Source organism: Bufo gargarizans, chromosome 2 (assembly GCF_014858855.1).
Source record: "Bufo gargarizans isolate SCDJY-AF-19 chromosome 2, ASM1485885v1, whole genome shotgun sequence".
Taxonomy (NCBI): Eukaryota; Metazoa; Chordata; class Amphibia; order Anura; family Bufonidae; genus Bufo; species Bufo gargarizans.
Window position 1 is genome coordinate 703,470,161 of NC_058081.1, and position 144,179 is coordinate 703,614,339.

At 45.8% G+C, this 144,179-nt stretch overlaps 2 protein-coding genes across 2 annotated transcripts in view; one reads left to right on the plus strand and one right to left on the minus strand.

Moving 5' to 3' along the window:
* Positions 1-28,304: 28,304 nt before the first annotated feature.
* On the plus strand, positions 28,305-91,674 carry VWA5B1 (von Willebrand factor A domain containing 5B1). The gene is made up of 21 exons (XM_044278608.1): positions 28,305-28,443; positions 30,533-30,694; positions 38,275-38,494; positions 39,642-39,772; positions 41,842-41,973; positions 42,453-42,577; positions 43,375-43,551; positions 50,341-50,451; positions 54,723-54,925; positions 55,746-55,860; positions 56,087-56,272; positions 61,139-61,319; positions 61,461-61,639; positions 73,987-74,221; positions 77,443-77,754; positions 83,637-83,774; positions 84,061-84,189; positions 85,001-85,075; positions 85,303-85,372; positions 85,444-85,561; positions 90,949-91,674. The coding sequence occupies exons 1-21, from the start codon at positions 28,305-28,307 to the stop codon at positions 91,672-91,674; spliced, it is 3,864 nt and encodes a 1,287-aa protein (XP_044134543.1).
* A 47,118-nt stretch (positions 91,675-138,792) lies between these two features.
* The window catches only part of CAMK2N1 (calcium/calmodulin dependent protein kinase II inhibitor 1), a 6,961-nt gene continuing 1,574 nt past the window's right edge, over positions 138,793-144,179 (minus strand). Inside the window, exon 2 of the mRNA XM_044278609.1 lies at positions 138,793-139,448. Within this exon, the coding sequence (XP_044134544.1) occupies positions 139,384-139,448 (65 nt within the window). The 3' untranslated portion in view covers positions 138,793-139,383. The remainder of the gene's footprint in view (positions 139,449-144,179) is intronic.

The following is a 144,179-nucleotide window of genomic DNA, read 5'->3' on the forward strand; positions in this document are numbered from 1 at the left end:
TGTGGATTAGTCACATTGGATGGGGCTGAATCCGCGCGGGGATCCTCGGCACGGGGGGCGCAACCGAAAATCCACTGCAAATATACAGTAGGTTGGACGGGTATTTCTGTGGTGCGAACGTAGCGGTTAGCGCTCCAGAGCAGAACTCTGACCGTATGGGGCGCCGGCCGCACGGTCAGGTTTCCTGATGCAGTTTTGGAAGCCGAAACCACCCCCGTATGACAAAAGCCGCATTAAAAAGGGAATCAGTGCTTGCAGAAGTCAATGCTGGAGCTACACAGCTCTGTCCATTTATGTAATGGATGCAAGTGGTTACCCCACTGAAGTGAATGGGAGCAGCGCTACATTCACCCGCTGCGTCCACTACTCGGTGGCATTGGCGCGTGCAGGGTGTCGGACCCCCTGAGGACAGACCGTCAATAGTAAAATCTTGGAATACCCCTTTAAGGTAGCAGCACCCTCATGACAGCCCACATGCATCCTCGGAGTAAACAGCTCTATAATAGGATAGATATGAATTGTTAATAAAAAACACGTTGACAGCGCTGCCTGCTCTGAGCAGATATAAGGCGGCACGTCTTCCTCGCCGGCGTTAGAGGACTCCTTCTGGTTAATTCTCCGATTTTTTCCTATTCATTATCAGGATATTTCAGAGCAAATACATCTGAGGGAATGGCGGCGGCAGACACCAGACGCTTCTAAAGGCAATTAAGTCCAAGTCATTTTCAAGTCTGAAGAGCTCTTTGCGGGCGGATATTCGAGAAAAGGATTTATTACGGTGAAGTCCTGGGCGCGGGAGCTGGTAATTATGGCGGCGCAAGCGGAGCGCTTTGTGAGCAAATTCTCTAACTCAGAACAATGAAGAGGACTTTGATCTGACGGAGACCGCAGAGACGATACCGGGTTAACTCTTTAGGCTGCGGCAGGGGATGGAGAGATCAGTAAGCTGTGACCCCCGCTACCTCCACTAGGACATATGGGTGTCACTGAGGGGTGCTTCCTCAGGAAGTTCCTCTATTTGCCACCCAGGATCGGGGTACTTACCCTACCGAATGGCCGCCATATTGCAGAAATGTCTAAAAATCCCACCAGTTGCACCTGGTTGCCATCGTTTTTGAAGCCGGACAGGTGACCGTCGGAACAAGGGACCCATAGACATGGCACCCTGGAGATTAAAGGAGACGATGGGGGAGTTGTCCATGATGGCACTAACTACACCTCCTCCCATTTGGAGGTCCGCTTTTTTAGCAGTTCTGTATCGGGGGGGAGGGGGGGGACGACTGATTAGCATTGAAGAGACCCATTTGGTAAGGAGTGTTATAGGCGCTCTCCACGAGAAATAAAACTTGGTGGGTTCACATCAGCGTTATGAATTCCATAACCAAGCATGGTTATAACGGAAAATAACGGAATTCGTAAGACGGAGTTTTAAAACGGAAAACCTTTAGAGGCATTCCGTTTTGATCCGTCATAATACAGATCTAAGGGCGAGCCTAACGGATCCATCTGGTTTCCTGACGACAGGAATTTATTTTCCTTCATGTATACTGGAAACCAGACGGATCCGTTAGGTTCGCCCATAGACCTGTATTATTTCTAAGGGCACTTCTAAGGGTTGATATTAACTCCCAGAGTAGCTACCCTCCACTAGGTGGCACTAGAGAGACACGTTTCTGCCTTCTGGAGGAGAGTTAATTGGTGGCATATCGTAGCGGCAACTCTCGCCCCTGCAACGGATGTGGACATCCAACCCCAAAAAGCAAAAGCTTCCCCTTCCGTCTTCTACATGGCCGAGATTAACATCTACAATTCATTCTGTTTATGTGAAAAAAAATAAAAATGACTAAAAGAATACTCCAATCACATCCAAAGCAGCATTCGAAATCCTGATGATTGCTTTTGAAAACCGATTGCAGCTTACATGCGCTTCACTGTTGCTGAGCTACAACATTATCTCACAGTGGACTGCTCTCTGAGGAATGAAGCAAATGCAATTCTGCATGCAGCTTTGGAAGTGACCGGAGTATAAGATCAGGGGTGCACCACCAATGAGGCCAGTCAGGCAGCACCAGGTAGGGGCAAGAGAAGGGCCATGGGCTCAAGGGAAGGGGTTAGGTTAAGAAATTGGCGTTGGGGGAAGGAGGAGCGCCGTTTCGGTTTTCGCCTCAGGCAGCAGAAAGGCTAGGTGCGCCCCGGTATAGGATTTGCAGAATTGCCCAATGGTCTATGTGAATGTCTACCATGATACGTAAAAATGTTTTGCAGCCATACATCAGACCTCATAGACCTGTCACCGCTCCCCGGAGCAGGTCGACCCTCTGACAGGTCTTCAGGGAAAGATACTGTTCCGGGATTGACGGACGAACACCCCCTGGGGGGGAGATTACTCAGCAGGCAGAAAGCGCCTTTTTATTATGAGATATAGGGACTTTATGTACTCCGAGGGGTTTCTAATTCAGTTTCTTCTCTGCAAAGTGTTTTTCTTAAAATAGTTTATTGGGCCCCGGAGCAGGAAGGTCGGTAACTGAATTATCTAGATAAGTATGCATTAATGCAGTTAGCAGAGAGCTGAGCCGGCTGCACGAGGCGGGGGGTCTATACACATGGAGGAGACAGCACCCCACAGCACTGCTGGGCAAAGAGCTCTCCCCCGAAAATATCCTGCTGCTAAGGCCTCATGCACATGACCGTATGTATTTTGTGGTCCGCAAAAAAACTGATCTGCAAAAAATATGGATGACGTCCGTGTGCATTGCGTATTTTGCGGAACGGAGCAGCTGGCCCTTCATAGAACAGTCCTATCCTTGTCCGTAATGCGGTCAATAGTAGGACATGGTTTTTTTGCAGAACAAAAATACGGACATACGGAAACGAAATGCACACGGAGTAACTTTAGTTTTTTATTTCGGACCCATTGAAATGAATGGTTCCGTATACGGTCCATAAAAAAAAAAAAAAGGAACGGACACGGAAAGAATATACGTTCATGTGCATGAGGCCTAATGTTGTAGTGTCTGTGGTGAGGCGTGGGTAAGACCGTACCTGAAAGCAGAAACAGCGCCACCCTCGTCCATGGTCTGTGGGTGGTATTGCAGCTCAGCCTCGTTCAAGTGAATGGGACTGAGCTGCAGTACCAGTGACAAACCATGGTGTGCCGCCATTTCTGTAAGAAGCAGTCGTGTTCTCCTAACTCCAGAAACCCCACTGAATCCTGCTTTTGGCTAAAGGGTAACAAAAAGGGAATGAAAAAAAATTCCATCTTTTTCCATTGCCCAAAACATGGCTGCCTTTTCCCAGAAACAGCACCACACCTGTCCATGGGTGGTGTCTGGTATTACCACACAGCTCCACTGAAGTGAATAGGGATGAGCTGCAGTACCACACACATCCTGTGGACAGGGGTGGTGCTGGTTTTGGAAGAAAAAAGCCATATTTTAAACCCCTTTAAAAAGGGGGAAAGGAAAGGAGGATGAGAGAGGAGAAAGAAGGAGAGAAAAGGAAGTGAGAGAGGAGGAATAAGAAGAGAAAGGGGTAAGAGAAGAGTAAAACAGAGAGACAGGAGGAATAAGAGAGGAAGAGAGAAGCAACAGAGGGAGAAAAAAAAAATGGGAAATAGATAAGGGAGAGAGAGGGAGTGAGAGAAGGGGCCGAGAGGGAGCAAGTAAATAGATTGCTGAAAGACTAGGGAGAGAATAGGGAGAGACAGACAGAAGGGAAGGAGAGAGTGAGAGACAGACAGAAAGAGAGCAAAAACAGAGAGGCAAGAGAAAGACAGGAGAGAGGGGAGAGCGAGAATAAGGACTGGAGGGATAGAAGGGAGACAGGGTAGAAAAGAAGAGAGCAAGAAGGGAAGATGGAGTGACAGAGAGAAGAGGGAAAGAGAACAAGGAGGGAGAGAGGGAAGATGGAGTGACAGAGAGAAGAGGGAAAGAGAGCAAGAAGGGAGAGAGGGAAGATGGAGTGACAGAGAGAAGAGAGAAAGAGAACAAGGAGGGAGAGAGGGGAGATGGAGTGACAGAGAGAAGAGTGAAAGAGAGCAAGAAGGGAGAGAGGGAAGATGGAGTGACAGAGAGAAGAGAGAACAAGGAGGGAGAGAGGGAAGATGGAGTGACAGAGAGAAGAGGGAAAGAGAGCAAGAAGGGAGAGAGGGAAGATGGAGTGACAGAGAGAAGAGAGAAAGAGAACAAGGAGGGAGAGAGGGGAGATGGAGTGACAGAGAGAAGAGTGAAAGAGAGCAAGAAGGGAGAGAGGGAAGATGGAGTGACAGAGAGAACAAGGAGGGAGAGAGGGAAGATGGAGTGACAGAGAGTAGAGAGAAAGAGAACAAGAAGGGAGAGAGGGAAGATGGAGTGACAGAGAGAATGGAGAAAGAGAACAAGGAGGGAGAGAGGGAAGATGGAGTGACAGAGAGAAGGGAGAAAGAGAACAAGGAGGGAGAGAGGGAAGATGGAGTGACAGAGAGAAGAGGGAAAGAGAGCAAGAAGGGAGAGAGGGAAGATGGAGTGACAGAGAGAAGAGAACAAGGAGGGAGAGAGGGAAGATGGAGTGACAGAGAGAAAGAACAAGGAGGGAGAGAGGGAAGATGGAGTGACAGAGAGTAGAGAGAAAGAGAACAAGGAGGGAGAGAGGGAAGATGGAGTGACAGAGAGAAGAGAGAAAGAGAACAAGGAGGGAGCGAGGGGAGATGGAGTGACAGAGAGAAGAGAGAAAGAGAACAAGGAGGGAGAGAGGGGAGATGGAGTGACAGAGAGAAGAGTGAAAGAGAGCAAGAAGGGAGAGAGGGAAGATGGAGTGACAGAGAGAAGAGAGAAAGAGAACAAGGAGGGAGAGAGGGAAGATGGAGTGACAGAGAGAAGAGGGAAAGAGAGCAAGAAGGGAGAGAGGGAAGATGGAGTTGCATAGAGAAGAGGGAAAGAAGCAGAGGGAGAGAGGAAGATGGAGTGACAGAGAGAAGAGGGAAAGAGAGCAAGAAGGGAGAGAGGGAAGATGGAGTGACAGAGAGAAGAGGGAAAGAGAGCAAGAAGGGAGAGAGGGAAGATGGAGTGACAGAGAGAAGAGAGAAAGAGAGCAAGAAGGGAGAGAGGGAAGATGGAGTGACAGAGAGAAGAGAGAAAGAGAACAAGGAGGGAGAGAGGGAAGATAGAGTGACAGAGAGAAGAGAGAAGAGAGAAAGAGAGCAAGGAGGGAGAGAGGTTGAAGCATGGAGGTGACAGAGAGAAGAGAGAAAGAGAACAAAGGAGGGAGAGAGGGAAGATGGAGGGGACAGAGAGAAGGGAGAAAGAGAACAAGGAGGGAGAGAGGGAAGATGGAGTGACAGAGAGAAAGAGAACAAGGAGAGAGAGAGGGAAGATAGAGTGACAGAGAGAAAGAGAGCAAGAAGGGAGAGAGGGAAGATGGAGTGACAGAGAGAAGAGGGAAAGAGAGCAAGAAGGGAGAGAGGGAAGATGGAGTGACAGAGAGAAGAGAGAAAGAGAACAAGGAGGGAGAGAGGGAAGATGGAGTGACAGAGAGAATGGAGAAAGAGAACAAGGAGGGAGAGAGGAAAGATGGAGTGACAGAGAGAATGGAGAGAGGGAAAGAGAAGAGTAAAACACAGGATAACAGAAGCAAGGTTGGGGATAGAGGAAGAAGAAGAAAGAAAAGAGAGAGAAGGATCAGAGGGAACTATAGAAAAGAGAGAAACAAAGAGAAACAAGGAAGAAGGGAAGAGAGAAATAGAGAGGGAACAGTGGACAGAGATGTATATAGCGAGAAGGTAAAGGGTATAGAGGTAAAGCAGGAGAGGGTTAAACATACTGAACAGTCAGGGAGGGGGGAGAAAAAAGAGACAGTAAAAATTTAGAATAAAAGAGTGAAGCTGAAGAGACAGTGGAACTGGGGAGGGGGGGAGAGACATGTGGGGACAGATTACAGAAAGGAGAGTACAGAGACAAGCTAGGGGAGAGGAGATACAGGAGGGGATAAGACTGACGCTGAGCGATACACTGCAGTAACTCTAGGGGGCGCTGTATCGGGTCACAGGCTGGAGCTGTTTTATTTTTGCTCTCTCGTCAATCAGGCTCCTTGTATTTGACAAGTGTTCTCAGGGAGCGCGGTTTATATGGGGGAATAAAAGTGCGCTGTGGGAGCGCTGCGCAGAAGGAAGCACGCTCTGGAAAGCATCTGCTGCAGTTTTCCATCACAAACACCCCCAAATTCTGAGCCCAAAATAGGTTTCCTCTGTCCCAGCTGCCATTTACCGACACTCCTCGGCTGGAGCCAAAACGCTGCATGGAACAGATGAGGAGGGGGCAGAATACGCTCCGCGCTGTAATTACTGGCGGGCAGGCACATCGGGGCCAGGTTCACAGGAAGACAATTATCCGACTTGTATATTTTTGGGAGGTGGGAGGAACGTGGAGAAATGGGGAGAACATTAGACTCCGTGGAGATTTGGGTACCTGCACACAAGGGCAGATTTCAAAAATAGAAATTCTGTTTTTCATGTGGATTTCTGTGCATTTCTGCATGTGTTACTGTTTTTCGGTGCAGATCTGCGGTGGATTTTCAGCAGGTATGACCCTTGTATTGCAAAGAGTAAAATCCACAAAAAATAAATTGCACAAACCATTTCTGTGCAGGAAAAAAAAAAAAGCTAAATGTACATGAGATTTCTGAAAACGCTGCTACTTTTTTTGCACACGAGAATCCAGACTGAAAAACCGTGCACAATCTGCAATGTCTGCAGGTGGCCTTGCGCCCATTATGTGAATACCGTATGGCAGTATTGTGTGGACTTTGTATGGCAATATTACATGGGTAGCCTATGGCACTGGTATGCAGATACTATATAACTGTATTATGTAGGCACTATGTGGCAGCATATGGTACATATTCTAGGGTAATATTATAAGGGCCTTCTATGGGAGTATGGGGTGTAGGCACTATGGGGGGAATTTATCACGAGGAGAATATTTGAAGTCCGTTTTGCTTCAGTCTGTGTTGGAGAACTTTGTGCCACATTTATCAAATGTCACAGGTTGTTTGATTAGTTTGGCTTGTCCTTGAACCTAACACTTCTGTCTAGAGAAGCTCCTCCAGTTTTCCTGCTCCACCCTCCTCCTGGAGTGAGATTGCAAGTTTTTTAAAAAAAAGTTGCAATGATAAATCTGGAGTGAAACTCATTTAGGCTACTTTCACACTTGCGTTCGGAGCGGATCCGTCTGGTATCTGCACAGACGGATCCGCACCTATAATGCAAACGCTTAGATCCGTTCAGAACGGATCCGTTTGCATTACCATGAACAAAAGAAAAAAAAAAGAAAAAAAAAATTTTTTTTTTTTTTCATGATAGTGCAAACGGATCCGTTTTGACTTTACATTGAAAGTCAATGGGGGACGGATCCGTTTGAAAATTGAGCCATACTGTGTCAACTTCAAACGGATCCGTCCCCATTGACTTACATTGTAGGCTACTTTCACACTTGCGCTTGATCGGATCCGTTCTGAACGGATCCGATCATATTAATGCAGACGGAGGCTCCGTTCAGTACGGATCCGTCTGCATTAATAACTTAGAAAAATTTCTAAGTGCGAAAGTAGCCTGAGCGGATCCGTTCAGACCTTCAATGTAAAGTCAATGGGGGACGGATCCGCTTGAAGATTGAGCCATATTGTGGCATCTTCAAACGGATCCGTCCCCATTGACTTACATTGTAAGTCTGGACGGATCCGCACGCCTCCGCACGGCCAGGCGGACAGCTGAACGCTGCAAGCAGCGTTCAGCTGTCCGCCTGGTCGTGCGGAGGCGAGCGGAGCGGAGGCTGAACGCCGCCAGACTGATGCAGTCTGAGCGGATCCGCATCCATTCAGACTGCATCAGGGCTGGACGGAAGCGTTCTGCTCCGCTCGTGAGCCCCTTCAAACGGAGCTCACGAGCGGACAGCAGAACGCTAGTGTGAAAGTAGCCTAAGTCTGGACGGATCCGTTTGCCTCCGCACGGCCAGGTGGACACCCGAACGCTGCTCCGTCTGCTGAGCGGAGGACAAACGGTGCCAGACTGATGCATTCTGAGCGGATCCGCATCCACTCAGAATGCATTAGGGCTGGACGGATCCATTCGGGGCCGCTTGTGAGAGCCTTCAAACGGAACTCACAAGCAGAGCCCCGAACGCAAGTGTGAAAGTAGCCTAACATAGCTACCCACACCCACTTCCCCACCAAAGTCGCAAAAGCCCTATTTTGCAACCATTTGACGCCAGAATTTTGGAGTGAAGTTATGATGAATCAGGGCCTATGTGGCAGTTTTATCTGTAGACACTGTACGGCAATATTATGCAGGCACTGCATGGCAGTATTAAGTAGACGCAGTATAAGGTAGTCATTCTAGGGTGATTATTATATAGGCAGCCTGACAGTGTCTGTAGACATTGTGTGGCAGTATTATACTAGATGTATGGCAGTATTAAATGTAAACAATGTAGCAGTATTATATGTAGATGTAAGGCAGTATTAGATGTAGACACTGTATGGCAGTATAATATATAAATGCTGTATGGCAGTATTATATGTAAACAATGTAGCAGTATTATCTGTAGAAGTATGGCAGTATTAGATGTAGACACTGTATGGCAGTATTAAATATAGACACTGTAGCAGTAATATATGTAGATGTTGTATGGCAGTATTATACAGTACAGACCAAAAGTTTGGACACACCTTCTCATTCAAAGAGTTTTCTTTATTTTCATGACTATGAGAATTGTAGATTCACACTGAAGGCATCAAAACTATGAATTAACACATGTGGAATTATATACATAACAAAAAAGTGTGAAACAACTGAAAATATGTCATATTCTAGGTTCTTCAAAGTAGCCACCTTTTGCTTTGATTACTGCTTTGCACACTCTTGGCATTCTCTTGATGAGCTTCAAGAGGTAGTCACCTGAAATGGTTTTCACTTCACAGGTGTGCCCTGTCAGGTTTAATAAGTGGGATTTCTTGCCTTATAAATGAGGTTGGGACCATCAGTTGCGTTGTGGAGAAGTCAGGTGGATACACAGCTGATAGTCCTACTGAATAGACTGTTAGAATTTGTATTATGGCAAGAAAAAAGCAGCTAAGTAAAGAAAAACGAGTGGCCATCATTACTTTAAAAAATTAAGGTCAGTCAGTCCGAAAAATTGGGAAAACTTTGAAAGTGTCCCCAAGTGCAGTCACAAAAACCATCAAGCGCTACAAAGAAACTGGCTCACATGCGGACCGCCCCAGGAAAGGAAGACCAAGAGTCACCTCTGCTGCGGAGGATAAGTTCATCCGAGTCACCAGCCTCAGAAATCGCAGGTTAACAGCAGCTCAGATTAGAGACCAGGTCAATGCCACACAGAGTTCTAGCAGCAGACACATCTCTAGAACAACTGTTAAGAGGAGACTGTGTGAATCAGGTCTTCATGGTAGAATATCTGCTAGGAAACCACTGCTAAGGACAGGCAACAAGCAGAAGAGACTTGTTTGGGCTAAAGAACACAAGGAATGGACATTAGACCAGTGGAAATCTGTGCTTTGGTCTGATGAGTCCAAGTTTGAGATCTTTGGTTCCAACCACCGTGTCTTTGTGCGACGCAGAAAAGGTGAACGGATGGACTCTACATGGCTGGTTCCCACCGTGAAGCATGGAGGAGGAGGTGTGATGGTGTGGGGGTGCTTTGCTGGTGACACTGTTGGGGATTTATTCAAAATTGGAGGCATACTGAACCAGCGTGGCTACTACAGCATCTTGCAGCGGCATGCTATTCCATCCGGTTTGCGTTTAGTTGGACCATCATTTATTTTTCAACAGGACAATGACCCCAAACACACCTCCAGGCTGTGTAAGGGCTATTTGACCATGAAGGAGAGTGATGGGGTGCTGCGCCAGATGACCTGGCCTCCACAGTCACCGGACCTGAACCCAATCGAGATGGTTTGGGGTGAACTGGACCGCAGAGTGAAGGCAAAAGGGCCAACAAGTGCTAAGCATCTCTGGGAACTCCTTCAAGGCTGTTGGAAGACCATTTCAGGTGACTACCTCTTGAAACTCATCAAGAGAATGCCAAGAGTGTGCAAAGCAGTAATCAAAGCAAAAGGTGGCTACTTTGAAGAACCTAGAATATGACATATTTTCAGTTGTTTCACACTTTTTTGTTATGTATATAATTTCCACATGTGTTAATTCATAGTTTTGATGCCTTCAGTGTGAATCTACAATTTTAATAGTCATGAAAATAAAGAAAAATCTTTGAATGATAAGGTGTGTCCAAACTTTTGGTCTGTACTGTATATAGATGCTGTATGGCAGTATTTTATGTAGACACTGTATGGCAGTATAATATATAGATGCTGTATGGCAGTATCAAATGTAGACGCTGTATGGCAGTATTAAATATAGACACTGTAACAGTATTATATGTAGAGTCTTTATGGCAGTATTATATGTACACACTGTATGGCAGTATTCAATGTAGACACCAAGTGGCAGTATTATATGTAGATACTACATGGCAGTATAAAATGTAGACACTGTATGGCAGTATTATATATAGACATTACATGCTTGCATTATGCAGACACTGTACAGTAGAGTTGAGCAGGTAAACTATGGCAGTATATTGTAGACATTTTATGACGCCATAATGTAGAACTCGCAGGGCACATTTTTAAAAATCAATCTAACTATTTTATGTTATCACATCCCGGAGCGAGAGCTGAAAGGGTGATTGTAGAAAACTGGGAGAAAACTTTGGTTCAGTAATTAATGCTTCATGTGGCGGTAATGAGCGGCTGCACACCTGGGTATGCGCACTGAGCGCTGCTGCCCCCACAGACCCACGTACTTTACTTAAGTGGTGCGGTTTACTGCCTGAGCTCTCCAGACTATTACACCGCGCTGATCACAGTAATTCAGGGCTCTTTATACCACAAGATGTAACCATCGGCCCTCATGAGCTGTTAGGAGGAATAATGGGCGGGTTGTGTTCCTCAAGAAACATTCCGCAATCTGCGCCCTGAATTCTACCTTCATGCAGCCACATTCGGATTTCTGTGATACCGCAACAATCTTGAAGGGGCATTTGCATCTGGGACATTGTGCCATCAGTGTCAGATAGGTGCAGGACATACCTGTGACCCGCTCCTATCTCCAGAACAGAGAGCACACAAGCACATGTGCGGCCACTCTCCATTCACGCTATGGAATTTCCAAAAATAACCGAGTGCGCTCGCTCAACTATTTTCGGAACATCCATAGCAATTAATATGCAGCGTGCTCTCCTTCATTTCCGGGGCCCCGTTCTTTAGATACAAGAGGGTCCCAGAGATGGGAGCGACACGTATCTGACATTGATGGCCATAGAAACTAATTGAGTTTTTTTTTTATACTGCATGCAGTGTTTTTGTGTGAACGCCATTTTTTTTCTACTGTATTAATCCCTATACAAAAAGGAGACGTCAAAACACCAGAACAGAAACTCGCAAGAACATTTTTTGGAAAAAATAAATAAGACTAAACTAAAAAATATCTAATTAACAAAAAACACTAAAAGTACCAAAAAAACACCTGTGTGTCCTGCGTTTCCTATATCCCATAGACTTTCACCTACAGTTTACATAAAAACACACATTAGAAAACAAAGGTAACATAGTAACATAGTACATAAGGCTGAAAAAAGCCCTCTGTCCATCCAGTTCGGCCTGTCATCCTGCAAGTTGAACCAGAAGAAGGCAAAAAAAAGGATGCTTTCGATTTTCACGCAGTTCCATTTACTTCTATGGGGCCTGCGTTGCGTGAAAATCGCAAAATATAGAGCATGCTGCGATTTTCACACAACGCACAAGTGATGCGTGAAAACCAACGCACATGTACACAGCCCCATTGAAATAAATCGGTTCGTATCACGCATTGCACCCACGCAGAAATCACACTCGTGTGAAAGGGGCCTAAGTAATGCCTCATGCACGCGGCCGTTGCTGTCCCCAATGCACGAGTACCATCTGTGCGGCTGCTGCAGATGGATGCAGACTGATTTAACTTGAATGGGTCCGTGATCCGTCCGCACCGCAAAAATATAAAACATGTTCTATTTTTTTGCGGTGCGAAGGCACGGAGAGAAACCCCACAGAAGCGCTCCGTAGTGCTTACGTGGGGTTCCGCGACTCCATTCAAGTAAAAGGGTCCGCATCCGTTATTCGGCGCATAAACGGCCGGGGCCTGTATATTTCAGACCCGCTGTTTTGAGGCCACAATACAGGCCCGGCCGGGTGCATGAGGCCTGATTTAAATTCCTGGGAAAGCTGAGTGACAACCACTTTTGCAACCCTTCCAGCGCTGCAGAGGTTGTCACCCAGGTAAATGAGGAATATGGGAATTGGGCCATATGACTTCATTGACAGTTTTACCATTTTAAGAGTCTGGAGTTGGAGCCCATGTGCCTTCCTCTTCTCTTACAATTTCCATTCATCCCTTTCTCTGTCTTTGGGAAAGCTGAGTGTCCAGCTTTCACAGACGTATAAATCTGCATTTTTATGTAATATTTTACTGCTCCCCTCTCCTTTCTCTGCTACATTTCATACGTAGTAATCATAAACCAGGAAGCTCAGGATGAGCAAAGCTATACATCCCTTCCACCCAGTGGGTTGATGCAGTGCATTGAAGACAGATATAATATTATTGTATATGAACGATACAATGTATCCATAATATGGATAACCCTGTGATTCTCATCAGTAATAATGATGCATCTGTGGCCCCGATCCATAGGGGCCCAAGGGAGAAAAATCTAAACGCAGCCTGCAGGAGGGACGGCGTGCCTGTGCTGGGGTAGAAGGAGTCATTGTGACAATAGATGTGACTGCAGACGCCCTCCGGTCGCACAGACAATTATTCTTAAAGAACGGGGTGAACAATCTGTTCCTGGAGACATTATTTTTGACATCGACTCATAAATGACCAAGACCTGAGCGATAGCGCCAGACACAAAGGAGCTCCTCATTGTCTGTCCTCAGCACAATCACTCAGCGAACAATGCTGTCTGTAATAGTCTGCGACACTGAAGACGTGTGTACTGTAATAGTCTGCAGGACATATGACAAACTGGCCATAGGCACAAACCTATTCAATATCCTAATGATTCATGGAAGATATATATCCTGTAATCAAAACTTTTACTGGATCCACTTATATAACAGGCAGTATTATACAAGTTATATTCTTATACATAGGGAGCACTACTATAATACTGCCTCCTATGTACAAGAATACAACTAGTATAATACTGCTCATATGTACAAGAATAACTACTAAAATACTGCTCCTATGTACAAGAATATAACTACTATAATACTGCTCCTATGTACAAGAATATAACTACTGTAATACTGCTCCTATGTACAAGAATATAACTACTATAATACTGCCTCCTATGTACAAGAATATAACTATTATAATACTGCCCCCGATGTACAAGAATAGAACTACTATAATACTGCCTCCTATGTACAAGAATATAACTACTATAATACTGCTCCTATGTACAAGAATATAACTACTATAATACTGCACCTATGTACAAGAATATAACTACTATAATACTGCCCCTATGTACAAGAATATAACTACTATAATACTGCTCCTATGTACAAGAATATAACTACTATAATACTGCTCCTATGTACAAGAATATAACTACTATAATACTGCCTCCTATGTACAAGAATATAACTACTATAATACTGCTCCTATGTACAAGAATATAACTACTATAATACTGCCTCCTATGTACAAGAATATAACTACTATAATACTGCCTCCTATGTACAAGAATATAACTACTATAATACAGCTCCTATGTACAAGAATATAACTACTATAATACTGCTTCTATGTACAAGAATATAACTACTATAATACTGCTCCTATATACAATAATATAACTACTATAATACTGCCTCCTATGTACAAGAATATACTGTAACTACTATAATACTGCTCCTATGTACAAGAATATAACTACTATATCCGAGGGGATATGATAGAAACTTTTAAATACATAAAGGGAATCAACTCGGTAAAGGAGGAGAGCATATTTAAAAGAAGAAAAACTACCACAAGAGGACACAGTTTTAAATTAGAGGGGCAAAGGTTTAAAAGTAATATAAGGAAGTATTACTTTACTGAGAGAGTAGTGGATGCATGGAATAGCCTTCCTGCAGAAGTGGTAGCGGCAAATACAGTGAAGGAGTTTAAGCATGCATGGGATAGGCATAAGGCTATCCTTCATATAAGATAGGGCCAGGGACTATTCATAGGATTCAGATATATTGGGCAGACTAGATGGGCCAAATGGTTCTTATCTGCCGACACATTCTATGTTTCTATGTTTCTATACTGCTCCTATGCACAAGAATATAACTACTATAATACTGCTCCTATGTACAAGAATATAACTACTATAATACTGCTCCTATGCACAAGAATATAACTACTATAATACTGCTCCTATGTACAAGAATATAACTACTATAATACTGCTCCTATGTACAAGAATTTTACTACTATAACACTGCTCCTATGTACAAGAATATAACTACTATAATACTGCTCCTATGTACAAGAATATAACTACTATAATACTGCTCCCTATGTACAAGAATATAACTACTATAATACTGCTCCTATGTACAAGAATATAACTACTATAATACTACATCCTATGTACAAGAATATAACTACTATAATACTGCCTCCTATGTACAAGAATATAACTACTATAATACTGCCTCCTATGTACAAGAATATAACTACTATAATACTGCCTCCTATGTACAAGAATATAACTACTATAATACTGCTCCTGTGTACAAGAATATAACTACTATAATACTGCTCCTGTGTACAAGAATATAACTACTATAATACTGCTCCTATGTACAAGAATATAACTACTATAATACTGCTCCTATGTACAAGAATATAACTACTATAATACTGCTCCTGTGTACAAGAATATAACTACTATAATACTGCTCCTATGTACAAGAATATAACTACTATAACACTGCTCGTATGTACAAGAATATAACTACTATAATACTGCTCCTATGTACTAGAATATAACTACTATAATACTGCTCCTGTGTACAAGAATATAACTACTATAATACTGCTCCTATGTACAAGAATATAACTACTATAATACTGCTCCTGTGTACAAGAATATAACTGTCACGTACCGGCAGGACAGGTAGTGGATCCTCTGGACCAGAGAGGCGATGGCGCGGGTTGTACTAAAGGACCGGTTCTAAGCAGTTACTGGTCTTCACCAGAGCCCGCCGCAAGGTGGGATGGATTTGCTGCGGCGGTAACTACCAAGTCGTGTCCCCTAGTAACAACTCGACCTCTCTGGCAGCTGATAAGGCGTGGTACACAGGGAGAAGGCAAGAGCGTAGTCGGACGTAGCAGAGGTCAGGGCAGGCGGCAAAGGTTCTAAGGCGAGTAGACGGTAGCAACGGGTTCGGCAACAGGCAAGGCAAACAAACACTGTGGAACGCTTTCTCTGAGGCACAAGGCACAAAGATCCGGCAGGAAGCTGTGGGAGGAGAAGGTATAAATGGGCAGTGCACAGGTGCAGCCTAATTAAGTCAGCACTGCCTCTCACAAACCTTAACCCTTAATATCCCTTTTGGACCAGGCACCAATCACTGGTGCACTGGCCCTTTGAATCTAAGAGTCCCGGCGCACGCGCGCCCTAGAGAGCGAGGAGGCACACGCCGAGACACTGGAGTGCTGCCTGGGGGCATACGCTGTGAGCGCTCCGCGGCCAGCAGGGGACCCGGAGCGCTCAGCGTAACAATAACTACTATAATACTGCTCCTATGTACAAGAATATAACTACTATAATACTGCTACCCATTAAGGAAATCTGTACTGTCTTCAGTCTTGAGGAAAATAAAATGATGGGGTAAGAAAAATGTTCCCTTTCTTCTTTATCTGAAGGCAGCACTATAGGGAATTAGCAAGCAGAAATCAAAACAAGGGAATGGGTTGTCTTACAAAATAGCCCTAAAATATAAAAAAAAAAAACGTATAAATGGACAGCAGGGGCCCTAAATGACAGAAGCGAAGATCCCTTCTGTATACGTAATGGAGACAGCGGAATTTCCCATCTTGTCACAGTTCCATCTCTATAAGGTCAGATGACAAACAGGTTCAATCTGAACCATAATTCCCAGTTGCCCTCTGGACGCCCGAGCAGATGAAGATTACTTGTGAACATCTCCTGGATATAGATAGATGGCAGGTAGAAATGGATTCCTGTTAATGTTGTGCGTGGAAGGGTTCCTTTAGGACTAACTGTAATCAAGTTTACAGTAAAGCCTATCTAACGACATGCTCAGGCAGGGATGGAGGAATAGATTTGTGCTTCACCGACCCTCATGAAAACACTGTGAAGAAAAATCAGGTCTCATTTTTTGATTTGTAAAGAATCTGGTGACACATAGTTTTATAAAATTGGCATCGATCTGTCACGAACGTACCGAGACATACGGACGTTCTCGCGACAGGTGGCAGGAGATCGGTGAGACTGGTAACACGTGGTTTGATCTGACCTGTTTTCCTTTTGGATCTAATGACGTCTGTGTTGTTTCTGGTGTTTTCCACAACTTCTTTCCCCAGGTGTGGCCATTGTGGTCATTTAACCTTCTCTATTTATAGTTGTTTCTCCCACTATGCTATGCGGTTTATAGCTTCAGTTGGACTTGCGGTTAGCTTGTGTTTGGTTCTCGGCTGAGTTCCTGGTGCTACCAAAGCTTCATTGAAGATAAGTGTTTCCGTTCCCTTTTGTATTTTGTGTATATTTTTATATATATATATATATATATATATATATATATATATATATGTGTGTGTGTTGCCTTTTCCTGTTGTTTGTCATTAGGCCTGAGGGAGACTCCTGTTCATCCTTCCCTTTAGAGGAACAGGTTGTCTCAGTCCTGAGATTAGTTCCAGGGTCCTATAGGGTGAGATAGGATTCTAGGTATCCGGTGTATGAACTCACCTACCTTTGGGGCCTGTTCATACTGGTAGTCAGTCAGTACTGGAGTTAGGGTTTTCTCTAGGAGGTGTCCATCTTTCTTCCCTAGTTTCCAGGCCTTATTCCAGTATCCCCTTTCCCTCCTATGCTCCATGTGGTGTTTTCCTCCCACACTCGGGTGTGATACTATTACACGAATCACCGCAGATATTCTGTAGAGCGAGCAGATTATAATTCTACTTTCACACTAGCGTTAATATTTCCCGGTATTAAGATCCGTCATTAATACCGGAGACAAACTCTACCGTTTTGTCCCCATTCATTGTCAATGGGGACAAAATGTAACTGAACAGAATGGAGCGCTCCAAAATGCATTCCGTTCCATTCTCATACCGGAATGCTTTTCGTCCGGGGATGCCGAGCAAGACTGACCCGCAATGCAAGTCAATGTGAACGCATCCGTTTTCTCTGACACAATAGAAAACGGATCTGTCCCCCATTGACTTTCACTGGAGTTCATGAAGGATCTGTCTTGGCAATGTTAAAGATAATACCACCCGGATCCGTTCATAACGGATGCAGATGGACGGAAGCGTAACGGACCCTGCCGGGTCCAACAAAAACGCTAGTGTGAAAGTAGGCTAAGATAGACAAAAACTTTGTCTGCAACATTAGATCTACTATGTTGAAGAACCGTCCAATATTTCCCCTTCAAAACGCAGCAGGTAGATGCAAGGGCAGTTCAAGGAAGACCAAATGGAATCACGAGAACACTGAGAACTTCTGAACTCTGAGAAAGACTTTGCCCTCAGAGTTCTATATTGTTTTTAGGGATTGGCTTCTGTTATGATGACATTAGATAGATGCTTTGACAAGCAGTGCATGGGAACCTCAAGAAACCAAGTGCCAAACCATAACTGAAGTTCTCATTGATGAAGAGTTAAAGAAGACGAACCAGCCCAAGATTGGCTGACTCGTCTTCAATAAGCACTTTTAATTTTGACCAGTAGTCTCCTCAGAATCTACTGCTTTGCATTCATATCACACTTCCTCTATCGGTGAAGTTTATTTTATTGTTTTTAACACTAACTTATCCTGCTTGGGTGTGACTGCTCAGTACTACTAGAACCTGAAACTAAGAAGGATACTGATAACAATATCCAGGATATCCAACTGGAGGCCCCAACTGGCTCAATGAATAGAACGAGAGATCACGTTCACACTTCGTTTGGTGGTAAAAGCAGAATTGCGTTATGGATTCCGTTACCACGGCCCATAACGCAATTCTATGACGGGATGCCTTTAGAGGTATTCCGTTATTCATTCCATCATAATAGAAGTCTACGGGCTGCATAACGGATCCGCCCCGTTTTTGTTATGCAGGGGAGTCCACAAAGCGTGAACAATTTTCATAACATGAAATTCGCTCATCTCTAAATAGACCCTTTCAGGGGCGGACATACCGCATGTGCAGCCGTTTCGGTTGCACAGGGGCCCAGAGCAGGAGGGGGCCCCTTCTTACCGGCTGCAGGGGGAGATAAGAAACTCCCAGGGCCGTCATTAAAGCGGGGCAAAGGCAGCTTCCCCGGGCCCAGTTGTTCCTGGGGGGCCCAAGCAGGGGCGTACAGGCTTGGCGGGGGAGGGGGCCCGCTGCACTCTCATGTAATGGGAGCGCTCTGACCGGGCCCAGCATGAAGTACAGTGAGAATGCCGGGCCCAGTCAGAGCGCTCTTCAAACAGGTGGCACAGAGGCAAGGAGGAGGGGGAGCACTCACCCGGCCCGGCAGTTCTCGTCACTGTCGAGCTGTTAGTTTCTATAGTGAAGCAGGGAGACCTCTCTGCTCCCTGCTTCACTGATATTCAGAGCTCAGGCTCTCCCCCTGCTGGCCGCACATTGCGCTGCTGGCTGTGGGAGGAGCGCTGAAGGCCCGGGAATTGGCCTCCAGCACAGCCAGCAGCACGATGTGAGTGTGGGAGCCTGTCATCAGGGAAGAAGGTAAGTATTAAGTTTTTTTTTTTCCCCCCATAAAGCTGCAAACAGGAGGCAACCACTAAAGTGAGGGGGCACAAAAGAGCCACTGTGAGGGGCACATATCTGGGTAAAACAACTACTGTGAGGGAGCACAGCTATATAGGCATAACTACTATGAGGGGCACATATCTGGCATAACTGTTATAAGGCAGCTCATATCTGGCATAACTATGGGCACTGGGCACATATCTGGCATAACTACTGTGAGGGGCACATCTGGCATAACTGCTGTAAGGGGGCTCATATCTGGCATAACTAGTGGCACATATCTGGCATACTTGCTGTGAGGGAGGCACTTATCTGGCCATAATGACTGAGGGGGCACATATCTGGCTATAAATACTGTGAGGGGCACATATCTTGTATAATGACTGTGATGGGGCACATATCTGGCATAACTGCTGTGAGAGAGGCACATATCTGTGCATAACAACTGTGAGAGGGGCCCATATCTGGGCATAACGACTGTGAGGGAGGCACATATCTGGGTATAACGACTGTGAGGGAGGCACATATCTGGGCATAACTACTGTGAGGGGCACATATCTGGCATAACAAATGTGAGGGGGCACATATATGGGCATAAAGACCGTGAGGGAGGCACATATCTGGGCTTAACGACTGTGAGGGAGGCACATATCTGGGCATAACTACTGAGGAGGCACATATCTGGGCATAACGACTGAGGAGGCACATATCTGGCTATAACCACTGTGAGGGAGGCACATATCTGGCTATAACCACTGTGAGGGAGGCACATATCTGGCTATAACCACTGTGAGGGAGGCACATATCTGGCTATAACCACTGTGAGGGAGGCACATATCTGGCATAATGACTGTGAGGGGCACATATCTGGCATAACGACTGAGGGGCACATATCTGGCTATAACCACTGTGAGGGAGGCAAATATCTGGGCATAACTACTGAGGAGGCACATATCTGGCTATAACCACTGTGAGGGAGGCACATATCTGGCTATAACCACTGTGAGGGAGGCACATATCTGGCTATAACCACTGTGAGGGAGGCACATATCTGGCATAACGACTGAGGGGCACATATCTGGGCATAACTACTGTGAGGGGGCACATATGTAGGTATAACTGCTGTGAGGGGCCACAAGGAGGACATAACTATTTTGACGGCTTAATTACTGTGAGGGGCCACAATGTGGGCATTAGTACTGTATGGTAGCACTAGATTACCTTGCTATACATTGGCAATTTGGCATGGCTCAGTCTTACAGGACCAACACAGTGCCCTCTGCTGGCGATTTCACAGGGGCAGTCACCATCCCTTCCTTATGTGATTTTTCTTTTTCTCTATCACCACAGGGACCTTGTTCTCGATCCAGCGGACATCACGCCGACGCCAGTGACATCCTGGATGAGGTAGGGTGAGTGTAGCCATGCATTGGGCTTAGGGCTCTTTCACACGAGCGGATCCTGTGCGGGTAATCTGCTGCGTGAAAGAGAACCAAGCCCCGCTCCGGACAGCAGAGACATGGAGCATTACATGATTGATAATGCTCTTTGCCTCTCTGTGACCTTGTTACTACAAAATCACAGTGACACTGTATGTTTTGTATTGCTATAAGTAATGTTAGGACGGAATTGGTTATGTTGAGAACTTGGCTTGGAGAGGAGGGGCCCAGGCACATTCTTTGCACAGGGGCCCTCTGCTGTCTGTGTCCGCCCCTGGACCCTTTGGACTGAAGTGAGATGGTCAGGGTATATTTGGCCAAAAGAAGACACTCAATTGCATGTTTAAGAGATAATGAGTGAAGGTATGTGAGAAGATGATGAATGTAGAACAACACCTTCCTCTTAACGTAGGTACTGATGATGTAGTTGTCCACAGTTTTAGTCATAGTTCTGGAGAATAGGAGTAGTGTTCCTGGCCATTGGAACCAGGCAAATGAGGAAAGCAGGAGATGGATATTATTCATCACCAATATTACGGATAAAGAGAAGTATAAAACATCCGAGTCGGGCAACAAGAACACAGGAGAAAAGGTCTGTGTCCTTTCTCAACTGATGCGCCCATCTTAAAAAAATTCTTCCAGAAACTGTTTAAGAAAAAGATCTTTTGGGTGGTTCAAAAGGAGTATGTTAGATTGGGTGTAGTAAAACATGAAGTTGAAGCCTTCTCTGATTCTTCTGTAATGAATTGCAAGACCCATCCCCTGATATAATAGTGACTACCATGGTCAGCACTACTGCAATCTTCCAATCACAGTAATGGAAGAACTACTGGTGTCCACATGCCATCTTAGAGGAATTTACTGGACTACCGATGGTGTCTGAATCTTTAATCATTCCATAGAAGAAGAAAAAGGGCAATAGATGTGTACCGTGCCATTTCTTTTCCTAGATGATGAGGTATGGTGGCTGGCAAAGGGGCAGATAATGGCACCACTATGGCATGCTATCTTGCTGAACTTTCTCTCTTGAAATTCTGGCTGACACCTGAAAGCTGGTACTTGTGGTTGTAGGTGTCCACTGTGTAATACAGGCTTTCAGTTGGCCTGGCCTGAATGAACTCAAAGATGATAGGTGTCTGAGCTGTAGTCCCTCACATGTAGTATTTCTGATATTTGGCATTTTGGTATTCCTACAGTATCTGTGGAGTAGTGGTCTCAAAGAAGAAGTGGAACAAGAACCTTGGAGTAGGAGCTCTAGCATGTGCTTTCTTTCTCGTCACTAGTCTAGCTAAGACTCCCTCTTCTGGCAGGAGGTGAGGTCACGTCCCATCTGACCACCTCCTCCTTTCGACGTCGGCAGCGCTTGGCTCATGAAGGAATTATATATATGAACCAAGTTGCTCATGAAGGAAGACAGGTGTGCTGAGCTGGCTCAGTGGGTACAGTATATAAGGTGTGCTGAGCTGGCTCAGTGGGTACAGTATATAAGGTGTGCTGAGCCGGCTCGGTGGGTATAAAAGGTGTGCTGAGCTGGCTCGGTGGGTATATAAGGTTGTGATAGGCAGTCTCCACACATATCCCTTGTCATGGCTATAAGAGGCGTAATGATTATTGGCTTTCAGGCCATGGGTGGCGATATTTCTGAAACTGTGCCGTGTGAACTGTTTTCTGCTGCTGTGTGAAAGTGTATCGTGAGTAGACAAATGGCACCATTGTGAATAAGAGACGGGGAAACTGCGGAGCACCACGAGCCATTTATGTGAGAGGGGAACCGCCAAGAAAGTGCGTGAGGACAGATCAACGCACTACAGTGGAGCAGCTCACCTGCTAGGATGCACGGAAGTGTGGAGGAAACACACAGAAATACTGAAGAACGAGAAATCCAGCATCCAATAAAATGGAGGTCTTTATTCAAGCGTCTCAAATCCAGTAAACCAGGACAGCAGAGCATCTACTTGTTTGGATCTATAAATGCGGGTCCTTACTCATGACTAAGCTCTGTACCATAATACAGGGAGAGATGTAGCTGTACAAAAGACCATGCCAGTGGTCACAGGTGAGAACACTTACTAAAAACAACTGGTATCACACGATATGCAGATACACAAACAGCAAAGGGTTAAAAACATATACAAAATCATGATGTTACTGCAAAAACATATATCATTTCTGCATTAAAACTAATTAGTATTACAGTATTCAATCGTGTTCTTAATTCAAACCATGCTGTATACAAATATTTAGCTGAAATATCCTATAGGTCCTATTTAGGAGCTTTCTTCTGTGAACATCTCCTCTGTAGGGGGCAAAAACTCATTCTTCTACATAGGAGGCAGTATTATAGTAGGTATATCCTTGTACAGAGGAGCAGTAATATAGTAGTTATATTCTTGTACATAGGAGCAGTATTATAGTAGTTATATTCTTGTACATAGGAGCAGTATTATAGTAGTTATATTCTTGTACATAGGAGCAGTATTATAGTAGGTATATCCTTGTACAGAGGAGCAGTAATATAGTAGTTATATTCTTGTACATAGGAGGCAGTATTATAGTAGTTATATCCTTGTACAGAGGAGCAGTAATATAGTAGTTATATTCTTGTACATAGGAGCAGTATTATAGTAGTTATATTCTTGTATATAGGAGCAGTATTATAGTAGTTATATTCTTGTACATAGGAGCAGTATTATAGTAGTTATATTCTTGTACATAGGAGCAGTATTATAGTAGTAATATTCTTGTACATAGGAGGCAGTATTATAGTAGTTATATTCTTGTACATAGGAGGCAGTATTATAGTAGTTATATTCTTGTACATAGGAGAAGTATTATAGTAGTTATATTCTTGTACATAGGAGAAGTATTACAGTAGTTATATTCTTATATATAGGAGCAGTATTATAGTAGGTATATTCTTCTACATAGGAGGCAGTATTATAGTAGTTATATTCTTGTACACAGGAGCAGTATTATAGTAGTTATATTCCTGTACATAGGAGCAGTATTATAGTAGTAATATTCTTGTACATATGAGGCAGTATTATAGTAGTTATATTCTTGTACATAGGAGCAGTATTATAGTAGTTATATTCTTGTACATAGGAGGCAGTATTATAGTAGTTATATTCTTGTACACAGGAGCAGTATTATAGTAGTTATATTCCTGTACATAGGAGCAGTATTATAGTAGTAATATTCTTGTACATATGAGGCATTATTATAGTAGTTATATTCTAGTACATAAGGACAGTATTATAGTAGTTAAATTCTTGTACATAGGAGCAGTATTATAGTAGTTATATTCTTGTACATAGGAGCAGTATTATAGTAGTAATATTCTTGTACATATGAGGCAGTATTATAGTAGTTATATTCTAGTACAGAGGGACAGTATTATAGTAGATATATTCTTGTACATAGGAGCAGTATTATAGTAGTTATATTCTTGTACATAGGAGGCAGTATTATAGTAATTATGGGGGTAATTTATCAAACTGGTGTAAAGTTGAACTGGCTTAGTTGCCCATAGCAACCAATCAGATTCCACCTTTCATTTTCCAATGGAACTGTCAAAAATGAAAGTAGCGATATGTACCAAGACAGTACACAACTGTGATACCTCTTGGCGCAAACAGTGGATATTATTAAAATCTTTTCATATTTAAGTGTGGAGTGACAACGCGTTTCGGAGTGGATATACTCCTTTTTCAAGTCTTTTGGGTCCGTGCTAATGCAGATAGCGTAGCTTCTCACATATGGATAGTCCAAGCTGTAAGATCCAAGCGCTGCCTGCAGCTGCTTGGATCTTACAGTGTGGTGCCTCTGATGTATAAAGTATGAAGAAAGATCCGTGCTATCAGCTTTGCGCCTTTGCTTTTTGTCATCACGAAGCTTTGTGTAGTAGAAATAATACCCAGTGACAGGTTGGCTTTTGTATATAATCACAACTTCCTCCATTTCTTCCGAGAAAATCGCTCTCAGCTGTAAATGATATGAAATGAGTTTCCTTCTGACACAATTTCCAGACAGATGTGTTTTTTATCCAATAAACTAAACCTAGAATATATTAGTAATATCTGCTTTCACCTGCAGTGAAAAAATGAAAGCAGGGCCCTGATTGGTGACTATGGGTGGCCGTCCCCTCCCTGCCGTCCCCTCTCTGCCGTCCCCTCCCTGCCGTCCCCTCTCTGCCGTCCCCTCCCTGCCGTCCCCTCTCTGCCGTCCCCTCTCTGCCGTCCCCTCTCTGCCGTCCCCTCCCTGCCGTCCCCACTCTGCCGTCCCCTCCCTGCCGTCCCCTCCCTGCCGTCCCCTCTCTGCCGTCCCCTCTCTGCCGTCCCCTCCCTGTCGTCCCCTCTCTGCCGTCCCCTCTCTGCCGTCCCCTCTCTGCCGTCCCCACTCTGCCGTCCCCTCCCTGCCGTCCCCTCTCTGCCGTCCCCTCCCTGCCGTTCCCACTCTTCCTGTTCCCACTCTTCCGTCCCCTCCCTGCCGTACCCTCTCTGCCGTCCCCTCCCTGTCGTCCCCTCCCTGCCGTCCCCTCCCTGCCGTCCCCTCTCTGCCGTCCCCACTCTGCCGTCCCCACTCTGCCGTCCCCTCCCTGCCGTTCCCACTCTTCCGTCCCCTCCCTGCCGTGCCCTCTCTGCCGTACCCTCTCTGCCGTCCCCTCTCTGCCGTCCCCTCCCTGCCGTCCCCTCCCTGCCGTCCGCTCCCTGCCGTCCCCTCTCTGCCGTCCCCTCCCTGCCGTCCCCACTCTGCCGGCACTGATCTTTTATACCAGACAAACTGCTGCATTTTAGCTGTTTTTTAATTAAATGTACCGTAATTCATTTTTGTCTTACAACTTTATAATTAATATTCATGACAAGGAGCAGGAGCGACGCCTCATGTTAATGCTTGTTTTACATGCTGGGAGAGAGTTATTCTGCAGCCCCTATGGGACTCACCACCATCCTTTAACTAATCTACAAACCGCGCTTCTTTTTTTAATATATGCAAATTTTCCCATAAAATCTTTGATTTCACGGAACCAACATGAAGAAGGTGGGAAAATTTCTCACAACTGGTGCAAAGGAAAAGTGGAGCATTATTTGCCCGTAGCAACCAATTACGTTGCTGCTTTCAGTTTTCGGAACTGGGATTTGATTGGTTGCTATGGGCGACTGCTCCACATTTCTTTTGCACCAGTATTTGTCCCTCATCACGTCCCTCGCTGGTTACCATCCTGACCTGCTGTAGTAAAATAAATGGTTAAAAAAAATGAATGATGAAACGCCGAGACCCGGCCACCATCATCCTGTCTCTGGTAGTGAGTATGGAACTTTTATCCGTATACAGAAACATTGGTGATGCCTGATAACCACAGAGAATGGGAAGCCTTACAGTATATAGTAATAGGATTAATCTACTGCACGTAAAAGGTGAATTATATTACTTATCCTGTACTGATCCTGTGTTACATCCTGCATTATACTCCAGAGCTGCACTCACTATTCTGCTTGTGGAGTCACTGTGTACATACATTACATTACTTATCCTGTACTGATCCTGAGTTACATCCTGCATTATACTCCAGAGCTGCACTCACTATTCTGCTGGTACAGTCACTGTGTACATACATTACTTATCCTGTACTGATCCTGAGTTACATCCTGTATTATACTCCAGAGCTGCACTCACTATTCTGCTGGTGGAGTCACTGTGTACATACATTACTTATCCTGTACTGATCCTGAGTTACATCCTGTATTATACTCCAGAGCTGCACTCACTATTCTGCAGGTGGAGTCACTGTGTACATACATTACTTATCTTGTACTGATCCTGAGTTACATCCTGTATTATACTCCAGAGCTGCACTCACTATTCTGCTGGTGGAGTCACTGTGTACACACATTACTTATCCTGTACTGATCCTGAGTTACATCCTGTATTATACTCCAGAGCTGCACTCACTATTCTGCTGGTGCAGTCACTGTGTACATACATTACATTACTTATCCTGTACTGATCCTGAGTTACATCCTGTATTATACTCCAGAGCTGCACTCACTATTCTGCTAGTGCAGTCACTGTGTACATACATTACTTATCTTGTACTGATCCTGAGTTACATCCTGTATTATACTCCAGAGCTGCACTCACTATTCTGCTGGTGGAGTCACTGTGTACACATATTACTTATCCTGTACTGATCCTGAGTTACATCCTGTATTATACTCCAGAGCTGCACTCACTATTCTGCTGGTGCAGTCACTGTGTACATACATTACATTACTTATCCTGTACTGATCCTGAGTTACATCCTGTATTATACTCCAGAGCTGCACTCACTATTCTGCTAGTGCAGTCACTGTGTACATACATTACTTATCCTGTACTGATCCTGAGTTACATCCTGTATTATACTCCAGAGCTGCACTCACTATTCTGCTAGTGCAGTCACTGTGTACATACATTACTTATCCTGTACTGATCCTGAGTTAAATCCTGTATTATACTCCAGAGCTGCACTCACTATTCTGCTGGTGGAGTCACTGTGTACATACATTACTTATCCTGTACTGATCCTGAGTTACATCCTGTATTATACTCCAGAGCTGCACTCACTATTCTGCTAGTGCAGTCACTGTGTACATACATGACATTACTTATCCTGTACTGATCCTGACTTACATCCTGTATTATACTCCAGAGCTGCACTCGCTATTCTGCTGGTGGAGTCACTGTGTACATATATTACATTATTTATCCTGTACTGATCCTGAGTTACATCCTGCATTATACTCCAGAGCTGCACTCACTATTCTGCTGGTGCAGACACTGTGTACATACATTACTTATCCTGTACTGATCCTGAGTTACATCCTGTATTATACTCCAAAGCTGCACTCACTATTCTGCTGGTGGAGTCACTGTGTACATACATTACATTACTTATCCTGTACTGATCCTGAGTTACATTTAGTCCTCCAGAGCTGCACTCACTATTCATATTTGTAGCCCCTTTATGCTGTTACATTTTGGAAAAGCCCATTCGGGGATGGTATCGTTATCACCTGTCAGTGTTTTTCAGCTGCTTGTTGATATTATTCTGACACTTCCCAGAAAGAAGCAGCAGCCGGCGCTGAGTCTCAGTGGATGCTGCTCGGTGGCAGCTGGCAGGGAGGCTGAGAGGAGATGAGAAGACCCTAATGTCTCCGGTCTGCCTCGCCCTCCCTGTGCTGCCGCCTCCATCTTCCCTTCCACCCCCCGTCTCGCTCGCTCATGGAGGGCACTGCAGCCGTTGTGTCCTCCGCTGCAATGTACATATATGTGGAAGTCGGCAAAATCCAACATGTGGTGACGGTGAACATCCACGAATGCCCATCACATTTCGTGCCTGAGGACGCAGCACACTCCTTCATATCCTGGGAGGATTTTTCTCCTGTGCTCAGTGTCGCCCCCTATTGACTAGTGCATTTTTTACAAACTGCTGAGAGGAGTGGGTTAAGGGAAGTGACAACTGCTTGCAGCATATTTCTGCTTCACAAAATTGGTTGTCGGTCCTCCAGTTCCCCAGATACACTAAGCCCCTGAGATTTGCCCCTGATTAGAGAAATTCAAGCTTTAGTCATGGACGCCGCCGGGGTTAGACTTCCCCTTTAAGGACATAACAAGATGTAGAGAATATCCAGCCCGCATTATTACAACTACAACTCCAATCATGTCCTAAACCATAGAGCTGTAGGCTCCACTAATCCGTTTGTTAAGGTCGGCGGTGTTCCTCATACTATTATATCTTTTTCACCAGGAGCCAAGATGCCCGGGCTGATGAATCGATTCACGGGTGCCCCCCTGCCCCTCACGTCAGCTGAGATAAGCGCCTGCGTCAGCGGCTACGCCCTGGGGATGACCGCCTCACTCACCTACAGCAACCCGGAGGCTCAGCCTGTGGAAGGTAAGTCTCCTTGTAGTAATAATGACCTGATGTCCTGTACTGCTGAGGACGAAAATTATATTGCCATATAGTGCTGAGATAATATGCACTATCCAAATAATACTCCATTAAATGGCACGGCCATATGAAACCATATACTCCATTATCACATAATACTGCCTTATGGTGCACAGATAATATGCACTATCCAAATAATATTCCATTAAATCAAAGAGCATAAGTAATACTGACAGATAGTACCAAGATAATGCTGCCATATAAAGGCCACTATCCATATAATATCACCGTATAGTGCCCAAATAATATGCACAATCCAAATAATACTCCATGATATTGCCATGTATTACCATGATAATGCTGCCCTGTATAGGCCACTATTCACATAACGTTGCTATATAGTGCACAAATAATACGTCATTATACTGTATATAAGCCACTAGCCACATAATACTGCTATGTAGTACCCAAATAAAATGCACTATCGTAATAATAACTAAAGAGCCGGAATAATACTGCAATATATAGGCCGCTAGCCACATAATATTACTATATAGTGCACAAATAATATGCACTATCCAAGTAAAACTTTATTGAAGAACCTAAATAATACTGTCATATATGTCGCTAGCCACATAATATTGTCATGTAGTACCCAAATAAAATGCACAATCCTAATAATACGCCATGGAAAAGCCTGAATAATACTGCTATATAGTGCCCAGATAATGCTGCCCTATGGTGGCCACTATCCACATATTATTGCCATATAGTGCCCAAATAATATGCACCATCCAAATGGGACCCACGCCCACCCAACATCTGGGACCCACGCCCATCTCTAGAAAGGGAGGGTTACCCAACCGCGTCCCTCTGGCCACCACATCCAAACTGCGAGAGGCGCCTGGAATTACGGAAACGGCGTAGCTCAGTGAGGCGGAACGGGGAGGATGTGGGTTCCAGAGGTGAGTTCCTGTGGATACGCCATAAATGTCTGAGATGAGAATACCCCTTTAAGACCTGCGCGCTCCAGTGTTAGTATTGAACTAACGCGTTTCTGGGGCATTGCATTGCCACGTGCGACATCAGCGGACAGCATGAGACGCAACGCCCCGCCATCTGGGGAACAAATGGTCAGTCTGAGCACTTACCCTCTGGACAGATTGATATACTAATATACATAAATCACACTGCACGTGAGCAGCCACCGCAACGTCGTCACCAGCAAGTGTCGGAAACCCAGAAGAAGGAAAGCTGGGTGACAACCAGTATGGGCCCCATGACAGCTATACGGCATGTCTGAGATGAGAATGTCCCTTTAAGGGGGGCTCCCGAATAGCACATCTGGCTGATCAGTGATTTATTCCCATTTTTCTTAGAAAGTGCGATCATTTATGTGATGCCCCCGCCCCCCCATCCGTATACAGATCGCTATATTCTGTACATACAGATCGTCCCTGGCGCGTCTATTATAAATTCCACCGCCATCAGTGTCGGCTCTCCGCTCAGCTATAAAATGCTTGATACTGGAGCAGGAGCCACAAGGTCAGACTGTGATGGATCCGGCGGCGAGTCCTCGGGGAGGAGGATAAATTCTCATATCCATAGGAACTAGGACGTGATTTCCATCTAGCGCAGCGCAATCGCTCCAGACGGTAAATTGTCCATTATATCACCCCTTGCCTTATATCAAGGAGCACGCCCCCTAAAATAAAAATCCAAAGATTAAATAACATAGAAAGCGGCAGAGTTATATTCTACTTTGTTCTGCTCTGACCCTGTGTCAGTCTTCACTACAGTTCTGGCACTCTATTCCTGTACCACGAAGCATTGATAGGACTGTAGGCCCCTCACATTGAGGTAAGTGCTACTATAGATACATGCTATAAACTAAACCTCCTGCCTCTATAGCAATACTATACCTCTTAGGCCTATTTAAAATAAAGCAGAACTCTAGCTGTAGCAGAAAAATATACATGGGTAAAACAGGCTACAGCGCTCCTACAGGTGGGAGGTGGTATTACACCGGGTAAGTGTACATGCCTGTGGGTGTGTCCTTGTGTCTCAGTGACTGTGGCTCGTTCTCCCGTAGCCCTCTTCGTATTCCCGCTCAATGAGCACACGGTGGTGGTCGGCTTCGAGGCCGTTATCTGCAGACGTATCGTCACCGTCCAGATTAAAGACAAGGCCAAAATGGACGAATCCTACTACGACTACTGCAGCATGTCCAGCGGAAGACTGCCCGATGGGAACGGTGAGAGAGGCAGCATCACCTGATGGACAGAGGCCATGTATCTAAGCCTAGCTTGTGATACTGTCTGATGAGCTGTGTATCTAATCCTATCATTTGTGACACTGTCTGCTGAGCTGTCGTATCTAATCCTATCATTTGTGACACTGTCTGCTGAGCTGCTGTATCTAAGTCTATCATGTGTAGTACCGTCTGCTGAGCTGCCGTATCCAAGTCTGTCAAGTGTGATACTGTCTGCTGAGCTGCCGTATCTAATCCTATCATGTGTGATACTGTCTGCTGAGCTGCCGTATCTAATCCTGTCATTTGTGATACTGTCTGCTGAGCTGCCGTATCTAATCCTGTCATTTGTGATACTGTCTGCTGAGCTGTGTATCTAAGTCTACTGTGTGATACTGTCTACTGAGCTGCTGTATCCAAGTCTGTCAAGTGTGATACACTCTGCTGAGCTATGTATCTAATCCTATCATTTGTGACACTGTCTGCTGAGCCTTTGTATCTAAGTCTACTATGTAGTACTGTCTACTGAGCTGATGTATCCAACCTTTTCAAGTGTGATACTGTCTGCTGAGCTGCCGTATCTAATCCTATCATGAGTGATACTGTCTGCTGAGCTCTTGTATCTCAGCCCATCATATGTGATACTCTATTCTAAGCTGTGTATCTAATTCTTTCATGTGTGATACTGTCCGCTGAGCTGATGTATCTAGTCACCTGATGTGCGATACTGTCTTCTGAGCTGTGTATCTAATCCTATCATGTGTGATACTGTCTACTGAGCTGTGTATCTAATCCTATCATGTGTGATACTGTCTGCTGAGCTGATGTATCTAGTCACATGATGTGTGATACTGTCTTCTGAGCTGTGTATCTAATCCTATCATGTGTGATACTGTCTACTGAGCTGTGTATCTAATCCTATCATGTGTGATACTGTCTGCTGAGCTGTGTATCTAATCCTGTCATGTGTGATACCGTCTGCTGAGCTGTGTATCTAATCCTATCATGTGTGATACAGTCTGCTGAGCTGTGTATCTAATCCTATCATGTGTGATACTGTCTGCTGAGCTGTGTATCTAATCCTATCATGTGTGATACTGTCTGCTGAGCTGTGTATCACATGATATCACACAACCAATCAAAATGCAGGAACGTGTACCTTTGAAGCCGCCCACACACCTTAGCGGACTCTCCCTTTTGGGTGCAGCATTCATACACATGCATGCTCGGTTCGGCTAAGAGTGCGAGTAATGAAGTGCGGGCAGACTCTTGGTGGCTTCTGTTTCCTTTCCCAAATTCTAAGTAATTTTCGGATTGTGGTTGATGTGTGAGATTCCCATCCCATCAGATGTCGGACTGAAGGAATGCTGCGGGTGCAGTGCCCTTCTGTGACCTGCAGGTGGCACTGATGAGTATATGAGAACATGCTGGCCTAGGAGAAGGCCGGGACACGGCTGGTGCGCAGTTATCTACGTGCCGCTTCTCCTCTCAGCCGTATTATCCTAGAGTTAGATGTACAGTCATTATATGCAGGTCTCGCTGCTGCCGCAGATCCCGGGTCATTAGATGGAGTGCTCGGATTTCTGGTCACCAAGCGACACAGCGGGGGGATGTAAGTCCCTCTCCCCGGCTGCAGGGTGATCGTGCTGATGAAACCATTAGCGCGGCCCTGCGCCCAAGCCGCCAGGAAATCGTCTGCATCAGGTCCATAGAAGATAATTAGGGTCAGAGACTAAATCGTTTGCGCCTGAACAGCGAGAACCGGAGAACATTGCGGAGCTGAGATACCGCGGAGAAGAAGAGCGGCCGATGTGTATAATGTATGTTTAGATTAAATGGAGGAAAAATCCTGGTCTCCCATCTCATTCCTGAGTGTATCACACATGATAGGATTAGATACAGCAGCTCAGCATACAGTATCACACATGATAGGATTAGATACAGCAGCTCAGCAGACAGTATCACACATGATAGGATTAGATACCTCAGCAGACAGTATCACACATGATAGGTTTAGATACACAGCTCAGCAGACAGTATCACACATGATAGGATTAGATACCTCAGCAGACAGTATCACACATGATAGGATTAGATACAGAAGCTCAGCGGACAGTATCACACATGATAGGATTAGATACAGAAGCTCAGCGGACAGTATCACACATGATAGGATTAGATACAGAAGCTCAGCGGACAGTATCACACATGATAGGATTAGATACAGCATCTCAGCAGTGGCGACTCTAGGAACAATATATGGGGGGGGGGGCACATAAGATACCACAGTCAAAAATGGGGGGGGGGGGGGCACTAATAATTTTCACCACTTAATCATACTACTGAAAAAAACTAAATAAGTATATATAAATGAGATTACAAGATACGAGAGTATTGCGGTATGCGGGGATAGCTTTTTATTGTACTAACCTAATACTTAGCTTTCAAGAGTTTTCCTTTCTTCCTCGGTTTTGCTTCAGACCTGAGAGAGAGAGAAACACTCTCCAAAACTTTTCTTTATAGTTTAAAGCAGTTTCAGCAAACACCAGGGCTGTGTGAATAATCCCATATGTTAAACATGTCACTAAAGAAGACCAACGAACAGACGCTCACAGGCTTATTCACAGAAGGTGAAGAGTTTGGAGAAGGGAACAATCTAGGACACAGAACTGAATAGGAAAGTGAGCTGGATTGGAGAATATTTTTCAAATCAGCCATGTTGTCCTATATTGTTAACTTCTCCAAACTCTTCACCCTTTTGTGAAATAACCCTGTGGGTGTTGTTGGTGTGTGCAACTAATACTACTTATTGCGCTTGTAACGCAGAGTGTGGCGGTCAGGGTGCACTGGTCAGGGGTGCGTGTAACTCAGGGGGGTGCTTGTAACTCAGGGAGCGCTGGTCAGGGGTGCGTGTAACTCAGGGGGGCGCTGGTCAGGGGTGCTTGTAACTCAGGGAGCGCTGGTCAGGGGTGCTTGTTACTCAGGGAGTGCTGGTCAGGGGTGCATGTAACTCAGGGGGCGCTGGTCAGGGGTACATTGCAGATAGAAAAGGTACTTACAGTTCTGATGTGCTCTGTCCTCGTGCCTTCTTCCTCTAGGCGTGGTGACAGGGGGAGCAGAGCGCAACGATGTTTCCTGAAGTTAAATCCCCAAGCCACATTCTTTTCTACCTCTGCAGGCCCTGCTAAGCTGAAATACACAGACAGCCAATGGCAGTGCTGCCCTCTCCCCCCCAGCCAATAGCAGCTGAGGTGGGCGGGGGAAGATTCACTTGGCTGCCGACTGCCGAGGAGCCCGTAGTGAAGCGGGTGGGCAGCATGGGCAGTACTTTCAGTTTGGCAAAACTGACAGATCGCTGCTGTGGTCAGGGCGTCTTTAATATTTATTGGACCCTGGGCAAGAATTTACTTGGGCCCCCTGGATCCCGCCTTCCCACACCCTAGCATGCAATCACGCCCTCCACCACAACACACACACAAAAAAAAATCCACACACCTCGTAGAGTAGTAAACTTTAATAATGATGAGTGGCCACTAGAGGTGTTCCTTGGCAGTAATGTAAATACTGCCTTTTTTTCTGAAAAGGCAGTGTTTACATTAAAAAGCTTGCAGAGACATGCTATAGACACCAGAACTACTACGTTTAGCTGTTGTGGTTCTGGTGACTATAGTGTCCCTTAATATAGAGGAAAAAAAAGAATCAGCACAAAAGTATCAAATAAAATGGCTGTATCATTATTCTAAAAATTAAAAAAAGCACAACTTCTGACACAAATATATAGTATTTTGCAGATTACTTTTTTTTTTTTTACAATGTGCAGATAGTACTGTACTACTAACCCCTCCATCCACCCTACATACAGGGTAATACAGCGCCACATACCTCTTACATCCAGTGACGTCTCTTTGATGTAGATGTTCTCTTTCCTCATCTTCTCCTTTCAGACCTTCAGACCAGACCACCATTTTTCAGCCATTTCTCGTCTCTGCAGTTTGACAAACAAAATCTTAGTTTACTACTTTTCCATCATCCTCCCATCTTCTGGACAAATCATCCTACCACCCCCAATACTGTGCCGCTGTGCTCCCCAATACTATACTGCAGAAACAGATAAACCCCCTGATAATAGTAGTACCATGCAGATAGTGCCCTTCAATAATTATTGGCACACAGTGCCCTAAAATAACTGCGCCCAGCAAATAGTGCCCCTGACACTAATAGTGTAAACATAACGTCCCCCAAAAATAATTGTGGTAAGCTGATACTGTGCCAAGGTGCCCCCACAGTAATAGTGCTCCCAAAAGTCCCACCAATAGGAATAATTCTCTGCTAGAGCACACATGGTAGTAATAGTGCTCCTACAGTGCCCCAACATGTCCCCACTGTGCCCCAGAAGTAATAATGCTCCCATAGTGCCCATACTAGTAATCATGTTCCCCATAGACCCCCAGTAGTAATAAAGCCCATCATAATGCCCCCCAGCAGTAATAATTCTCCTTATAATGTGCCAGTGCAAAAAATAGCCCCTTTTAATGCCCCCAGTTGAGCTAATGTCCCCATAGTGCCCCCATAATGTGCCAGTATAAAATACCCCTATATAGTGCCCCCAGTAAATGCCCCATAGTACTCCTCTCCCCCTTCTTCCTAGTGCCCCCCATAATGTACCAGTATAAAATACCTCATATATAATGCCCCAGTAGATGCCCTTAGTGTCCCCCATAATTTGCAAGTATAAAATACCCCTTCTTAATGCCCCTCATAGATGAGCCCATAGTACTCCTCTCCCACTCCCCATAGTACCCACCATAATGTTTCCCAGTATAAAATACCCCTATGCAGAGCCCCCCATATAAAATACCCCTTCTTTGTGGCCTCAGTAGAGGCCCCCATAGTGCCCCCAATAATGTTCCAGTAAGAAGTGCCCCCATAGTGCCACCTAATAATGTGCCAGTAAAAAGTGCCATCAATAATGTGCCAGTAAGAAGTACCCCATAGATGCCCCCACAGTGCCCCCCAATAAGGTGCCAGTAAGATGTGCCCCCATAGATGCCCCCAATAATGTGCCAGTAACAAGTGCCCCATAAATGCCCCCCAATCATGTGCCAGTAACAAGTGCCCCCATAGATGCCCCAAATCATGTGCCAGTAACAAGTGGCCCCATAGATGCCCTCCAATCATGTGCCAGTAACAAGTGCCCCATAGATGCCCCCCAATCATGTGCCAGTAACAAGTGCCCCATAGATGTCCCCCAATCATGTGCCAGTAACAAGTGCCCCTATAGATGCCTCCCAATCATGTGCCAGTAAAAAGTGTAACCATAGATGCCCCCCAATCATGTGCCAGTAACAAGTGCCCCCATAGATGTCCTCCAATCATGTGCCAGTAACAGGTGCCCCCATAGATGCCCCCCAATCATGTGCCAGTAACAGGTGCCCCCATAGATGCCCCCAATCATGTGCCAGTAGTAGTATCATAAAAAAATAAACACTTATACTTACCTCCATCAGGCTGGCAGTGATGCGATGCAGGCCTCTTTTGGCCTGTGTCCCGCGCTGTACGGCTCAGGCGGCGCGATGACGTCATCGCGCCGCCTGCACTGGCCTCTGATAGGCTGCAGGCCTAGTGCCTGCAGCCTATCAGAGGAACGGGGAAGGTAGACGCCTCTCCCTCCCCTCCCCCGCAGCACTTCCATCTGTATCACTGTCCTGAGGACGGCGATACAGATGACTATGGAGATGAGCGCTTCCACAATGGAAGCGCTCATCTCCCTGTGCCCTGCCACCGCCTCCCATGTCACCAGTGGCCAATGGGGCTCAAGAGGCAGCTGTTCTTTTGGCCCGCGTTAAAGATGGCCCTGGCTGTACTAGCGGCGGCGGCCAGCGCTTTAAAGGGGAATCAGCGGGGGGGCGAGTGGGGGGGGGGCAAGGAATAACCCGGGGGGGGGCAATTTCCCCCCCCCCCTTGCCACCCTGTAGCAACGCCTATGGCAGACAGTATCACACATTATAGGTTTAGATACACAACTCAGCAGCCAGTATCACACATGATAGGATTAGATACAGCAGCTCAGCAGACAGTATCCTACATGATAGGATTAGATACAGCAGCTCAGCGGACAGTATCACACATGATAGGATTAGATACGGCAGCTCAGCAGACAGGACTACACATGACTGGATTGGATACAACAGCTCAGCAGACAGTATCACACCTGGCAGGATTAGATACAGCAGTTAAGTGGGCAGTATCACACATTGTAGGCTTAGATACAACAACTCAGCAGACAGTATCGCACTTTATAGGTTTAGATACAACTAGACAGCAGCAAGTATCATACATTGTAGGCTTAGATACAACTCAGCAGACGGTATCACATGTGATAACCTTTGATACAGAAGCTCAACAAACATTATCACACATTATAGGTTTAGATACACAACTCAGCAGACAGTATCACACATGATAGAATCAGATACTGCTGCTCAGCAGACAGCATGGCACACAACAGGCTTAGAGTATCGCACATAAAATGCTTAGATACAGAGACTCAGTACACAGTATTACACATTATAGGCTTGGGAACATTGGCTCATCAGTTTCACACATAATAGGCTTAGATACTGAGGCTCAGCATAGTATCACACATGATAGGATCAGATACATAAAGATATTAGCAGTAAATTGGTACCTTTCTATGAGGTCACTTTCCTCAGCTACTAAAGGCCTCATGTACACGACCGTTGTTTTGGTCCGCATCTGAGGCTCAGATGCGGACCCATTCACTTCAATGGGGCCGCAAAAGATGCGGACAGCACTCCGTGCTCTGTCCGCATCCGTTGCTCCATTCCGTGGTCCGCCCAAAAAATATAACCTGTCCTATTCTTGTCCGTTTCGCAGACAAGAATAGGCAGTTATATCAACGGCTGTCCGTGCCGTTCCGCACTTTGCGGAACGCACGCGGACGCCATCCGTGTTTTGCGGATCCGCAATTTGCAGACTGCAAAACACACAACGGTCGTGTGCATGAGGCCAAATTCTGAAAGAACAAGACACAGTGTTGCTAAATATTAGAAAATTGCATTCCTGACATATAGGGAGGTCCAAATGCGCTTAGAAAGTTACTAGGGACGAGCGAATGGACTTCAGATGAAACATCTGAAGTCGATTTGTATAAAACTTTGTTTCAATACTGTACGGAGCGAGCGCTTAGTGCAGTATTAGAATGTATTGGCTCCGATGAGCTGAAGTTATTACTTCGCCAAGTCTCTCGAGACTTCGCATTACCTCAGAAATTGATTTATACTGTAAAAAAGCATTTCCCGAACTCGGGTTCGGTTCCAAGGTACGACTTGGTTTATGAAGTTATGAAGTTACGTTTAGAGGTCTGGGACTCATACAGCCAGCAGGTGGCACTGTTACCCAAATTGTTGGGTTTTAGTTTGGACCTGCCATCTAGTGGTAAGTGTGAGTACTACACTTAGAAAATTTAATCAGTAACAATCATTTTGACACATATCATTTCCTTATGATAGTTATGAATGTTTGTTTATTTTTTCATGACATCCATTGTTCTCATTACACAGGAAGGATTCTTCTCGATGAAGATTTAGAAAGAATTATTTTTGTGGCCAACCTTGGAACAGTGCCGGCCCAGGAAAGTGTGTCAGTGCTTATCAGTACATCCTCTGAGCTCCCAACACTTTCCAGTGGGGCCGTCCGAGTCCTCGTGCCACCAGTTTGTGTTCCTCGAGTGTCACACACCTCCACGGACAGCAACTTATACTCTGTCACTCCCCTGAGACTGTAAGAATTATCTGGCAATCTATTTTATTGAATTGAAGCACTGTCTGAATAAACTGAGCAAGAGAGGCTGAGGCACAGGTAGAGAGAGGCTGAGGCACAGGTAGAGAGAGACTGAGGCACAGGTAGAGAGAGGCTGACGCATAGGTAGAGAGAGGCTGAGGCACAGGTAGAGAGAGGCTGAGGCACAGGTAGAGAGAGGCTGAGGCACAGGTACAGAGAGACAGAGCTACAGTACAAGTAGAGAGAGAGATACAGGTAGAGAGAGACGGCAATAGGTAGAGAGAATGAGGCACAGGTAGAGAGAGGCTGAGGCACAGGTAGAGAGAGATTGAAGCACAAGTAGAGAGAGACTAGGCCACAAGTAGAAAGAGATTGAGCCACAGGTACAGAGAGACAGAGCTACAGTACAAGTAGAGAGAGAGATACAGGTAGAGAGAGACTGAGGCACAGGTAGAGAGAGACTGGGCCACAAGTAGAGAGAGACAGCAACAGGTAGAGAGAATGAGGCACAGGTAAAGAGAGACTGAACCACAAGTATAGAGAGACAGAGAAACAAGGAGAGGGAGACTGAGCCACAGTTAGAGAGAGACTGAAGCAGAGGTAGAGAGAGACTGAGCCACAAGTAAAGAGAGACCGCAACAGGTAGAGAGAGACAGAGCTACAAGTAGAGATAGACTGATGCACAGGTAGAGAAAGACTGAGGCACAGGTACAGAGAGACTGAGGCACAGTTAAAGAAAGACAGAGCAACAGGTAAAGAGAGACTGAGCCACGGATAGAGAGAGAGAGGCACAGGTAGAGAGAGAGGCACAGTTAGAGAGAGACTGCGCCATGTATAGAGAGAGGCTGAGGCACAGGTAGAGAGACTGAGGCACAGTTAGAGACAGACTGAAGCACAGGTAGAGAGAGACTGAGTCACAAGTAAAGAGAGACTGAGGCACAAGTAGAGAGAGAGAGAGACTGAGGCACAGGTAAAGAGAGACTGAGGCACAGGTAGAGAGAGACTGAGCCATAGTTAGAGAGAGACAGGACACAGGTAGAGAGAGACAGGGCACAGGTAGAGAGAGAGCCCCAAGTAGACCAATAATTACAATGAGAACCCCGCCATCTGAGTGTCCTTCTCACTTCCTGTCATTGTGTCCTCATAGAAGAGAGGCTGGATTGTGCGGTGGCACCAAAAAGCTCTGCCTGGCGACCTTACTGGAAACAGAGGCTGTAAATGCCACAGAGTACGAACTGACTTTCCACCTGGAGATCCGGGCACCCTACCTGTTAGCAGGTAAGTGCCAAATGAAGGCGGCACAGGGACATTCCTATAAGGGGGCAAAGGGTTTATTTTTCGGACTCAGATAAGTGAAGCTGATGAGTTAGGAGGTAACGCTGACCTTTCCTACTAAATCCGTCTACATCACAGGAAGGACTATATTTATGGGGATTATATAGATACGTGAAATTTCAGTTTTGGAAAGTGAAGCTTATGTTATAGATGGAGCAACTGGTAGAGATAGGCTAAGACCGAGGCATGGCTGGGCCTGGTGGAGCATATACTGATTGCCAGGGGTGCCAACAAGCCGTTCTGCATTGACCATGCAATGAGCTGAGTCTTTGACCCATGTGAAGGAAAATCAAGCTACAACTGTGGACTAAGCCTCAGACAGACCGAGCCGTAGGTAGACTTAGGCCTCTTGCACACTGTTGTGGAAATTTTATTATGCGGACATTTTATCTTAGGATGTGTGTGTGTTTTTATAGATTGTCATCTGTCTCCCTGTGTCGGATTTAGCCGAAGAACACTCTAGCAGAGGGTACTTGGGTTGAATCGGGACCAGTGGTAAAACCGTCAGTATGAAAACCTTCTCATGGGCTTGGAGAAGTGTGTAGGGGGGCGTTTGCCGGTTTGTGAGCACTAAGTGCAAGCACTGGGCTTCTTCCCTTCAAATGTCTATACACATTAGAGAAGTGAAGTCTGCATAACGAGAGATACATATTATACCTCTGCTGCGGCTTCGCTATCCCTTTCTGGATACATATCTGCTTTTAAGACATGCATATCTGCCTTGTCGGTATACTCGTACCGTATACTGACAATAGCCGTAGCAATGTCTCGCAGATAATCTCAAACCTATGAGAACCAGTAGTGGAGCAGTATTGAATGAGGTCCATGCTGACAGTGATGGGGGGTGGGCGGCCACCTGGCTGGTCAGACAATGGACATGACTCATCCTTCCTTATACAGGGATAGGGTGTGTGCATTGTCTGTCCAGCCACATTGATTGCCCTCCCCTGTCCTTTAACATGTCATCACTTCCTGTATGTCATCACTTCCTCTATGTCATCACTTCCTGTATCTTTGTCTTGGGTCAGCCCCTTTTACACCTTTTGCGAGTAAATAAAAGAAACAGACTGGGCAGGGAGAGGAGGAGGTGTTGCTCAGAATTTCAAGCAAGATGGTAACACCTGGGTCTGGCTCTGACTGCGGCTGAGGGAAGGGCTCTTACATTTCCTTACACAAAGATATTGGAGAGCAGATTACAACTATTCATATTTCTACAACACACACAAATGTTTTTATTTCCCGTTTCTGTTCCGTTTTTGCGGTTTCCGTTTGCGGTCCTTATGTGGAACCATTCATTTCAAAAACGGAATGTACTCCGTGTGCATTCTATTTCCATATTTCCGTTCCGCGAAAGGATAGAACTTTTCCTATTGTCCACATAACGGACAAGGATAGGACTGTTCTATTAGGGGCCAGCTGTTCCGTTCCGCAAAATACGGAATGCACACGGACGTCATCCGTATTTTTTGTGGATTTGTTTTTTGCGAACCGCAAAATACATACAGTCGTGTGCAAGAGGCCGCAAAGGGGAGGTCCACCTTGACAACCGATTTTCAGTGCCTCAATGTACCTATCATTGCAAATATTCCTAATCTGGGTGCACAGCTCCTATGCAGACCAGGACGTCTCCATGGTTGATTTATACAATGCAAAGCTTGAGTAGTGTGATCCTGAAGTTCTTCTCAATCCACTCCTAACTCCCAATCGTCTTGCTCAAGACATGGACATGAATGCAAAATCAGACTACACATGATATGTTTGTAGTCTGTAACCATGGAGATACATAGCTCTGCATATGACCTCAAACAGTAGGGGAGTTTTTAACCAAGACTGTTGGCACAGTTGCTTCATTTCCAATGTAGGGATGAAGAAATAGTTGCAAAAGTATATGCGCCCTTCAAGCCAGTACCCTAGTCAACAAGCCAAAGATGCAATAATCAGACTGAACAGTGAGAAGGGAGCGACCACAGGTGGTGACCTGGTGTAATGTGGACCACACCTCCTCGTTTCAGGTGTGGAGAGTCCCACCCATGAGATCCGAGCTGACGCCGATCCCTCAGCTCCTTCTGCCAAGAGCATCATGATCACACTGGCCAACAAGCACACGTATGACCGTCCGGTGGAGATCCTCATCCACCCCAGCGGTAAGGAGCTTCTGGATGCTACAGTCAGAGAAGGAATGAATGGGGATGTGTGAGGAGGAATGGGGACCTCATGAAGAACTATCAACATCTCAGTGCTTCGTGGATGGAGCAGATGGTTCATTAGATGACTCACTGATGACATAAAGTTGATTAATCATAGTCTCAGTGGCCACATTGTCACCAGATTTATGAAGGGCTGATGGCACTGTACTTTCACTTCATATTTTTGGCTTTTGTTTCATGTACGGTATATGCCGGGAACAACTTTTTTGTTGTTGCAAATAGCGTATTTTACTACATTACCTTGTTTTAGGTATTTTATAGCAAGCTAGGCATTTATAAGAATATTTGGCTGTGTGAATGAGCCCTTTAAAGTCAGGGTCCAAGGGGAAGGTGTACGTGTGTGAATAAGGCCTGGTAATGACGAACATCATCCTCTCTGTATTTCCATCCCGCTACATCCTCGGTTGTATGGACAGAGCCTCACCTGCCACACATTCTCATGGAGGAAGGCGATATGAGCCCCTACGAATATGAACAGTTCTTAAGAGGAAAGAGCGACTTCATCCGAGGGACCAAGAAAGACCCAAGCCCAGAGAAAAAGGTGAGAGCGGATCCTAGGAGGTCACAGACCCCCCTCCCATATGAGACCAGATTAGCACAGAGGTTATCAAAAGGACTGCTCCGGGGACTATACTGACGAGTTATGGCGGTTTTATAGGACTTATAATGTGGAATGATTTTGCATACACTTTGCTTTGCTTATCATGTACCGATTGTCAGATGCGTTCCGGCTCATGCTCCAGTCTCATCCAAAGCTGCGTTCAAACTTTTCCTTGCAAGCAGAGATGGGAGACCTGGCGCAGTGCGCCATCAGCATTGTCAGTGCAGCTTTGGATGTGACTGGAGTATAAGACATAAAGGTCTTTGCAAGAAAAATAAAGCATTCATATATAAAGGAAATGATGCAATTTTAATTTAATAATATTATTTTTTGCTATATGCTTGCTGTCAGTGAATGGAAACATTCTTTTTTTTTTTTTTACATTGAAAGGTCTGTTTGTTACAACATGTCAGTGCGAATAAGTGCCTTCGGCTGTCGGGGCATGCTGGGAGTCGTGGTTTTGTAACAGCTGCAGTGCCACATGTTGGGGAATGTTGATCTACACTGATACATTGTCACAAACCCTCAGCTGTGTAAGGAGAATTAGATCAGGATGGCCTCTCAGCCTCTGAATGTAAAGAGGAATGATTGCAGTCACTGACAGCAAGCAGCAGCTTTCATTATACCGTGAGCAGATGAGTCGTCAGTGACTTGTTTATGATGAGACTTCATCCGTTGGATCTCTGGGGGGTAATTACTTTTCACGCCTCTCAGCCCGTTTTCCTCCCTATTGATAGACGGAGATAATCCGCAAGCGCCTCATTAAGGACATCTGTCACAACCCGGTGGTGATGCTGAACTTCTGCCCGGACCTGAAGTCTGCGCAGACCGACCTCAGCAAGACCCAAGGAGAATTCATCTTCCTCATCGACCGCAGCGGAAGCATGAGCGGAGTCAACATCACCAGAGTGCGGGTAACGTGAGAGGAATGCGCCCCTGAATATTACAAATCACAACTGTCCTCTAAATCACAGAGGTTGTCACAGCCCCGCCCCCTGTCACTGACATCACTGATATCTATATATATATAAAGAAGGACATATATATGTATGTATGTTCTGCGATCACTCAAAAACGCAACCATCGATTTCAACGAAACTTGGTATACACATCCCCTGCTACCTGGAAATTAAATCTTGTGGGGGTCTCAGCACTCTAGGACGTTCCGTTCCTGAGATATTCCCAAAAAATGACCTGCATTAGCCAATACAAGCCTGCAAGTCTTTCTCTTCATATCCCAACTGCCATACACACGGTCACATGTCCCTTATCAGCCAATAGAAGCTCGCAGGCCCTTAGTAAACACATACAACCAGTTTTACTACAGGTTTCCATAACAACCCAGCCAGTTTTCTTCACTGCTGTAGGTCAGCTGTAGGCCTCATGCACACGACCGTGCCGTTTTTTGCAGTCCGCAAACCGTGGATCCGCAAAAAAATTGAAGCCGCCCGTGTGCCTTCTGCAATTTGCGGAACGGAACGAGAGGCCCATTGTAGACAGGCCTCGGAACGGAGCAACAGATGCGGACAGCGCACGGAGTGCTGTCCGCATCTTTTGCGGCCCCATTGAAGTGAATGGGTCCGCATCCGAGCCTCAAAAACTGCGGCTCAAATGCGGACCATAACTACGGTCGTGTGCATGAGGCCTTAGGCTGGGGCTACAGGACGACAATAAGTCACAAGACACAAAGGGCACAACTACACTGCTACATGTGTCGCTCGACATTGATGTCGCACCAATGTTGCGCAACAATTTTTATAATGATAGTCTATGGTGTTGCACAGCGACATGTGACATCTTGGATGGACTTTCGTGTCGCAGTCGCAGCATGTCACATGTATAGACTATCATTATAAAAATAGTTGAGACAAAATGTCACACGACACATGCCGTCGTGTAGCCCTAGCATTAAAGGGGCGGGCACTGTGGAAGTCACTGTTCAAGGGGCGGGCACTGTGGAGGTCACTGTTAAAGGGGCGGGCACTGTGGAGGTCACTGTTAAAGGGGCAAGCACTGTGGAGGTCACTGTTAGGCCTCATGCACACGACAGTATTTTTTAACGTCCCGCAAAACGTGGTTCCGTTGTACCGTGATCCGTGCCCGTTTTTTCTTCTGTGGGTCTGCCGTGATTTTTGGAGGATCCACGGACATGAAAAATGAAAAAAAAAAATCGAAGTCAAGTTTGCCATTGAAATGATAGGAAAAAACGGACACGGATCACGGATCACGGACACGGATGCCAATCTTGTGTGCATCCGTGATTTTCACGGACCCATTGACTTGAATGGGTCCGTGAACCGTTGGCCGTGAAAAAAATAGGACAGGTCATATTTTTTTCACGGCCAGGAAACACGGATCACGGACGCGGCTGCCAAACGGTGCAGTTTCCGATTTTTCCACGGACCCATTGAAAGTCAATGGGACCGCAGAAAAACACGTTAAACGGGACAATGGCCACGGGTGCACACAACGGTCGTGTGCAGGAGGCCTTAAAGACGCGTTCACTGTGGAGGTCACTGTTAAGGGGGCGATCAGACCTTATACTACAGGAGCAGCTATTCATCTATTACTGCTGACAACCTGCCTCTATATCATGTCTGAGAGGTTGTCACAGCCCCGCCCCCTGTCACTGACATCACTGATATAATATAATTACATTGTGATCAGACATGAGATCCTCACACCTTATACTACAGGAGCAGCTATTCATCTATCACTGTGGGTAACCGCAGCTCCAGTCGTTGTGACACCATTTCCCGTGACGGTTGGGGCGTCCCCTCTGCTGTAGCCCAGCTTTTCCATGGAGACACGGCTCCGTTTCTCTATTATTACTGGAAAGCTCTCCTGAGATGTGTGATCGCACCTTGTCTGGCTTGTTGCATACATCTGAGGCTATACAGTAGATACATGAATATTTCCTTAGTAAATACAAGCCCTGCTCGTGTATATCTGTGTCTGGGAAAGCTGGGTCATCCAGACTGGTCATCGTTACAGCTTCCACACAGCTTTCCTAAAGCCTGCATGACATTGAAGGTAGTACTTTTAGGGGAATTGTTGGATCCCGGAGCTGATAATAAGCCCTGACCATGTGCATGAACCCACCGACGGGACTGTTGGCTATCTACTGGGTATGGGGGCCCCCCGACTCAGATAAGGATCGGGCAGTTGGATTCCGAGATGCCCAATCCTTTTGTTTTCAGACAGATAAGCCGCTGACAGAGATCTCTGCTAGTGACTTTCTTCCCTCTCCTCATTCAGAAAAAATGCATGCTCGACCAAGCCAAGCATACATGTAGACGGCCAGGAGAGATAGCGTTTGGCCAAGAGGTATCTCATCGGAGCAGTGCAGCCTCTTCAAACAGCTGTTTAGCGGGGGAGCTAGCTGTCGGACCCCCACTAGGTCATCAATATCCAACTCCTGGCAAATCCTTTTGACCCTTTAAACATGGCACCCGCTCCTGCGTGCAGCGGGCGCCATAGCTGATAGCAGATCTCTGCGCTCGGCAATAATGCCTTTAGATGCCGGGGTCAAGCGCTTGATGCTGTGGTCAAGTGCTTGACCACAGCATCTAAATAGTGAAAAACCTCGGACACACGTACTTCCAGATTAAGACCGCCTCCCCGGTGCGGCCATCAGGGCAGTCGGTCAGTAATTCTAATACGCTATGTCTCTCTGAAGAGACCCAGCGTATAAGAGCTGCATTTTCTCTGTTGGCCAGCAGGTGGCATGCCAACATAGGACAACAGCAATTGGAGCTTATACTGTAGTTCTATGGAAATACAGTATAAACTGCATATTGTAGTCTCCTAGAGGGGCTACAAAAAAGTACAAAAAAGTAAAATATATAATATATATATATATATAAAAATTTTAATCACCCACCTTTCCCTAAAATAAAAATAAATACATTATAAAAAATAAAAACATCATGGGCATTGCCGCATCAGAAAACTCCTGTACTATTAAAACATAAAAACATCCCATATGGCGAATGGCATAATGGAAAAAAATATCAATATGTCTGATTCCACATTTTTTTCATCCCTTCTCTTACTCAAAAAATCAATTGAATAAAATGTAAACAAAAAGTCATACATACTCCAAGATGGTATCAATAAAAAATAAAATTAAAAAATAAGCCCCCACACAGCTCAGTAGACATAACTATATAAAAGTTATGGGGGTCAGAATATGGCAATTGAAAAAATGGAAAAATAAAAATTTTCCCCCAAAGGTTTTTTGTTTTTTTCAGTAATAAAACGCAAGAAAAAGTATACATAAGTGGTATCGCCAGATTCGTACTGACCTGGAGAATGAAGAGCACAAGTCAGTTTTACCGCATAGTGAATGCCGTAAAAGAAACACCCGTAAGACTGTGGCGAAATAGCTTTTTTTTCTTTTTTTTTTTTGATTCCACCCCATTTGGAATTTTGTTCCCGCTTCCCACTACATTCTATGCAATATTAAAAGGTTGGCATTAGAAAGTCCAGCATGTCCCAGCAGCACAAGCCCTGATACGGCTATGTGAACGGAAAAATAAAAAGGTTACGACTCCGGGAAGAAAAATTGAAAACGTAAAAACAAAAAACCTCCGGTATCCAAGGGGTTAAGAAAGGTTATTTTGTTTTTGTTTTTTTACATTTCCTGCTGCTCCATTAAATATTTTTTACTTTCAGGGACCCAACCGGGGTGGGGTGGTGGTGGGGGGTCATTTCCATTCTTCTATGTGACCGTCACTGCAATGTGTACAGAGACATTGTTAGGGCTCATGCACTCGAACGTATTTTCTTTCCGTTCCGTATTTTTCGCGGATCAGTTTTTTGCAGACCGCAAAATGCATATGGTCGTGTGCATGAGGCCTTAGGAAGTGGAGCAAACACTGAGCGCAGGATGAGAAAGAGACATCAAAAGACAGGAGAAGAATCCGAGGAGAGGGAGAGATAACGAGGCAGATACGTGGTGACAGCCTGACGCTCCTGATGGAGCCGAGGACTGAGGATTCGTGTAAGGAGACAGACACAAAGATCCCCCTCATCATCTGCGCCCCTCGTCTGCACCCAGCCTTTATTATACAGGCAATAACTAAATGTATAATTATATTCAAAGCCTAAAATATAATTAACACCCAGTGTCGCTTCCTGTAACCAACTATTGAAGCGGCGGCGGAATCAGGGGAATCAATTAACGAGCAAGTAGGAGGTTAGAGGCGTCTGCGGAAATAGAACGCAGACCCCCCCTATAGTGAGGCGAATTAACCCTTCACTGCTTGCACAGAATATTTATTCATAGTGTACATAGGGGCCTCCGAATGGAAAAATAGCGCCCCCTTGTGGGGATTGGTGATACCAACCATGTCTATCTGTGAACTGGAGGACAGACTGGTAATTCTGTCACCGCCCTGGTAAGTGATAATCATGGTCAGTAACCCCTCCATTGGGAATCTGACAGACGTGGCAGCTGCTATGGGGCCCATTAAGGGAGGGGGCCCAAGTCCAACTGGCCCATACTACTCCATAGGTAGCACTCTTTGCACACCACCATGAGATATATGGGAAAGGGAAAGCAGCCCAAATCCCACACGGGCCTTTTGTTCTGCAAAAGATGAGTAAGGAGATCAATAACCCCCTTCATGTGAAGATAATGGCATAGTGCCATCACCGAGAAACCAGACAGGTCCCACTGTTTTCTATGTGCCCATTTCCATATGGGTAGGGAAAGTAGATAGGGCCGAGAATTGCCGGGATCTCCAATCTCCATCGTCCCCGTCAGCCTCATTATCTTCTGTTCATATTAATGCTTCTTCTCTTTAATTGCTTTGTCGAGAGGGACTTATAATCCATCAGTTTTTATTCATTTGCATAGAATTAAAGAGTCTCCCATCGCTGCAGCCGCGGTTACCAGGAAAATCGAATGTGACAGAAGGGAAAATAATTCATAAAGAAATCGGCCTAGTTTTACCCAAGAATCCCCAATGCAGCCATTTAAACAAATGTTGTCACAGCTGTTATCCAGTCAGCAAGAAAAGGGGTTAAGTGGAAGTATGGCAACAACCCGCCAGAGGGCGGCAACAGCTGCATTGTTCTTCTTAAAGGCCATGTCCACTTCTCTTCACCGTTTTAATTTTGTACATACATTACATTATTTATCCTGTACTGATCCTGAGTTACGTCCTGTATTATACTCCAGAGCTGCACTCACTATTCTGCTGGTGGAGTCACTGTGTACATACATTACATTATTTATCCTGTACTGATCCTGAGTTACGTCCTGTATTATACTCCAGAGCTGCACTCACTATTCTGCTGGTGGAGTCACTGTGTACATACATTGCCGTACTGATCCTGAGTTACGTCCTGTATTATACTCCAGAGCTGCACTCACTATTCTGCTGGTGCAGTCACTGTGCACATACATTACATTACTTATCCTGTACTGATCCTGAGTTACATCCTGTATTTTACTCCAGAGCTGCACTCACTATTCTGCTGGTGCAGTCACTGTGTACATAGATTACTTATCCTGTACTGATCCTGAGTTACGTCCTGTATTATACTCCAGAGCTGCACCCACTATTCTGCTGGTGGAGTCACTGTGTACATTACATTACTTATCCTGTACTGATCCTGAGTTACATTCTGTATTATACTCCAGAGCTGCACTCACTATTCTGCTGGTGGAGTCACTGTGTACATACATTACATTATTTATCCTGTACTGATCCTGAGTTACGTCCTGTATTATACTCCAGAGCTGCACTCACTATTCTGCTGGTGGAGTCACTGTGTACATACATTGCCGTACTGATCCTGAGTTACGTCCTGTATTATACTCCAGAGCTGCACTCACTATTCTGCTGGTGCAGTCACTGTGCACATACATTACATTACTTATCCTGTACTGATCCTGAGTTACATCCTGTATTTTACTCCAGAGCTGCACTCACTATTCTGCTGGTGCAGTCACTGTGTACATAGATTACTTATCCTGTACTGATCCTGAGTTACGTCCTGTATTATACTCCAGAGCTGCACCCACTATTCTGCTGGTGGAGTCACTGTGTACATTACATTACTTATCCTGTACTGATCCTGAGTTACATTCTGTATTATACTCCAGAGCTGCACTCACTATTCTGCTGGTGCAGTCACTGTGTACATACATTACATTACTTATCCTGTACTGATCCTGAGTTACATCCTGTATTATACTCCAGAGCTGCACTCACTATTCTGCTGGTGGAGTCACTGTGTACATACATTACTTATCCTGTACTGATCCTGAGTTACATCTTATATTATACTCCAGAGCTACACTCACTATTCTGCTGGTGCAGTCACTGTGTACATACATTACTTATCCTGTACTGATCCTGAGTTACATCCTGTATTATACTCCAGAGCTGCACTCACTATTCTGCTGGTGGAGTCACTGTGTACATACATTACATTATTTATCCTGTACTGATCCTGAGTTACATCCTGTATTATACTCCAGAGCTGCACTCCCTGTTCTGGTGATGGAGTCACTGTTCTTCAAATGACAACTAGCAGAATAGTGAGTGAAGCTCTGGAGTATAATACAGGCTTTTTGGGGGGGCTTTTTTATCAGATATGTATTCCTATGTGAGTTTTATATGACATTTTCACTTTGCGAGTGATAAATGCTGGTAGTTATGTTCCCTCTTTTATTCTTGTGCCCACAGGATGCCATGCTCGTCATTTTGAAAAGTCTCATGCCGACGTCACTCTTCAATATCATCGGTTTTGGTTCAACCTTCAAGTCCTTGTTCCCCTGTAGCCAGAGCTACAATGAGGTGAGTGCACTGTAGCCAATCATATCGCTGCTTCTATTTGGATAACCTTCAGAGCCGCAATCTGATTGGTCACCACGGTCGGCTCCACTGTTTTCACACGCAGGAGGATCCTGGCTCCGGGCTGATGGCGGCAGGTTTTGGCTCTTGCTGATAATTTATGTTCTGGAAGGAATAAACAGGAATCAGAGTTTTACTTCTCACAGGAAAGTTTGCCTGTTCTCTGAGAGATTATATACAGTGTAACTATACACATATACATTGTATCAGTGACATGTTATATGTCAGCAGTGAGAGCCGAGGAAGATCGCCATCTGCTGGTCAGACATGGTCTGTCATCACTGACATATAGTAACCCCTCGCTGTACAATAATTTCACCATACAACGGTGGCAGTCATACAGTAACCCCTCGCTGTACAATCATTTCACCAGACAATGGCGGCAGTCATACAGTAATCCCTCGCTGTACAATCATTTCACCAGACAATGGCGGCAGTCATACAGTAATCCCTCGCTTTACAATCATTTCACCAGACAATGGCGGCAGTCATACAGTAATCCCTCGCTTTACAATCATTTCACCAGACAATGGCGGCAGTCATACAGTAACCCCTCACTGTACAGTCATTTCACTATACAACGGTGGCATCAGTCGTACAGTAATCCCTCACTGTACAATTATTTCCCCATACAACGGTGGCATCAGTCGTACAGTAATCCCTCACTGCACAATTATTTGACTATACAATGGCGGTAGTCATACAGTAACCCCTCACTGTACAGTCATTTCACCAGACAATGGCGGCAGTCATACAGTAATCCCTCGCTGTACAATCATTTCACCAGACAATGGCAGCAGTCGTACAGTAATCCCTCACTGTACAATTATTTGACTATACAATGGCGGTAGTCATACAGTAACCCCTCACTGTACAGTCATTTCACCAGACAATGGCGGCAGTCATACAGTAATCCCTCGCTGTACAATCATTTCACCAGACAATGGCGGCAGTCATACAGTAACCCCTCACTGTACAGTCATTTCACCATACAACGGTGGCATCAGTCGTACAGTAATCCCTCGCTGTACAATCATTTCACTATACAATGGCGGTAGTCATACTGTAATCCCTCGCTGTACAATCATTTCACCACACAATGGGGCACTCATACGGTAATCCCTCGCTGTACAATCATTTCACCAGACAATGGCGGCAGTCATACAGTAATCCCTCGCTGTACAATCATTTCACCAGACAATGGCGGCAGTCATACAGTAATCCCTCGCTGTACAATCATTTCACCAGACAATGGCGGCAGTCATACAGTAATCCCTCGCTGTACAATCATTTCACCAGACAATGGCGGCAGTCATACAGTAATTCCTCACTGTACAATCATTTCCCCATACAATGGCGGCAATCATACCGTAACCCCTCACTGCACAGTCATTTTTACCATACAATGGCTGCAGTCATACAGTAATCCCTCGCTGTACAATCATTTCACGATACAACGGTGGCATCAGTCATACAGTAATCCCTCGCTGTACAATAATTTCACCAGACAATGGCGGCAGTCATACAGTAACCCCTCGCTGTACAATCATTTCACGATACAATGGCTGCAGTCATACAGTAATCCCTCGCTGTACAATAATTTCACCGTACAATGGCGGCAGTCATACAGTAATCCCTCGCTGTACAATAATTTCACCATACAATGGCTGCAGGATTTATTTAATTCTTCGTTTGACTGTATTTCACAGTAGATTATTGGGGCAGCACAGCATTAGAAGGAAAAATCAGCTTTTTATTTTCTAGAAGTCATGTCAGGCTCTATCTAGTAAATAGGGTTGAGTGTTTATGTCCATAGAGTTATAGTCTGCCATACACACTGTGCCTACATGGTACTGCCGTACAGTGCAGAAATAATACCACCACGTCGTGCTTACATAATGATGCCATACGTTGCATAAATAATGCCGCCACAAAGTATCTGTGTTATACAGCCATACAGTACAAAAATAATACCACCTATGTATACATACATAATATCACTGCACAGTGCCTAGATAATACTGCCATACCTTGTATACAAACTACCACAAATTGGATACCTGGTACTGCTATACATTACAGAAATATTACAGCACAGTGCCTACATAATACTGCCATACAGTGCATGCATAATACCACCATATAGACATACAGTGCCCAAATTCATATTTAATATGCCGAGAGGAAGCAAGTTTGCAGTAGGCCTTACATACTGGGTTGTGGGGCTGGTGGAGACCTCCTTTTGTCCGTGCTGTTATATGACGTACGCATAGGTTGTGTTCAGGTACTTTATTCGCTGAGTTTTCCTGTGATAGCCATTAATCTGGTATCATAAGGACATATTTTGACGGGGCTTGTGCATCACTATAAGAGATTCTCCTCCTTTGTAATCCTGGGACATTTGAGTCACCCATTTCCAGATTATATCAGTGATGTCACCTGTCAGGCGCTGACATCATTGTTCCAGGATCAATGCAGATCTCCCTAAATTACCCATAAGCACAGAATGAATGATTCAGGCAAGTGATGCCGGAGCTGCAGTGAAGACTGACATTGACACTGAGCAGTTAATGAGATTGCCTCGTTCTTAATGGTAGTTAATGAGGGCAACTCGTTAACTTTCCTGACCCCCCCCCCCCCCAGGTCATCGCGTATCTCTGGTCTGGTGCAGAATATTAAGGAAAGCCGCGTTGTTCTATTTAAAGCCAGGTTTAATCTCCGGCGGTATTATCCGTACAGTGGGGATTATGGGAAGGGAATTCCTGCCATAATTAGGTTACAATCTGTTGTGCCAGTCTGTGCCTGGTGCCCTCGGCCTAGTAACGTATAAACTGGCGGCGGCGGTTTTCAGGAAATTTACAGGCTGTTCCATCCATCCGGCTGCTCTGGACCTGTCTGCCTGTCTGTCTGGCCGGTCTGTAATATATCGTATTAGAGCAGTGGTTCCCGACCTCTGGATTTCCAGCTGTTGGGAAACTACAACTCCCAACATGCCCTGACAGTCGCAGGCATGCCAGGGCATGCTGGGAGTTGTAGTTTGCCAAGACCAGGAGGCACAGGTGGGAAACGACTGCATTAGGGTCTGTCTGCGCATGCTGGGAGTTGTAATTTCCCAAGAGCCACAGACCCACTGGCTGTCAGCGTCTGCTGGGATCTGTAGTTGCCCAACAGCCAGAACCATGGGTTTAAAACCACTGTATAATGTAAGTGGCTAACACAACATGCTGGGAGTTGCCACCAGTAGATGGTTACTGCATTACTGGTTGTTAGGGAAAGCTGGGATTTGTAGTTGATCAACTTCTCAGGTTGGAGATAACCTTATTATGGGCTGTCAGCATCTGCTGGGAGTTTTAGTTGTCAGCCAGAGAGCAACCAGTTAGAAACCATTAGTAGCTGCAGTACATACTGAGAGTTGTAGTTTTCCAAGAACCGGAGAACCACAGGTTTGAGACCCCTGTATTAAGGGCTCTGTCAGCATATGCTGGTAGTTGTGGTTTTCCGAGAACCATAGCTTTGAGACACCTGCATTAAGGGCTGTCAGCGCATTGTGAGAGTTGTAATTTCCCAAAAGCTAGAAAACCACCAGTTAGAGACCACAATATTAGTGGCTGTCAGTGCATAATGGGAGTAGTAGTTTGCCAAGAGCTGTAGAGGCACTGGTTAGAGACCACTGCATTAGTGGATGTCAAGACACAATGAGAGTTGGAGTTTTCCAAGAGCTGGAGAGCCATAAGTTGTAAACAACTGCATTAGGGGCTGTCAGCTCATGATGGGAGTTGTGGTTTCCCCAGTTGGAAACTGCTGCATTAGTGGACGTCAGCATATGTGGGGAGTTGTAGTTTCTAAGCAGGTTGGCGACACCTGCATTAGGAGGTTTAAGAGCATGCTAGGAGTTGTTAACTCCCAGGAGCCAGAGAACCATTAGTTGGAGACCACTATATTAGTTGTTGTCTGCGCATAATGGGAGTAGTAGTTTCCCAAGACCTGGAGAGCCACAGGTTAGAGAGACCTGCATTAGACCTTCCTTCCCGATGCTGTAGAACTGTGCAGATTTGCATAGATCTTAGGAAAGCTGGGTGACAACCACAAGGGGAAGTTGTAATGGCTACTCTGAACGTTGTCACCCAGCTTTCTCAGCGACGGATATAAACTAAGAAAAGCAGAATGAGCCCACAGCTAGCTGCTCTTATCCACGTTGTGTCTGTGCCTTGCAGGAAAGCCTCGCCATTGCCTGTGAGAGCATCAAGAAACTTCGAGCCGACATGGGGGGGACCAACATCTTATCGCCCCTGAACTGGATCATCCGGCAGCCGGTGTGCCGCGGTTACCCACGTCTCCTCTTCCTGCTCACGGACGGAGCTGTCAGCAACACCGGCAAAGTCATCGAGCTCATCCGTCATCACGCGTCCTTCACTCGGTAAACATGAGTGGGGGGGGGGTCTCTAATAATAGAAGCCACTGGAAAGTCACAGGGGGCCGCACTCACTGTTTCCAGCACTGGACCCAAGCGACCGTCATGGGAGCGACCGAAGGGTGATGTTTGCTTGATAAACAGGGGAAGTCTCCAGGCGTCAACCATCCGTGGCCCCCATGACTGATGGAGCAAACATCTACCCTGCTCCTCATCCGTTCCCCTGATAAATCCTGCCCAAAGGCCTACCACAAGGTTCACATGGGTGACTTAAAGCTCCCCGACCTACCCCCACCGCCCATGAGGGGCCTTCTTATGCGGTATGGGATAGTCCTCCCTCAGGCACCTTCGCCTGGGTGCACTGCCACCTCTGCACCCATTGCTTTACTTATGTTGAGTTACATCAAAACGTATACTCCAGTCACATCCAGAGCTGCATTTACAGTTTTAGTTATTTTTTACGAGTTGTGCTTGAAACCATAGTGCAGGTAAACCACCCTTAGCTACCGAGGGCAGCAAGCCAAGGTTTGAATGAGGCTCTGGTTTGGATTGAAGTATAGGACATGATGTGACTCAAGATGAAATACGGAAATGAATGCTCTGTTACAATCCTAGGTCATTGCTGGGTGTGAAATGCATGGGGTTCTTTGGCTTTGTAGGTAAAAAAAAATTTGTAGGAATGTTTTTATGATATTCTGACCACTAGATGGCGCTGCTCCATTGCATTATATGGAGAGGTTACATTTCCAGGTCTCTTTCACTTTGAAGGGAACAGATTTTTCCAGTAACTCTTTAATGTTTTATGTACGTTGTTCATATTTTGTAGATGTTACAGCTTCGGGATCGGCCAAAATGCCTGCCGCCGACTGGTCCAGGGAGTGGCGAGCGTGTCCAAGGGCAGCGCAGAATTCTTAATTGAAGGAGAAAGACTACAACCCAAGGTCAGTCAATCGACAAGGCTGAGTAGAGGTCATTGTCTGAAGTCCGACATCCCGCTATCCGTGCCCAGCTTTCCCAGGATGCTATTATATGGCCATAGCTGACCGCTGAGAGCAGTAGCTCAAATCCGTTGTGAACCATAGTGGAAAAGGGTGTAGCGGATAGCAGACCATTGTCTGTAATCTCCAAAGAGTCGGCTCATCCTTCTAGACAACTGTTTTTTTGCAGATGTTGCAATCTCTGAAAAAGTCAATGGCCCCGGTTCTTAGTGATGTCACCGTGGAGTGGGTTTTCCCAGAAAGCACCGAGGTCCTGATCTCCCCGATCAGCTCCAGCTTCCTCTTCCCCGGAGATCGTCTGGTGGGTTACGGAGTTGTGTGCAGTACGGCCCGCTTCCTCTCCAACCCCCGTACAGTGAGTAGAAAAAAAAGTTATCATCTCTGAAAACTAGTAATGACTTCATACTTTCCACAGCTGGGGGTCTGTTACACTTGTATCCACTCTAGACAATCGCATCTATAGCAAGCTGATCCGGCTCCCTGATCCGACACAAATGCCGGCTGGCGGCCAGACCATAAACCATTGCATGCAACGGCTTTTCTCTGGCCGAAACCTGTAGCCACTTATAGTCAATGGGGATCCAGCGGGCAATGGCGGACCCATTGAAATCCGTCAGACTGCTCGCTGCCGGAGATGTGAATGAAGCCTAATCATCCCGGGCTCCAGCCTGAAACATTCTATCTTCACTAATACATTGTAACAAACTCACTGGACAGGAGAGAAATGCGTGCGGTTGTGTATAGCTCACAGGGGATTGGCTGGAATATACACAGTTGCGATAAACCCTCGCTGGTGAGGGTCTATCTGAGGTTTCAGATGTAAAAAAATACATAAATAAATGTTCTCATTCACTGACAGCAAGCAGATGTCTTAAAAGTGTTGCAGAATTGAAACACAAAGTCCATTAGAAAGTTTCAGAACATTTCATTATACAGTGATTGGGGTATATGTATAAAAGATAGCGGAAACATTGCAGTCTACTATATGCTGTCGATTGGAGGAAATCTACTGCTCTCTTTTATTAGCCATGTCAGGCTGGGGAATGGCTGGACTTAATATCTATGACTTTCCAGTAATCACATAATGTTATACTGTTAAAGGGGCAGGCTCCCAAACAGGATAGGTGATAAATATATGATCGCTAGGGGTCCAACTGCTGGTTGTAACAGTGACCACAGGAAGCATGGGACCTTGTAATAACGAGTGCAGGAAGCACAGGACCTTGTAATAATGACTGCAGGAAGCACAGGACCTTGTAAGAACAAGTGCAGGAAGCACAGGACCTTGTAATAATGACTGCAGGAAGCACAGGACCTTGTAATAATGGCTGTAAGAAGCACAGGACCTTATAATAATGACTGCAGGAAGCACAGGAACTTGTAATAATGACTGCAGGAAGCACGGGACCTTGTAATAACGACTGCAGGAAGCACAGGACCTTGTAAGAACAAGTGCAGGAAGCACAGGACCTTGTAATAATGGCTGTAAGAAGCATGGGACCTTATAATAATGACTGCAGGAAGCACAGGAACTTGTAATAATGACTGGAGGAAGCACAGGACCTTGTAATAATGACTGCAGGAAGCACAGGACCTTGTAATAATGACTGCAGGAAGCACGTAGCCTTGTAATAATGACTGCAGGAAGCACAGGACCTTGTAATAATGACTGCAGGAAGCACAGGACCTTGCAATAACGAGTGCAGGAAGCACAGAACCTTATAATAACGAGTGCAGGAAGCACAAAACCTTGTAATAATGACTGCAGGAAGCACAGGACCTTGTAATAATGACTGCAGGAAGCACAGGACCTTGTAATAATGACTGCAGGAAGCACAGGACCTTGTAATAATGACTGCAGGAAGCATGGGACCTTGTAATAATGACTACAGGTTGCACAGGACCTTGTAATAATGACTGCAGGAAGCACAGGACCTTGTTATAATGACTGCAGGAAGCACGGGACCTTGTAATAACAAGTGCAGGAAGCACAGGACCTTGTAATAATGACTGCAGGAAGCACAGGACCTTGTAATAATGACTGCAGGAAGCACAGAACCTTGTAATAATGACTGCAGAAAGCACAGGACCTTGTTATAATGACTGCAGGAAGCACAGGACCTTGTAATAACAAGTGCAGGAAGCACAGGACCTTGTAATAATGACTGCAGGAAGCACAGGACCTTGTAATAACAAGTGCAGGAAGCACAGGACCTTGTAATAATGACTGCAGGAAGCACAGGTCCTTGCAATAACGAGCGTAGGAAGCACAGAACCTTATAATAACGAGTGCAGGAAACACCGAACCTTGTAATAACAAGTGCAGGAAGCACAAAACCTTGTAATAATGACTGCAGGAAGCACGTGGCCTTGTAATAATGACTGCAGGAAGCACAGGACCTTGTTATAATGACTGCAGGAAGCACCGGACCTTGTAATAACAAGTGCAGGAAGCACAGGACCTTGTAATAATGACTGCAGGAAGCACAGGACCTTGTAATAACAAGTGCAGGAAGCACCGGACCATGTAATAACAAGTGCAGGAAGCACCGGACCATTGTAATAATGACTGCAGGAAGCACAGGACCTTGCAATAACGAGCGCAGGAAGCACAGAACCTTATAATAACGAGTGCAGGAAACACCGAACCTTGTAATAACAAGTGCAGGAAGCACAAAACCTTGTAATAATGACTGCAGGAAGCACGTAGCCTTGTAATAATGACTGCAGGAAGCACAGGACCTTGTAATAATGACTGCAGGAAGCACAGGACCTTGTAATAATGACTGCAGGAAGCACAGGACTTTGTAATAATGACTGCAGGAAGCACAGGACCTTGTAATAATGACTGCAGGAAGCACAGGACCTTGTAATAATGACTGTAGGAAGCACAGGACCTTGTAATAATGACTGCAGGAAGCACAGGACCTTGTAATAATGACTGCAGGAAGCACATTACCTTGTAATAATGACTGCAGGAAGCACAGGACCTTGTAATAATGACTGCAGGACGCACAGGACCTTGTAATAATGACTGCAGGAAGCACAGGATCTTGTGCTTTATACAGCAGACACCTGGTGGCAGAGTCTATGATCACAGACAACCATGATTACGGACTTTTAACCCCCTCAGTTGCTGTCAATTGAGACTATGGCATCTGAACGGTTATTTACTGGAAGCGCAGCACTCACGGTAACCGAATGATCCCCCTACAATGAGATTGATGGAGCCATTCAGTTACTATAGCAGCCTTGGGCCTTATGATGGTTCCCAGGCCAGCCATACTAAACAGCCTGTGAAGGCCTGCCTGTGGAAATGCCTCATAGGAACACTGATTTTCCCATAGAGTTCCTATAGACTGCAATGGTAAACCATTATAGTCTATGGTATAATCTATGTAATGAGTGCATGTTCAAGTCTCCTTGGGGTACTAAAAAAAAGGTAAAAAAAAAAAGATAAAAAGAACAAGAAAGTCAACTCTTTCCCCATTTTGCAGATAAAATAAACCATAAAAAATGCCTGAACTATTAGAATATAAAAGTATGTATCCCGTACGATGAATGTCATAACAGAAAAAAAAAATGTCTGAATTTGTGTTTTTGGTTTATTCACTTTTCAAGAAAAAAATTAAGAAAAAGTGATCAAAAATTTATAATACAAAAACCACTAATACAGACATTTTTTTTCTGTTATGACATTCATCGTACGGGATACATACTTTTATATTCTAATAGTTCAGGCATTTTTTATGGTTTATTTTATCTGCAAAATGGGGAAAGAGTTGACTTTATTTTAGGTTTTTTTTAAATCTTTTTTTTACCTTCATTTTTAGTACCCCAAGGAGCCTTGAACATGCACTCATTACATAGATTATACCATAGACTGTAATGGTTTACCATTGCAGTCTATGGGAACTCTGGGAAAATCAGAGTTCCTATGAGGCATTTCCACAGGCAGGGCTTCACAGGCTGTTTAGTATGGCTGGCCTGGGAACCTTCATAAGGCCCAAGGCTGCTATTTTCTGAAATGGTCAATCAATAAAAACTAAAAAATAACCATAACAAAAAATGAGTAATACAAAAAAGTAATTAAAAATATTAACACATATAAAAAACTATAAAACTGTGGTATCGATGTATTCGTACTGACCCACAGAATGAATTTCGCAGGTCAGTTTTACTGCCTAGGGAACCCTCAAAACAATGGCAGAATTGCGTTGTTTTCCAAATTCCACCCCATTTAGATTTTTTTTCCATCTTCTTACTACATTGCGTGAAATATTAGGTGGTGCCATTAGAAAGTACAACTTGTCCCACAAAAAACAAGCCCTGTGAACAGAATTTTTTTTTTAAAAGTTTTTAAAAAGTCCGGAAAGAGTTAAGGAAGGAAATGTATTTTAGTTGTCACCGTGTTTGCTATATTGTAGCGTCCAACAACAGTCAGATGTTTTTAACTTCTTTTTGACTTGTAATCCCTCCGATCATTTACAAGATTTCTACTTTTCCTTGCTTCCTCCTTCAACAAGTCTACACTGGGCATTGGGCAATGACTTAGTTAATTTTCCTTAAGCCGCGAGGCTTCAGATGTTCAGTTCTCTGTAGAAGCTTTTCAGCTTTTCGCCTTTTACCATGGAAACGGGATAAGTCGTAACGAGGCAGAACTCAAAACCTTTATTTCTAGGGATTCTTTTAAGTCGATTAATGATCTCTTCATCAAACATGACGGCAACTTCAAACCTTTGCCTTTCTTAAAGGTACCATTTCAATTGGATGGTCAACCTGACGAAAATAAGCAACTATTCTGGTGTTTTTCTTCGGTTGCATCGAAGGAATAAAATACATTCAGAGCTGTCAACAAGTAAAAAGAAATTTTCATTTGTAGACTGTGGACAACACATGCTTAAAGGGGATCTCTACCTATTTTTAGAGGCTGGGATGGGGATTGGACATGGTGCCACTGCTGATGTCTCCAGCATAGCACCAGTCCATCTTTGAGCAGTTCAGTCCTGTCTGGTTGTTATAGATACATTGCAAAAACCACATGCTTCTCAATGGGGTTGTCAGACAGCAATTCCTTAGCAATCAGTCTGGCACAACTTCCTCTGTCTCTTATCGCTGTACTAACCAATTTTTGGTAAAAAATAAAAATAATAAAAATTACTTATACATGGAAAATCTCTTTAAATGTCATTATGTGTTTATGTATTTTCCTTCCTTGCAGGATAAGAGGAGGAGATACAGTATGATGCGCTCTCAGGAGTCGGGGAGCTCCGTATTTTTCCAGTCCCAAGACTCTTCTGGAAGTGGAGGGTCGAGGGGTCAACAAGACACTGGTCTTTCCTTGGAACACAGCACAGAATTTCTGGACAGTAAAGAGGATCTGGCTGGAGAACGTGAGTCTGGTAAGTAAGACAGAAGGTCATCAACTTTATCTCAGTCAATGAATAAGACATGAGCTGGAGACTCCTGACAGAAGATCCCTGCCGAGAGGCAATAATAGCCACGTGATCAAGATCCATAATTCCTGTTTGCTTTTCCAGCAGATCCTGGCTTTCAACGAAGAGCCTACAGCACCAGTCAGATTGCCGACCACCAACCTTTGCTGAGGTTCCACACGGCCAGCGACCCCAGTACTGCCCAGGAGAAGAGTCCTGTATGCAGGATCCAAATCCAAGAACTTCAGGGTACAGACGACACAAGCTCTGACATTCATGAGTCTCAGGTACCAGGTGACATCTCAGTATAGAGCTATGCACAAGAAAACTTACCTAAACAAGAGAAAGGTCACATTATAGTCGATTTATTATCCAATCACAGACTAACCTGCACACTCTGTAACTTCACCGTGACATCATCATCCAGTCACAGACTAACCTGCTACATAGACTGTGACCTCACTGTGACATCATCATCCAGTCACAGACTAACCTGCTACATAGACTGTGACCTCAATGTGACATTATCATCCAGTCACAGACTAATCTGACACACAGACTCTGTGACCTCACTATGACATCATCATCCAGTCACACACTAATCTGCCACATAGACTGTGACTTCACCGTGACATCATCCAGTCACAGACTAATCTGCCACTTGCACTGCGTGACCTCACTGTGACATCATCTGCTAGTCGCAGACTAACCTGCTACAAAGTCTGTGGGACCTCACTGTGACATCCTCATCCAATCACAGACTAATCTGCCACATAGACTGCGTGACCTCACTGTGACATCATCATCCAGTCACAGACTAATCTGCCACATAGACGCTGTGACTTCAGAGTGACATCATCATCCAGTCACAGACTAACCCACTATATTGAGTGATTGATTTAACTGTGACATCATCATTCAGTCACAGACTAATCTGCCACTTACACTGCGTGACCTCACTGTGACATCATCCGCTAGTCGCAGACTAACCTGCTACATAGTCTTTGGGACCTCACTGTAACATCCTCATCCAATCACAGACTAATCTGCCACATAGACTGCGTGACCTCACTGTGACATCATCGTCCAGTTACAGACTAATCTGCCACATATTCTGTGGGACCTCACTGTAACATCCTCATCTGATCACAGAATAACCCGCTACATTGATTGATTGACTTCACTGTGACATCATCATTCAGCCTCAGACTAATCAACCACATAGACTGTGTGACCTCACTGTGACATCATCGTCCGGTCAGGACTAACCTGCTACATAGACAGCGTGACTTCACTTGCCTGCTACGAAGACTATTTGACCTCCCTGCTCTTACCTTTCGACATCAGGTCCAATCACAGGCTGACCTGCTACATAAACTCTGTAACCTTACCACCCTCACCCTTTGACATTTTCATCCAGTTTCAGACTAACCGTCTACTGTGTGACCTGACACCTCTCACCCTATGACATCATCAATCATCAACCAATCCAGGAATGACCTGCCAAGAAGACTCTGTGACCTCACCATCCAATCACTGATGACAGTATGGCAGCACTGCAGGTTTTTAAACTCAAATTTGGACGATAGTTAGGAGTAGTGTTGGTCGCGAATATTCAAATCACGAATATCACCACTTCGAGAATTCGCGAACATTTAGAATATAGTGCTATATATTCGTACTCGCGAATAGTCAAGATTTTATTTTTTTTCATCAGTAACCTCCCTTCTTTTGTGGGCCAATGAGAAAGCAGCAATGTCATTGTCTGAGCTTAGCAACATCCCCAGCAACCAATAGGAACGTTGCCGACCCCTTACTATATAAGAACCTCCCCAGCAGCCATTTTCTGCAGTTTTTTGCAGTTCTGAGAGACAGCAGTGACATTGCTGTGCTCTCCACTCATTACATTAGATAGATAGTTAGCTCTCATATATATATACTGTGTGTGTGTAAATATATATATATATAATACAGATAGTGGGAGATAGTCAGTGTAGGTTATATCCTGATATCGTGTAGCTGATAGGCTCCAGTGCAGGGTGTTAGGTAGTGTGATAGGGACTACTGTTTCTCTGCTGTCCATACATACATGCTACAGACATAGCGCTGTGATGTCACAACAATACATAGAGCACCAATTAGTAATATCTACTCAGACCTGATAAAATGTGAAGTTGCGCGTATTGCACAAAAATATGCGCATCATTAATTGCCGATTTGTGCAATCGCGAATATATTGGAGCGCTCTTTCTGCATATAAAGCTATTGTAATGTTCTGCCGTGCCAACCATTGTCTCCAGTCTCAGGAAACTTCTAGCAGCTTGAAAAATGTAGCAACAGTGACCCACGCCAGTATCGCGCGCCCAATACGCGCATATTACATTGCCGACTTTCACAATCAAGAAAATAATCGCGAACTCTCAAATTCACAAATAGATGACGAATATTCGCCCAAACATTCACGAAATATTGCAAATTCGAATATTGCCCCTGCCGCTCATCACTAGTTAGGAGGAAACATCACCAAAAAGGAGCCTTCATTTTGCTTTGCACATAATCAATCGGGATCCTTCCTATACAGGGAGTGCAGAATTATAGTAGTTATATTCTTGTACATAAGAGCAGTATTATAGTAGTTATATTCTTGTATACAGGGAGTGCAGAATTATTAGGCAAGTTGTATTTTTGAGGATTAATTTTATTATTGAACAACAACCATGTTCTCAATGAACCCAAAAAACTCATTAATATCAAAGCTGAATATTTTTGGAAGTAGTTTCTAGTTTGTTTTTAGTTTTAGCTATTTTAGGGGGATATCTGTGTGTGCAGGTGACTATTACTGTGCATAATTATTAGGCAACATAACAAAAAACAAATATATACCCATTTCAATTATTTATTTTTACCAGGGAAACCAATATAACATCTCAACATTCACAAATATACATTTCTGACATTCAAAAACAAAACAAAAACAAATCCGTGACCAATATAGCCACCTTTCTTTGCAAGGACACTCAAAAGCCTGCCATCCATGGATTCTGTCAGTGTTTTGATCTGTTCACCATCAACATTGCGTGCAGCAGCAACCACAGCCTCCCAGACACTGTTCAGAGAGGTGGACTGTTTTCCCTCCTTGTAAATCTCACATTTGATGATGGACCACAGGTTCTCAATGGGGTTCAGATCAGGTGAACAAGGAGGCCATGTCATTAGATTTTCTTCTTTTATACCCTTTCTTGCCAGCCACGCTGTGGAGTACTTGGACACGTGTGATGGAGCATTGTCCTGCATGAAAATCATGTTTTTCTTGAAGGATGCAGACTTCTTCCTGTACCACTGCTTGAAGAAGGTGTCTTCCAGAAACTGGCAGTAGGACTGGGAGTTGAGCTTGACTCCATCCTCCACCCGAAAAGGCCCCACAAGCTCATCTTTGATGATACCAGCCCAAACCAGTACTCCACCTCCACCTTGCTGGCGTCTGAGTCGGACTGGAGCTCTCTGCCCTTTACCAATCCAGCCACGGGCCCATCCATCTGGCCCATCAAGACTCACTCTCATTTCATCAGTCCATAAAACCTTAGAAAAATCAGTCTTGAGATATTTCTTGGCCCAGTCTTGACGTTTCAGCTTGTGTGTCTTGTTCAGTGGTGGTCGTCTTTCAGCCTTTCTTACCTTGGCCATGTCTCTGAGTATTGCACACCTTGTGCTTTTGGGCACTCCAGTGATGTTGCAGCTCTGAAATATGGCCAAACTGGTGGCAAGTGGCATCTTGGCAGCTGCACGCTTGACTTTTCTCAGTTCATTGTTCAGTTATTTTGCGCCTTGGTTTTTCCACACGCTTCTTGCGACCCTGTTGACTATTTTGAATGAAACGCTTGATTGTTCGATGATCACGCTTCAGAAGCTTTGCAATTTTAAGAGTGCTGCATCCCTCTGCAAGATATCTCACTATTTTTGACTTTTCTGAGCCTGTCAAGTCCTTCTTTTGACCCATTTTGCCAAAGGAAAGGAAGTTGCCTAATAATTATGCACACCTGATATAGGGTGTTGATGTCATTAGACCACACCCCTTCTCATTACAGAGATGCACATCACCTAATATGCTTAATTGGTAGTAGGCTTTCGAGCCTATACAGCTTGGAGTAAGACAACATGCATAAAGAGGATGATGTGGTCAAAATACTCATTTGCCTAATAATTCTGCACTCCCTGTATATTGGCGTACAGTATATCACCGCACTATATCTTGGTCCTCAAAGTACCAGAGGAAGCCCTTTTTCACTTCGCACCATCGTCTTTGATTGAGATTTTCGTTTTCTCCTAGGACGATGAGTCTGCATTTAGTATGTATTAGAAAAACACTTTAAAATACATCTCGCCCTCTAAATAATTCATTTTTAATAACGTGTTCCCCGACGAGGGTTTAGCCCCGGACAGTGTGACTTCTGGGACATTTAACCCCATTTTCCATTGACATAGGCAACATTGTATCATATCTATGATCACTGATAGCACACTGGCAGTGAAAGGGTAAAGAAACGAATCTGTGAGAATTGGCGAGCCAGGCGGGAGGCACAGAACACTGCATGATCCGCTTCATAAATCTCCACGCCCTGTCTTTAATTTCAACCACCTCCCAGTAGAGATGGGAAACCATGAAGGCTAGTGGAAATGCCGTTACATTAATTGGACGCCTCTCCAATTCTAACCGTCTTGTCTCTAGACACCTCTTTGCAGTTGTCTTAGTATATAACGTTCCCTCAAAGTCGCCCAGAAATTGGGCCGCTATATAAACCATCTTCTTCCGAGTCGTCATGGAAACACAGCTCAGGTTTAAGAATTCCTTGCATCTTATTTGCAGCGTTCAGACCCAACCGAGGAAGGAACCTGGCACCCAAACCATGCCAAGGGCACGAATCCCAGAACAGCTTGTGTAATCCTCCACAGTGTCAGCGTCTGACTGTTTCCTCCATATGAAGCTGTAAATATTGCTGCAAGGATAATGAGACTTACGGTGCAATGTTCTAAAAATGTCGCCAACTAAACTACCAAGTGGCTTCACGCCTTAAGAAGGCGCATCATGTCTCAGAGGTATCCACCATTACCACAATGCTTGATAACATTGCACTGTAGGACAGACTGGTGGCCACCACACATCTGCAATAGACTGTAAAAGTATGTGCACCCCTTCACTTACATTCTAAAACGCCATAGTATGCTATGTGTGCTGGGAGGCGGTACATTCAGGGTCATTTCAAGCCTAAAATGGCTGGAAATAGCAGAAAACAATAGGTTGTACATAGTACAACATATAATATAGCTGCAGGCCAGGACATGCATAAAGGTAAGGGGGTTCTGCAGCAAAGGTTAAAATGGGGCCACTACCTAGGGTTGCCACCTGGCTGGTAAACCACCTGCCTGGGTAGTATTACTAGTAGGAGGCCAGTGCTGGTATTTGATTTGTAACAGCTCCACTATTTGCTGGTAATTTCAGTAGCCGAGGATGTATAAGATATACAAGAGATAAGATTGTTACGAACAGCTCTATCTCAGGCTGTATAGGAGCTAGAGTTATGATACCTATACATCTCACTCCCAAACCATTTTCTAAAGGTTCTTTTTCGGGGTGTATGAAGGCTACCACCATGATCCTAGTCTTGTTTTAAAGCTTAGATTCTTAGCTTTAAAAGAAGACCTGGCTCATATCTAGCTGCTATACAGCCACTGGTTTACAGCCTGAGATATGCCAGGTTGAACTTCCCCCCCGCTCAGCTAACCAGCATGCAGGAGCAGGCGAGGGCCAGTGGGTAACGGCTGACAAGCTGCAGGGAGAGGAGGAGAGGCACAAATTCTCCTTTCCCTGTGTAATTGTAGATGACCACAGGGGAAGGCTGGGTACACTCACGCATTTTTTTTTTTCCGTTGATCCCCATTATAGGAGCAGAATAATGGAAATATTGGAAAAGGTGCTAACAAATGCCATGTGACAGACCTCATTGACTTGGTTTTCATTGGAGTACCTGCCAGGGGCTCCGATGCAGATGTGAGCGAAGCCTAACATGAACCTCTGTGCATGTTATCAATCCCCTCCATCAATCAGCCAGCATACTTGCTCTCTAATTGTCGCATGCATATGGGGGTCTTTATTTTTTCCTAAAAGGAGTGTGAAGATGAGTCCATCTAATCACCTCTCTGTGCCTAATTAGGCAGTTTATTGACACTATGACCCAGACATCTACCAGCACCTGGATCACCACCTAGGGCAATAGAACATGGTAAATATGTGCTGCTTATCTCCTTGGGTTGATTACCCAAACACATCAGGAAATGGTCCCTGTAAGGGTTCTCACAACATAAATAAGGGATGCAAACAACATGGTTGGGCCCCCTTTCTCCAGGGGACGTAGCATCTACATGTTGTACCTCTTTTGCACATTTGGCCATGTCCTTAGGGTTAACAAACCCTAAGGCCAACATCACCAACGATCATTGAGACTTCTTTTCATCCCCCAACCATCTATGCATGGCTGGAATAGTTTAGATATCTCCTCTACCACTAGTCTATTAAGAGGCTCCATGTCCAGCATGGCTATATGACTGAACCTTCATTTTGGCCTCTTGTGATTGACAGAAAGGGGCCTGTGTGAATCCTCCCTAATATTGAAGTATCTTTTGTAATTAGTTAAGTGCCAATTACAGCAACGAGAGGGACTTTCTCCAGAGGAATCGCAGCATCGCCTGGCACAAAATACCCAAATAATGATTCTGCATCATTAGTAGTTTTGGGCACGAATATTCAAATCACGAATATTAATCGCGAATATTGGCACTTTTTTCATCTGAACCCATGATCCCTCCCTGCTTCGTGCTTGTGGGCCAATGAGAAGGCTGCAATGTCTTTGTCTGAGCTTAGCAACATCCCTAGCAACCAATAGGAAAGCTGCCGACCCCTTACTATATAAGAACCTCCCCAGCAGCCATTTTCTGCAGTTATTTAAAGTTCTGAGAGGGACGGCAGCTCTATGCTTTCCACTCATTACATTAGATAGTTCTCAATCCTTTTTCCAGTTGGACCGCGCTGCTCCAGAAGGCAGGAAAACCACCACTTTACACTCCTTCCAATAATCCGTGGATATAGGGAAGCAAAAGGCCACAGAAAACAGCAGAGTCTCCACTCATTCACCTCTGTCAGACACCAAAGGATAGCCACAATAGTGAAATACCATCACAAAAAACGGAATAACAGTATTTATTATACTCACAAAAGTGAATATAATACAAGCAGTATAAAATTGCATCCACTCGCATAAAACGTCATAACAAATCATAGACCGCTACCTCCTCCTCTCAAAGGTCCTAGAACAAACTAATAGAACAACGATTGCATCACAAACCACATGACCCCTCCCAGCCAATTAAAATTGATTGGCTGGGAGGGGTCATGTGGTTTGTGATGCAATCGTTGTTCTATGAGTTTGCACTAGGACCTTTTGAGAGGAGGAGGGAAAGGAGAGTTGATTGGCTGGGAGGTGTCATGTGGTTTGTGATGCAATCATTGTTCTGAATAAAAGTAGGTGGGACCTGTGAGGTAGCGGTCTATGATTGGTTGTGATGTTTTATGGGAGTGGATCTATATGAATGAAAAATACTACGGAGTTTTAGTACAATTTTATGATCTTATACTATTTTTATGGCTTATGATATAATGTAGATCAACTTGTCTTATGTATGTATTGGACTTATTTGTTTTTTAAATATATTTTGTGGCTTGAGAGGTGGAGCATACGCCCTCCTGTGATTTAAAAAGACCGCCCTGGAATGGGCGGATCAGATGCCCCTGACAAAGCTTTTCGAAGCGAAACCCGGGTCGGGTGTATGCATTTTTATACTGCTTGTATTCTATTCACTTTTGTGAGTATAATAAATACTGTTATTCCGTTTTTGTGGCTATCCTTTGGTGTCTGACAGAGGCGAATGAGTGGAGACTCTGCTGTTTTCTGTGGCCTTTTGCTTCCCTATATCCACGGATTATTGGAAGGAGTCTAAAGTGGTGGTTTTCCTGCCTTCTGGAGCAGCGCGGTCCAACTGGAAAAAGGATTGAGATTTATGTGAACTTTCCCCACTTTACGATTCGGACCTGCCACGCAGAAAAAGGCAACGTACCAGAGACTATATTATTTATTTATTTACATTAGATAGATAGTTAGATAGCTTATACATATAATACAGATAGTTAGTGGGAGATAGTCAGTGTAGGGTAGATAGTGATATAGTGTAGCTGATAGGCTCCAGTGCAGGGTGTTAGGTAGTGTGATAGGAACTACTGTTTCTCTGCTGTCCATACATACATGCTACAGACATAGTGCTGTAATGTCACCACAATACATAGAGCACCAATCAGTAATATCTACTCAGACCTGATAAAATGTGAAGTTTCACTTATTGTGGCAAAATATTTGCATCATTAGTGCCGATTAGCGCAATCGTGAATATATTGGAGTACTCTATCTGCATATAAAGCCATTTTTAATGTTCTGCCGTGCCAGCCATTTTCTCCAGTCTCAGGAAACTTCTAGCAGCTTGGAAAATGTAGCAAAAGTGACCCACGCCAGTATTGGCGCGCATTACGCTAATATTGCTTTGCCAATTTTCGCAATCAAGAAAATAATCACAAATTATCGAATTCGCAAATATGACAAATATTCTAAAAAATATACGCAAAATATTGCAAATTCGAATATTGCCCCTGCCGCTCATCACTAGCCAAGACTGAGGATGGCTCCTGACTAAACAACTCTGAGCAACAAGATGGCAAAGAGAAAAACAAACACATTTGCATAGGCTAAGTAGCTACATGCCAGTGCTGAAAGTAGGTTTTAAGGCTATGTACTGTACACCTTAAGTGACAATTTATTTTATAGCATTGTACTCATTTTGAACTAAACATATTTTTTTTTCAATTAGTCTTTATACAAAATATTGAGCAGTTTTCCCTGCACAGCTTTGAGTTTATCTAGTAGCTAGTTCTGAGTTTTCTCTGTGCTCTGTCAGGCGGGGAGATTATGGGCTCCTTATCTCTGATCTCTTACCTTACAAACATTCATTATAGCTTAATTCTTATCTTACTGATAAGAATGTGGCTTAAATAAGTGTTTATGACCTTTTAGTAATTTACAGATAAGAGTTATTAGATGACCCGCACAAAGTGAAAGTACCATTCACACAGCTAAAAAAACTGTTAACCCTCTCTGACAGAACGGCTCAATATTTGTAATAAATGGCAATTGAAAAAATGATTTTTATCCCAAAATGAGAAAAGTGCAATTTAAATGTTGTCCGAGGCCTGAAAAAGGAGGCTGGGAAAGGATGACAATCGGTGGGTCAGTGGTGATGCGTGCAGTCACAGAAACCTGTGGCTCTCCAGCAGCTGTGTCTGTGGCTGTCAGGGCCTGCTGGGAGATGTAGTTTTGCAACAACAAGAAAGCCGCAGGTTGCTGTCCAGTGGTTTAGATGGTGGTGGTGTGGTTAGACACGACATACAGGGTCTTGTATGGTTTATTAGCTATTAAATTGACAAAAGGTAAGTAACAAAACTTGGATTTGCACTAAATTTGCAAATTTATATGAACATTTTTATTGTAATATAATATGCTATGGATTTTCTTGCTCATCGCTACTCTGCCATTTTTGCAAGATGTTTCTTTTAAATTTTAGAATTGCTTGCAGTACTAACTTTTACCACCACAGATGATAAATACTTTCTATAAGAATTAATGCAACAGCGCCCCCATCCCAACCTAATCTGTTTCTGGCTTTTTAAAACTAGCAAAACTTTAAAAGTAAACATCCCACATAAATGGCAGACAGCATATAATCATTACAAGGCACGGTGCTACAATGTATCCATTATACACAAGGTGAGTGTTTCAACGCTTTTAACGACATTTTTATTACTTTTGTGTATTTTTTATGTAAATGTTGAATATTTTATGTGCAGTGTGCTTCCATGTTTTTTGACATGGGTTTGCAGACATGTTTCATTGTTACACAATATCAGTGGGTTTTATAAGGTTTCGGGCAGGTTAGTAATCATGTGACTGCCTGGCACATTATAGAGAAATAATGACAAGAATCAGTGTAAATTATGGATTTTTTTTCAAGGCCTCTTTATGGCACTAGAAAAAAATCCAGATTCCTACCCTGGTCTCTTCATTATTTTTATAATTACTGGTGCAGGGTGTCTATACGTAGTAATATTGTTTTATTGTGGTGTTATCATATGTTAGACAAGCTTCCATTAATTGTCACCAGGTAGTTACCATACCTGAAGAAGTATCCTCTTGAAGAAAATATACTTTGAGCCAGATTTTTCAAGGTGTTCTCCAGCTCTTGCACAGATATGACTCCTAGCATGACCTGGCACGCTGGGGGTCGTAGTTTTGCAACACCTAGAGAGCCACAAGTCATAGACTGTAGGTATCCCAGAAACTGTAATAAGTGTTCCGAAATCTTTCTAGACCCCATAAAAATGTTTCAGTCAATTCCTTGAATCAACATATTTCTACATCATCCCATGGATGCTATTAGTGGTCATCTTACTCTAGGAAAATAAGATTTTGATGACTCTGAATTGTCAGTCATGGTGGCAGACTGAGATAAAATGAGAACCACCAACTACCAACCAGCTAACCTGTACCCTGTAATGACCAGCTATAAGCTAAACCATAATTAAACATCCCAACAAACCACTAGCAATAATATCCAGTGGCAAGGACTACTAACAACCCATCTGTGCCATACTACGACCCTCACTAAACCGAAACCCCAAAAATGCATTGAAATTACCATCTATAAATAAACTAACAGCGAACAACCTGTGGTTTATCAGGGCCTTCTTTCAACTTTAGACACTACGCAGGCCTTGTAATGATCATCTCTACCACAAACCCAGGCCATGCTTAGAAGAACCACCAACCAAGACTTGTCATGACCATCGCTATATCAACCAGCAGCCCAGATCTTGAAATGACCATCTCTAATCCATCCACCACCCCAGACCTTGTAATGGCTATCCCTACATCAACCTCCATTCCATACTTTGCAATATCAGCTCTAAAACAATCACCATGCCAGATCTTGTAATGACAATCTCTAAACTAACCAGCAACTGAGACCATGTAGTGACCCTCTCTAAACCAACTACAAACCCAGTCCTTGTATGAGCCACCGCTATATGAATAAGTAGCCCAAACATTTTATTAACCTTCTATAAAACAACCAACAATGGACAACTTGCGGCTTATAATGGCCATCTCTAGATCAACAAGCTGCAACTTGCAATGGTCCTTCAGATCCAAATCAGGAATAAATAGCCCATAGTTTATTGTGACCCTTAACAAGTAAAACTTTTCTCTTCTCTCACATGGTTGCGGTGGAGTTAGGCCACCAACAAGTAATTTATGCCATGTACTAGACGTTTGTCAATGAAGCCATAAACTGCCTATGGCCATCTCTAACCTAACCAACAAAAGTCCTACAATTTATGACTGTGTCTCCAACTAACCACCCAAAACAAATCAAGCTTTTTAATGACCTTATAATGACTATTCCTAAACAAGCAACCAAACCAGAGCTAACATCACTAAAGCAGCCACCAACACAGACCTTGTACTGACGAACTCAAAAGCAACCAGTAATCCGTACCTGGCACTAACCATATCTAAACCAGCCACCAACGCAAACCTTGTTATTATCATCACTCAACCAACCACCAAGCCAGACCTTCTAATGTCCATCTCTAAAGCAACTACCACAGACCTTGTGGTGACCATCTCTAAACCAACTACAAACCAAGACTATCTCTTACCACCATCTACAACTTGTTGCGACCATCTCTAACCACCAACCCAAACCTTGTAATGACCATCCCTTAACCAACCACCCACCCTTCATCTTGTGCTGACCAAAGCACAATTTTTACTGACCATCTATGAACCAACCACCAACCCAGGCATTGTAATGACCATCTCTAATACAAACCTTGTACAGACCTTTGCTAAACCAACCAACCAACCACCCCTTACCATGTACTGACCATCTCTAACCAACCCTGCATTCCTTACTTTGTTCTGCCCATCCCAAAACCAACCACCACGATGGACTTTGTAGAGGGCATCTCTTAACCAGCCAAGAATGAACATTCTGTGGCTTATAATGTCCATCTCCAGGCAGCCTACAACTTGCAATGGTTCTTTCTAATCCAAGCCACCAATAAACAGCCCATGGCCTGAAGTGATTGTTTCTTTAACCACCCCAAACAATTCAAGCCTATTATTGACCCTCTCTAAGAAGGTAATAGTTGACCACTGCCTCCACCACCAGGATCTTTTGGGCTCTTTCAGATGATCGGTCATGTTAATAATTTTGTATTAGGAAGATATTTGTCAGGTGTGGTAAATACTCGAGTGAATAAAGGTCTCACAGACACCCCTCTCCCACTAGGGGACATTGTAAGAGAAGGGACATTGTTCTGTTTGGAATATGGTTATTACAGAAATTCACCAGTAATTATAAGGTAGTAATGCTCCGCCATCTTTTTTCTCCCCCATATCCATTGTCCGGATTCCATCAGTCATCTCTGTCCATCAGCCCATTTGTCAGCACCACAAAAATTAGGGGAGCTGGCGCCAGGCGGCCATCTCTTCTTCAGCAGAGCTGCCTCTCGTTCTGCCATGACTTGGAATCCCCACTGACACATGAGGGTCCACAAGCGTCAAACACAGGAAGTCCCTCCACCCAACAGGAGACTTCTCTCTCTCTGAAATCTTCCTCGGACAGTCAGCCTTTCAGCAGCCCGGGAGATCTGGGTGAGGCTATCCATTGGAAGTCCATGTAGAGATGTGTGTGGGATAGGGGTGAATTATGGCTGACTGCAACCAAAACACACAAATAAAACTCCATCTTCTTGTATTTAATGATACAAACCATGACCTGGGTATCCCCTGTATATAATTATATATGTACAGCTGGTATAAGTAATACATCTTCTGTATTCAGTGATATGGACCATGCTGGTATAACCTGGGTATCTCCTGTATATAATTATATATATACAGCTGGTATAAGTTATACATCTTCTAGTATATAGTGATATGGAGCATGCCGGTATAACCTGGGTATCTCCTGTATATAATTATATTTGTACAGTTGGTATAAATTATACATCTTCTTGTACACTGCCTGTCCCAAAAAAAAGTCGCCACCTGGATTTAACTAAGCAAATAGTTCTGAGCCTCCTATTGGATAATTACTACATGGGCGATTATCTTTCAGCTGGCAATAAGTTATTTAACCCCAACTGGTGCAATGAGTTGCTTCTCATTTCTTAAACCACCATGTCGAAAGACACATCTCGTGGTCGTGGAAAAGATGTTTGTTTGAGAAGGGCCAAATCATTGGCATGCATCAAGCAGAGAAAACATCTAAGGAGATTGCAGAAACTACTAAAATTGGGTTAAGAACTGTCCAACGCATTATTAAAAACTGGAAGCATAGTGGAGACCCATCGTATTCGAGGAAGAAATGTGGCGGGAAAAAAATCCTGAATGATCGTGATCGGCGATCACTTAATCGTTTGGTGAAATCAAATCGAACAAAAACAACAGTAGAATTCAGGGCTATGCTAAATAGTGAAAGTAAGAGCATTTCCACACACAGAATGCGAAGGGAACTCAAGGGATTGGGACCGAACAGCTGTGTAGCCGTAAGAAAACCACTAATCAGTGAGGAAAACCAGAAAAAAGGCTTCAATTTGCTAGGGAGCATAAAGATTGGACTCTGGAGCAATGGAAGAAGGTGATGTGGTCTGATGAGTCCAGATTTACCCTGTTTCAGAGTGATGGGTGCATCAGGGTAAGAAGAGAGGCAGATGAAGTGATGCCCCCATCATGCCTGGTGCCTACTGTACCAGCCTGTGGGGGCAGTGCTATGATCTGGGGTTGCTGCAGTTGGTCAGGTCTAGGTTCAGCAACAGTATGTGCTCCAAGAATGAGGTCAGCGACTACTTGCCCATACTGAATGACCAGGTTATTCCATCAATTAATTTTTTCTTCCCTGATGGCACGGGCATATTCTAAGATGACAATGCCAGGATTCATCGGGCTCAAATTGTGAAAGAGTGGTTCAGGGAGCATGAGACATCATTGTCACTGATGGATTGGCCACCACAGAGTCCAGACCTTAACCCCATTGAGAATCTTTGGGATGTGCTGGAGAAGGCTTTGCGCAGCAGTCAGACTCTACCATCATCAATGCAAGATCTTGGTGAAAAATTAATGCAACACTGGATCGAAATAAATCCTGTGACATTGCAGAAGCTTCTCGAAACAATGCCACAGCGAATGCCTGCCATAATCAAAGCTAAAGGCTTTTTTGGGGTGGCGACTTTTTTTTTTTGGACAGGTAGTGTATATAGTGATATGGAGCATGCTGGTATAACCTGGGTATCTCCTGTATATAATTATATATGTACAGCTGGTATAAGTTATACATCTTCTTGTATACAGTGATATGGACCATGCTGGTATAACCTGGGCATCTCCTGTATATAATTATATACTGTATGTACAGCTGGTATAAGTTATACATCTTCTTGTATACAGTGATATGGACCATGCTGGTATAACCTGGGCATCCCTGTATATAATTATATATATATATATATATATATATATATATATATATATATATATACAGCTGGTATAAGTTATACATCTTGTATATAGTGATATGGACCATGCTGGTATAACCTGGGTATCTCCTGTATATAATTATATATGTACAGCTGGTATAAGTTATACTTCTTGTATATAGTGATATGGAGCATGCTGGTATAACCTGGGTATCTCCTGTATATAATTATATATGTACAGCTGGTATAAGTTATACATCTTCTTGTATATAGTGATATGGAGCATGCTGGTATAACCTGGATATCTCCGGTATATAATTATATATGTACAGCTGGTATAAGTTATACATCTTCTTGTATATAGTGATATGGAGCATGCTGGTATAACCTGGGCATCTCCTGTATATAATTATATATGTACAGCTGGTATAAGTTATACATCTTCTTGTATATAGTGATATGGAGCATGCTGGTATAACCTGGGCATCTCCTGTATATAATTATATATGTACAGCTGCTATAAGTTATACATCTTCTTGTATATAGTGATATGGACCATGCTGGTATAACCTGGGTATCTCCGGTATATAATTATATATGTACAGCTGGTATAAGTTATACATCTTGTATATAGTGATATGGAGCATGCTGGTATAACCTGGGTATCTCCTGTATATAATTATATATGTAGAGCTGGTATAAGTTATACATCTTGTATATAGTGATATGGAGCATGCTGGTATAACCTGGGTATCTCCTGTATATAATTATATATGTAGAGCTGGTATAAGTTATACATCTTGTATATAGTGATATGGAGCATGCTGGTATAACCTGAGTAATGCTGGGTTTGTGTGGGTTCAGTTAAAGAATAAGAAATCTCACTTTGCTGTGACTATTCTTCTGTATTTGCACATTTTCCAGTGAATAATGCAGGATGTGAATCAAAGCACACAGGAGATCCCTGCTGAGAGGTGGCCATTCATTATTAAAAGCTGGATTGTATGAATGAGCCGAGCTCCTCGGGGGATTCATTCATAGGTTCTTTATAAAACAAGCAGCATACACTCTCTACCTGCAGCTGTAATAATAATACAGAATGTGATAATTATAATAATTCATCTCTAATACATCTCTGAAACATAAATACCTGGGTTGTTGCTTTACTTTCCATTGTCTTCTCCTCTGTGTGTGTGGATAGTGCCGTAAAGACACAATGACTTGCTGGAAATGATCTGTTCTGCTCTAGCTAGGTCATGTTATAATTTGTTGTCAGGGCCCCTCCACTGCCAAAGAAATCTCCCAAGCATCAAGGTGTATTAATATGAGATGTTAATACAAGTGGTTGTAAAGCAGAGGTTGATACAGTCATCGTTGCCATCTGTCCTTCTCTCATAGATTGCCATCACCCATGTTTTACCTTCGAAACTGAGGCGGTGTCCGAGGAGATGCCACCAGAACATATCTCTGGGGTCAAGAGTCCGTCTTCTCACACACCCTCCATGTGTAAGGCTGTGGTCAGGGGTCTGAAGGGCAATCATCCGGTGCAGTGGGAAATTGCATTCGACATCCAGAAACTGTTCAGGGAACGAGAAAGCAGAGATGATGATGAGAGCGACCTGTGGAACGAGACCTTTCATCATCTGGCGGCCAAGTCCATCATCCGAGACTTTGAGCAGCTGGCTGAGAGAGAAAGTGACATCGAACATGGTAATGAGAACTGAAGTACCTCACCAGTGGGAAAGAATCATAATAAGACCTCTTGCCCACCTGATCCCAATTCATTAGAGTACCAAAGCAAGTTACTAACATGTTGTAGAAGATATCTTTTAGCAATTTCTTTAAAAAAAAACACAATCTGTTCTCTATAACATGAAGCAACAGTGTCTAGTGGTTCATAGAGAGGGTTCCTGAGCTTGGGACCTTTCTTCAGGAAGCCTTATTAAGTCCCATTAGGTGAGCCATATTGACCTCTTCATAAACACCAACCTTTGACTAACCTTGGGTTTACAAAACTGAAGCAGTGTTATTAAAAATCTGCCACTCCAGGGGAGGAGTGGTGCTGGTGTCAGTAAAGGCCTGAGGCTCCAGGGGTGGAGCAGTGGTGTCAGTAAAGGCCTGAGGCTCCAGGGGTGGTACTACAGTATCAGTAAAGACCTGAGTCTCCAGAGGTGAAGTGGTGGTGCCAGAAAAAGGCCTGAGGCTCCAGGGGTGGTACTAAGGTGTCAGTAAAGACCTGAGGATCCAGTAGTGAAGTGGTAGTGACAGTAAAGGCCTGAGGCTCCAGGGATGGAGTGGTGGTGACAGTAAAGGCCTGAGGCTCCAGGGATGGAGTGGTGGTGTCAGTAAAGGCCTGAGGCTCCAGAGGTGAAGTGGTGGCAAAAGTAAAGGCCTGCGGCTCCAGAGGTGAAGTGGTGGTGTCAGGGTGGAATGGTAGTGTCAGTAAAGGCCTAAGGCTCCAGGGGTCAGGGGAGGACTGGCAGCCTTAGTCCTGGGGGGCAAATCTAGTCAAGTGGCCCATTTTTAGCCCCGCCCATCATTAAAAGCCCCTCCTACATATAATAGGCCACTCCCAACACACACTGTACAGCTGACATTCTATAGTTGCGGCCTGTCTCTACACATCATACGGAGAGGGGAGGCCGTCCTGGCTGCACTGCCTGCTTATATAACAAGCTACAGCCAGGAAGCTCCTCCGCTCTCCTCCCTACCCTGATCCTGCTCAAGGCCTGTGGTTCCCCCCACCATCTGCCACCCGCCCGTGGCCTGCTGCCCCCTTTCGTCATCCTCACCCAGTTCTGAATCCTCCTTTTGCAAATGGCAGGGGAAGGAGCCGGAGCATCTCCTCTCCTACATAGCGCCCCCTACCTCTTACATCCCGTGATGTCACCTTTGTTGTAGACGTTCTCTTTTCTCATCTTCTCCATTCAGACCAGACCGCCATGATGATTTTTCTGCCATCTCCCTTCTCTGCAGAGATTGAGAAACAGACATTAGTTTCCTGCCACCCCCAATACTATACTGCAGAAACAGTCCCCCTGGAAATACTACTACCACACAGATAGTGCCCCCAATACTGTACCCGCTATGCCCCCAATACTATACTGCAGAAACAGTCCGCCTGGAAATACTACTACCACACAGATAGTGCCCCCTTAAACAATTATTGGCACACAGCGCTCTAAAAAATAACTGCGCCCAGACACTAATAGTATAAAGATAATGTCCCCCAAAAATAATTGTGCTAAGCTGATACTATGCCAGGGTGCCCCCAAAGTAACAATGCTCCCCAAAATCCCACCAATAGAAATAATTCTCTGCCAGAGCACACTTAGTAGTAATAATGCCCCTATAGTGCCCTAGTAATCATGTTCTTCATAGCCCCTAGTAGTAGTAAAGCTCCCCATAATACCCCCTAGTAGTACTAATTTTCCCTATAATATGACAGTACATGAAATACCCCCGCTTAGTGCCCGCAGTTGAGCTAATGTCCCCATAATGTATGCCAGTATAAAATACCTCTATATAGTGCCCCAGTAAATGCCCTCATACTGCTCCTCTCCCCCTTCCCCATAGTGTCCCCATAATATGCCAGTAAAAAAATGCCCCTTAGTGCCCCCAGCAGATGCCCCAATAGTGCTCCACTCCCCCATAGTGCCGCTCTCCCCTATAGTGCCTTCCATAATGTGCCAGTAAAAAATGCCCCCTTAGTGCCACCAAATGCCATAGTGCCCCCCATAATGTTCCAATACAAAAGGCCCCTTTAGAGCCCCCACTTCCCCATAGTGCCCCCAAATAATGCCCCTATAGTAGCACCAGATGCCCCATAGTGCTGCTCTCCCCTATAGTGCCCCCCAGAATGTGCCAATAATTAAAAAAAAGCCCCTTTAGAGCCCCCAGTTACCCCCATAGTGCTCCTCTCCCCCATGGTGCCCCCCATAATGTGCCAGTAAGAAATGCCCCCATAGTGCCAGCTCCCCCAATAGTGCCAGCCCTCCCCCCATAGTGCCAGCTCCCCCTATAGGCCCCCCATAGTGCCAGCTCCCCCTACAGTGCCCCCCATAGTGCCAGCTCCCCCTATAGTCCCCCCCATAGTGCCAGCTCCCCCTATAGTCCCCCCCCATAGTGCCAGCTCCCCCTATAGTACCCCCCCATAGTGCCAGCTCCCCCTATAGTATCCCCCCCATAGTGCCAGCTCCTCCTATAGGCCCCCCATAGTGCCAGCTCCCCCTATAGGCCCCCCATAGTGCCAGCTCCCCCTACAGTGCCCCCCATAGTGCCAGCTCCCCCTATAGTGCGCCCCATAGTGCCAGCTCCCCTTATAGTGCCCCCCATAGTGCCAGCTCCCCCTATAGTGCGCCCCATAGTGCCAGCTCCCCTTACCGTGCACCCCATTGTGCCAGATCTCCCCCCCCCATAGTGCCAGATCTCCCCCCCCCCCATAGTGCCAGATCTCCCCCCCCCCCCATAGTCACAGATCTCCGCAAAGAAGAAAAAATAATAAAAAAAATACTTACCTCCATCAGCAGCGTGTGCTGCCGGCTCAGGCGTCGCGATGATAATAACGTCATCGCGCTTCCTGAGCCGGCCTCTGATAGGCTGCAGGCATTAGTGCCTGCGGCCTATCAGAAGAACAGGGGAGGGACACGCCTCTCCCTCCCCTGCCCCACAGCACACAGCGGCCGCAATTACATCCAGGGCCGCGCCGCCTGTGGTGATCGGCGGTGCGGCCCTGAAGAATAAAAAAAAATATTATTTTTTTTTAGACGGGCGGCCCAGCGGCCGTTTATTTAGGGAGGCCTGGGGGGCAATTGCCTCCCTGCCCCCCGGCCCAGTCCGCCCCTGCCAGGGGTGTAGTGGTGGTCTCAGTAAAGGTCTGAGGCGCCAGAGGAAATGTCGTAGTGTCAGGGTGGAGTGGTAGTGTCAGCAAAGGCCTGAGGCTTCTTGGGTGGAGTGGTGGTCTTTAGTAAAGGTCTGAGGCTCCAGGGGTGGAGCAGTGGCGTCGGTAAAGACCTGAGGCTCCAGAAGTGAAGTGGTAGTGACAGTAAAGGTCTGAGGCTCTAGGGGTGGAGCAGTGGTGTCAGTAAAGGCCTTAGGTTCCAGGGATGGAGCTGTGTTGTCAGTAAAGACCTGAAGCTCTAGAGGTGTAGCTGTGGTGTCAGTAAAGGTCTGTGGCTCCAGAAGTTGAGCGGTGGCTTCAGTAAAGGTCTGAGGCTCCAGGGGTTGAGCGGTGGTGTCAGTAAAGGTCTGAGGCTCCAGGGTTGGAGCGGTGGTGTCAGTAAAGGCCTGAGGTTCCATAGGTGGAGCTTGGTGTTGGTAAAAGTCTTGGTCTCCAGTGGTATAAATAAAGGCCTGGGGCTCCAGAGATGGATTAGTGGTGTCAATAAGATTCTGGGGCTTTAGAGGTGGAGTGGTTGTGTAAGTGGCCAGAATTTCATATCATTGAAAACCTGGGGCTCCAGAGGTAGAGCAATGGTGTCTGTAAAGGCCTGGGGCTGCAAAAGTGAAGTGGTGGTGTCAGTGAAGGATCTGGGGTGCTAGAGGTGGAGCAGTGGTGTCAGTGAAGGCTTGGAGCTCAAGAGGTGGAGTGGTGGTGTTAGTGAAGACATGGTTCTTCAGAAGTGAAGCAGTGGTGTTAGTAAAGGCCCAGAGCTCCAGAGGTGGAGCGGTGGTGTAAGTGAAGATCTGGGGGCTTCAGAGGTGGAGTGGTGGTGTCAGTGAAGATCGGGGGGCTCCAGAGGCGGAGCGTTGGTGTGAGTGAAAATAAGCTATGATCTCTGTAGACACGTTACTCTCCATAACATAGAGATCTCAGACATGTACCTCCATGCTTCATCCTCTTATGTGCAAATCTGTAATCTTTTATTCATGCTTTTCTCAGATATTAGGTCTCAGGTAACAGGTGCTGAGTGACATCCACTTATGGCCGTAGTGACAGTGTTCATAGAGGTTGTCAGCTGGCATTCTACACACCCTGAATGTCATTATTACTATTCCTCCTTCACGTCTTTCATGTGTCAGTCCTCACTGTAGTTCTGGTATCGTATTCATGATCCAAGGTGCTCAGGAAGCTAGATTTTTATATTGAATAGCCACAATTTTATTTCTTTACCTTGAGCGGGACGTCCTGCTGAGGTGAGTCGCTCCATTAGCAGGGGAGTACACAGCACATCCCGAGGAGGAACAAGATGCCTTTTTGTAGGAACATCTAGAACTCTGTGACTGTTGTGCTATGGCTCTAGTGATGAATATAAGATGTATACATTTTCCAGGGAGAGCTGTATGTGCATGAAGGAGCGAGGAGGAGTGAGCTCAGAGGCTCAGCACCACTACCTAGTCTTCATCTGCTGTGTCATTAAATCAATCTATTGCCTCCTGTTATCAGCCATTCTGGATGGGATGAGTCTGCCTGTAGGACAAGGATCAGCAACATCCGGCTCTCTGGGGGATCACTGTGTCTGTAGATATGGTGGTCACTGTGGCTGTAGTTATGGTGGTCACTGGGGCTGTGTTTATAGAGTTCACTGGGTCTGTAGTTATGGTGGTCAATGTGGCTTTGGTTATGGGGGTCACTGTAGCTATCATTATGGAGTCATCATGGCTGTAGTTATGGTGGTCAGGTCACTGTGGCTGTCATTATGTGGGTCACTGTGGCTGTGGTTATGAGGGTTACTGTAGCTATCATTATGGAATCATCATGGCAGTGGTTATGGGGGTCACTGTGTCTGTGGTTATGGGGGGTCACTGTGTCTGTGGTTATAGGGGGTCACTGTAGCTATCATTATGGAGTCATCATGGCTGTGGTTATGAGTGTCACTGTTGCTGTGATTATGGGGGTCACTGTTGCTGTGGTTATGGGCGTCACTGTTGCTGTGATTATGAGGGTTACTGTAGCTAATAGCTATCATTATGGAATCATCATGGCAGTGGTTATGGGGGTCACTGAGGCTGTGGTTTAGGGGGTTACTGTTGCTGTAGTTATGGGGTCACTGTTGCTTTGTTTATGAGGGTCACTGTTGCTGTGGTTATGGGGGTCACTGTGGCTGTCATTATGAGGGTCACTGTGGCTGTGGTTATGGGGTCACTGTGGCTGTGGTTATGGGGGTCACTGTGGCTGTGGTTATGGGGGTCACTGTGGCTGTGGTTATGGGGGTCACTGTGGCTGTGGTTATGGGGGTCACTGTGCCTGTGTTTATGGGGGTCACTGTGCCTGTAGTTATGGGGGTCACTGTGTGGCTGTAATTATGGGGGTCACTGTTGCTGTGGTTATGGGGGTCACTGGGGTATGGTTATGGGGTCACTGGGGGTATGGTTATAGGGTCACTGTGGTAGTGGTTTTTATGGGGGTCACTGTAGCTGTGGTTATGGGGTCACTGTGAAGAGTCAGCAGTGACAACTCTCCCTGACACATTACATATGAAGGCAGATTTTCTGTTCCGGAGTCTGGGAAAGCTGAGTGGCCTCCCCTGTGGGAGCTGTAATGGCGGCCATATGATTAATAATGATCTTTATATGTGACTAGGAGGCGGCTGTCATTCCCGATGGTGTCACCGTGGGACCCTGTCACCGTTACCTTTGTGCTTCCCTTGCAGGCGTTGGCCGCCGGTTCCAGCTGAACACCATTCACGCCAGCAAGGCCTGTAATGTCATCAGCAAGTACACAGCGTTCGTTCCTGTAGATCTCAGCAGCAACTCGTACCTACCCAGCGTGGTGGAGTACGCCAACACAGGTAACAGCGCAAAGCTCTGCAGGAACATGCCGCTCTACCTGCCGCATCTCATTCTTCCTCTGCTCCTCCAGGTTTTCTTTGACCTTTCTGTTGTTTTTGGCTTTATCCTTTTTTTTGCTTCCCGTTTGTGTCCCAGATCCCGTCCCCCCCACGTCTCCCGAGACCCGTCCTTCTGTTGTGTTAACTGTGAGTCTCTCGTCTGGCCCTTTCTCTCTCTCTTTCTCTCTCTGTCTTTGTCCGGAGGTCTCTCCCACTGACTGAGGAGGATGCCCTCATTCCCTGCTAGGTGCTGCTCTCAAACAGGGATCTCAGCGCAGCTTAAGCTCCGGAAGTCGCCGGCTGCGGGGATTCTCCATCGGGCTGGGACGCTCCCAATCCACATGCGTGTCCGACTCATCAGACGATCGATTCTTCAGTAAGAACTGATATTAGTTATTATGTCTTAAAGGGAATGTCCAGACAGTTCTGTAAATAACCAGGTGTTTTCAGTCTGAGGCTGGTATCACTGTCCAGGTGTGTATTTGAGCTTACCAGTCTCCAAAAATATAAAATTCAGCTTTTATTTTATCTCCCAGGGTGACAGAGATCTTAGTCTAGAACGGGAGTGTGGGGAGACTTTGGTTCCAGCCTCTTTGTCACATTAGGTAGGGAACAGTGCAACCCTATACTCTAAACAGACCACTTTCCCGACCTACTTGGACGAGCTGCCCTAAATAGCGTCCCTCAACTGGGCGACGGTCCCTAGTCTAACTGATCAGAACCTAATCTAAATAAAAGCAGTGGTCAGAAAAATGGGGTCAAAACCAGAGTGTCAATCACCAAAGGAGAGGCAACCCCCTGATAGGCCAATCAGCCCCACTGTCAGCTGAGCTGGTTGCCATGGTAATAGAGTGACGCTGGCCGTGCCCTATTAAAGAGGCTGGACTTACTGTAGGAGCGCAGACGGGTAAGTCAATGACACTTTGCTCTTATTTGACTCAAGGTCACAGGATGCACAGCAGAGTGGTTACACAGCATACATATATTATCCTGGTGACCAGCAGCCACCACTAGGGGGAGCTCACTGCACATGGATTCATACATCTGGTATTGAACTGAATGGCAGGAATTTACTAAGACTGGCATTTGATAGACTGGAGTAAAATGTGGCAGATTTATAGAGCAAAGGGAGGAGCGGGGTAGATAAATGTGCTGTGTGGTAATGAGGTCTTTCTTCTTCATGGCAGATGTTGAAGAGACCGCCATATCCCCCTGCACGACGCCAGTGTCCTCAGGATGGGAGCGCTGCAGTTTTCCACAAGGTGATAATGACCGCAGACTGATTGTTGTATCAAGTGAAGGTGCCAGTAGGATGCTCTCCTTGTAAAAGTGTCAGTCTTTACCGAAGTTCTGCCAATCTGTTCTTGAATCAGAAGGCTCAGGATGAGCATAGCTCATGCAGGAAGACAGATATGATTACCATTAGTCTGTGGCTGCAGTTTACATTGGCCCTTTAATTGACAGAACCCGTATGGCTTATGTCTTTCAGCCGCCCCACGCAGTCCATCTGTTTCCTCGTCCCATTCTCAGAGGTCTATAGAAAGTCTCTTTGCCGCCAGGTAACTAGAGCCCAGCGATGCTGATATCTAGCTTGCTCCTGCAGGAATCCTTATTTGTCCTCTTGTGGCAGGTTGACCCTCAATAAGACGAGGCTTCTGACCCGAGCAGCCAAAGGATTTATGATCAAATCTCCTGGAAAAGGCAGCGAGGAAAGCGAGAACGAGAAGAACATTGACTACCTGCCCCTGGTGAGTACCAGGATCCTCACGTCTGGTTGCGGATTCCCTCAGCTGGCTCCTTTCCTAAAGGGGTTGCATCAACTGCAGATTTAAAGGGATGCTCTACTTTTATCTAAGTAATGTTTAAAGTGCAAAATACATAAGTCCTCTCTCCAGGCCTGCTGATAGGGGGAATCTTCCTGGCAGACTGCTCGAGATAAAGATGTTTCTTCTCCTGCTTCTTCTCCCCTCTCGCAGCATGCAGCCTCATACACAGCAAACTACAGCTGCAGCTCCCCCCTCTACAGCATCTGCTATATACAGCATTAGGCCTCATGCACAAGGCCCTTGCTCAGCCGTTCCATGCATTGGGGACCGCAATTTGCACAGACAAGATCCGTGCGCATTTTGCAGACGCGTTCCGGAACATGTTCTATTTTTTTGTGGTGTGGAGGCACAGAGAGAAACCCCACGGAAGCACTCCTTAGTGCTTCTGTGGGGTTCCGTGCCTCCGTTCCGCAACAAACCTTCTGGATCTGTGATGCGGTGCAAAAAACGGCCGGTGCCCATATATTGCAGACCCGCTGTTTGTGGGCCACAATACGGGCACGGACAGCACACGGCCGTGTACATGAGCCCTTACTGTAGAGGATTTTTGGAGACAAAGGAGGCTTGTGAACACTTAGGGCCTGTTCACATGGCAGATTTTCATGACGTCAAAATCTGCAGCAGAAACTGACGCGGTTGTTCACATTTAATGCCGCGGACCCGCTCCTGACTTAGCTCCACTGAACGGAACTACTCCACGAGTGGACAGACACTGGGACATGTCCTTTCTTGGTGCGGTCTTGGCTTTAAAGTATCGGTCTGCAAAACTGCAGTGCTGCCTCCCATTCAAAATAATGGGAGGAAGACGCCATGCAACTGCTGGTGGAATTTTGGCATGGCGCCCATGCTAAAATTTTGCTGGCAAGTTCTGCTATGTGAACAGACCCTTAGAGGTTGGCTTAAAGGGGTTCTCCAGGAATTAAGAAAATGAAAATACGTAAATATTACTTTATTTTTTCATTAATTATAATGGCTCATTTTGTCTCAGGAGCAATAATTAACTAAAATGGCCACTGTCCTGTTAGTACACAAAAACCTGTCCTAATCACACAGAAGGACAAGTTACTTCAGAGCACTGAGTTAAAGAGCTGCCTCATCCTCCTCTCTGCTCTGCTTGTCAGGAGTTATGGTCCTGAATACAGTTTAATATGATCTTTAGCTGAATCTCTGAAGGAACGGAATTCATGAGGAGACATGAAGTACAGAGAGGAGGTGGGGATATGGCTGTGTCCTGCTGAGTGATTAGGACAGGTTTTGTGTGTCTTAATAGGCGGCGGCCATTTTTTTTCTCCTAATGATTTCTCCCCAGACAAACATTAGCCATTATAACTAATGAAGGATATTTGGGAAAATATTTATAATAAAGTAATATTTAGGTATTTTCATTTTCTTAATTTCTGGAGAACCCCTTTAAGGTTGAAAAAGAGCAACTCTATATATATATATATATATATATATATATATATATATATATATATATATATACAGACGTGGACAAAATTGTTGGTACCCTTTGGTCAATGAAAGAAAAAGTCACAATGGTCACAGAAATAACTTTAATCTGACAAAAGTAATAATAAATTAAAATTCTATAAATGTTAACCAATGAAAGTCAGACATTGTTTTTCAACCATGCTTCAACAGAATTATGTAAAAAAATAAACTCATGAAACAGGCATGGACAAAAATGATGGTACCCCTAGAAAACACAGAACATAATGTGACCAAAGGGACATGTTAATTCAAGGTGTGTCCACTAATTAGCATCACAGGTGTCTACAACCTTGTAATCAGCCATTGGGCCTATATATATGGCTCCAGGTAATCACTGTGTTGTTTGGTGATATGGTGTGTACCACACTCGACATGGACCAGAGGAAGCAAAGGAAAGAGCTGTCTCAAGAGATCAGAAAGAAAATTATAGACAAGCATGTTAAAGGTAAAGGCTATAAGACCATCTCCAAGCAACTAGATGTTCCTGTGAGTACAGTTGCACATATTATTCATAAGTTTAAGATCCATGGGACTGTAGCCAACCTCCCTGGACGTGGCCGCAGGAGGAAAATTGATGACAAATCTAAGAGACGGATAATCCGAATGGTAACAAAAGAGCCTAGAAAGACTTCTAAAGAGATTCAAGGTGAACTTCATGCTCAAGGAACATCAGTGTCAGATCGCACCATCCGTCGTTGTTTGAGCCAAAGTGGACTACATGGGAGACGACCAAGGAGGACACCATTGTTGAAAACGAATCATAAAAAAGCAAGACTGGAATATGCCAAACTACATGTTGACAAGCCACAAAGCTTCTGGGAGAATGTCCTGTGGACAGATGAGACAAAAATCGAAGTTTTTGCCAAGGCACATCAGCTGTATGTTCACAGACGAAAAAATGAAGCATATCAAGAAAAGAACACTGTCCCTACTGTGAAACATGGAGGAGGCTCTGTTATGTTCTGGGGCTGCTTTGCTGCGTCTGGCACAGGGTGTCTTGAATCTGTGCAGGGTACAATGAAATCTCAAGACTATCAAGGAATTCTAGAGAGAAATGTACTAGCCAGTGTCAGAAAGCTTGGTCTCAGTCGCAGGTCATGGGTCTTGCAACAGGACAATGACCCAAAACACACCGCTAAAAACACCCAAGAATGGCTAAGAGGAAAAAATTGGACTATTCTAAAGTGGCCTTCTATGAGCCCTGACCTCAATCCTATTGAGCATCTTTGGAAGGAGCTGAAACATGCAGTCTGGAAAAGGCACCCTTCAAACCGGACACAACTGGAGCAGTTTGCTCATGAGGAGTGGGCCAAAATACCTGCTGAGAGGTGCAGATGTCTCATTGACAGTTACAGGAAGCGTTTGATTGCAGTGATTGCCTCAAAAGGTTGCGCAACAAAATATTAAGTTAGGGGTACCATCATTTTTGTCCATGCCTGTTTCATGAGTTTATTTTTTTACATAATTCTGTTGAAGCATGGTTGAAAAACAATGTCTGACTTTCATTGGTTAACATTTATAGAATTTTAATTTATTATTACTTTTGTCAGATTAAAGTTATTTCTGTGACCATTGTGACTTTTTCTTTCATTGACCAAAGGGTACCAACAATTTTGTCCACGTCTGTATATATATATATATATACAATACAGACCAAAAGTTTAGACACACCTTCTCATTCAAAGAGTTTTCTTTATTTTCATGACTATGAAAATTGTAGATTCACACTGAAGGCATCAAAACTATGAATTAACACATGTGGAATTATATACATAACAAAAAAGTGTGAAACAACTGAAAATATGTCATATTCTAGGTTCTTCAAAGTAGCCACCTTTTGCTTTGATTACTGCTTTGCACACTCTTGGCATTCTCTTGATGAGCTTCAAGAGGTAGTAGTCACCTAAAATGGTCTTCCAACAGTCTTGAAGGAGTTCCCAGAGATGCTTAGCACTTGTTGGCCCTTTTGCCTTCACTCTGCGGTCCAGCTCACCCCAAACCATCTCGATTGGGTTCAGGTCCGGTGACTGTGGAGGCCAGGTCATCTGGCGCAGCACCCCATCATTCTACTTCATGGTCAAATAGCCCTTACACAGCCTGGCGGTGTGTTTGGGGTCATTGTCCTGTTGAAAAATAAATGATGGTCCAACTAAACGCAAACCAGATGGAATAGCATGCCGCTGCAAGATGCTGTGGTAGCCATGCTGGTTCAGTATGCCTTCAATTCTGAATAAATCCCCAACAGTGTCACCAGCAAAGCACCATCACACCTCCTCCTCCATGCTTCACGGTGGGAACCAGGCATGTAGAGTCCATCCGTTCACCTTTTCTGCGTCGCACAAAGACACGGTAGTTGGAACCAAAGATCTCAAATTTGGACTCATCAGACCAAAGCGCAGATTTCCACTGGTCTAATGTCCATTCCTTGTGTTCTTTAGCCCAAACAAGTCTCTTCTGCTTGTTGCCTGTCCTTAGCAGTGGTTTCCTAGCAGATATTCTAACATAAAGGCCTGATTCACATAGTCTCCTCTTAGCAGTTGTTCTAGAGATGTGTCTGCTGCTAGAACTCTGTGTGGCATTGACCTGGTCTCTAATCTGAGCTGCTATTAACCTGCGATTTCTGAGGCTGGTGACTCGGATGAACTTATCCTCCGCAGCAGAGGTGACTCTTGGTCTTCCTTTCCTGGGGCGGTCCGCATGTGAGCCAGTTTCTTTGTAGCGCTTGATGGTTTTTGTGACTGCACTTGGGGACACTTTCAAAGTTTTCCCAATTTTTCGGACTGACTGACCTTCATTTCTTAAAGTAATGATGGCCACTCGTTTTTCTTTACTTAGCTGCTTTTTTCTTGCCATAATACAAATTCTAACAGTCTATTCAGTAGGACTATCAGCTGTGTATCCACCTGACTTCTCCACAACGCAACTGATGGTCCCAACCCCATTTATAAGGCAAGAAATCCCACTTATTAAACCTGACGAGGCACACCTGTGAAGTGAAAACCATTTCAGGTGACTACCTCTTGAAGCTCATCAAGAGAATGCCAAGAGTGTGCAAAGCAGTAATCAAAGCAAAAGGTGACCACTTTGAAGAACCTAGAATATGACATATTTTCAGTTGTTTCACACTTTTTTGTTATGTATATAATTCCACATGTGTTAATTCATAGTTTTGATGCCTTCAGTGTGAATCTACAATTTTCATAGTCATGAAAATAAAGAGAACTCTTTGAATGAGAAAGTGTGTCCAAACTTTTGGTCTGTACTGTATATATATGTAGGCTTTGTACAGAAGAAAAAGTTCTGCAATGCTCTCTAATTCCTGACCATTATCAAGAGCTCTGCTTGCTGTCGAAGGATTAAGCATCTGTTTTACATCCAGGAACTGAAAATCCATCCTAATTTATTGCATCTCACAGGCGAAGGTTTGTTACAATTGTAGCCAATCTAAATCCTTCTGTTAGGTAGACAGCCTTCTGTTAGGTAGACCGACTCCCAACTGATACATTTTACTTGCACCGATACATAGTAACAAACTGTTTTAACAGGGGAGACATTTAAGATGCAGCTGCTGTATTTGTGTTGTACTAGCTCCCATATGGGTTTTCGCCCACCAGTTCTCTGACTGCAAGCAGATGTCTTAAAATGGTTAAGAATTGAAGTGCATCAGCAAGTTCAGAACTTTTCATTTTCCAATAATGATGCTGTAGGTAGATAAAACCGGAAACCCCCTTTAAAATCCAGTAAAATCTGACCCCTTACCTACTGAACACTGGTGTGATGATGCCTTGTTTTGTTGCCCCCCCCCCTTCCTGTAGGTGACTCTGCAGTTGGCTTGTGGAGCCTTTCTACTGAACAAGGCCTTTGCAGATGAGGCCAACATCCCGATGGACAAACTCAAGTGGACATCTCCATTTACGAGTCACCGTACCACTCTGAGCCCAATGTCTCATGGCTCTTCTCTATCACGTAAGGACCCCGGACTTGCTTCGGCAGGTACGGGACACCTGCTCGCCCCTGACAGTGACCATCACACCACACTAAATGGGTTTGGTGAAGATGTCTGCCAGCAGCCCCGAACACGCCACCTCTCCAGCAGTGCTTTGGACAGTCCTTCTGGATCCTCAAAGTCAGAGAACGAACTGACCCTCCCCGTCGTTCCCGTACGGCGCTTTTCATCTCCTGACAGCACTCAAGACTCTGCCTCCATTCACACAGACAGCGGACTGGGGTCTGAGTCAGATGGTACCGAGGTCCAGTCTTGGATGGAGAGCATTGAGGAGCAACGCAGGTCACATCCAGAAAGCATGATCTGGGCCACAGCCGTAGCCCTGGCCTGGCTGGAGAACAACTCCGCCTCTTACTTCACCGAGTGGGAGTTACTAGCGGCGAAGGCTGACCGGTGGTTGTGCAAGCAGAAGATCCCAGAGGGGCGCACTCTGGCCACGGTCAAGTCTGCCGCTCAGCAGCTTTTTGTCTTGCTTCGACACTGGGATGAAAACTTGCAGTTCAACGTCTTGTGTTACAACCCAAACAGCGTGTAGCTGCTGGGACCATGGGGAAGGAGGGCGACCTCAACCCTGATGTCTGTGTGTTGTGGTATGGCTGTGTTGTGAAGAGTTTTATCAGTGCTCCCAGTAGGGCAGGTGTGAGAAGAAGTCTCTACAGGTGGCACCAAATGCGGTGATAAACGTACCAGAGCTGTCACCAGCCTAGGCAATGTAGGTGTCTTCCTGAAGGAGACAAAGGCAAAAATGTGCTACCAGGGGCCATGGAAGCTGTCCACCAAGATCTGCCTGTAGTCGGGGTCCATTTGCACGTCTGCCCCATGGTGGGTGCGCAGGACACCTTTTTTACGCCACTTTGTGTACTTCTGTGTGTGTGATCTGCTGCAATGCAACCCTTGCATGCTTCCTTGTGCTCATGGTGGTCTGTCCCACCATTTCTGGTGACGCACCCATCATCCCCGGTTGTATGGGGGTCTTCCAGCTTTGTAGATGTGTGTGGCAGAGTGTGAGCTCTGGGGTTATACAGAGGTTTTCTGTCCATGGTCTGTGTGTGGCACATGTTACCCCCAGTCGTGCCCACGTCTGTCTTCTCTGTGAGAATGTCTAAACAGCCAAGTGATATTCTAGTTACTGTGGTGTCCTTATTGGGGAGGGGGATATACCTTGCAGGAATGTGGGATCAGCTCTATGCATGGGGTCCTGGGCTCTTCTTGTGTTTGAGGTCGAGTTACTCGATTAAATATTTTCTTTTTGGTTGTCTGTGCGTTTCGGTTGATAGTTTTTTGAGGGGCGGGTTCTGCGAGTGGGGAGGGGGGTTGATTTTAGTGATTTCAGTGTTGGGCCTCGCCCGTTTTTTTTAAGCTGCACATCAGATCTACCTTCTCTTTTTGCGCTTTAGTACGTTCTGATCCAACGCGCTTCACGTAGGATTCTACACAGCTGTCTTCCTGTACACAATTCTGTAGGTCAATCTTCTAGATAGATTGTCATGCCTTCACTTACAAGTGTATATGTGTCACGCCAGAGGGCGGAGAAGCATCCTGTCCACTTTGAGATTAACTGTTAGCTCCTCCTCTTTGACTCAGAAGGAGGACACTTCCTGTTGAGTCAGGGCAGTAAGAGTCATGTGATCCCTTGGAATGACAGGAGTGCAGACACTTATTTCCTAAGATATTTGTCACCCCCCTTATGGTAGACAGGTCAAGGGAAGTAATCTTACCCTCTAATTCATTGGGGCATCTGGGCATGGGGTGATGGGTTTCCTTTTAAAGGCGGAGTTTCACTAGTTTATAGTTCTCTACCTGATCCTAAGTTTTCGAGGTTTCAGATCCAAGGATCCATCTTACATCTTAAAGGGTCTTCACAGATCCACCACCATTTCGCCAGGTGTGAAGCACTGGCTACCCATGAGCTGTTCCTATTGAATGTGTCAACAGTGCAGCCCTACCCTCCGTATCAGCTTTAAGGGGTACTCTACTTCACTTTCTTAATTGGACAGCACAATTGAGGAGATCCCAGTCTGTCAATGGCTGAGAGTGCTGTGGACCAGTGGGAACTGGTTTAGCCCTTGTAAATATGACAGCATCACTTAAAGGGGTTGTCAAAGTTATATTTATTGATGACCTATCCTCAGGATAGGTAATCAATATCAGATTGGCGGGGGTCTGACACCCGGCACCCCCGCCGATCAGCTGCTTGAAGAGAAGGCGCGCGCCGTGCCAGCGCCGCCTCCTCTTCGCTGTTTACCCTCTAGCCGTTGCATCTGCAGCGGTGGGCAGGTGTAATTACACCCAAGCCGTCCCATTCATTTCTATGGGACGGATCGCTCCTATACAAGTGTATGGGAACGATCCTTCTTATAGAAATGAATGGGACGGCTTGGGTGTAATTACACCTGCCCACCGCTGCAGAGGCGACGGCGAGAAGGTAAACAGTGAAGAGGAGGCGGCGCTGGCACAGCGCGCGCCTTCTCTACAAGCAGCTGATCGGCGGGGGTGCCGGGTGTCAGACCCCCGCCAATCTGATATTGATGACCTATCCTGAGGATAGGTCATCAATAAATATAACTTGGACAACCCCTTTAAAGGGTTTGTGCCATAAGTGATTTTTCAGTGTATTTGTATAAATTTCTCTAGCTCCCATTCCTTCTTCGATTGATTTTTTTTCATTTTCAGTTTTCTCTTATCCCCCATGCTTGAATCCCACTTTCTGTATTTGTCATGTGTCAGTGAGATCATGTGACACTAGCCACGCCTCTTGTTCTTACCAATGAGGGTCCCTAGCATCATCTGTTGGGCGGGAGACATTTATATTAGTTACCTGCTGACATGCTGTCTGTGAGATGCAGTTGCTTACAATTTGTGAACTACTACTCTCATCATTTCCCATTGAAGCCGATGCGGTTTGTCAGACCATATATGGGGTACATTATTTTTATGTAAATAGAGTTGAATCCTTAATGAGACCTTACACAACTTTGTAATAAACTTTCTCAAAATCTCTGCTTTCGGTCAGTGTATGAAAACCTTCTTGACTACATCTTGAGGCTGAACACTTGCCTTGACCTAATGCTTCTTACAGCTGAGGTTTTGTTACACTTGTATCCAGTCTATATACCAGGATTGAGCGTTATTTATATAAACCCTTCGGAAATTCCACTAGTGACTGTGCATCATCCGCTCATATGAGCTGCTATACTCTGGATGTATACTAAGGTGTATCCGCTGTATGTGCTGTTGACTGATCCTGTCATGTACATGATGTCTACCAGGACTTGTATACTTTGGTACATCTTCTGCTGCGCTGCCGTCCGGCTGCACCCTCGTGCCTTCTGTTCATTCAGCTTGGTTCTTACTTTGGCTGTCAGAGGATTCGGCATCAGGAACTATTATATTTTTGTCTGCATCAAAATAAGATTATTGATCTTGTATCATGAGATTTGTGTTCAGTAAAGTGATATTTTGTGAACAAACACTGCGTGACGTATCAATTCATTCCTATCACCACAGAAGATTTACTAGATAAAGAGATATGAGAGAGAGAGATATGAGAGAGAGAGAGATATGAGAGAGAGAGATATGAGAGAGAGAGAGATATGTATGAGAGAGAGAGATATGAGAGAGAGAGATATGAGAGAGAGAGAGATATGAGAGAGAGAGAGATATGAGAGAGAGAGAGAGATATGAGAGAGAGAGATATGAGAGAGAGAGATATGAGAGAGAGAGAGATATGAGAGAGAGAGAGAGATATGAGAGAGAGAGAGATATGAGAGAGAGAGGAGAGATATGAGAGAGAGAGAGAGATATGAGAGAGAGAGAGATATGAGAGAGAGAGAGATGAGAGAGAGAGAGACAGAGAGATATGAGAGAGAGACAGAGAGATATGAGAGAGAGAGATATGAGAGAGAGATATGAGAGAGAGAGAGAGATATGAGAGAGAGAGATATGAGAGATATGAGAGAGAGAGATATGAGAGAGAGATATATGAGAGAGAGAGATATGAGAGAGAGAGATATGAGAGAGAGAGATATGAGAGAGAGAGATATGAGAGAGAGAGATATGAGAGAGAGAGATATGAGAGAGAGAGATATGAGAGAGAGAGAGATATGAGAGAGATGAGAGAGAGAGATATGAGAGAGAGAGAGAGAGATATGCGAGAGAGAGAGAGAGAGATATGCGAGAGAGAGAGAGAGAGAGATATGCGAGAGAGAGAGAGAGATATGAGAGAGAGAGATATGAGAGAGAGAGAGAGATATGAGAGAGAGAGAGAGAGATATGAGAGAGAGAGAGATATGAGAGAGAGAGAGATATGAGAGAGAGAGATATGAGAGAGAGATATGAGAGATATGAGAGAGAGAGAGAGATATGAGAGAGAGAGAGATATGAGAGAGAGAGAGATATGAGAGAGAGAGAGATATGAGAGAGAGAGAGATATGAGAGAGAGAGAGATATGAGAGAGAGAGATATGAGAGAGATATGAGAGAGAGAGAGATATGAGAGAGAGAGAGATATGAGAGAGAGAGAGAGATATGAGAGAGAGAGAGAGATATGAGAGAGAGAGAGACAGAGAGATATGAGAGAGAGAGAGATATGAGAGAGAGATATGAGAGAGAGAGAGATATGAGAGAGAGAGATATGAGAGAGAGAGAGATATGAGAGAGAGAGAGAGATATGAGAGAGAGAGATATGAGAGAGAGATATATGAGAGAGAGATATGAGAGAGAGAGATATGAGAGAGAGAGATATGAGAGAGAGAGAGAGATATGAGAGAGAGAGATATGAGAGAGAGAGAGATATGCGAGAGAGAGAGAGAGAGATATGCGAGAGAGAGAGATATGAGAGAGAGAGATATGAGAGAGAGAGATATAAGACTGATAGATATGAGAGATAATAGATAGATAGATAATAGATATGAGATAGATAGATAATATATAGATAGATAGATAGATACTGATTTGAGAGGTTTCCTGTATCTGATTTTTTGGCACCAGATCCGAGGACAGAGTGGGGGTCTCTGGGGGTCTCCAGTCTGTGGTCCCTACAATCAGTCCTAGTCTGATCATGGGATCTTTCTGCAGGGCAGGACTGGGAACTTAAAGTGGTCCTGGAAAAAAAACTAAAGGTGGCCCCATGTTGTAGGTAGGTCCAAACTGACAGAAAGCAGGACAACAGAAGTAGGCGGGGACAACTACCTGGCTGGCGGCCATGAGGAGGGCTTGGTTGGCCCCCTGGGAATCGGCCCACCAGGAAATTTCCCTGTAGAGTCTATGGCCAGTCCACCCAAGTCTTCTGAGGCAGACCTGCAGTAAATGTCTCCTGTAGCAGGAGGAGCTGAGCTCTCTGTGTTGTTATTATGGGATCCCTCCTGATTGTCAAGACCCAAGCTTGTGGCCCCTAGCAACCAATCAGAGCTCAGCTTCCATCTCCTAAACTGCCCTGGAACCATGAAAGCTGAGCTGTGATTGGTTGCCATGGGTAACACGGCCTTGTTGTCCATGTGGCTGTCCCTTGTATTACAGACACGGCCCCTCCTTTAATCCTGGCAAATTTATCGCTACAGAGGGCAACATTACCTCGGTCTGCGCGTCCGCTTCCAACCTTAACACTTGGATACTGTTCAGTCCATTCAGGAGTCGGCGAGACGGGCTCCTTCATTTAGCGCTTACAATATATCGTCCCGCTGACGCTCCTCTTCTCATCTCTGCTGGAATCTGAAGATTTGCGAATTCTACAGATCTCACTTATCTGCTGATCAAAGCGTCGGCCGCTGTGTGACGACTATTTTTATTCTCTCGCTCTTTTCCGAGACGTCGGCCTGACTCATCCCTTCTGTTGGGATTTTGCCGCCGTCGCGCTACACTATTGTTATAAACACACAAGATGGTTCAGATCAGCTGCTCTAATGTAGTCACTCAGGTACCAGACATGAGGCAGACCCCCTCTACCACCGCCGCCACCACCGGATCTGTCACTCACCGAGCAGGCGAGGGGGCGTCGCGGTACAAAATGTTCATCTTGGTTTTATTTAGTAACTGAAAAAAAAAAGTTGCAAATAACTACATTATCAGAATACTGTAAAGAAAACCTGGCAGCGGGGAAGATCCGTCACATTAGACCGTGCATACCGGGTGCTGAGCTCACATTCACTTAATCGACCCCAAAAGTGCCAGTCGGGGGATCTGTTCATCGGTTCATCCTGTCCAAGCTGCGGGACAGTGTCATGTGACCTGATCTCGCCTAAGAGGACATAAAGGGGAGGGGCATGTGTGGCAAGCTATTCTCCAGCCCCCACTGGCAAGGGTGCAGTTAAAGGGCATCTGTCAGCAGTTTTGTACCTATGACACCGTCTGACTTGTTACATGTGCGCTTGGCAGCTGAAGGCATCTGTGTTGGTCCCATGTTCATATGTGCCCGCATTACTGAGAAAAATGTTTTAATATATGCAAATGAGCCTCTAGGAGCAACAGGGGCGTTGTCATTACTCCTTAGAGGCTCTGCTCTCTAGACCTGTCAATCAAAGTGCAGAGGGCATAGCAATTGCAGGAGAGCAGAGCCTCTAGGTGCAATGACAACACCCCTAGAGGCTAATTGCATATATTAAAACCATGATTTTTCTCAGCAATGCGGGCACATATGAACATGGGACCAACACAGATGCCTTCAGCTGCCAAGCGCTCATATAACGGGGTCAGCCAGTGTCATAGGGACAAAACTGCTGACAGGTGCCCTTTAGGGCTCATGCACGCAAAGTTATTTTTTGTCCATGTTTGTACTGTTTTTTTGCGGCCTGTATGCAGAACCATTTATGACTCCATGTACATTTCGTGTCCGTATGTCCGCAAATCCATTCCGTGAAAATAATAGAACATGTCCTCTTCTTGTCCGCTTTGCGGACTAGGACAGGCATTGTTACAATAAATCCCCCCCCAAAAAAAGGATGTATCACGGACGTCACATTGTCTTCCGTTTTTTTGGGTGGATCCGTGTTTTGTGGACCAGAAAATACATATGGTCGTTTGCATGAGCCCTTAATGGTGCTTTCCTCAAGATAGGTCATCAGTATCAGATTGGTTGGGGTCCGACACGCAGTATCCTCACTGAACCGGAAATTATATAAAAGGCTCCACCCTCTGTGTGCCGCTGAGCTCCCGTCCACTGGAATGGGAGAAGCGCTGCAGTACCAAGCAGGGCCTCTTCGCAGTCTATGCAGCCAGAAGCAGAAGGCATAGTTTCGGTGCTGGCAGCTACCCGAAACACTTGGTCGGTGGGGTGTCAGCGGCTATTCCCCTACCAATCTGATATTAATGACCTATCCTCAGTCCTGTAAAACACCTTTAAGTCCAGCCATGCTAGAGGGGACCCACCTTGATTTCAGCCTCCTGAACGGCCTAGTGACGCGACGCTACCAGGCAGGGAATGTATCTAAGAGGATTTTCCATTCTAGGAAAGCAGACGTATTGGTTGTCCTCCAGATTTAACTAGGAGTCCGCTAAATAGGATGCAGAAAGGGGACGCCCTCTGTCATGGTGGGGTTCTGCAATAATCTGGGCTGAGAAGAGCAACAGGATAGGACTGCACTTGAGTCCGGATACCCGGCAATGATAGAGTTAACTGTCTCCAGACAGAAAGCAATGGAGGGTAAGAGGAGATCTGCAGGTGCCAGATTCAGACAGGGTTAAGAGCGCCGGCAGAGGATGAAGGCAGATTCACTACGCGCGCGGCCTGATACTGACTGTAGCCTCCTTCAGAGGCCGGGAGGCGCACAGGTATTTCCAGCAGTCAGATTACATCCGCCATGCCAGTCGAATAATCCCAGCAGGTTTCCATAGTAACAAGCAGATCGGTGCCAGCCGCCTGCTGTATACCTGAGCCGAGATCACGGCGAAGAGATCAACGTGCACGGACGGCAAGCTCATGGCCGCCATTGCATCTTCAAACATACAGATTTTCCAGTCGTTTTTGATCGCCAAAATACTCGCCATCACATGACAAGGTTACAGCTTTTCTGACCACAGCCCCTTCTTCTCACCTGGCGGCAAAGGGCGGTCGTTCAAAAATGGTGCAGCACCATGAAGAATAAAAGGTATATTCTCCACCGTACCTGCACTATACGGAGAGGAAGAGACCGAACTTCTTGAGATTTCCGCTCAGTGCCCTGCACAGGTTTCTTGAGTCGTCATGGTCCGTTTCTTAGGGCTGCGTCATAACCTGCAGGACGCGGATCAATAGCTGCATTTCCCGGGCTCGATATCCCAGCTGGTGACCTCGCCGCGGATGTCATATGACGCGTGTTTTCAAGTCTAATTGCCACCGATGAGTCTCTTAAAGTCGTCGTCATGTCTCCCGAGCTGGAAGGACGACGACATCTGGGAGCCTCCTCGGGATGGAGCAGTGAATAAGAGATGAGGATTTCATAAATTCACATCTGATTAAATAGCTGTAACGGGCGGTAATCGCCTAAACGACTGCGCCAGATACAAGGAACGACCGGAGATAGGCCTTGCGGACAATAAACATGTAAAATATTACATAGATGGTATAATAGCAGTATAAAGCTCTGATAGGAGATGGATTATTTACTACTATTGAAAAAATTTGCACAATAAAAAAATAAATAAAGCATTGCAATACCTAAACTCGCCACCAGGCAGTGCACATGCCAACCTAATACCGCAGGGAGTTTGTGCATTACAGAGAGCAGGAATTGCATATACCGTGATGTACTTGCTGCAAGAGTTAACACTGACATGTTTTGAAAGGGTTACAGGTCTCTGCAGCCCCTGGCCTAACGACATCTTTTTTTTGTGGGGTTTTCTGGGAATTCAGTATCTGATCAGAGGGGTCTCCGACTCCTGCCAATTAGCTGGTTGAATGGGCCACAGTGTCATGGTCTTTGTGGATCTCAGTCCCATAAAAAAATAAAAATAGGACTGAGCTGCAATACCAAGCACGGCCACTATACAATGGACGGCGCTGTTAGGTATACCGCAAAGAGGCCCCTCTACATAACTTTGGCGCGTTCAGTCCCCGCGTCTAAAAAACCAGTCTTAATAAATTATGTCTGTTACATCTGATTTAGACATTTATTTGCATACTTGATGTTATTTATTACCTGGTCCCAGAAGGGTTACAGGGGCCACCCTCTACATATCAAGGGGTCTTTGCGCCCATCCTCACATGTCCAGGCCGTGAGTAATCAGAAGCAGCATGAAAAGGACGCTGCGGAATCGCAGGCATCTGACCAGCCAGTCTGTTGCTATGGAAACTACCTGCTGTATCCAAGTTCCTAACATATCCGAGGCTTTTGGAATGGAAGGAGATGAGTCAGACTCCCACCGATCAGATATTCATGACCTGTCCTGAGGATAGGTCATTAGTATGTAAGTTTACGGAAAACCTACTTAAAAAAAAAAAGGATGCACTGCAATTCCACCAATGGACACCAGATGGCAATATACATACCCCTGCTATTACCATGCTAAGTGACATTTATATACTACGTAGGGCAGAAATGGATATACTGCTTTATCCCTTTATATACAAGGTATTTGAGTGGATTTCGACCATGATGAGCCCCCCAGAGGACCTAAGGCTGAGGGACCACCTCCCAGCTTTACGGAACAAGTGCATGTCACATTTCATTGCCTTCTAAACTCTACTAGACGTCATAGGCCCTGTTGTCTGGGTCTCAGCCCACCAGACGATCTATCTGTCCTGCCTTGCCAGCTATAGATTACATATATTAAAAAAAAATATATGAAAAATTGTCAAGCATTGGGTATAATTGTGAGGATGTGCTGCGTCTTTCCCCGGAAAAAATCTAACCGCAGAGCATGTTGAGAGTTGTAGTTGCACAACAGCTTGAGAGCTGCAGGTATGGGAAGCTTATAGCCGCTATGATACCAGAGCTGCAGTTCCACTAATTCCCAGAAGGTGGCGCCAACAATAACTACAAAGTCGCTAGCGTGCATTTATACACTACTTTAGGGCAGGATGTGGTAGAGGCTTTGGGGGTCATTTACTATCAGACATACGCCAGTTTTCTGGCTTATATCTGTCGCAAAGTTACAGCGATTTTTCACCACTCACGCCAGGCCTAAAAACGGAGGCGTGATGTGGGAAGGGGGCGGCCAGCAGGCCCGTCTCATATATCATTTTCTTAACCTGTTTTAGGTGTAGAAAATTATCTAAGTCTACGCCAGCAAGGAAGCTGGCGTAGATTTAGACAGGCGGTGGATGCGCCAAAGTTATGTAGAGGCCGGCGCCTCTACATAACTTTGGCGCGTTCAGTGCCAGCGTCTAAAACGCTGGTCTTAATAAATGATGTCTATAACATCTGATTACATTTCTGTTTGTGATGTAGACATTTATTTGCGTACTTGATGTTATTTATTACCTGGTCTCTGAAGGGTTACAGGGGCCGCCCTCCGCATATCAAGGGGTCTTTGCGCCCGTCCTCACATGTCCAGGCCGCGAGTAATCAGCAGCAGCATGGAAAGGACGCTGCGGAATCGCGGGCATCTGACCATCCAGCCTGTTGCTATGGAAACTACCTGCTGTATCCAAGTTCCTTACGTATCCGAGGCTTTTGGAATGGAAGGAGATGAGGAGGCTACGACAACTCTCCCTGTCGGAGACGATCTACAGCACGCCGAATTCTCGCGGGGGTGGCGGCGGAACGATAGACATCTTAGTATGATGAGTCCATTTCTATGGGGTAGCAAGGAATTCATTCACACGAGGCAGATTCGCTGCAGGATTTTTCTGCATTCATCTGAATGGGGTTGTTCTGCAAGCCCCCGTCAAGTGTGAATCCCCCCTAACAATCCTCAGTATACGGAGGACCTTCAGACGTCCTCCGCCGTCTCTTACATCTGTACTTGGAAAAGCTGGGTGGCAACCATGATGGCCACCGTTTAGCACTTCAGAAATAGACACATTTACCATGCAGGGCCCTAGGAAAGCTGAGCGGTGGCGGATCCTGCTGTGATTCAATGTCATGGATGGAGCCGTATGAATGAACTGCAGCCCTATAACGCATGCGTGGGAAGTCCCGGTGCCACAAATCCGGAAAGCAATGCCTCAGTATAAAGGGCCCGTGCTGTGGAGCGCAAATTGCGGTCCGCAATGCACGAGCACCGTCCGTGGGACAGCCGCATGGGGATCGTGGACCCATTTACTTGAATGGGTCCGCGATCCCTCCGTTCCGCAAAAAAGATAGAGCAAGTTCTATCCTTTTGCGGTGAGAAGGCACGGAACGGAACCCCAGGAAGCACTCCGTAGTGTTCCGTTCCGTGCTTCCGTTCCGCATCTCCGGATTTGCAGACCCATTGAAGTGAATGGGTCCGCATCCGTGATGCGGAATGCACACGGAACGGTGCCCGTGTATTGCGGATCCGCAAATGCGGTCCGCAATAAAGCGACAGGCAGCACACACCCTACGGCCTCTTTCACACAATCGTTTTTTTTTCCGTTTACGGATGTTTTTTCTGTTCATTTCAATGGTTCCGCAAAAAAATGGAATGTGTTCCGTATGCATTCTGTTTCCATATTTCCATTTCGTTAAAAGATAGAACATGTCCTATTATTGCCCACAAATCAAGTTCCGTGGCTCCATTCAAGTCAATGGGTCAGCAAAAAAAACGGAACACATACGGAAATGCATCCGTATGTCTTCCGTATCCGTTCCGTTTTTTCGTAACCATCTATTGAAAATGTTATGCCCAGCCCAAATTTTCTATGTAATTACTGTATACTGTATATGCCATACGGAAAAACAGAACCAAAAAACAAAACTGAAGAGAAAACACAACGGAAAAAAAAAACGGAAAAAGGGATCTGGAAAAAACGGTCTGCAAAACACTGAAAAAGCCATACGGTCGTGTGAAAGAGGCCTGACTGGAGTTGCCCTTTAAGGAAGTTTTAGAATAGCCAGAAAAGGCTGAGGAAGCCTGGATCCCAGACACATCACCTGCGCTGATACAATGTAACAAACCATCAGGACGTGGTTAGCTCACAGAGGATTGTCTGGACTGGATACAATCGTAGCAAGAAGTATTCTGTCAGGATGGCTTTAAAAAAAAAAAAAAAAAAAAAGAATGTTCTCGTTCACTGACAGGAAACACAGGTCTTGAAAATAACAAGAAATTGAAACCCAGAGGGGATCTTTACAAAGACCAGCGTTTTACACTTTGATTCCGCTAGAGGATGCGTCTAATTTATGATGTTAGTGAATTAGCTGCCACTGGGTGGTGTAAAAATGCCAGGGGCGACAAAATATTGTCGCACTGGGGACAAAAAAGTCGCAGCCTTTATTTTATTTTATTTTTATGCCAAACTGGCATTTGTAAATGAGAACCAGAACATTGCAGAGCGTTTCATTGTACAATGATAAAGCGTTATTTACGTGGGACTGCAAACCCCCTTTATATACGGCTCCTCCTGGTTCTGCGTGCCGTAAATGCACGAATAAAGAAAAACTCCTTTAATCCGCCATTTGATTCTCACACAGACTGAGCGCCGATCAGCGGTCAGACTCCGCCATGCCTGGTATACCTTTCTATGATCACTTGATAATCCAGACTAATAATCGAGCGCCTATAGGTTGTCGTTATGACCAGACCGCGCAGAGAAGGTTCGCGATGGCTGCTCTTATACGGCAGATTACCGCCCCTTTAATTAGTCCGCTATTCATTAGCGTGGTTGCGGCTGAGCTATGTCTGCTCCGGATAATCCTTCTTTCTCTTATGCGGTATAATGGGCGAGCGAGCGGCCTGGGGGAGCGCGGAGCAGATGTGAGACCGCCGCTTCTTTCTCGTAATTACAGAGATGAGGCGGCTGCGATGTTCTGCGGGGCACATACGTCACCAGGCCGGAGCCGTGTTTACACCCTCAGCATAGAGCACAGGGGACTCCTCAGCATCAGTTTCCAGTGTGACGGGGGAAGTCTGTGCTGATAAACGAGCGCAGCGCCGGCCTCGTAAACATTTCAGATCTGCAGTTATTTTAATCCATGAGCAGATGAATATAAATAGGTGAAGCCGGGAGCAGATCCGCTCTGCGGGGAGTTGTCGCTGCAGATCATCATCGCTGCCTATGAGTGTTCGGTCCTCCAGTGCATGACTCAGGATTGGGGTGCGAAGGAGCCACCAGGGCTACAAGGGCCGGAGGGATGGCAAATCTCCCCAGCTCCTTCTACTCACGTTCTACAGTCCTTCTACGTAGGGCTATTTAGGACAATATCCCTGGTGGTCTGGAGTAGTGTAAGACCTAATATCTCTGGAGGTTTAGGGCAGTTTTGAGGTTAATAACTGATATCTCTGGAGGCTTAGGGGAGTGTCAGGGTTAATACTTACTATCTCTGGTGGTTCAGGGTGGTCAAAGGTTTAATGGGAACATCCCTGGTGGCCTAGAGTAGTGAAAGGGTAACGAAAATATCATAGAAACACAGAAGATTGAAGCCATATCTATTCTACCCTTATATTATTCCACTTGTATTCCTCATTTTTCTTTTAGGGCTCATTCACGCGACCGTATGGCTTTAACGGATCAGTTTTTCCATTTTTTGTTTCAGTAGTGTTTCCGGTTCTGTTCCGTTTTTCCGTACGGCATATACAGTATACAGTAAATAGAAAAAATTGGGCTAGGCGTAAAATTTTCAATAGATGGTTCCGCAAAAACGCAACAGATACGGAAGACATACGGAGTACATTCCGTGTGTGTTACTTTCTTTTTGCGAACCGATTGACTTTAATGGAGCAACGGAACGTGATTAGCGGGCAATAATAGGACATGTTCTATCTTTGAATGGAACGGAAATATGGAAACGGAATGCATACGGAGTACATTCCATTTTTTTTTTTTGTGGAACCATTGAAATGAATGGTTCCATATACGGCCCGTATACGGAATGCAAAAAACGTTAGCATAGATATACTATATGTTTATCCCAGGCAGATTTCCATTCACTTACTGTAGACTTTCAAATCACGTTTGCTGGAAGTTTGTTCAAAACTACTACTCTTTCAGTAAAATAATATTTTCGGACATTACTCCCGATCTTACCACCCTGCAAATAATTTCAAAGTGTGCCCGCTTCTTTCCATAGAGGTCTAGAGAATTTTACGGGTTAACTACATTATCTCTAGGGTCTGGAATAGTGTACTGGTTAATGGTAATGTGCCTGGTGGGCTAGAGTTTTAGGGGGTGAACATAAGAATAGTGTAGGAGTTATTGGCAATATCCCCAGCACTCTAGAGTATGTTTGGGGGCGAACAGTAATGTCCATGGTGGTCCAAACTAGATTACGGTGAAAAGGAATGTCCATGGTGGTTTAAAGTAGTGAATGGGTGAACAGCAGGGGTGTAGTAACCTCCATAGCGGCAGACCATGCGACTGCTATGGGGCCCAGGGCAAGAGGGGGCCCAGTCTTAGTTGGGATCATCTCCTCTTTTCCTAAAGGTAAAAACTTGTTCAGGACTCTACCTTCTAAAACAGGGTTGCAAAACTACATCTCCCAGCATACCTGGACGGTCTACAGCTATAAGAGCATGCTGGGAGTTGTATTTTTGCAACAGCTGGAGGGCCGCATGTTGGGTATTCCTGCTCTAAAGGAACAACTTTTAGCAAATAAAGTAGTGGGAAATGGTCCAAGGGTCATTGAAAAGGGTTTAGGCAGGAACCCTTCTGTCCTGTGTGGGGGGCCTGGTGTGATCCTTGCTATGGGGCCCTTACTTCTCTACATACGCCACTGGTGAACAGTAATGTCTATGGCGGTCTAAAGTAGTTAAGGGGTGGACAGTATTGTCGATGGTAGACTAGAGTAGTGAAGGGGTGAACAGTTAACTTATGTCTCTGGAGGTTAAGGTACAGAATACAGGAATTTGGCTGCAGATGTGAGCGTAGTGAGAGTACTTAACACCCAGGCAGGGGTGCACCACCAATGAGGCCTCAGGCAGAACCAGGCAGGGGCAAGAGGGGGGGGGGGCAGCGGAAGGGCCAAGGGCAATGAGCGCTTTCATTGTGGCAAAGGGGTTAGGATAAGAAATTAGCATTAGGGGGAGGGGCACTGTTTCCGGTTTCGCCTCAGGCAGCTGAATGATAGGTGCACCCCTGCACCCAGGATTCCTGGTGGTCTTGTGTATGTTAACGATCTGTGCCTGCTGCCACTCTGCTCCCTTCAGTGGGCACAACCACCGCCATGCTCACCCCTTCCGGCAGTTGAGTCCCACTGGCATCCTTCTCTTACTGCTTGATAGTCCTGACTGCTTGAATAGTGCCGCTCTGTCCACTCCTCGGGCAGCGGTCTACTTCCTGACGTGCAGCTTCCCTTTGCCTGTAAGAGCCAGCACGCACACATCAGAATCTGTTCCGGCCAATGGCAGGACTTCACTTTTAATAGGGTAAGCATAGAAAATTGGCCCCAAGATAAATAGATAACAATAAAGAAAATACAATAAAGGAAGCAATGCGGAGGGTCACCACACAAGTAATAATGGTACTCAGTAACCAGAACACATTTAGATAGTAAGAGGTGCTCGGCGGCACCAAAGAAAAAAAAAAAACTGGTGGCCCTACCGCTCTGATGAGATGCTCCTTGGTACAACGGATGCCTCGCCGGTGTTGGATGATGTGCATACACCGTTGCTGGAGGCAGTTGTAAAACACAGGGTTAGGCCTCATGCACACGACAGTATTTTTTCACGGTCCGCAAAACGGGGTTCCGTTGGTCCGTGATCCGTGACCGTTTTTTTCGTCCGTGGGTCTTCCTTGATTTTTGGAGGATCCACGGACATGAAAAAAATGTCGTTTTGGTGTCCGCCTGGCCGTGCGGAGCCAAACGGATCCGTCCTGAATTACAATGCAAGTCAATGGGGATGGATCCGTTTGACGTTGACACAATATGGTGCAATTGCAAACGGATCCGTCCCCCATTGACTTTGAATGTAAAGTCAGGAGTCTCTTTTATACCATCGGATCGGAGTTTTCTCCAATCCAATGGTATATTTTAACTTGAAGCGTCCCCATCACCATGGGAACGCCTCTATGTTAGAATATACCATCGGATTTGAGTTACATCGTGAAAACTCATATCCGACAGTATATTCTAACACAGAGGCGTTTCCATAGTGATAGGGACACTTCTAGTTAGAATATACTACAAACTGTGTACATGACTGCCCCCTGCTGCCTGGCAGCACCCGATCTCTTACAGGTGGCTATGATACGCACATTTAACCCCTTCAGGTGCGGCACCTGAGGGGTTGTGTGGATCACAGCCCCCTGTAAGAGATCGGGTGCTGCCAGGCAGCAGGGGGCAGTCATGTACACAGTTTGTAGTATATTCTAACTAGAAGCGTCCCCATCACCATGGGAACGCCTCTGTGTTAGAATATACTGTCGGATCTGAGTTTTCACGAAGTGAAAACTCAGCTCTGAAAAAGCTTTTATGCAAACGGATCTTCGGATCCGTCTGTATGAAAGTAAACTACGGCCACGGATCACGGACACGGATGCCAATCTTGTGTGCATCCGTGTTATTTCACGGACCCATTGACTTGAATGGGTCCGTGAACCGTTGTCCGTCAAAAAGATAGGACAGGTCCTATTTTTTTGACGGACAGGATACACGGATCACGGAGGCGGATGACAAACGGAACAACGGCCACGGGTGCACACAACGGCCGTGTGCATGAGGCCTTAGGGATGCTAGGCTAACTGGCCCTAGTAATACCCTAGGGACCTACAATGGCCTAAATGACCTAATCACGGATCCCCATGACCGGTCATAATCAGGAACCTAACCCTGGAATTAGTGCGCCCTGGTATCTTTGTCACGGCTGGTATCTTTGTCAGTGTACCCTGTTCAGTTAAATAGCCCAAGCTCCCTTGTTTCCCCTGATGAGCTTTACACTCATCCTTGTAGCGAAACATGCGTGTAGGGACTAGGCAGGAGAGGGCTTTATAGGGCGCACTAATTCCAGGGTTAGGTTCCTGATTATGACCGGTCGTGGGGATCCGTAATTAGGTCATTTAGGCCATTGTAGGTCCCTAGGGTATTACTAGGGCCAGCTAGCCTAGCATCCCTGTGTTTTACAACTGCCTCCAGCAACGGTGTACGCACATCATCCAACACCGGCGAGGCATCCGTTGTACCAAGGAGCATCTCATCAGAGCAGGTAGGACCAACAGCCGAGCACCTCTTACTATCTAAATGTGTTCTGGTTACTGAGTACCATTATTACTTGTGTGGTGACCCTCCGCATTGCTTCCTTTATTGTATTTTCTTTATTATCTATTTATCCTGGGGCCAATTTTCTATGCTTACCCTATTAAAAGTTAAGTTTTAAATAATTGATCACTTACCTTAAATTTCAGTTTGACTCAGGTGGTCTCAAATTGTTATCTATACTGTTATATACCCAATGGCAGACCTCCCTAATGGAAGGTGCTTGAGTAATAGGTTCAATGCTACTTGTCTGGTTCAATCTCCTCTGTACCGACTCCTGCCTGACTTCGGATTTGACCCTTCTCTACCTGACCTGACCTCTACCTGATCACCATACCGACCCTGACCCTTGGACTGACTCTTGGATTGCACAAACTCTGCCTGCCCTGACCTGGGCCTTTCCCTGACTATGGATTTGCCTCATCTGTCGGTGCCCTGTATCAGTGCCTTTTGATCCCCCCATGGGTCAGAAGTCTGAACTGAACAGAGACTACTCCAGGAGGTAGCGATCTGGTGTTTCCCCTGCGGCAGCATCCTTATCCCTGTACAGGGGTTAAAGGGTGAAAGGTGAAGACCAAACGGTCCACTTACATATTGCTCTTAGGGGGTAACACAAAGCCAAATCTGTTCAGTAGTCACAGTGGACCAACATCAACTTTGTAAGAGGTCACAATGATATTCCTGGGGGTGCAGGGTGGGTAAATTAAGAAGGTGAGGAGGCTAATCGTTTTGTCTGTTGTGGTCTAGGCAGTATAGATTCCGATTGAATTCAATAGTAAGTCTATCTTCAAGGGGGTCTGCCACCTCAAAAATCAGTAAAGCTTACCGAGGTGAACGGTGGGTGCCCGGAATCATAAACATGCCTTTCTTTGTCAAAATCCCATCCTCTAATACTGATCAATGCTTCTTTAATTCTTTAATGTTCTGCAAAGTTTTAGGTGCACTGTGGGTGGGGTCACTCTCTTTAGTGCACCTGGTGTACCCTATGTCATCACTACCTTCTCCAAAATCTCAAGCACTGTCAATTAAACAAGAGTCAATGAAGGACATTACTACTGGATTGTTGGTAAGCCAAATGGAGTGGGCCCAGTGATGTAGCTCCTTCTAGTGGTGGCTGAGAACAGAAATAATGTTATCATTTGAAGGAAACCTGTCACCAGGGTCCTGCTGTTGTATGCAGAGGTAACGTGAAATAGAGACAGACTCCATTTGTAGCAAAGAACTATGTTTTACTCTGAAATGCTGAGGTATATCACAGAAAATGTAGATCTGGGCACAGGGAGAGGAGTCCACTGGGCGGGTCCCCCCTCAGCTTCATTAACACATCTCTGACTATATGCAAATTAGGAGAAACCTGTCAATCAAGCCAAGAGAGAGATGACTTCTCCCTGTCCCCGGCTCTATTAGGACAGAATTATGAATACTGCCTATGTTGCCCACAGCAGCCAATCAAAGCACAGCTTTCCTTTTTCAAGAGCAGAATATGGAATACAAGCTGCACTGTGATTGGTTGCTACGGGCAACACATACAATTTTTACTCCATATTCCCCTTTAAGGGTCCATTCACACGTCCGTAGTGTATTGCGGATCCGCAATACACACGGCCGGCACCCCCATAGAACTGCCTATTCTTGTCCGCAATTGCAGACAAGAATAGGACATGCTCTATTTTTTCCGGAGCCGCGGACCGGAAGATTGGGGGGCACGCTCCGGAAATGCGGAGGCAGACAGCACACTGTGTGCTGTCTGCATCTCTTCCGGCCCCCATAGAGAATGAATAGGTCCACAACCGTTCCGCAATTTGCGGAACAGCTACGGACCCATTCTGCAGACGTGTGAATGGGCCCTTAGGGTGAGGACCCCAGTTATTGGCAGCTGTGACACCCTGTTTCCGGTTCCCTCAAAGGACCGCGCTGTATGTCCAACAGATAATCATTATTTCTTTTATTTATGCCTTTCAGTGTTTTCCTGCAAGCCGGTGGTAGAATCGGTGTCATTTACCGTCCATCCCCTCCCCCCCCTCCAGTAAGAAGCTGTTAGAGGATATGAACAAGTCACTGGTTACCATAGCAGCCAGGTGTCTGATGAGATCTCCTCTGCTGCCTGCAAGCTAATGAGGCGTATCTGTGTGTGAAGTGATATCAGCAGCCAGAGCTCCGCTTATCCCCTCCACTACACTGCACAGTACCACCTCTGTATACTGGGTGTAAGCCTCAGTATCTGCTCTTACTCTGTATATACGGACACTGCACAGTACCACCTCTGTATACTGGGTGTAATCCTCAGTATCTACTCTTATCCTGTATATATGGACACTGCACAGTACCACCTCTGTATACTGGGTGTAATCCTCAGTATCTACTCTTATCCTGTATATATGGACACTGCACAGTACCACTTCTCCTGTCCTGTATACTGGGTGTAATCCTCAGTATCTGCTCTTATTCTGTATATATGGACACTGCACAGTACCACTTCTCCTGTCCTCTATCCTGGGTGTAATCCTCAGTATCTACTCTTATCCTGTATATATGGACACTGCACAGTACCACTTCTCCTGTCCTGTATACTGGGTGTAATCCTCAGTGTGCAGGAGCCACTGGTCGGGTGTGGTTGTGTGTGGAGGAGCTCCTGCTGATTGCAATTAGACTTCCAGGGATTTTTCCATCTATCCCAGCCCAGGCCCTGCCTCTCTCTCCCCAGGGAGGTGGTGGGGTTCTGGGCTATGAAGCGACTCAAGACCCAGGATCCTGCTTCCCGGGGTAGGCCGGCGGGAGGTAGGGGAGGTGAGCTACCGGCCTCAGTTCCATCTTCCGCCCTGGGGGTCAGAAGATCCAGCAGGAGTCGTGGTGCAGCGGCCCCTGCAGCCCCCGGAGGTGAAGCCGTGTCCATCGCCGGCGGTTCCAGGAGGGCGGACAGTAGCCCTCCAAGAGGTACGCGGAGTGCTCCTGGGGATGGGCCGATTCCGGTTGAGGCTGACTGGGGCAACATGAAGCCCCAGGAACTAATCGCCATTTACAGCTCCCGGATCACGGCCTACCTCTGGGAGTACGAGGAAGCGAATAGGACCCTCAAGAAGGTGAGGGAGCAACTAAGGCTTGAGAGGGGGAAGGTGGATAAAGCAGCCAGAAAAAACAGGCCAGAGATCTCAAGAAAAATAAAAGGCTTAAAAGAAATTGTTAAAGAGCTGCAGGAAAGAATGGGGGCCATTCTGGAAAACAGTGGCCCCTTTAAGGAAAAGCTCATGAATGACAAAAGGTTTAATGAAATGGCTGGAAACCGTGAGCAGCAAGAAGATGACTCCTCTAGTGAGGAGGAAGAGTCGGACATGGGGGGGCAACCTGCGGAAACTGGCATCACCGCAGAGCAGGTGTGCCTGCCCCCCACTAGTTCCGATGAAGAAATAGACTTCAGTGAGAGCAGCGGAGTTGGGGGTCAGCTTATGGCCGAAATACGCCACCTGGAGTCCCCCAAAATTTGTGAGGACATTTGCTTTGGAAATGAATTACCTGAAGATGAGCCGATGGGAAAGAAGAGAAAGACAAAGACATTAAAGCCAGAGGTGAGGTATGTCTATGTGACCCACCCTGCGTGCCCGGGGCCGGCTGAAAAGCCAGCTCAGGGCACGAACCCCACCATCCTCCCTGGCCCGGTCTCTGCTGTGGGACCTGTGCGTAGGAGTGGGGAGAAAGACATGGTAAAGATGGCGCAGGACGCCGCCCCTGTTTGCGGTAACAGGGGCGGTGAGGAGAAGCAGGAGGGGCCAGACAGGAAGGCTCCCGGGGCGGGTGGCGAGGGGGGCATGGTTGGTGGTCGGGTGGCTCCGCCCGCCTCTGCTGGGGCACTGGACAAGTGCCGGGTGGAGGTGCGGCGGGGCGATGTGGCTGCCACTGCCCCCCTTGCAGAGGTCGTTGCCGGGATCCCTGTCCTGGGGTCTGCGTCCTCTGCCCCGGTCTGCTTCGCCGCTCCCATGCGCCCTGCAGTTCCCCCTGCCAGTTTTGGCATGGCGGCGGGGGACGGGGGGGCAGGGGTGGTGGGGGTGGCTGTGGGTGGAGGGGGTGCAGCCGCTGGTACAGCGGTGTCCCGATCCGGAGTTGCAGGGGGAGGGTGCGAGGTGGCTGCCTCCGCCCCTCCCAAGTTGTGTGCCCAAGTCCTTGCCGGGGTTCCAGTCTCCTCTGCCCCGGTCTGCTCCGCTTCGGTCCCTTCCGCTGGTACTGTTGTGGCGGTGGGGAGTGGAGGCGCAGTGGGAGTGGTCAGGGGTGGAGGGGGTGGGGCTTCGGATATCCACAAAGGGGCTCAGAGCAGCGTGTGTGTAGGCAGAGAGGGAGGGGGCGGTCCTGATGCGAGTCTGGTGCGCACCGCCCCTCCCTCCCGCGCTGTCCATCAAGTGGATAAGGCCGGCGTGGCTGGGACCAGTGGTTCTACAGCCCGCCCGCCTGAAAAAACAGAAAAGACTGTTAAAAATGTGTCCAGCAAGGAAATGATGGACAAAACAAATAAAGTGACCTCTGTCCCCTCTGGCCCAGCAGTGTGTGTGGGGGGAGGGGAGAGTGCGGTAGTGGCCACTGAAGAAGTGGTCACTTGTGTAAATGCAGTTTATGTTAGTGGTGTTGCCCCGGGCCCTGATGGAGGGGTGAATGTTGGAGGTCGGCCGGCCACTGTACAAGTGGCCGGTGCGCCTCATGTAGCCCCTTCAGAGGGGTCTGGAGTGACACCTGCTGTAGATAGGTCTGGGGGGGTGGGCCCGGTCCAGCTGCCCCTCCTGCGTCGGTTACGCCTGGCAGAAGTTATGCTGGTGTGGTCGCCGGCGCAGGGGGGGAGGGGCGGTCCCCATTGTCCTCCCCATTACCAATGTCTGGTGACGGTAACTTGCAGCGGCAACTTCTAGAGGCTCTTAGGAGAGGGGAGAATTCCATTACAGTAGGGGGGCAGCAGGTGGATCTATCCTTCTGGATAGATAGGCATGGCCTGCGTGCCTTCCGAGAGCAAGGCGGGGGCGAGACCACCTGGTCCTCACCCACAACCGGCCCCGGGTCAGCCAGACGGAATGTTGTCTGTCTGAAATGGAAAGGCAATGAAGCGTGCCCTACCAGGAAGAGGGTGGCAGAGCTTCTCTTTCAGATGGGCATCAGGGCATGTGACATCTTTGCCCTGATACATCCGTATGGCACCCGGGAGTTTGATGTCAGTTTTGCCCGGCCAGAGGGTCTTGAACTTTTCTGGTCTGGGTATGAGCTGGCAAAAGACCAGCCGGACTGGCAGGGGTTTTTTGTGCAAGCGATAACCCGCCAGAATGAGGTCAAGAAAGTGACCGTTCTGACCCGTAATGAGTCACTTTCTTGTGTTGACATCTTGACCTGGTTGAGCAGGTACGGGGACGTCCAGGGTCTTCCTAGCAAGAACCTGGATGAGTTTGGCATCTGGTCGGGTGCCTGGACGTTTCAGATTAAGTTGAAACATTCAGGGGGGTCGGTTTCCCACATACCGTCATCTGCTTTCCTTGATCGGGATAGGATCATGGTGTTCTACAGGGGGCAGCCTAAGCTGTGTTACAAGTGCGGCAGCCCTTCGCACTTCAGCGCCAGCTGCCGAGTGTAGAGGTGCGCGTTGTGCGGGGGTGAAGGCCATCTAGCTGCATCTTGTGGGCAGATTAGATGCAACCTGTGTGGTGAGCTAGGGCACCCGTTCAGTCGTTGCCCTCGCTCTGTCGCCAACGTGGCTCGTGCACACGCAGAGGCGAGCCGGGAGGCCCCCACTGCCGAGGCGAGTGCTGGCGAAGGCGACAGGGCAGTGGGGTCGATGAAGAGAAAAGAAAGCCCGTCCCAGCAGAGATGGAGGGAGAGGCGTCAAATGGAGAGGGGGCAGGTGGAACCCCCTCCTGGGGTGATGCCTGTGCCCTCCCAAGAGAATGCCTCTCCTAGAGCTGAGACCCTGGGGGATATCCAGGTGAATGAGGAACTCAGGAGACTAGACCGTTCCGAGGTGACTCTGTCCTCTTGCTACGAGAGTGCAACAGAGGAGAGTGAGACAGAGTCTAAAAGAACAAGAAGGAAACGTTTGACCAAAAAAAGATCTAGCCCGACTAGAGTGCCTGTGGAAGGCAAAGCCAGCTCCCCCCTGGACCTCTCTAATCCTGACTCTCTTCCCCTGGATCTTTCCAACCGGTACCTCACCTTGGATGAGATCTCCGCCTCCTCTTCTTCCGGGGAGGAGGTTGAAGGTGGGGAGCCGGAGGGGCAAGAGAAGGAGCCTCTGGAAGGGCCCGCGCCTCCCTCCGGTGAGGATGCAAGGTCCTCGGGAGGTGGGGCGGGTCCAGACACTGGAAATGGGAATGACAAGGGTGGTGCAAAGGAGGAGGCGGTGGTGACTAATGAGATGGACACCACTGTCTCTCTCAAAAGAGATCGTGCCACCTAAGGGGGTAGCCCCAAGAGGGGTAAGAAGAAGAACAAGAAGGGGAAGGGAAGGAAGAAGGCCGTCTAACTTAATCACTCTATATGGCGGCACTCTCTCCGTTGACGCTGGCGACCATTAATGTCGCCAGTATTAAATCGGATGCGGCTAGGTTTGCAGCCTTTGATTTTCTCAGCCGGGTTGAAGCTGACATTTTATATTTGCAAGAGACCAGGCTGCCAGATTTGGCGGCTGTGTATAAAGCAAAAAAGGAGTGGAGGTGTGGTCCATCATATTGGTCTCTTGCGGCTGAGCCGTATAGCGGAGTGGCGGTTCTTTTTACCGCACCAGTAGAAAGCCGACGAGTGATTGAGTTAGAAATGGGGAGGTGTTTGATTTTAGATGTCCTCATGAAGGGTCAAGAGCTTCGCCTGATAAACATCTATGGTCCCCAAACCAGGTAGGATCGGAAGCGTCTCTTTATGAGGATCAAACCTTTCCTTTGTACAAGTCGGCAGGTGGTCTTTGGCGGGGACTTTAATACAGTCACAAGGTCCCAAGACCGAGGAGGCGCCAGAAACCGGCTGGCTTATGATAGTGTATCCCTGAATAGCATAGCTAGCGAGGCTCGCCTGGTGGATGTCCACATTAGGCACACCCCAGGCCACGGTGGTTTCACTTATTATAGAGGTAGTCAGATTAGGTCTAGAATAGACAGGTTTTATTTAAAGGAGGAGACTACTTTTTCACCTTTAGAGGTGGAAGAGGTGGAATTCTCTGATCACTGTCTAATTATGTTCTCTTTGAATGTTGCAGAATCCCCCCAAATGGGAAGAGGCTATTGGAAGCTAAATTCGGCCCTCCTGGAGGAAGCAGAGGTGAGACAATCCTTTGAGGACTTCCTTCAGAGTCAGGTAGAGTTGCTGGATCTTTGTGACACTAAGTCTGAGTGGTGGGAGATATTCAAAGATCGGGTGGCAAAATTCTTCCGCCAGCTCTCGAGCCTCAGGTCCCTGGACAAGTACCGCTTGTATCAGGGTCTGAGGAGGAAACTCGAACAACTGGTCTCGACTGGAGGTAGCCGAGAGGATATCTCCAGGGTGAAATCTTTGCTTAAGAGGTGCCAGTACGATAGGCACGCATCTTTGGTTTTTGAGAGGGATTTCGGGAAGTACCGCTCGCCTGACCCTTACAGAAACTGTAAGATGTCAGTGAAAAGTAAGTTGGTGACTGGACTGGTCGATGGTACGGGATCTCTGGATAGGTCCAGATCAGGGATCTTGGAAACCGTCAAGTCCTTCTACTCGTGCCTCTTGAGGAAGAAGGATCTGAATCGGGACAGGATTTCGGCTTTCCTGGCTGAAACCATCCCTGAGAAGAGGAAGTCAGCCTGGCGATCGAAGGGCTTGCCCTAAAGAAGTCGCCAGGCCCGGATGGCTTAACATCCGAGTTTTATAAGACCTTTAAGGACTCCTTGGTTCCCCTCTTGACTAAGGTATTCAATGAGTGCCTTTCCTCGGGTGCTCTGCCGAAGTCAATAAGGAGGTCAGCTCTGATCCTTATATCAAAGGGTAAAGATCCGAGCCGTATTGAGAATTGGCGTCCCATAGCGCTTCTCAATACGGACAGAAAGATCCTGGCCAAGATACTGTTTAATCGGTTGGTGCAGTTTGCGCCCCGGCTCCTTTCGGAGACCCAACATTGCTCAGTTCCAGGCCGAAGCACGTTTAGTGCTGTGCTCGGTGTCCGAGAGGCAGTGGAGCAGAGTAGGGTGGGTAACTGGAAGGGGTACATGCTGGCTTTAGATCAGGCAAAGGCTTTTGATCGGGTTAACCACGAGTACCTCTGGGCAGTCCTTCTGAAATATGGCCTGCCGGGGGGGTTTGTCGATTGGTTAAAGATCTTGTATGCAGGGGCAGAGAGTTTCCCGCTGGTGAACGGTTGGTCTGGCAGCCCTTTTGAGGTCGGGTCTGGAGTCCGCCAGGGTTATCCATTGAGCCCGCTCTTATATGTGTTTCCGATTGATCCTTTTATTAGGAGGATTGATCGAGGACCATTAGCGGGAGTCAGGATGAGTCTGGAGGAGCCAGAAGCCACTCTGAGGGTGGTGGCGTATGCCGATGATGTCACTGTTTTCGTGTTCTCGGGAGGGGAGGCGGAATACGTGATGTCGGAGGTAGAACGCTACTCGGAAGTCTCCGGGTCCGTGATTAACCGGGATAAGTGTGAGAGTCTCTGGCTGGGAGGAGGTGATCCATCTTTCGGTCTCCCGGACACCCTCCCAGAGCCCCAGTCGTCAGCCAAAGTCCTAGGCGTTCAATTCGGCCATGGGGATTATCCCACCCAAAATTGGGACAGCAGGCTCACGATCGCCGCTCATTTTTTCTGACTGATCAGGCATTTTTCAGACTGATCAGGATACTGATCAGTCTGAAAAATGCCTGATCAATCAGAAAAATGCATTGCAATACCGGATCAGTTTTTCCGGTGTCATCCGGCAAAACGGATCTGGTATTTATTTTCTTTCACATTTATAAATATCTACGCATGCGCAAACCGGAATACCGGATCCGTCAATGTGGCAATTTGAATGCTGCACTAATACATTCCTATGAAAAAAAATGCTGGAGCCGTCATTCAGGCAAGTGTTCAGTTTTTTGGGACGGAGATAAAACCGTAGCATGCTGCGGTATTATCTCCGTCCTAAAAAGTAAAAAAGACTGAACTGAAGACATCCTGATGCATCCTGAACGGATTACTCTCCATTCAGAATGCATGGGGATGTGACTGATCAGTTATTTTCCAGTATAGAGCCCCTAGGACGGAACTCTATGCCGGAAAAGAATAACGCTAGTGTGAAGGTATCCTTAGTAGTTTTATAAATGCATTAATGATATGTTTCCTGTGTGCAGCAGCAGTGCCCCACGTTACACCAAGCTTTATATGGCACATGTGAGTCATGAGTGTCCAAGTAGCGGGCAGGGCTGGCTGGTACATGCTGCTGCCCCTCCTCTGGGTATGACAGGATCTCCTCAACGCCACAGGCAATAAATAATGTAGAGGAGCTCAGGGAGCGGGATGTGCTGTGCCACGTACAGCCGCTAATGAGGCCTCAGCCTGGCTGCACCAAGCATACATCACACATCAATTATATATACACCCCAGGTGAGGAGACATGTATGCACTCATATATACACGGGTAACACAACTGAAATACAAGCATTCACATATGCACCTCCATTCATATATACATGTACATTTACATATATATATATATATATATATACACTCCATATATAGGTGAGATGTGGCCAAGTGGCGAAATAATTGCTGCAGATGCAGTGGTTGCTGCGACAAAAGTCAACTTTACTGAAGAATGGCAGGTCAACAAGTGGCCCGTGAAGGAGCTCCGCTCCGGCCTCTGGTGGTTCCCATGTGGTTCTTCATTGGTATGTCGTGCAGAGTGTATCTCAACCGTATATTCCAGACTCTTACCAGCACTTCCTCCCGTTTGAGTCACTGTTTGGCAGGTGTTGCCACACAGACCATCGATGAATCCAGCAGAACAGACTGCATGCCCATAGCACCAGCTGCCAGCATCTTGACGGTCTCCTCCCAGCTTGGCAATGGGGGTGAAGAAATTATCTTGGCATATGTCCAAAAAGACTTCCCAAAGGAGGAAGAACATCCCCTTATATATTTAGCTACTAGGCTACATGTGAGGAACGCAGCATATTTAAGCCTAAAGATTCTCGTGCTAAAAAGTGCCACTGCCGTGTACTTCCCAATCAAACGTATCAACTTGGGCCCCCAGGGCCATATTGGCAAGGGCACGATTTACAGAAGGCTATATGCAGATTATACAGTATGAATACCATACATAATATGAAACCCTTTTATACATATGCTCACTGCTTGCAACGTATCTCATACTTCCTTGTAGGGTGGCACTTCTGTAGCCAAGGACTTATGAGATACATCCTGGCTACCATTAGCTCTATCTCAGGCTTAAAAAAAATTACCAGGATTGTGCTTCTAGCCACAATGCAGCTGGAGATACAGCGAGGTGGAGTGATAGCGGTATATACCTGCAGCTCTCACTCCTGACCCGGCTTCTCATCATGCTACTTCCAGCTGTATCACAGACAGATTTTCAGCTTTAAAAGAAGATCTGGCTCGTATCTCTAGCTGCTATACAGTATGGGATAGAACACGCTGAAGCAGCCCCCTCCTCGCTTTAGCTGGCTTTAATCTCAGCCAGAATGGAACAGGAGACAAGGGACCAGTGGGGTAGGTGCTGACAGGCTGCAGGGAGAGGAGGAGGGACACAGATCCTCCTCTCCCTGTATAACTGCACATGAGCACAAGGGAAGGGGTAACATGGACTTTTATGCATGTTATCACCTTCCCCCATATCAAAGAACATACTTGTTGCTCTTTTTTCCAGAAATGAAATGAGATGATGACTTGCTCATCTAATTACGACTCTGCACCTAATTACGCCATTTATTGATGCCACGACCCAGACGTTTACCAGCATCCGGATCATGGCATCAAATTGAACGTCCGTTCCGCGGCCCCGCAAAAAAGATAGAGCATGTCCTATTCTTGTTCGCAGACATGGACAAGAATAGGCATTTCTATCATAGTGCCGGCCACGTGCGGTCCGCAAAATGCGGAACGCACATGGCCGGTGTCCGTGATTTGCGGACATTATATTAGGTCTAGGGATTTTTCAGTTTTAATTAGGATTACAGTTTGCATAAAGGGATGGAAAATCATATAGCTATATAATTCCCAATATTTGCATGTAAAAGTTGGTTGGTGCATTTCTGCATTTTTTTCACACATGCAGCAGTGAATGTAGACACGTGTGGCCTCCTCACATCTTACAGTCTTTTACAGAGTATATTTTCTTTGCATGAAGTACACATTTTAGTTGTAAATTAGATTTTTGTGCTATTTTTGCTTATAACGCTGCCTACTGCAAAGTTGCATGAAGGTGGTTGTGTGTGTCAATTAGGATGTATTTTTATACACAGGAGTCTGTGCTCTTAGAAAATGTAGATTTTAGTAAAACAAAATCTACATTTCCTGTACACTGCTGTTTGTATACATTTTTAACACATTTTGGGTGACTGCCAAATATTGAGTGGCCTCATTCCATTTTTTAAGAGCACACATTCTTGTTGATGTACTGAATACATAATATGATGCATTTGGAAAGTCTTCAGACCTTTCACTTTTTTTTTTTTTTACATTTTATGTTTCTCCTTGTGCTAAAATAAACAAAAAAAGTTTTTTCCCCATCATTCTGCAATCAGTCCTCCATAATGAGAAAGTGAGAACAGAATCTTTGTTAATTTTTTAAAAAGAAAGAACTATAACCTTGCACTGACATAAGTGTTCACACCCTATACCCAGGACTCAGTTGAAGCCCCTTTGGCAGTGATTACAGCCTCCAGTCTTCATGGAGATGATGCCAAAAGTTCTGCACACCTGGATTTGGGGATTTTCTGCCATTCTTCTCTGTAGATCCTCTCCAGCTCTGTCAGGTTGGATGGGGACCTTCGGTGGACAGCCAATTTAAGGTCTCGCCAGAGATGTACAAGTCAGGGCTCTGGTTGGGCCACTCAAGGACATTCACAGAGTTGTCCCCAAGCCTCTCCTGTGTTGTCTTGGCCGTGTGCTTAGGGTCATTGTCTAGTTGGAAGGTGATTCTTAGGCCCAGTCTGAGGTCTAGAGCTCTGGATCAGATTTTTATTAGGAATATCTCTGTACTTCACTCCCAGTGGTGGATTATAATATGGTCGTTCCGGTCGGTAGCCCCGGGCCCAGCATCCCTGGGGGGCCCAACGCCGACCCGAACGCCCACATACTGTGGCGGGGCACGGGAGCGAATACTTCCCTGCCCGCTGCCGATCACCGCCATAGGCTTCAGGCCTAATAAGCCTGAGGCCTAAGCGGTAGTGAAATCCCAATGCAGGCGTGCGTGATGATGTAACCGCGCGCCTGTGCCGGGAGGGACGCAGGACAATGAAGAATGCGTGCCTGCCTCACCATGCCGGACACAGGTAAGTATTAGCTTTTAATATTTTTTTGTTTCTGTGTGTGCCAACTTTGGGGGGGCAGAGGAGGACATGGGGCAGTGTGGTAGCAAATCAGTTCGGGAGGGAGCAGATTATTAAATGGGGGCAAATTACTTCATGTGGGGCAGATTATTACTTGGGGGCAAATTACTTCATGGGGGGCAGTGTGGGGGCAAATTCTTCATGGTGGGAAGTGTGGGGGCAAAATACTTCAGGGGGTGCAGTGTGGGGGCAAATTATTTCATGGGAGTGCAATGTGGGGGCAAATTATTTCAAGGGAGTGCAGTGTGGGGGAAATTACTATATTGGGGCAGTGAGGGGGAAATTACTATATGGGGCAGTGTGGGTGAAATTACTATATGGGGTAGTGTGGGGGAAATTACTATATGGGGGCAGTGTGGGTGAAATTACTATATGGGGCAGTGTGGGAGAAATTACTATATGGGGGCAGTGTGGGAGAAATTACTATATGGGGCCAGTGTGGGCAGGGCCGGTGCAAGGATTTTTGCCAACACAAGCGAAGCTAGATTTTGGCGCCCCCCCCCCTCGCAGCTCACCTGCGAGGGGGGGGGGGGGCGCCCACCTCAGGTCAGACCAGGCATCAGCCCCCCAATGTTAATCAGACCTCAGATCATGCCCCCATGTCAGCCATCATGCCCCCATGTCACATTTCTCCCCCTCCATGTCACATTTCTCGCCCTCCATGTCACATTTTTCCTCCCTCCATGTCACATTTTTCCTCCCTCCATGTCACATTTTTCCGCCCTCCATGTCACATTTTTCCGCCCTCCATGTCACATTTTTCTGCCCTCCCCCAGGGTGCGCCCTAAGGCAGCCGCTTGGTCTGCCTTATGGTAGCACCGGCCCTGAGTGTGGGTGAAATTACTATATGGGGCTAGTGTGGGTGAAATTACTATATGGGGGCAGTGTGGGTGAAATTACTATATGGGGGCAGTGTGGGAGAAATTACTATATGGGGGCAGTGTGGGAGAAATTACTATATGGGGCCAGTGTGGGTGAAATTACTATATGGGGGCAGTGTGGGAGAAATTACTATATGGGGGCAGTGTGGGAGAAATTACTATATGGGGGCAGTGTGGGAGAAATTACTATATGGGGGCAGTGTGGGTGAAATTACTATATGGGGGCAGTGTGGGTGAAATTACTATATGGGGGCAGTGTGGGAGAAATTACTATATGGGGGCAGTGTGGGAGAAATTACTATATGGGGCCAGTGTGGGTGAAATTACTATATGGGGCCAGTGTGGGTGAAATTACTATATGGGGGCAGTGTGGGTGAAATTACTATATGGGGGCAGTGTGGGAGAAATTACTATATGGGGGCAGTGTGGGTGAAATTACTATATGGGGGCAGTGTGGGTGAAATTACTATATGGGGGCAGTGTGGGTGAAATTACTATATGGGGGCAGTGTGGGTGAAATTACTATATGGGGGCAGTGTGGGGGAAATTACTATATGGGGCAGTGTGGGGGAAATTACTATATGGGGCAGTGTGGGGGAAATTACTATATGGGGCAGTGTGGGGGAAATTACTATATGGGGCAGTGTGGGGGACATTACTATATGGGGCAGTGTGTATGGGGGCAGTGTGGGGGAAATTACTATATGGGGGCAGTGTGGGTGAAATTACTATATGGGGGCAGTGTGGGTGAAATTACTATATGGGGCAGTGTGGGGGAAATTACTATATGGGGCAGTGTGGGTGAAATTACTATATGGGGCAGTGTGGGGGAAATTACTATATGGGGCAGTGTGGGGGAAATTACTATATGGGGCAGTGTGGGGGAAATTACTATATGGGGCAGTGTGGGGGAAATTACTATATGGGGCAGTGTGGGGGAAATTACTATATGGGGCAGTGTGGGGGAAATTACTATATGGGGCAGTGTGGGGGACATTACTATATGGGGCAGTGTGTTTGGGGGCAGTGTGGGGGAAATTACTATATGGGGGCAGTGTGGGTGAAATTACTATATGGGGGCAGTGTGGGTGAAATTACTATATGGGGCAGTGTGGGGGAAATTACTATATGGGGCAGTGTGGGTGAAATTACTATATGGGGCAGTGTGGGTGAAATTACTATATGGGGCAGTGTGGGGGAAATTACTATATGGGGCAGTGTGGGGGAAATTACTATATGGGGCAGTGTGGGGGAAATTACTATATGGGGCAGTGTGGGGGAAATTACTATATGGGGCAGTGTGGGTGAAATTACTATATGGGGGCAGTGTGGGAGAAATTACTATATGGGGGCAGTGTGGGTGAAATTACTATATGGGGCAGTGTGGGGGAAATTACTATATGGGGGCAGTGTGGGGGAAATTACTATATGGGGGCAGTGTGGGGGAAATTACTATATGGGGGCAGTGTGGGGGAAATTACTATATGGGGGCAGTGTGGGGGAAATTACTATATGGGGCAGTGTGGGGGAAATTACTATATGGGGGCAGTGTGGGGTCGTTGCTATTAGGGGGCATTATTTTTGAGGACACGATACAGGCATTATTACCTGGAGCACAATATAGGGTGTTAATATTACTGGGGGCACTCTAGGGGACATTAGAATTGCTGTAGACACTAAAGGGACCTTTGGGGTAATTTATCAAACTGGTGTAAAGTAGAACTGGCTTAGTTACCCATAGCAACAGATTTCACCTTTCATTTTTGACAGTTCCTTTGGAAAATGAAAGGTGGAATCTGATTGGCTGCTATGGGCACCTAAGCCAGTTCTACTTTACACCAGTTTGATAAATGACCCCAATTATGAGAAATCTAACGTGTCTGTGTAACAAACTCTGTAGAGATGAGATGCGGCTGAAATAATTTGCCATGGTGGTCTGGGTCAAACGGAGGAAAAGATGAAAGAGAAGATCTACATGACAGGAGATGTCCCTGGATGTAACAGGTATGTGGTTCTGTATTCCCCTATATGTAGAGCTGGCTCACTACTGTGACCTGCGTCTCATCTTCTCCTCCAAGTCTTTTTTTAATCATATTCATATGTATTTAAAATTTTAATTAGTCACCTGCAGTCCTATGTAAGAGCCCAGATAACAGTGATAACTTTCTGTGTGCAGATAATGTAGTAGATGTTCCATGCAGTCCTATGTAACACCCCAAATAACACAATAGTTCACTGTGTTATGTGGGGTGTTACATAGGACTGCAGGTAACATCTATGACATCTGTACTCAGAGTTATGAGATGGTGGGTGTCCGACTCCTGGCACCCCCACCAATCAGCTGTTTGAGGAGACCGCGATGTTAAAGTGAGCGCCGCAGCCTCTTTGCTCGTTTCCAAGCACAGCGCTGTCCATTTGATAGCACTGTACTTGGTATTGCAGATCAGACCCAATCACTCAGATGAGACAGAGCTGCACCAGGACCACATGAACGATGTCTTATGGCCTAGGAAGAGACTTTGGCTCTTACGAAGCACCGCAGCCTCTTCATACAGAAAAAAAAACGAAAACTAAAATGGAGGGGGAAGGGGGGGCCCAGGTTGGGTAGACAGCCCCAGGCCTATCATGCACTTAATCCACCCCTGTTCACTCCCTTAAGCTTTACCTCCAGCCTGACCAGTCTCCCTGTCCCCCAGTATGATGCTTCCACCACCATGCTTCACTGTAGGGATGTTACTGGGCAGGTGATGACCAGGGCCTGGTTTCCTCCAGATATAACATTTAGAATTGAGGCCAAAAAGTTCAGTCTAAGTTTCATCAGACCAGAGAATCTTGTTTCTCACAATCTGAGAGTCCTTTAGATGCTCTTCTGCAAACTCCAGATGGCTTTCATGTGTATTTTACTTAGAAGAGGCTTCTTTCTGGCCACTTTATATAAACCCTAGATTGGTGAAATTCTGCAGTGATGGTTGACCTTCTGGAAGATTCTCCCATCTGCACACAGGATCTTTAAAGCTCATCCAGAGTGACCATTGGGTTCTTGGTCACCTCTCTTACCAAGGCCCTTCTCACCCGATAAGTTTGGTGGGGCAGCCAGCTGTAGGAAGAGTCCTGGTTGTTCCAAGCTTCCTCCATTTAAGAATTATGGAGGCCAGAACTTCCGGCTCCAGATCTGTTCCTCTACACAATCATTTTACCACATTTTACAATCAATTTACCACAGGTGACTCCAATCAAGGTGCAGAAACATATCAATGATGATCAGGAGAAAGGGGGAGGCCCCAGAGCTAAATATCAAGTGTCACATCAAAGGGTCTGAAGCAGGGGTGGACTGGGCCGGGGGGCAGGGGGGCAATTGCCCCCCGGGCCTCCCTGGCTTGCTGTCCCGGCCGGCCGGGCCGGAATAAACTGCCACTTTAAGCCAGGGAGACGGGGAGCAGGGGAGGCGTGTTGCCGGCAGCCTATCAGACAGGCCGCCGGACCGGCGCAGGCGGCGCGATGACGTCATCGGCGCGATGACGTCATCGCGCCACCTGCGCCGGTCCTGCGGCCTGGCTGCGCTGCCGTAAAGTGATTACATCTGTGCTGGCTGGAGGCGGGACCGGAGTATTCCAGAGAAGCAGGGAGGTAAGTATAAGTCTGACTGACATTTTTTTTTTTTCTTCTTTATTTCTGTCCCTATCTGGCTACTGGCCCTGGGGTGGCACTTTTTGAGGGGGGTGGGGGGCAGGGGAGCACAATCTGGCTACTCCTGGCACATTAGTGGGGGGGGGCCCTATCTGGCTACTGGCACATTAGTGGGGGGCCTATGGCTACTGGCACATTATAGGGGGGCCTATGGCTACTGGCACATTATGGGGGGGGCTATGGCTACTGGCACATTATGGGGGACCTATGGCTACTGGCACATTATGGGGGACCTATGGCTACTGGCAGATTATAGGGGGGGGGCTATGGCTACTGGCAGATTATAGGGGGGCCTATGGCTACTGGCACATTATGGGGGACCTATGGCTACTGGCACATTATGGGAGGCCTATGGCTACTGGCAGATTATAGGGGGGCCTATGGCTACTGGCAGATTATAGGGGGACTATGGGCTGATGGCACATTATGGGGGGGCCTATGGCTACTGGCACATTATAGGGGGGCCCTATGTGGCCACTGGCACATTATAGGGGGCCCTATCTGGCTACTGGCACATTATAGGGGGCCCTATCTGGCTACTGGCACATTATAGGGGGCCCTATCTGGCTACTGGCACATTATAGGGGGCCCTATCTGGCTACTGGCACATTATAGGGGGCCCTATCTGGCTACTAGCACATTATAGGGGGCACTATGGGGACATTAGCTCAACTGGGGATATTACAAGGGGGTATTTTGTGCACTGTCTATTATAAGGAAAATTATTTCTACTGGGGGGGGGGGCATTATGGTGGGCTTTATTACTCCCCCATGGTATGACCCCCTAGTAGCAGCACCAGCCTCTCCCTGCTCTGCTATCCCTCTGCCCTTTCTCCAAATCCTTATTATGAAATCTTTCTCATTAGGATAAAACACAACATCAGCTCCACCGAGCCCGCGGCCAAAGTGTGGAAGTGGCGTCCGAGATCCCCAAGGGCCAAGTAACTGTAAGTTTTCAAATGAAATATGTTTATGTTATACACATATAGCCTACACTGTGCTCCACAATATACAGTATACCGCTACACTGTGCCACACAATATACCGCTACACTGTGCCCCACAATGTACAGTATACCTCTACACTGTGCCCCACAATATACAGTATACCTCTACACTGTGCCCCACAATATACAGTATACCTCTACACTGTGCCCCACAATATACAGTATACCTCTACACTGTGCCCCACAATATACAGTATACCTCTACACTGTGCCCCACAATATACAGTATACCGCTACACTGTGCCACACAATATACCGCTACACTGTGCCACACAATGTACAGTATACCTCTACACTGTGCCACACAATATACAGTATACCTCTACACTGTGCCCCACAATATACAGTATACCTCTACACTGTGCCCCACAATATACAGTATACCGCTACACTGTGCCCCACGATATACAGTATACCTCTACACTGTGCCCCACAATATACAGTATACCTCTACACTGTGCCCCACAATATACAGTATACCTCTACACTGTGCCACACAATATACAGTATACCTCTACACTGTGCCACACAATATACAGTATACCTCTACACTGTGCCCCACAATATACAGTTTCTCCTGCAAAAGTCATCAAGTGTCATGGGGGGGACACAGAGCAGCGCCCAGCGGGGAGGAGAGAATACACGGATGCAGCACTGTATCAGCCAGAAAATGACACTTTCGGCATTATACCAAAAATGCAATTTTCGGCTGATATGTTTCGGCGGCCGATATATCGGAGCATGCCTAGTTTATTTTGTTTTACTGTGTTGTAATTTACATGGCTGACGAAAGTGGCAAGGGGGGGGGGGGGGGTCAGGAGGAGGCAGGGGAAATGGGAAAGCAGGAGGGGGGCTCAGTGGGCCTCTGGGTGTTACTTGCCCCCTGGGCCAAAAGTTGCCAGTCAGCCCCTGGTCTGAAGACTTATGCCCATGCAAAGTTGTAGTTTTTGCTATTTTAGTGTAAGTAAAATACTAGTATTTTGCTGTATTTGTGAGAGGAGAGGCTGATTACATGGCTACTTACTTGCACCTGTGAGGCCAGGCTGGTTGGGTACTAGGCTATTTATAGGCTCCTGTAGGCCTAGGCTGACGACGGTTCAGCTGATTTCACCCACCCACCCACCCACGCCATCTTACAGTCACTTCATATAGGGGTGGCCCCCTTTAGGCTGCCCTACAGCAGCAGTTACGGCACAACTCTACTGCTTGTTGAAGATAGGGTTAGATAGGTTAGGGACACCTTTCTGATAGCCGATCCGAACACAAATAAAATAAAGATTTCTAACATTCTGTTTTCACTTTCTCATTATGGGTTATTGAGTGCAGAATGATAGCGGGAAACACTTTTTTTTATTTTAGCACAAGGAGCAACAAAACGAAATATGAAAAAAGTTTTAAAAAGTCAGAAGACTTTCCGCATGCACTGTATATGAACTTTCACACCTTGATATTTTATTTTTTCATTGCTTTTATGGGTAAACTTCTTTATACATAAACTCTTTTTTTTTTATAATTCCTGTTTGTCACAAAGTTACATGAAGGTGGACGGGGTTATTAAAGGGTTTCTACCACTTCGGTGTCACATATTTGGCTGTCAGACACTAGCGATCCGCTAGTGTCTGCTCTGCCCAACCATCCTAATATAATTGCTTTTGGGGCAGCCGTTTTGATAAAAAAAGAACTTTTATTAATATGCTAATGAGCCTCTAGGTGCTATGGGGGCGTCATTAGCACCTAGAGGCTCCATCTACCTTCAGAAACTGCCGCCGCCGAGCGCGTCCCTCCAGCCCGCCCATCTCCTCCTGAATGCGATCCTCCTTGTGAGCGTATGTATTCTGCGCATGCGCAGTGAATGTCTGACCGCTTCCTTGCTCAGACATCTCCACTGCGCCTGCGCGATGACGCCATAGTGCTCCGAGGAACAGGCGCAGTGGAGATGTCTGAGCAGGGAAGCTGTCAGACATTCACTGCGCATGCGCGGAATACAGGCGCTCACAAGGAGGATCGCATTCAGGAGGAGATGGGCGGGCTGGAGGGACGCGCTGGGCGGCGGCAGTTTCTGAAGGTAGACGGAGCCTCTAGGTGCTAATGACGCCCCCATAGCACCTAGAGGCTCATTAGCATATTAATAAAAGTTCTTTTTTTATCAAAACGGCTGCCCCAAAAGCAATTATATTAGGATGGTTGGGCAGAGCAGACACTAGCGGATCGCTAGTGTCTGACAGCTAAATATGTGACACCGAAGTGGTAGAAACCCTTTAACAGTCCTTCAAGGCAACTGCAACCATCAGGCTGTCTGCTTTCAGGAAATATTTAGGATTGAGGAATGCACTTACTTTTCAAGGAATGTCGTCCATGTATTTTATACTTTGTTCCTTCTTTTTTTTTAAATCTCACCTTAAAACCAGACTTTTCATATTTCATGTTCTAGTGATGTTAGGAAGATATGTAAAGCATGTAAATGTAGGTCTAAGTGGTATGTGTGAACTCTTTATTTTGAGTAGGTGTGGTGTGTATAACGTACGGCTTAAGTCCCACTTTTAACCAATAATATAAACTTTTTATGCCATTTTTATATGTCCAGCCCAATTTTTTTCTAATTACTGTATACTGTATATGCCATATGGGAAAAACGGAACGAAAAAACGGAACAGAAACGGAAACACAACGGAAACAAAAAAACGGAACAACAGATCCGTGAAAAACGGACCGCAAAACACAGAAAAAGCCATACGGTCGTGTGACAGAAGCCTAAGGCCTAGTTCACACGAACGTATGGCTTTTATAGTTTTTTGCGGTCCGTTTTTCACTGATCCGTTGTTCCGTTTTTGAGTTCCGTTGTGTTTCCGTTTCCTTTCCGTTTTTCCGTATGCCATGTACAGTATACAGTAATTACAAAGAAAAAATTGGGCTGGGCATAACATTTTCAATAGATGGTTCAGAAACAACGGAACGGATACGGAAGACATACGGATGCAGCCTGAATGAAGCCATGGAACGTGATTTGCGGCCAAATATAGGACATGTTGTATCTTTCAACGGAACAGAAATACGGAAACAGAATGCATACAGAGTACATTCCGGTTTTTTTGCGGAACCATTGAAATAAATGGTTCCGTATACGGACCGTATACGGAACACAAAAAAACGGCCCGTACGTTCGCAAAAAAACGTTCGTGTGAACTAGGCCTAATTGCAATAATAAGCGCATCGAGGCCCTTAGGGTAAGACTGCGTGTACACAAGTCTATACATCATCATCAATACCGGAACAGTTCCAGCATTAGGGTCCATTCACACGTCCGCAATTTCGTTCCGCATTTTGCAGAACGGAATCGTGGACCCATTAATTTCTATGGGGCAGCACTTCCGGGTCCGCACTGCCGTTCCGCCAAAAAAATAGAATATGTCCTATTCTTGTCCGCAATTGCGGACAAGAACAGGCATGTTCTATTAGTGCCGGCAATGTGCGATCCGCAAAATGCGGAAACGCACATTGCTGCTGTCCGTGTTTTGCAGATCCACGGATCCGCAAAACACTTTGCGGACGTGTAAATGGAGCCTTAATTAGGGGGTCTCCGCCACACCTTACATCTACACTAACATGACTTCTTACGAAGATCTTTTAAAGGGGTTGTTCCCCAAAAAAATATTCTACATTTTTCAAGCCAGTGCCCGGATATGAATACATTTGTAATTGCATGTCATTAAAAATTTTGTATAGCCAGTGAGTTATTCAAAATTTTTTTATTTCTATAGCGCCACCTGCTGTTTGTTCTTTTTCAAATTTCTCTGTCCTGCTGACTGCCACCAGCTGCAGCAGAAAGGAAACGTCCCCTGATAAGGTGCACGCCCCCTAAGTTACCAGCCTGAAATAAACCTAGCCAAACAACTGGAGCAGTGAAGGAGGAGATCTCGGTGTGAGGAGTGAGGTACCAGGCGGTCTCTAACTTTATTAGAAAGAGATTGTCATGCACTACACGAGATCGGAATTCCATGGGATAACCCTTTTAAAGAGGCAGGCACCTTTTTATAACCTTTATATAAAAGCCCCTTTTTCCTTTGGTCCCCCACGGCAATGATCGGCTTCAGCTTTTAGTTTCAATCAAAGGCCGTCAGTATGGGGCGCAGGTCCCGGCACATCGGCAGCACCCCACTATATTAGGGTGCCATGATGTAAAAAGGGGTCTGTCCAATCATGGAACGTCCTGTAGAGATAATGGAGGAGGCAGTTATCAGGAGCCTCATCTATCGCCCAGAGACGGGACTGGTCATCCTCTGGAGGAGCCGACACATCAATCTGATTTCATTGGTCACTATGCATCATTATATTTACCCTGTAATGACAATCATCCTTTGGTTTAATAGGGTGGATATATATATATTTTATTTTTATTTTGCCTTTTATCATCACAGCAGTATTTTTTTTTATTCTTCAGCTTGACTAATGTATGATGAGTATTGTGTATGATCGATGCATGATGATTGTAAAATGTATGATTGCTAATATATGATGACTGATGTATGATGATTGTAAGATGTATGATTGTTGATGTATAATGAGTTCATTATAACGATGATGTATGATTGTAAGGCGTATGGTTGATGTATAATGAGTATTATGTATGATTGAGATATGATTGCAAGGTGTATGATGATTGAAGTGTATGATAACGATGATTGTATGATGAAAGTAAGATGTATGATGAGTAGACTAGGATGTCAGCGTGATGATAGATGGATGATGGATGCATGATGAATATATGATGAGTGATGATTGATGTATATGACGATGATTATTGTATGTGTGTATGATACATGATGAATGTAAGATATATTATGATCTTTTGATTGATGTATAATTAATGTATGAGCATATGAAGTATGATGCGTGATGTAAGATGAGTGTATGATATATCACAGTTAATATGATTGTATGATTATGTACAAATGCATCATGCAAAGTGACTGATGGATGATTGATGGATGACGTCTGTATGTTTGGCACACAGAGGATGGTTTACACTGGATACAATTGTAATGAAGGAGATTGAAAATGTTGAGGAAGACTGCATTCACCTCCCGGAGCTTCGCTCTCAGGCTGAGAACACGCAGCGTCCCTCCGTACACATATGTGGGGGTGCAGCGTGGGTCGTGTTCCTCTCGATCTGGGCCCAGGCTGCTTTCCATGACACGTTCCAGCCCCGTCATCTGCGTTTAGCTTCCTCGGAGCAGGAAGTCTGGGAGTACACAAAGTCCAGGTCAGCCGTCACCTCGCCCTCACATTGGAGCTGGTGTTTATACAGGGGGATGGGGGGTGGGGGGGCTGAGGAAATGTCATCAATCTTATCCAAACCCTACAACCGCCATGAGAAAGTCGCGAAGACGGATAGGACATATAGGCACATACCTAACGCCAAACTTGTAAGGAGGTGAACCGGTTCCTTGACGTCCATAGTGGGCAAGCGCTGTATGTGTATACCACCATGGACCCCCACAGGGAGTACCGGGCGCCATCTGCTCACAGTGCATTTCGTTCATTTTGTAGAATTCTGTGCGTCAAGAATAACAGAAGTTGTGCCGTAGAATTCTACAAATTGAATTTTTTGTCTATACAAAATACTTTGTGCGTCACAAAATGCCTTGCGGAAAAATGGCGCCCCATAAAGGAGCGACCGAAGCCTCAGGAAGAGCCAGGCCGATGGATCTGGAGACAGGAAGGCCTCAGAGGGTCACTTGTGAGAGAGACTGTTGTCCAAGCGACTCACGGGCTGTCTATTGTGACCACAGCACTTTATTAAAAGGGTTTTCTGGGAGTTCAATATAGATGACCTAGCCATAGGACATCAATGTCTGACCAGTGGGGGGGGGCTACCGACACCCCCAACAATCAGCTGTGGTATTACGGTGAGCGCTGCAGCATCCTCACAGCATACCAAGCACAGCGCTGTACATCGTGTTGTGGTTGTGCTTGGTATTGCAGCCCGTCCACTTGAATGGGACTGAGTCTAGGACGAAGCTGCGGCAATCCTCCTCAAATAATTGATCGACAGGGGTGCGGGAGGTCACTTTCAAGTGTTGTCAGCATGGGTAGTCAGGAGGTAATTCCCGAGAAATGTATCAGCCTAGGAGACATCAGAGGCCTAGGTTTTGTAGGCTGTGGTATGGGGTAGCCTCCCTTGGACCCATAGTGGCATCTTGGGGTCAACCTGTCCTCCTGGAGAGTCTGTGGTGTGGGGCACAGTGCATTTAGCCTCCTTGTTCTGCCGCTAAAAGTGTGACGTTTCTGTACCCCTGTAAGTGACTGCAACCACTAAGCATCATATGCCTCTGTGAGAAGAAATAGCACATATTCTTCCTGCAGGAAGCCCTCGAAAAACCTCTAGACCTCCGGCAGTCCATAGTCCTGAGGGGAGGCGGAAGATCAGACGCCATCATGCGTAGAGAGTTGCCCTTTAACAAATCCAATGACTGAAAGTGGAAGTTATAAGAAATAGAAAATATATCCTCCATAAAAGGGCGTTGTGCTTCAATAAATATTCTACATTTTTCAAACCAGCCCCTGGATCTGAATACTTTTGTAATTGCATGTCATTCAAATTTTACTATAGCCAGCGAGTTATTCGATAAAATGTATCTGTATAGCGCCACCTGCAGTTTTTTTCTGTTCCCTAATTCTCCGTCCACCTCACTGAGGTGGTCGCACGCACACAGTTTAAATTGTCAACTGCCACCAGCCATATCTTCTGTTACAAGCGGTGGCAGTTACAGAGAAAGAGCTACAGCAGAAAGGACGCGCCCCCCTGAGTTGTCATAGGGAGATAGCAGAAAGGACGTGCCCCCTGACTTGTGATAGGGAGATAGCAGAAAGGACACACCCCCTGAGTTGTGATAGGGAGATAGCAGACAGGACGCGCACCCTGAGTTGTGATAGGGAGATAGCAGACAGGACGCGCCCCCTGAGTTGTGATAGGGAGATAGCAGACAGGACGCGCCCCCTGAGTTGTGATAGGGAGATAGCAGACAGGACGCGCCTCCTGAGTTGTGATAGGGAGATAGCAGACAGGACGCGCCCCCTGAGTTGTGATAGGGAGATAGCAGACAGGACACGCCTCCTGAGCTGACAGCCTGAAGTAAATCTAGCAGAGCAATGAATGGGGAGATCTCTGGATCCATGTGAGGTGCAGGGCTGGTTCTAGTCATCTTCTATATGATGTCTGATTTGTATTTTTTACATCGTGGCGTCGCCCCTTTAAAGGAGACATGCATTCTTCCACACCCCGCAGCCCCCCACCATATTCTGGGGTACACAGCGCAGACATTAAGACACAGATGACTCAACTGTATCAACATTTTATTGCAATAAAAACAGCAGTAATATAGGATAACTATTTCAAGTGCCTCTTCGTCCCTCCCCACCCCCGTTACAGTTACACGTTTTAACCCCTTCAATGGCAGAGGTTTTGCCGCAAACACATTTAAGAGGTACAAGAAAAAAAATATTAAAAAGCGGTAATATAACGGTTAGATCCAATACAATGACTCGCCAACTGGCCCCGCCCACATTCTCTGCAAATCAGCCCTGTGGCGCCGCTCCAGCATGATGGAAGAGGTAAACGGGAGCACCAAAGTCTCTGAGATAAAGAGTCGTATCAAAAAAAAAATAAAGTGCTCGTCCTCGATTTCACCTTGTGCAATATTTGGAGCGGTTCTCCAGTGCGCATCCTGCAAAACGCAGAAGGTCCCCCCCCCGGCAGGGTTGTTCACGGCTTGAATACCATTGCCCATGTATATTACGCTTTCAGACACGTAGAAAAAACAGCCAGCTTCTAATGGATGCAGATCAGACCTACAGCAGGTGGACATTCATGGAGATTTAACGGGACGCACCTACATTTATTCTATTTAGAAAAATCTGATTTCTAGTGCAGACGGAGATGTGGAATACCACGGACTGACTGCTGCCCTGTGGCTCCTAGCTGACAGTCTCCGGTAGCTGACAACCACAGACTTTTTATTATTATTTTTTAACACTGTTGTCAGGCAGTCAGCTCCACAGCTACCAGACTGGCAGTACTTGAACTTTACATTTCTCTTTCTGCACTAGTAATCAGATTTTTGTATAAATTTGGGCAGAGATCCTCCATAAAAGGGTATCTGCAGTATTTTTCCATAGTTGTCACACTTAGACCTCTATGGACATATTTCATGCCCAGAGGCAGCACTAGGGACATGTGCATGTAGCATTGGAACAGTGGGTGTACCTAGCATTGGAACGGCAGGGGTGCACCTAGCCTTTCTGCTGCCTGAGGTGAAAACTGAAACGGCGCCCCCCACCCCCCCAATTTCTTAACCTAACCCCTTTGCCACAATGAAAGCGCTCATTGCTCATGACCCTTCTGCTGCCCCCCTCTCGCCCCTACCTAGTGCTGCGCCTCACCTGGCCTCATTGGTGGTGCGCCCCCTTTTTCTGGGGCTGCATTCAATGACTCAAAATCCCAGCGCCAGATACATTTAAAGTAAGTTAAGGGAAGTTTCGTCTAGTTCACTTTAGTAAAAGTCTTGGCTGAGTTTGGTGCTATATGCCGTCTGACAGCCATTTTGAAAATCTGCAGCTCACACGGTCCATCAGCATCCATTAGGAAAACCTTGGCTGTTTTTTGTACAGTTTACCATAGCAGCCATTTTAAGCCCTGACTATTTCATATTCAGTCTACCATGTAGCAGCCATTTTGAATTCCTGACTGTAGCAGCCATTTTGAATTCCTGACTGTATCACTACAAAGAGTCCGTCATAGCAGCCATTTAAATTTTTTTTATTATTTTTTTTAAAATCATGACTATTTGTCCACATAGATGGCTGTCGCAGGTAAGCAACGCAAGAAAAACATCATCATCAGCGTTATTATTATTTCCGGACCAGGGCGCAGAATCGATTTTAGTTACTGAAGCTCCCCTGGAAGCAAGACCGCTGGGGGTCGCTGGTCAATGACGTACGTTGCTTACTTGAGACTTAAAGCTTGGGTAGGAAATGCACCGTGAACGGCGTAACCGTAAATTATTTCAGGAAACTCCACATAATCGACACAAATCCACCTCCTATAACCGCACGTTTGCCCTCCAACTCCAGATCTTCCCGCATCACCCACCATTTTATGCAATAAATCTGTCCCTGCGGGATATCGGAAATCCTGAGCCATGCAGATAACATATTCAGTGCTATTTTAAAGTGTTCACACGCTGGTAGACGCCATTTTGTGAGCAGTCGCACAATCTCGATTTGTGAGCTTTACATGATAATTGCGCGCCGCTGCGTAGTGACGGAACGGCACAACTATTCCCCTTCATTTCTACAGAGGAGAAAGCGTCATGGCAAATGGCAAGACAGAAGTATAGCTGTCAAGGTCCAAGCTCCGTCAGTTTGTCAGACAGTCTACGGCGGCTGCCCACAAAATGGCTGCCTCCATAGTACACAGAGGACGGAACGCCCTTAAAAAGGGGACTTCCGCTGGATCCCCACCAGCGTTGCCAACATGTAATACAGTCCCGTTTGCCTCATTTATTTAAAGAAAAAGATATATCTATATACATCATCTAGAGTCGTAAGGAAGAACGTAAGAGTGCAGGATATTGTGACCATCTCAGCAGCTCTGAAGGATATATAATATATACACGCACACACAACGCAAAGCAAAATGGCGTACAATAAATCAACTCTCTGTGACGCATTAGAAAAAAAAATAAAAATCAGAACGTGTTAAATACCAAAATAAAAATCCAGACCAACCGGTGACCCTGCCCCCGCTATACCATTCCGTTTAAAGAAGCAGTGATTTTTCAGTCCAAAAAAAACGGATGAAAGCATCAATATTGCAGGCTAGGGGCAACTCACAGGTGGCAGAACTACAAGTCCCAGTCCGGTCTACACACGGGCCTATCGTTGCCCCCAGTAGGAACAAAAAATGGCCACCGAAGCTGACCCTAGACCTGAATATATTTTGGCACTATTTTACGGAACCACTGGGTGGGGGGGGGGGGGGGGGGGGGGGGGAAGGGTCACGGTGACTATTTTTTTTCTTAAAATCCCTTCAGCACCAAAGGGCCGGACGGGCCACAAAGGCATCCAGACCCCTCCCGTTGCGGTCAGCCTCAGTCTCCAATATATCAAATCTAGAACTTCTTAAAGAGACAACTCCCCTAAAAAATATCTTTAAAAAAAAAAAAAAAGGGAAGGGGTGGAGTTACAGCACACGCACACAGGAAGTAAACAAATATAACAAAGTGGCGGAACGGATGAGATCAGAGCAGGAATACAATTGTCTTTCTCTTAAAAAAATACAAATGATAATTTCTCTTTCTCTTAAGTTCTTTTTTTTCAGTTGTTTTTTTTTTTAACAAAACGATAGTCGAGGAACACGCGATATTGCACGGCTAAAAATGATTCCATTCGTCAAAGAATGTCACATGTCAAAACAATATTTGCATGCAAAGGTGCACAGCTTGTCACATATATATGTATCTATATATATGTCAATATTTTTTTTTGCAATATTAAATCATGTAAACAGTGTTTCGAACAGAGCGGGCAGGGCGGCTACCGCCCCGCGCTCCACCATGACATACAAGATTATTAACAGCAGTTTTTTTCTTTTTTTTTTTTTTTTTCCTCCCAGAGAAATCTGGGTTAAGATTAAAATCCTTCTGTGGCCCGGGGAGGCGTTCTTACGGTTCTGCGCAGCAGCTGATGAACGTCGCACTTCGAAAATGATGAAAAGAAAAAAGAAAAAAAAAAAATATACTCTCTAGTGATTTTTAACCCTCCTGTAGACAGAATGACCAAACCGACATAACAGGGGCCACTCGGGTTTCTAAAATTTTACAAAAAAGGGGACTTTATAGTCCCGATGTCATAAAAGTCACCCCCCCTCATTGCTGACATACGGATATGAGTCAGGAGCCAGTGATGGATAAGACTATTGGGTCCTGTGACCATTGGCGCTTGTGGCTACCGCTTTGGCGTCTTATGGCCTCCAGTCTTAATGCTGCCCACTAGCCACAATTTTGATGAATTCACAACTAATTACTAACTTTGGTTGCCCAGACGTCTGAAAACTCTACTAATGGTCCCTACTTGTTAAATGTTTTTTTTTCCTGGATTTTAATATTGATGACCTATCTTATATCGGATTGGCAGGGGTCCGGCCACACCTGATGATCAGCTGGTTGAAGAGAAGGCCACGCTCCGTGCGAGCATGGCCTTCTCTTGAACCAGCTGATCAGCGGGGGTGCTGGGTGTCGGACCCCTGCTGATCTGATATTGATGGCCAATCCGGAGGATAGGTCATCAATATTAAAATCCTGGAAAAAAAATGTGAAAGGTCTTCCTAAATGTTGGCGGGTAACATTCAAGAAGGTAAGACAGAGGATAAAGTTGTGCTTTTCGCACGGTCTAACCCTTTGAGTAGGTGGCCTCAACTCATTAAAGACCTACTGAAGCCATCAAGGTGTCAGCAGCATAAACCTACCCATCACCCACCCATTGCTCAATGACGTGGTCAACTATGGCCCAGATGGAGCTCAAATGGTCAAACCCAATGACCACAAAATCTATGGGGGGAAAAAAATGGTGGGCAACATTCAAGAGGGCTACATAGAGGATACAGTTGTGCATTTTGCACAATCTAACCCCCTCATATAGGTGGACTCAACTCATCAAAAACCTACTGGAGCTATCAAGGTGTCATCAGAACAAACCTACCCACCCATTGTTCAATGACATGGTGAACTTTGGTCTAGATGGAGACAAAATGGTCAAACCAATGACCACAAATCTATGGGGGGGGGGGAAATTGATGGGCAACATTCAAGAGGGCTACACAGAGGATAAAGCTGTGCATTTTTCACGGTCTAACCCCCTCGTATAAGTGGATACAACTCATCAAAAACCTACTGGAGCGATCAAGGTGTCAACAGAACAAACCTACCCATCACCCACCCATGGCTCAATGACATGGTGAACTCTTGCCTAGATAAAGACAAAATGGTCAAACCAATGACCACAAATCTATTGGGGAAAAAAATTGATGGGCAACATTCAAGAGGGCTACACACAGTTACCTCTCGTGTAGGTGGACTTAATTAATCAAAGACCTACTGGGGACATCAAGATGTCATCAAAATAAGCCTACCCACCCAAGATCCATCACCCACCCCTGGCTCAATGACATGGTCAACTTTGACCCAAATGGAGGCAAAATGGTCAAATGCAATGACCACAAATCTATAGGAGAAAAATTGTAAAAAAAAAAACAACAACAACAAAAAACCATAGGATAGGTGTTATGTGTGGAATGGTCATTGGTCCTGGAGAGCAGGAGAATTTTTTTTTAGAACTGCCATTGATGGACTATGCCATGGATCTATCCCTACTGTATGAACAGAGGCCACTGACCTGTAACCCCCTCCCATAGCCGCCATCCACGGACGGGTAAAACAGGGAGGGGAGCGTCATCTCAGCAAGGTCAGTAGGATATGATCCACAAGTAGCAACGTCCACGGTGTTATTGGCCTGGTCCAAAATCTCTTGGATCTTTGTTAATTTGGTGCCGGATTCATACTCGATAGAGAGGAGGGATAAGGGTAGGGGAATTTTTTGAATTGCCCCTCATATCATGTTAAGGAATGGAGGTGGACATTATACGTTCAGCTGCTGCATGGAGTTTAGTGTCAATGTCTATGTTCCCTTTTTTCGGATTTTACGTCTCTTATTGTTTCCAACGCCGGCCTAAGCCCCTCCCCTACGGACAAGTCCTTTGATGATCCGGTTAGGATGAGTCGTAACGTTGTTGATGGCAGCCGCAGATCCAGTTGATGGTGGTGTTAGGTTGGATGGTAAGATCCTTCAAGGGTGGAGGCGGGAAGATTAGACAGCAGGCGGAGCTTTCTCAGACATGAGAACGGCTTCAATCCGCTCGTCTTCTATCACCACTATAAAGAGAAGTACACAGTCAGAGCTACGGCACCCACGTGAGGAAAAGACCCAAAATAGCGAACTACTGAATATTCAATGGCGTCCACTGAGGCCCAGGCTACACAGGACACGTTAACGAGCAGTGGTCAGGTGTCCTTTCAGGACATAATATCCTACCCACTGCAGAGATGATGGCACCATACATACTCATTAGGTGCTGATGACATCATAAATAATCAATCGGTGCTGATGACATCATACATACTCATTAGGTACTGGTGACATCATACATACTCAGTTGCTGGTGACATCATACATACCCGCTAAGTACTAGTGACATCATACATATTCAGTTGCTGGTGACATCATACATAATGTCATCAGCACCTGAATATGTATGATGTCTTCAATATCTAAAGATTGTCTGGTCATCAGCAGCTGAAAAATATGTACAGCTCCTAAAGCCTGTGTATGATGTCATCAGCACCTTAGTATGTCTGATGTCATCAGCTCCTAAAGATTATGTATGATATCATCAGCAACTGAGTATTTATGATGTCACCAGAACCTAATCCTACATAATCTGTAGGAGCTGGTGACATCACACATACTAAGGTGCTGATGACATCATACATAATCTTTAGATGCCAATGGCATCATACATACTAAGGTGCTGATCACATCATTTACAAGCTTTAGGAGCTGAAGACATCATACATATTCAGGTGCTGGTGACATCATACATACTGATTAGGTACCGATGACATCATACATACTATGCAGGTGCTCATTAGGGATGAGCGAAGTCGATTCGCTCATCCCTAGTGCTGATGACATGACACAATGATTAGATACCGATGACATCATACATACTCATTAAGTGCTGATTACATCATACATACTCTGTAGGTGCTGATTAGGGATGATGACATGACACAATGATTAGACACGGATGACATCATATATAAATCAGGTGTTGATGCTATGATATATAATTATTAAGTGCTGAAAATATCATACATACTCATTAGCTGTTAATAACATCATAGAAAAACATAGGGTACTGATGACATCACACAAAATTATTAGATACTGATCACCTAAAGGGCTGTCTCACTTCAGCAAACAGCATTTATCATGTAGAGAAAGTTAATACAAGGCACTTACTAATGTATTGTGATTGTCCATATTGCCTCCTTTGCTGGCTGGATTCATTTTTCCATCACATTATACACGCTCCTATCCAGGGGTTATGACCACTGCAGTGTAGACACAAGGTGGCCGGGACCGGAGCTGCTGCACAAGCATGCCTATATGTGCCCCCACGATCCTGGCCACCAGAATGGCCACCCCTTTTTCCTATAGTGAGCAAGTACGACCACCACTGGTGGATTGCAGGGTGGTCGTAACCCCTGGAAACGAGCAGTGTATAATGTGATGGGAAAATGAATCCAGCCAGCAAAGGAAGCAACAAGAACAATCACAATACATTAGTAAGTGCCGTGTATTAAAGGGGTTTTCCGAGATTGTTTTCCTGATGACCTGTCCTCACCAACACCCGGGACCCCCGCAGATCAGCTGTTAGATAAGGCACCGTTGCTCCTGTGAGCGCCACGGCCTTCTCTCTGCTTTTTGTAGGCTGAATGACGACACGTTCATCGATCATGTGGCCTGGGAGCAGCTCAGCCCCATTCAAGTGAAAAGGGCTGAGTGCAATACCAAGCACAGCCACTATACAATGTACGGCGCTGTACCAAGCTTACCAAGGAGCGCAGCTGCTTTCTCAAAACAGCTGATCAACGAGGGTCCGGGTGTTGGACCCCCACTGATCAGATACTGGTGACCTATCCAGAGGATAAGTCATCAGTAAAAAAAAAAATCTCAGAAAACCCTTTTAACTTTCTCTACATGATATATGCCTTTTGCTAAAGTGAGAACCCCTTTAATATATAATATGGCTGATGCTAACATTGTATATAATCATAGGGAGCTGCTGACGTACATGAACAGAGGGTGATGCTGGCGTCATATATAAGCAGGGGGGGCTGCTGACGTCATATATAAACAGAGGGGGCTGCTGACATCATACATGAACAGAGGGTGCAGCTGACATCATACATGAACAGAGGGTGCAGCTGACATCATACATGAACAGAGGGGGCTGCTGGCGTCATATAGAAGCAGAGGGTGCTGGTGACATCATATATAAACAGAGGGTGCTACTGACACCATATATAAACAGAGGGTGCTACTGACACCATATATAAACAGAGGGTGCTCGTGACATCATATATAAACAGAGGGTGCTGCTGACGTAATATATAAACAGAGGGGGCTGCTGACATCATACATGAACAGAGGGTGCTGCTGGCGTCATATAGAAGCAGAGGGTGCTGGTGACACCATATATAAACAGAGGGTGCCCGTGACATCATATATAAACAGAGGGGGCTGCTGACGTCATATATAAACAGAGGGGGCTGCTGACATCATACATGAACAGAGGGTGCTGCTGACATCATACATGAACAGAGGGTGCTTCTGACATCATACATGAACAGAGGGGGCTGCTGACATCATACATGAACAGAGGGGGCTGCTGACATCATACATGAACAGAGGGTGCTGCTGACATCATACATGAACAGCGGGTGCTTCTGACATCATACATGAACAGAGGGTACTGCTGACATCATACATGAACAGAGGGTGCTGCTGACATCATACATGAACAGAGGGTGCTGCTGACATCATACATGAACAGAGGGGGCTGCTGACATCATACATGAACAGAGGGTGCTGCTGACATCATACATGAACAGAGGGTGCTGCTGGCGTCATATATAAACAGAGGGGGCTGCTGACATCATACATGAACAGAGGGGGCTGCTGACATCATACATGAACAGATGGTGCTGCTGACATCATACATGAACAGAGGGTGCTGCTGACGTCATACATGAACAGAGGGTGCTGCTGGCATCATATATAAGCAGAGGGGGCTGCTGACATCATACATGAACAGAGGGGGCTGCTGACATCATACATGAACAGAGGGGGCTGCTGACATCATACATGAACAGAGGGTGCTGCTGACATCATACATGAACAGAGGGTGCTGCTGACATCATACATGAACAGAGGGGGCTGCTGACATCATACATGAACAGAGGGTGCTGCTGACGTACATGAACAGAGGGTGCTGCTGGCATCATATATAAGCAGAGGGGGCTGCTGACATCATACATGAACAGAGGGGGCTGCTGACATCATACATGAACAGAGGGTGCTGCTGACATCATACATGAACAGAGGGTGCAGCTGACATCATACATGAACAGTGGGTGCAGCTGACATCATACATGAACAGAGGGTGCAGCTGACATCATACATGAACAGAGGGTGCTGCTGACATCATACATGAACAGCGGGTGCTGCTGACATCATACATGAACAGTGGGTGCTGCTAACATCATACATGAACAGAGGGTACTGCTGACATCATACATGAACAGAGGGTGCTGCTGACATCATATACAGAGGGTGCAGATGACATTATACATGAACAGAGGGTGCTACTGACATCATACATGAACAGAGGATGCAGATGACATCATATATAAACAGAGGGTCCTGCTGACGTCATATATAAACAGAGGGTGCTGGTGACATGTAAACAGAGGGTGCTGGTGACATCATATATAAACAGAGGGTGCTGATGACACCATATATAAATAGAGGGTGCTGTTGACATCATACATGAACAGAGGGTGATTCTGACATATATAAACAGAGGGTGCTGATGTGATGACATCATACATGAACAGAGGGTGCTGATGACATCATACATGAACAGAGGGTGCTGATGACATCATACATGAACAGAGGGTGCTGATGACATCATACATGAACAGAGGGTGCTGATGACATCATTGGCAGCTGATATTAAATATTAGAGTATATTCACATGTATCAGGAAACCACACAGAAAACACATGTATGTATGTATACCCCAACAGTGCAGGCAGTAATATTATGGGGTACACATGACTGTTTATAGGGTAGAGGCTGTGATATTATGGGGCATACATCACTGTTTATAGGGTACAGATAGTGATTTTATGGGGTACACATCACTATTTATACGATGCAGGCAGTAATATTATGGGGTACACATCACTGTGTATAGGGTGCAGACTATAATATTATGGGGTACACATCACTGTGTATAGGGTGCAGGCAGTGATATTATGGGGTACACATCACTGTGTATAGGGTGCAGGCTATAATATTATGGGGTACACATCACTGTGTATAGGGTGCAGGCAGTGATATTATGGGGTACACATCACTGTGTATAGGGTGCAGGCAGCGATATTATGGGGTACACATCACTGTGTATAGGGTGCAGGCAGTAATATTATGGGGTACACATCACTGTGTATAGGGTGCAGGCTATAATATTATGGGGTACACATAACTGTGTATAGGGTGCAGGCAGTGATATTATGGGGTACATATCACTGTGTATAGGGTGCAGGCAGTAATATTATGGGGTACACATCACTGTGTATAGGGTGCAGGCAGCGATATTATGGGGTACATATCACTGTGTATAGGGTGCAGGCAGCGATATTATGGGGTACACATCACTGTGTATAGGGTGCAGGCAGTAATATTATGGGGTACACATCACTGTGTATAGGGTGCAGGCAGTAATATTATGGGGTACACATCACTGTGTATAG

Excerpts from the sequence above, each read along its gene's own strand:
- VWA5B1 (XM_044278608.1), top strand. The coding sequence starts at position 28,305 with ATGCCCGGGCTGATGAATCGATTCACGGGTGCCCCCCTGCCCCTCACG. Across the intron at positions 61,640-73,986 it reads CTGACATTCATGAGTCTCAG|TCATCTCTGTCCATCAGCCC; the intron begins GTACCAGGTGAC and ends GGATTCCATCAG. Across the intron at positions 85,373-85,443 it reads GAAAGTCTCTTTGCCGCCAG|GTTGACCCTCAATAAGACGA; the intron begins GTAACTAGAGCC and ends CTCTTGTGGCAG.